A 144,179-nucleotide genomic window follows, 5' to 3' on the forward strand; every position below is an offset into this window, starting at 1 on the left:
AAATACAAAGATAAAGAGAGAATTTTGAAAGCAGCGGGGGACAAAATGTCCTTAACCTACAAGGGGAGACACATAAGATTAGCAGATCTGTCCACTGAAATTTGGAAGGCCAGAAAGCAGTGGCAAGAAATATTCAATGTGCTGAATGGGAAAAATATGCAGCCAAGAATTCTTTATGCAACAAGGCTGTTCATACAGAATAAAAGAAGAGACAAAGAGTTTCCCAGACAAACAGAAACTAAAGGAGTTTGTGACCACTAAACCAGCACTGCAAGAAAGTTTAGTGGGGATTCTCTGAGTGGAGGGGGCGGGGATTCTCTGAGTGGAAGGGAAGACAACCAAAGCAACAATGATTACAAAGGATCAGAGAACATCACCAGAAACACCAAATCTACAGGTAACACAATGGCACTAAATTCATATCTTTTAATAATCACTCTCAATGTAAATGGATTAAATACTCCAATCAAAAGACATAAGGTATCAGAACATATAAAAAACCAAGATCTATCAACATTCTGCCTACAAGAGACTCATTTTAGACCTAAAGCCACCTGCAGATTGAAAGTGAGGGGATGGAGAACCATCTATCATGCTCATGGACATGAAAAGAAAGCTAGGGTAGCCATACTTACATCAGATAAACTAGATTTTAAAACAAAGACTGTAATAAGAGATGAAGCAGGACATTATATAATAATTAAGGGGTCTATCCATCAAGAAGATCTAACAATTGGGGAGCCTGGGTGGCTCAGTCGGTTGAGCATCCGACTTTGGCTCAGGTCATGATCTCTCACTCCGTGAGTTCAAGCCCCACGTCAGGCTCTGTGCAGACAGCTCAGAGCCTGGAGCCTGCTTCCGATTCTGTGTCTCCCTCTCTCTCTGCCCCTCCCCTGCTCATGCTCTATCTCTCTCACTCTCAAAAATTTATAAATGTTTAGAAAAAAAAAAGATCTAACAATTGTAAATATTTATGCCCCCAACCCGAAACACCCAAATATATAAATTAATTAGTAACAAACATAAAGAAACTCATTGATAATAATACCAACATGTCGAGGACATTAATACCCAACTTACAACAATGAACAGATCACTAAAGCAGAAAATCAACAAGGAAACAATGGCTTTGAATGACACCTTGGACCAGATGGACTTAACAGATATGTTCACAACATTTCATTCTAAAGTAGCAGAATACACAACCTTCTTGAGTGCACATGGAACATTCTCCAGAATAGATAACAAACTGGGTCACAAATCAGCCCTCAATGGGTAGAAAAAGATTGACATCATACCATGCATATTTTCAGACCACAATGCTATAAAACTTGAAATCAACCACAAGAAAAAATTTGGAAATCCCTCAAACACATGGATGTTAAAGAACATCCTACTAAGGAATGAATGGGTTAACCAGGATATTAAAGAAAAAAAAGTACATTGAAGCAAATGAAAATGAAAGCATGTCAGTCCAAACCCTTTGGGATACAGCAAAGGCAGTCCTAAGAGGAAAGTACATTATAATTGAGGTCTATCTCAGGAAGTAAAAAAAGGTCCCCAATACACAACTTAACCTTCTACCTAAAGGAGCTATAAAAGGAGCATCAAGTAAAGCCTAAAGCCAGCAGAAGAAGGGAAATAATAAAGATTAGAGCAGAAATAAATAGTATAGAAACAAACAAACAAAAAACAGTAGAACAGATAAACGAAACTAAATGCTAGTTCTCTGAAAGAATAAACAAAATTGATAAACTCCTAGGCAGAGTTATCAAAAGAAAAGAGAGAGGACCCAAATAGATAAAATCACAAATGAAACAGGAGAGATCACAATCAACACCACAGAAATACAAACTATAAGAGAATACTATGAAAAACTATATCCCAATAAACTGGGAAATCTTGAAGAAATGGGAAAATTCATAGAAACTCACTCACTACCAAAACTGAAACAGGAAGAGGGAGAAAATCTGAACAGACGCATAACCAGCAAAGAAATTGATTAGTTATCAAAAATTTCCCAACAAACAAGAGTCCTGGGCCAGATGGCTTCCCAGGGGAATTCTACCAGACATTTAAAGAAGAGTTAATACCTTTTCTCAAACTGTTCCAGAAAAATAGAAATGGAAGGTAAGTTCCCAAACTCACTCTATGAAACCATCATTAACTTGATTCCAAAACCAGACAAAGACACCACTAAAAAGGGGAATTACACCACTGAAAGGAGATCACTAATCTGATGAATATAGATGCAAAACTCTCAACAAGATACTAGAAAATTGAATTCCGTAGAACATTAAAAGAATTATTCACCATGATCAAGTGGGATTTATTCCTGGGCTACAGGACTGGTTCAAGATTCACAAATCAATCAATGTGAAACATGACAGTAATAAAAGAAAGGATAAAAACCATATGATCCTGTCAATAGATGCAAAAAAAGCACTTGACAAAATATAGCATCTTTTCTTGATGAAAACCCTCAAGAAAATAGGGATAGAAGGAACACACCTCAACATCATAAAAGCCATATACGAAAGGCCCACCACTAATATCATGCTCCATGGGGAAAAACAGAGCTTTCCCCCTAAGGTCAGGAACACAACAGGCATGTCCACTCTCACCACTGTTATTCAACATAGTACTGGAAGTCCTAGTCTCAGCAATCAGACAACAAAAAGAAATAAACGACATCCAAACTGGCAGAGAAGAAATAACTTTCACTATTTGCAGATGACATGATACTCTATGTGGAAAACTCGAAAGACTCCACCAAAACTGCTAGAACTGATATGTGAATTTGGCAAAATTGCAGGATATAAAATCAATGTACAGAAATCAGTTGCATTTCTACATACCAATAACAAAGCAGCAGAAAGAGTAATCGAGGAATCCATCCCATTGACAATTGCACCAAAAACCATAAGATACCTAGGAATCAGCCTAATCAAAGAGGTAAAAGAGGTGTACAATGAAAACTATAGAACACTTATGAAGGAAATTGACGAAGACACAAAGAAATGGAAAAATATTCCATGGATTGGAAGAACAAATATTGCCAAAACGTCTATGCTACCCAAAGCAATCTACACATTCAATGTAATCCCTATCAAAATAACACCAGCATTCTTCACATAGCTAGAACAAACAATTCTAAAATTTGTATGGAACCAGAAAAGGCCCTGAATAGCCAAACTAATATTGAAAAAGAAAACCAAAGCTGGAGGCATCACAATTCCAGACTTTAAGCTGTATTACAAAGCTGTAATCATCAAGACAGTATGGCAATGGGACAAAAATGGACACTCAGATCAATGTAACAGAATAGATAACCCTGACACGGACCCACAAGCGTATGGTCAACTAATCTTTAACAAAGCAGGAAAGAGTATCCAATGGAAAAAACAGTCTCTTCAGCAAATGTTGCTGGGAAAACTGGACAGCAACATGCAGAAGAATGAAATTGGACTACTTTCTTATACCATACACAAAAATAGATTCAAAATGGATGAAAGACCTAAATGTTAGATGGGAAACCATCAAAATCCTAGAGGAGAAAACAAGACACTAACCTCTTTGACCTTGGCCACAGCAACTTCTTACTGACACGTCTCTGGAAGGAAAGGATATTAAAAAAAGAAAAAAAGAGCTATTGGGACCTCATCAAGATGAAAATCTTCTGCACAGCAAAGAAAACAATAAACAAAACTAAAAAGCAACTGAATGGGAGCAGATATTTACAAATGACATACTGGATAAAGGGTTAGTATCCAAAATGTATAAAGAACTTATCAAAATCAGCACCCAAAAAACAAATAATCCAGTGAAGAAATGGGCAGAAGACATGAATAGACACTTTTCCAAAGAAGACATCCAGATGGCTAACAAACACATGAAAAGAGGCTCAATATCAGTCATCATCAGAGAAATACAAATCAAAACCACAATGAGATACCACTTCACACCTGTCAGAATGGCTAAAATTAATAACTCAGGAAACAACAGGTATTGGGAGGATGCAGAGAAAAGGGAACACTTTTGCACTGTTGGTGGGAATGCAAAGTTGTTCAGCTATTCTGGAAAACAGTATGGAGCTTCCTCAAGAAATTAAAAATAGGACTACCCTATGACCCAGCAATTGCTTTACTAGGTATTTATCCAAAGGCATTTATACAAAAATGCTGATTCAAAGGGGCACACGCACCCCAATGTTTATAGCAGTGCTATCAACAATAGCCAATTACAGAAAGAGCCCAATGTCCATTGACTGATGAATGGATAAAGAAGATGGTGTGTATTTATATATATATATATATATATATATATATATATATATATACATATATATGTATATATATAGTTATGTATACGTGTATATATATACACACATATATATGTACACACATATATGTATATATGTATATGTATATATGTGTGTACATATATATATATATGTGATCAAAAAATGTAATCTTATCATTTGCAACAATGTGGATGGAACTAGGGTGTATTATGCTAAGTGAAATGTCAGTCAGAGAAAGACAAATATCATATGATTTCACTCATGTGGAATTTAAGAAACAGAACAGATGAACATGGGTTAAGGGAAGGAAAAATAAAATAAAAACAGAGAGGGAGACAAACCATAAGAGACTCCTAAATATAGAGCACAAACTGAGTGTTGCTAGAGGGGAGGTGGGTGGGGGGATGGGCTAAATGGGTGATGGGCATTAATGCCCTCCTTAAGGAGGATACTTGTTGGGATGAGCACTGGGTGTTATATGGAAGTGATGAATCACTGGGTTCCACTCCTGAAAATAATATTACACTGTGTTAACTAACTTGAATTTAAATAAGTAAATTTAAAAAAAAAAGAAGGGGCGCCTGGGTGGCGCAGTCGGTTAAGCGTCCGACTTCAGCCAGGTCACGATCTCGCGGTCCGTGAGTTCGAGCCCCGCGTCAGGCTCTGGGCTGATGGCTCAGAGCCTGGAGCCTGTTTCCCATTCTGTGTCTCCCTCTCTCTCTGCCCCTCCCCCGTTCATGCTCTGTCTCTCTCTGTCCCAAAAATAAATAAACGTTGAAAAAAAAATTTTTTTTAAAAAATAAAAAAAAAAGAAAATTTCCATTGTCAGAAGGGTCCCTCATGTTGTCATTATATTCTCTTCCTGGCCTAACCCCTTCCTAACTTTTGGCAACCAACCAACTGTTCTTCTTTTCAATAATTTTGTCATTTTAAGAATGTTATATAAGTGGAATTATACAGTATGTAACCTTTTGGGGGTTGGTTTTCACTCAGTATAATTCTGTGGTGATTCTTCCAAGTTTGTGTGTATCAGTTATTGGCTCCCTTTTTACTGCTTGGCTGAATCCATGGTATGGATTACCCCAGCTGTTTTTGTTTTTTGATTTTGTTTTTTATTTTTTTATTTACTTTTTATTTTTAGGGAGAGAGATAAAGAGCATGAGCCAGGGAAAGGGGCAGAGGGAGAAGGAGAGAGAATCTCAGGCAGATTCCATGCTCAGCATGGAGCTGGACACGGGGCTCGGTCCCATGACCCCAGAAGCATGACTGGGGCCGAAATCAAGAGTCAGTCATGGGGCACCTGGGTGATTCAGTCAATTAAGTGTCCAACTCTTGATTTCAGTTCAGGTTATGATCTCCTGGTTCATGGTGCTGAGCTCCGAGTCAGTGTCTATGCTGACAGTGTGGAGCCTGTTTGGGATTTTGTCTCTCTGTCTCTCTCTGCCCCTCCCCCCTCCCCTGCTCACATGCATGGAGAATCTCTCTCACTCTCTCTCGCTCAAAATAAATAAATAAACATTAAAAGAAAAGAGTTGGATGTTCAATCGAGCCACCGAGGTGCCCCTGGATTACTCCAGTTTGTTTAAGCACTTACCTATTGAAGGGCTTCTGGGTTATTTCCATATTTTGGCCACTACCAATAGAGCTGCTGTGAACAATCATATACAGGTTTTTGTGTGACTGTAAGTTTTTTATTTCTCTGGGATAAATGCCCAGGAGTGCATTTGCTAAGTCATATGATAGTTGCATGTTGCATTTAGTTGTTTGTTGTTTTTTTTTTTAAATCAAATGCCAAACTATTTTCCAGCGTGGCTGTACCACTTTACCACTTTACATTTCTACTAGCAATGTGTTAGGGATTCAGTCTATCCATATCCTTACCAGCCTTTGTTTTCATCACTTTTCATTTGTTTTTTAAGCCATTCTGAGAGGTATGAAGTGATATGTCATTGTGGTTTTAATATGCATTTCCCTAACCACAACAATGCTGAACAAAGCTTATTTGCCATCTATATATTCTCTGTGGTAAAATATCTGCTCATGTTTTTTGGCCATTTTTTAATTGGATTGTTTGTGGGAGTTTTTATGTTGAGTTCTGAGAGTTCTCTATATATTTAAATACTAGTCCTTTGTCAGATATGTGGTTTGCAAATATTTTCTCTCACTTTGCAGAATGTCTTTTCAACCTCTTAACAGGGTTTTTGTTTGTTGGTTGGTTGGTTGTTTTTGTTTGTTTTTTTCATTTTTTTGTAGAGTAAAAGTTTTTACTTTTGATGAAGCCCACTTACTGATTTTTTTCTTTTGGTGCTTTTGGTGTCATGTCCAAGAATGCTTCATTTGATCCTAAGTCCCGAAGGTTGTTTCCTATGTTTTTTCTAAAAGTTTAAAAATAGGTTTATGTTTTACATTTAAGTCTATGACCCAGTTTGAATTACATTTGTATGAGGTGTGTTGGAGGGTTTTGTTTTGTTTTATGCTGTGGATGTCCAGTTTCTTCAGTACCAGTTTTTGGGAAAGGCTATATTTTCTCTATTCAATTACTTTTGCACCTTTGCCAAAGGTTGGGCCCTGTTACTGTAGGGGAAGGGTGAATGTCCAGACTTCCTGCATGGTCTCCACTGATAGCACAGGTTGAAGCCCTCAGTCCTGCCTGGTGGGGATGAAAGGCATTGTCTCCCATCTTGGCCTTCCTTGACACACCATTGCAGCTCTGATATTGCTTGGTGGTGGTGGAAGTCCATACTCACAGCTTGGACATTTGCCAGGATAGGTAGGTATTGGGGGAGATCTCAGTTTTTTTCTGTGGCATTTGACTAGAGTAGAGCAGTTATTGACTAATGTTTTCTTTCTTGCTAGGCTCTCCTTTTCTTGGTCCATTGGTTAGAGAGAGCAGGCTTTCGTTGGGGCTTTATTTTTTTCTGTACTAGGCGATGTGTTTTTTTTTTTTTTAAGTTTATTTACTATTTGAGAGAGAGAGAGGGAGAGGGACAGGGACAGGGAGAGGGAGGGAGGGAAGGAGAGAGAAAGAGAGAGAGAGAGAACACAGAGGGGAAGGGCAGAGAGAGAGGAAGAGAGAGAATCCCAAGCAGGCTCTGCGCTGTTAGTGCAAAGCCTGATACTGGGCTTGATCTCATGATTTGAGCCAAAATCAAGAGCTGTGCACTTAACCAACTGAGCCACCCAAGCACTCCTCAGTGGTGTTTTGAGTCACCAGCTTCTTCTGCTCCAAGTCTAGGATATATGAGGTAAAAAGAAAACATAGGGAATTCATCACCATGTCATTCCTTGTGTCCCAAGGTCCAAAACAGGTTTTCTTCTCTCCACCTTTCAGTTTTCTTAGCTTTGTTTTCTACATAACATCTAGAGTATTCACTTATATTTAGCAAGAGGAATAGTGAAAAGTGTGTGTGTTCCACCTTCCGACGTATATATTACCAATACCCTGGAAGTCTCCATCACCCTTTCAGTCATTATGCTGCTCCCACAAAGCAAATAACTATTCAGATATGTCAGCATGGATCGGTTGTGCCCATATTTGAACTTCATATAAGTCAAATAAAACAATGTGTACTCTTTTACATCTAGCTTCTTTCATTAAATACTGAGTTTTTGAGATTCACCCATGGTGTTGCATGTAGTTACAGTTGATTAATTTCCCTGCTGTGTAGTATTGCATTGTGTGATTATATCAGTTCATTTATCCATCAGTTGTAGAGGGACATTTTGGTTGTTTCCAGTGTTTGGTTATTACCAACACTGCTGACTTGTCCAGAATCAGTAAATGTTTCTGGGGCAGAAGTAGTTCAAATGTTGAGCACACTTTTCTGGATTCTCATTTTCTCTAAGATCTAGGCCTACCACTTTTTTTTCAAAGTTTTAAGTTTATTTATTTTTGACAGAGAGAGAGAGGTGGAGAGACAGAGAGACAGAGCATGAGCGGGGTAGGGACAGAGAGAGAGAGGGAGACACAGAATCCCAAGCAGGCTCCAGGCGCTGAGCTGTCAGCACAAAGCCCTACGTGGGGCTCGAACCCACGAGCTGTGAGATAATGACCTGAGCTGAAGTCGGATGCTTAACCAACTAAGCCACCCAGGCGCCCCTAGGCCTGCCACTTCTTTACTACTTTGCTCTCTCTCCAGTATCTTCAAGTATATTTTTAAAACTCTGTGCCTAGTTCCTCTTGTTGTCCTGAATGAATTTCCTGTCCTTCTATCAGAAGAGGCACAGGTTTGTCTTCTTTTATTGCTTCTTGTTCCTTCTTAATTTTACCAATATTCTCTCTTATATCTTTGAATATATTTGTTATATTTATTATACAATCTTATACCGTTGATCTGTCCTAGACCTACATTGTGTTTGGTTTGTTGTATAATCTTGTATAATGGTTTTACTCCTTGGGTCTCCATTGATTGTGGCTTGTGAGCTTCTGTTTCCCTTGTGGTTATCAGCTGCCCAGTCTGATAATGGGTAGGGATATGGTAGAGGTCTGCTTTTGTCCCTCCAGTGAATATGAAGAAAGAGTGGAGTTGAGCCCTAGGATGGAGAACTTCAGGGACTCCAGAATTGCTACTCAACATCCCTCTTGCCATCGTGTCACAGAGAACTTTCCCTAGTCAGAGATTCCTCTTAAATTCTTTGAAAAAAAAAAAACAGCACTGAAAGAAGACAAGATCTTTAGAATGGTCAGCCACCATTCACAAGGAGATCATCCCACTGTCATTGAAATGCTCATGTGTCAATCCATGAGGGTTTTGAGAAGACTGGGATGGAAGAGTAAATGCCTGGGCATCTGGTCAGCCTGCATGTGTTTTTATCAGAATCTCAAGTCAGCATGGCTCCAATATTACTCTGCGATTCCTGAGCAGCCAAGCTATTGCCACTGACTTCTTTCCTCCAGTGTCAGAGGCTACCAGTCACCTTCCCTGGGAAATATGGGAGAGAGGAATGAACAGAACTTAAAATCTCCCCTCCTGAGTATTTCTTCCCACCTCTGTACCTCCCACCCCCACTTGAGACTGCTATTAACTTTTCACATTAGTTCACCCCAGCTTTAGTCGCTCCAGGAACCAGTCACAATTTTTATATTAGTTGTGTGACATCATTTCTGTAATTTTTTTTATCACTGATAGTTTTGGAAGCAGCCAGAAGACAAGGCTAGTTCTGTATGTTGTAAGGCACTACTATCCCTCTTTTTCCTCCAACCTTTTCTCCTGGAACTCCTTGTCATTATGATTAATGTCCTCTTCTTTTTTCTTTGTCTTTCTTTTCTTTTTCTACTTACTCTAAGTTTGATTATAGTTTATCTCTACTTTGCAAAATACTCTGCAAGACAGTCTTTAAAGTTTGTTTTTATTTCTTTACTCTTTTGATTTGTTTTGACTTTATTTGTCATGAATAGCCTTGATCCAATCATTCTAGTTGTGAATCGCTTGTTTGAGTGAGCAATTGAGCTTCTGTCATGTCAAGTTCTTATTGAGATCCATTAAAGTGGTGCGTCCCTAATATTTAACCTACCATGGGGGTGGGGAAAGTTAAAGTATGTGTAAATTGGCAAGTCACTTCTAGTGACTGGGTGTGGATGGTCGGAGAGCTAAGCAGTGAGTCAATCGATAGAAGGTTGTGACTGCAATAAAAATATCAGGGCAATGATGAAGGAGGTCTACAGGATTCCAAATGTGGGGAAAGTTTCTGCCTCATAGTCTTAGGTTATAATCTTTGCTGATGACTCTTCAATAAAGAGAGGACTGGTTACTGTACGAAGATTAGTAGGTTCAATTATTGGGGTGTTACAGGGTACCGTAAGACCCACAGTCTGTTGCAAGAATTTTCATATGAGTGAGAAACAGGTAGGGGCTCAGCCTCCTTATTGTGCTCATGGAATACTGTGGTCTTCTCTTGGTGGCTAGGAAATGGAACAAGATCAGAAAAGAATCTTAGAAGGAGACAGCTCCCTATTCTATGGAAGGTGTGGTTTTCAGAGTTGTCGGTGACTGGATAAATTGATAAACTGGTTGAATGAGTAGATGAATTAATAGAAAGAATAAAAGGATCCATAGGAGATAGAATGGACTGATTTGGGGGCACCTGGGTGGCTCAGACAGTTAAGCGTCTGACTTCAGCTCAGGTCATGATCTCACAGCTTGTGAGATTAAGCCCCATATAGGGCTCTGTGCTGACAGCTCAGAGCCTGAGCCTGCTTTGGATTCTTTGTCTCCCTCTCTCTCTGCCCCTCCCCACTTGTGCTCTGTTTCTCTCTCAAAAATAAGGATTAAAAATTTTTAAAGAGAAAAGAATGGACTGATTTGTGAAAGGGTAGCTTTGTTGGTGAGTAGATGGATAGATGAATGTCTGGATGAGTGGTTGTATCTATGTATGTATCCAAGTATAGGTAGATGGATGGATGTTGGAGTATATTAATATAGAAAAATGGATAGATAGGTGAATGGAAGGATGAAGGGTTGATGGACAGGTGCAACAGGTAGAATGTCTGGATAGGTGAATGACTATGTATATATATGTATGTAAGTTTGTATCATATGTGTGTGAATGGAATAATGAAGAAGCAGGTAAATGGATGTCTGAAGGATGGATAGAGGTAACAGATAGATAGAAACAGAGCTACACAGGTGAGGAGTGATGGATAATGAGCAAATGTATAACTGAACGGTGTCAGTGGATAATGGATAGATGACAACAGGGTGTGCTTTGAAATTAGGCCTGTAGGGCCACCTCGGTAGTTCAGACAGTTGACGGTCAGACTCTTGATTTCAGCTCAGGTCATGATCTCACCGTTCGTGAGATCAAGCCCCGTGTTGGGTTCTGCGCTGACAGCATGGAGCCTGCTTGGGATTCTCTTTCTCTCTCTCTGCCCCTCCCAGACTTGCGCTCTGTCTCTCAAAATAAATTTAAAGACATTAAAAAAAGGAGAAGAAAAAGAAATGAGGCCTGCATTTGCATACTGACTTGGCACACTAGCTGTGTGACACTGGGTAAAAGCCTTTAATTCCTCTCAGCCTTGGGAAAAATTTAAATATTCAAGAAAATAGAAGTCACAAGTTACAGTAAAAAAAATTTAAGGGGAAATACTATTGAAAACAACTATCTATGAAAATAAAAACATTCAAGAAATAAATATCATTAGCTGGGAGGGTATAAAGATCTTATTTGAAATTAAATTTCCATCAACTGAAATGAAGATTTCAGGAGTAGAGAAGCTGGTAAGATTTGGAAACGTTTAACTATTTACTAATATTACTACAAAACACTTTACAAATTATAGTTACAAAATAAAATATAAATGCTATTTATGTAAGAATATTAATATCACAGTAGGTAAAGATGTGGGGGAGGGGAAAAGAAGGCTCTGGATCTAATGTCCTCATTTTTCATATCAAGGCATCAAAGGATAATGCCTAAATTGAAGTATGGAATGTAAAAACAATTACTGTAATCTCAATGTGTTTTCCTCCCAAGTATTTTTTGTAATCATAAAAAGATCTTTAAAAAAAATATCTAATATTGGGGCTCCTGGGTGGCTCAGTAGGTCAAGTGTCCGACTTCAGCTCAGGTCACGATCTTGCAGTTCATGAGTTCGAGCCCCATATCAGGCTCTATGCTGACAGCTCAGAGCCTGGTGCCTGCTTCGGATTCTGTGTCTCCCTCTCTCTCTGCACCAGCACCCCCCCCGCCCCGCCACCTACCTCGCTCATGCTCTCTCTCTCAAAAATAAATAAACATTAAAGAAAATTTAAAAAATCTAATATTTAACATAGCTAATAAAAAATATATCTAATATATCTAATATCTGAGAAATATATATTTCTCAACCTAGTCTCAAATATATATCTAATGTATATAATTATATATTTTTATATTAGGCATAACAATTAGAATTAGATGTAATCTTTTAGATTCCTTTTGATTTCTTTTTCAAGTTTTCAATATAAATGAAATTAAATGGAATGACATTACAAATAGCATATATAAAACAATCACATATTTATCAAAATCTTTTGATGTATCTATTTAGCCTTTCTGCAACACACACATGAGAAGACCCTCCTAATGTAAATGCTAATTATTTATGAGCAGTGGCATTTGAAATTTTTTAACCTCCATGCAGTGCTTGAATAATTTATAATATGTATGCCTTCTTTTTACAAAACTCATACTGGTTTTCTTTCATGTAAAAGAAAAAATTTTTTAAATTATCTGCTCATTCTAATCTTGCTATTACTACCGTAAGTAGTTTATTTGCAGGAGTGTGCTGTAATCTTCTACAGTTTAACTCTAGAATTACCATAAATTTTCTTGGGAATGTAACCTCTCACCTTAAGGCCTTAGAAACTGAAATGCTTGTTTTATTTTGTATGTGTAGTAGAGAAAAGTGTAATTTTTTGTATGTCTGGTAGAGAAAAGTAGTTATCAAGATGCTCGTTATAAAAAATTATGAACGTTCACCCAGAGCTGCAAACTATATAGGGGGTAGGAAATTGATTTGCTCACAACCATTTGACAAGTAATCCTTGACTATGTCCCCTCTGACCTTGTTATAATTAATCTGGGTTTATAAACTAAGGAGAGTGTCTGTGGAATACGAAATTGAAGGTAAGCTTTCTTCCTTAAAAATATTTAGGCAAGAATTTATGGCATATTCATTTAAAAAGAAAACATAGGGTGTCTTTAATGACAATTATGGAGTGTGGCCAGAGGGACAGGCTGCCTGGCCTCCCCGGCATGGAGCTTTATCTGGTGGGATGCCAAGGGTACGATACTTCCCTGCCAGCTCAGAGCTATGAGGGGTTGATTTTGCTGTATAACCACTAAATCATATACAGAAGGAGTTGCCTGCCCGCCAGCCAATGGGGTTGAGGACCAAAATTTTAGAAGCTCGGTCACAAGGTGGTTTTCTTTGAGAATGCAGGGTTCCGGCTGACGGGTAGTGTCCCAGCTTTCTGTGGCCACTGTAATCAATGACCACCACTTCGGTCGGAGTTGGTTCTGACCAACAGAGGATGACAGAAATGTATTCCTACAGTTCTAGAGGCCAGAAGTCTGAGAGTAGGATCACTGGGCTGAAATTAAGACGTCGGCAGGGCCACACCGTCTCTGGAGATTCTAGGGGAGAATCATTCCTTACTTCTTCCCATTGCCTTCTCTTCTGTTTGTGATCTTCCTCTGCCTCCCTCTTAGCAGACACTTGTGGTTGTATTTAGGGTCCACCCAGATAATCCGGGATAATCTCCCCATTTTATGATCTTTTTTTTTTTATATTTTTTAATGTTTATTTATTTTTGAGACAGAGAGAGACAGAGCATGAACAGGGGAGGGTCAGAGTGAGGGAGACACAGAATCTGAAACAGGCTCCAGGCTCTGAGCGGTCAGCACAGAGCCCGATGCGAGGCTCGAACTCACAGACTGCGAGATCATGACCTGAGCCGAAGTCGGCCGCTTAACTGACTGAGCCACCCAGGCGCCCCTTATGATCCTTAATTACATCTGCAAAGTCTTTGCCATAAAGCGTAGCATTCACAGCTTCCAGGGAATTTGGGCATGGACATATCTTTGGGGGCCATCATTTAGCCTACCACGGGTGGTAAGATTAAGAAAGCTAGAAAAGTGTCCAGCTCTACAGTGAGGCTCTACAGTGCCTCACACTGTAGAAACTGAGGTTTCCATTTCAAAGCTGTGAATGCGTGAATTACTCTGATCAGAAGCCCCCACCTGGGCGGGGTCTCTCGCTGTCCCAGACCAAGGTAGAGGTTCAGGCTTTCCTCGGGGTTCCCCTGGCACCCACTGGCCTCCTTTGTGGGGCCTCTCTGCAGCTAGAGGATAAAGCCTCAGTCAGAGAAGATAGCTGTGCTGGCTGGCTTGAGTGTTTGTTGTTTTGGGCCCTTGGCAAGGACAGGAAGGAAGAAGGGGCTGTACCGATCCACAAATGGGGTTTCACGCTTCTGGTCCCAACTTGTTTCAACAGGAGTCAGCTCTGATCACATTGTCTCTTTTCTTAACTGTACACAGGGCATCTGTGTGGAGCACCATTCACATTTAAACGATGGGGCCCACGGTTCAGGAGCCAGAACAAAAAGGAGGTGTTTGCTGTGTATGTGTCAGGATGCGTAGCCCCCTCTCTGGATTGCACCGTCTGCTTTGCACCCCCAGAAAATCCGCATACTCGACTAAGTCATGTGGGTTGAGAGGCCCTCCCAGCACGGGGTTGAGTACCTCCGTGCCACTGTTTGAGTGTGCAAGATGTTCCCCAGGAACACAGTGAAGTGGGCAGAGACAGAAGGGTGTGTCTCTGGGGATTCTCACCCAGCGCATATGAATCATGGCCACATGCGGTTATCCATCCAAAGATGTGGAATAATACTCCAGAGGTATCCAGATAGACAGTACAGTGACTTATGGATTCCTGACTCATTGTCATAACAACCAAAGGCTTGATGAACATGTTGTTCTTTCCCCCGTCCCTGCAGTCTGAGGGGGCCCATCTTTGCAATTTTACAGAAAGCCAAGTGAAAGAGTATGATTTCAAAACTCTAAGATGTGTAGGGGCGCCTGCGTGGCTCAGTTGGTTAAGTATCCGACTTTGGCTCAGGTCATGATCTCCTGGTTCGTGGCTTGGAGCCTCACATTGGGCTCTGTGCCGACAGCTCGGAGCCTGGAGCCTGCTTTGGATTCTGTGTCTCCCTCTCCCTCCCTCTGCCCCTCCCCTGTTCACATTCTCTCTCTCTCAGACATAAATAAAAACATTAAAAAAAAAAACCCAACCCCTAAGATGTGTGTAAGCATATTAAATGAATATTAAAATTCATTGTTAAAGGACAGACTTTATAAAAAATCCAAAACTTTATTCTTGAAATAGGTAGCTTGTGGATATCAAAGTAAGCTATGTATTAATAATTAAGCTTCCAGGGGTGACTCAGTTAAGTGTTGGAGTCTTGATCTTGGCTCAGGTCATGATCTCATGATTCGTGGAATTGAGACTTGCATCAGGCTCTGCTCTGACAAGGAGGAGCCTGCTTGGGATTCAATCTCTCCCTCCCTGCCCCTCCCCTGCTCATGCTCGCACTCATTCTCTCTCTCAAAATAGATAAATAAACATTTGAAATAATAATAATAATTAAACTTCCACTGGGGTGCCTGGGTGGCTCAGTCAGTTAAGCATCCAACTCTTTTTTTTTTTTTTAATTTTTTTTTTTCAACGTTTATTTATTTTTTGGGACAGAGAGAGACAGAGCATGAACGGGGGAGGGGCAGAGAGAGAGGGAGACACAGAATCGGAAACAGGCTCCAGGCTCCGAGCCATCAGCCCAGAGCCCGACGCGGGGCTCGAACTCACGGACCGCGAGATCGTGACCTGGCTGAAGTCGGACACTTAACCGACTGCGCCACCCAGGCGCCCCAAGCATCCAACTCTTAATTTGGGTCGGGTCATGATCACATGGCCGGGAGATCAAGCCCCATGTTGGCCTCTATGCTGAGCGTGGAGCCTGCTTAAGATTCTCTCTCTCCCTCTCCCTCTGCTCCTCCCTGGCTTGTGCGCGTGCTCTCTCTCTCTCTCAAAAAAAAATTAAGCTTCCATTGAATAAGTAAATATTGTGCTCGGACAAGAGAGAACAAATATATGTAGATATTTTTGGGTAAAAAGCTATTAATTATAACATTTCAAGTTCCAGATGAATTTCAAACAATAAAGATTAAAATGTTATTACAATTTATGCTGAATGTTAAAAATGATAATCCAATTTTTTTTTCACATAATTTGTTTTCTCCCCTATCAGTGCAGCCTGAGAAAGTGGGGAATGGAAAAGTCACTTCTTTATTTCTTTTATTAAGTTAAAAAAAATCAGACTTTTGGCTTGAAGCCACCTCCATCTACAATAAATTACAGGGCAGGTGGTACCTTGCAACATGGTAACATCGGCCCTCGTTAAAAAAAAAAAAAATCATAAAAGTAAATTGGTAAAAGTTTTAGGATAGGGAATGCTTTCCATCTGAGGGCATTTCAATACAAAGACCATTTACTTAAAAAGATAGTAAAATGTTATTGTGTAATAAAACCATGAGGGCAAACCTAAAATTTACTCAGAACCCCGAATTTAACAAACTGTTGGAAAATCAAATCTGAAGTGTGAGTTTTACTTTGAGGACGATGCTGTGTTTTTTTCCCTGGGGTGAAGTTATGGTAACAATAGTGCCCAACTGAGATACGTGCGTGACATTTTGCCACTTTCTACTGTAAACTGTAATATACGGAAGCGCATAAAGCTCCACGTACAACTCCATGTGTTATCACAAAACAACGCCCCCACCACGAATTCAAGACATAGAACACGGAAGGCTACAACCACGGAAGGCTCCCTCATGCCTCCCCAGTTACTAAGCTTTCCTTCCTTGTTTTCTTCTGTCTCCAAGTTTTTGGTCTCATCAGCTAGAAGGCTGGAGTGCCACTAAGTGAGATGGGAAAGTCAGTTTGGGCAGAGAGTTGGGGAGTTCAGTTTGGACTTCACTCTCCAGCCGCCTGGCGGTCCGCACCGATTCCTCCCACCTTCTACCCGCCAGTCATCCACCTGCTTGTTATTTCTCAAACACGGCCCTTCTGTCCTCCTCCAGGCCTTTCCCAACATTCACCTGGATTCTCAGTGGCTTCGCTGGACTTTTTAAGGGTGTGTGTATGTGTGGAAATGTAAATACTCACAGGGTCCAAGCCAGTGCTGTGGAGACCGCAGCAACCCTAAGGGTACAAGGAGTGCTCTGTGCTCAGCTCCAGTCCCTTGACATCAGGCAGGAGTGCCGGGCCAGGGTTTTTCAAGAGAAACTCCAGAATTCAAACTCTCCCAATGTTTGCAGTTAACTTAAAAACACAAATGTCATGTGGGCCAATTAGAACCCATGTGCTGGGCCCAGAGACAGCCAGTTCCCAATGTCTGCTTTATCACAAGGCACATTCTAGGCGCAGGGATCGGCTCCAGCCCTTCAGGCAGCGCACAGCCCAGCTGCTGGGAGCCTGTGTGTGGCTGGGGTGCTCCTGATGCTCACTGGTCCTTCCCTCAGCTCTGGACCCGCTGGAGCATCCCACTTCCGATCTTTTTCAGCCCCAGTGCCTCCAGCAGCCATAATGACAAGAAGGAGGCCTCCTTCCCTAGAACCCACCTTTGCCAGCCAGGCTCCCTTTCCCAAGTACACTTGCAGCCCCAATGGCCTTTTATTAAGCCCAGAAATCTGGTTGCATCTTGCCTCTTACACTGTCAGTGCCTTTCCATTACCCACAGGCAGCATCCAGGTACTAGAGCAGGTGTGCACGGTGCAACCTATCACTCATTACACTCTGCCAACTGAGACCTATGCACCCCCTGCCCTCCAGGTAAACATACCCCAAGCTTTCTGGCCTCTGAGCCTTCACTGCTGCAGCCCCCTCTGCCCAGAACACCTCCATTCTCAGGTCCTGCTCAACAAACTTGACCCATCCTTCACGATGCAGCCCAAGTTCACTGCTTGTACTCCTGACCCCCAATCTGCTGGGGAACTGGCCTCTCTCACCTTTGTGGTATCACCACATACCTGCTCTTCCCCCTGCATTCCGAGGCGGGTGTCCTTCTGTCTATATGCACTTCTTCATGGCACTGCTGGCCCTGTAATAGGTTATTAGCCAGTTGCCACACTATTCGTGTGCCTTCTTGGTTAGGTCTGTTTTGCTTCCCAAATTGTAAGTTCCAAGGGTGAAGGGGTTCCGTTTGTCATGTTCACTCCACAGGCCTGGTGCCCACCACTTACCTGATACCCGAATCCACAGGATGGGCAATTGGGACGCTCCCTGAGTGGAGATGCCCAGGATACAGACATAGCTTTCTCTCTGAAGCCTGCTCCTATTTCAGGGCCAGGCCCTAGGAGGTGCTCTGGGAACTGAAGGAAAGAGGGGTCAGAGGGACCTGAGGCCCCTGGAGCCGCGGAACAGGGGTTCCGAGAGGGCGACGCTGTGACGACTGCATATGCAGGCTGAGTGAACCGTCTGCCCACAACAGGTCCGATTGCCTCTGGAAGCCCTGTGTGCTTTTGGTGCTTCCTGGCATCTTTTTCTTTGCTTTCCTTGTTCTTTATTGTGTTCATTACACATTCGTACTGAAAACGCAGGTAAACAGACTAAATTGTGCTTTGTCGCGGAGCAGGAGAGAAGGACATTTTTTCAAGGCCATGACCGGAGGCCGCCGTGGGATGGATGTGTGGAGCCCCGCAGGGCCGAGGGCGCCGGCGCGGGGAAGCCGGGCGGCCGGAACCCCGGGCAGAGCACCCCATCCGGGCGCGGAGCCGGCCCGGCCGCGCGTGTCTTGGGTCCGCGGGGCTGACTTCCTCCGGGCTCCTGGCAGGACCGGGGCCCAGGGACGCGCGCGCCCCCTGGTGGCCGACTGCCACGCGGCTGGCGCACGTGGCCCCTGCGCGGCGCCGCTCTCTGCAGACCTCAGCCCCCAGTTCCCGGCGCGCGCCGCCTCGCTGCAAAGGAGGGAAAAGCAGCCAAGACCGCTGTCCTCCTTGCCTCAGGCTCCTCGTCTGTGAAATGGCAAGATAATTGGATCTCATAGGGCTGCGGTGACGAGTCTAGGTGCAAAATTGTCTAAAGCATTTGGGACGGTGTCTGAGCGCTCCACACACCCGATGTATTGAAACTCTGCGCTTCAGGAACCCTTCTGGAATCTCAGTATGTCTGGGGAGGCTGCCTGGATCTAGAGGCCAGACAGAAACAGTGTGAAATCGGCCTGGGTCCTTTGCCAGTGTAGACGGCAAAGGGAGAGCTTCTGTCTCATCCAGACACCCCCGTTCCTCTTCTGTAAACTAGGGGTAATGAAGTGTGATGAGGATCAAGGTTTAAACCAATGTTGGTCCCTATCTGGCATCTCTGAGGTCACTTTTATGGATTTGGCATCTGGAAAAGGGGATACCTCGTGTTTCTCACGCTGATGGATGACAGAGTAGAGGGAAGGGGGTTAGCAACACTGGGGGACTGAACAGGTGCCCCTTTAAATTAGTTACTCTATTCTGCCCTGAGACTGAACCTCTCTGACTCCCAGCTCCAAGCCTGGGGCTTCAGGGCCCAGATGGGCAGAGAGAAGCAGTGGGAAGAAAGGGATGGGGATAGAGTAGCTTTCACCCCACTCTGGGCTGGGACAGGCTCGAAGCTTTGGCCAAGAGGAAGGCTGCAAATGCAGCCTTCAAGCACTGCATTTGTGCATTGTGGCTCCTTCAAGCACAAGCGGTGAGTGGCTCCCTGTGTGAGTGCTGGGAGTATTGAAAGGGCAGCCCCCTTGAGGGTATGGCATGGCCAACCAGGATCCCCCCAGTGTAGACTCCAGGAGGGGCTACCTGAGCTAAGAGCTAAGAGCACCTTCCTGGGATTGGCTGGCTGGGGCCCTAAGGCCCTTCTCCAAGGCCCTGACCCAGGAGCCAGGAGCAGGCCGGCCCCACCACTCACAGCCTGGTGTAAGCCAGCCCTCAAGACCCTCCAGAAGTCTCTAAGCCTGGACCTGACTGCCTCTCCAGGCCTTATCTCTGAACTCCTTCATGGGTCCTGTGCCCAGGGGTCTCTCAGAACTTGTCCAGGTTTTGCTGCCTCCTTCTCTTTGCCTGAAGTGTCTTTGCACCTTGGAGTCTCTTGAGATCCAGTCCATCCTGCAGGATGAGCATCAACCCATTTTTCCGATCTCTCAGCCAAATGAGCTCAAAGCACTTGAACTCTGCCCTCTGTTACAGTCTTATTCTTGTTCCCGATATGCCCTTAAAGGCTAGCGACCCTGTGTTTGTCATCTCCAGTCCTCATCTGCATCAGGTACTAAATGAATAAATGGAGACACAAGTGACAACTAGAAGGGGCCTCATTTTCCCCATTCGTAGGATAGGACTAGCCATACTGGCCTTCCAGGGCTGGTATGCACTGGCTCATCGCCTCCTCCTTCCCAGGGTCACTCGGGCAGCTGTACTTGTCTGACTCCTCAGCCTCCCCAGTCCTTTACCCCTTTCTTTGCTCAGCAAATCTCTCCTGTCTCAAGAGGAGACCCTGTATATCTCTCTCAACTGCCACCCCAGCTCTGCTTTCTCTGCTTCCTCCCCCACCTCCCCATCCCTCTGCAAACTGTCTGCTGGCTCAGCCTTGCCTGGAAATCATCTCGTCACCTTTTGGGAGCCAGCATTGATGTTGCCTCCTTTGGAAAGCATTTCCCCCTCCCCAACAGCCTGGCCTAAGTGTCCCTGGGAGCACCCACGTCCCCCAGGTTCGCCCCCAGTGGTAGAAGATTCTAGTACTGTCCGTATCTGCGTTTTATTTCTTCTGAACTCACCCCACACCTGCAGTTCAGTCAGGGACATACATGTAAGTTCTGGCCAACAGGCTGGGAGCAGAGGTGAAAGCATGTTACTCGGGGCCAGAACATTTACTTACCAGTGCGAGACCTTTGAGGATCTGCCCCTACCTTGTCAACTGTAGTGGCATGTTATGAAATGGAGGGACCTCAGAATACTGGATTACTGAGCCACTGCTCCAGAGAGCCACCTAGACCCACAGTGGACTTTAGGTGAGCAAGACAGGAACTCCCGTTATGTCACATGACAGATTGGTCAGGGGACCACAGCATAGCCAAGCCTGTCCTGACTGAATTCCAATTAGATGAGCTTGTTAGGTGAGTGGATGGAGTGGATGGGTGACTTTGGGAGCCATAAAGATCTGTGTGCATTTTAGTTATTATTATTGTCATCAAGGTGTGGCAGGTGCCCGGGGGAGGGGGAATAGGGACTTCAGCAAGCTGGGGTGACCCCTGTGTAGTGTGGGGACGAATGGCAGGAGAAAAACTTTCTTTCACTTATGATTTGCCAAGGGCTTGCCCACGACCTCTTTACATATTTAATCTCTGAGGAAAGGTTATAATGAATCGGGTGCTATTGGCAGGAGATGGATATTTTTCCCAGGTATGTAGTTCCTGTGCTTGTAGAAGATAGGATTTCTCTTTTAGATTTGCACAGTTTCTCTGTCTGCCTCTCTCTCTGTCTCTGTCTCTGTCTCTGTCTCTCTTTCTCACACACACACACACACACACACACACACACACAAAGACAGAGCCCCTGCCAATCTCTCACTTTGGGATTTGGTAATATAATATTTTAATATCAACCCGAGACTGACTGGATTCAGCCCCCAGTTTAGCTGCTTCTCTCCATCTTTGAGAGCGGTTAGAGAACTCCCATTACGGCTTTGTTTCCTAAGCGGGACTCTGCTAACCCACCACCAGGTGGGGGTGTTCCCTTGTGGGTCTGTGTTCAGCTCTCTCAGGGCCTTTTCTCCTGAAAGTTTTTTCCTCCTTGTCCCGTTGCTCTGCGACTCTCCTTTAACTCAGCAAGGGTAATGTTCTTGCCACTTGAATAGAAGCTGGGTAAATGAAGTGGTACCTTGTGCTCCCTACCTCCATAGCCCTCAGTAGATTCTGCAACCCCCCCATGGGTCAGTGAAGTTCCGTGGGAATAGAGGGGCTTCCCCCCATTTCAGCAGAATAACTCAGTAGGGGCTCTGGGGCTGCAGCTGGGGCTCGAGTAGAAAGATCTGGACAGCCTGGTTTAAGTCCAGACCCAGCCAGGTGTTATATGGGTGAAGTTGGCCACAATGATCTCCTCGATTTCAGATTCCTCGTCTTCAAGTGGGGCCTTAGGACCAGGCTGGTCTCCCTCATGGGGCTGTGGTGAGGATCACCCCAGAGGGCTTTAGGCCAAAGGATAATTTATGGAGATATGGTATTTGATTTTCACTGTGGGCCTAGCCCTGCATCTGGCCTCTGCAAGGTTTCCAGGCTCAGGGGGAAGCAGGGCAACTAGGGAGCCTCAGCCTGGGAAGGGACCAGAGATTCATACTGGCAGGACCCAAGTGCTTTGGGAGCCAGACCTGAGGATGGTTGGTGCTAAATTTCCGGCCAGCCAGCAGGAAGACAGCAAGAAATCAAACATAACTGATTTAAAGAATAATTGTGACTTTTTAAAGCACACTTAAGCTTGGAGAGTGAGAATTCCACTCTCAGTACTGGTATGAACTTAATAGAAATGTGAGCTCTTAGACTGTTGTTCATGCCTGCTGCCTCCTGATTTCAGCCACCCAGGAAATCAGATTAACAGGCACCCCTTCCCTAATCATCTTTTACTTACCAAAGGCCTACAGAGTCTCTAAATTTCTCAGGCACAAGTGGGCGTCCCCAAGGTTCTGCTGCACTGATGGCCCACCACACAGGGTTTAGAGACCACCCACATCGGCCTCACATGAGGGGCCGGTTGAAAGTGCCACTCCTGGGCCCTCTTAGATCCACAGAGCTCAACTCGGGGGCTAGCTGGAGAGGTCGGGAATTTGCATTTTAACCACATCCTCTATGAGTGTCTAGCACTCTAGGAAGTTCCTTCAGCTTTGCTCTAGAAGTGAAATGAAGGTGACACCATTATATTCTCTGCTGGCAATCAGAAGAAAAGATTTGCTGTGGAGCAGTAGCACTGGCTGTGACCAAGTGACCGATGATGATTATGATATTAATTCTGATTTATGTCATGGACTTAGCTGTTGGTGTTCAATTCCACTTACGGCTATAAACTCAGGCAGGGATTATTAGGCCTCCTGAGAGCCCAGGACCGTGGGCTTTGACAGTTATCTGCAGAATGTCACTGAAGGAACAGGGAGCGTCTGCGGCCTGCTCTATACCAGGCTAATGGGTTGAGAGTCGCATTATCTCCGATCTCCATGGCTATGGGCCCCTGAGGTTGTGGCCTGGGCACCTTCTCTGGCCAGAAAGTACAGTTCTGTGGGCTCTCTGACAGATACACATGACAGTACAAATTCATAACCAAGTTACAGCAATAGCAAAATTATAATATATTAATAGCAATATCATAATAGAATAAAGCCTTGGGAGGGCAACCAATCTTCCAGAATCTGCAGGCTGGCATCCGATGTTTGTCAGCTCAGCTGAAGGTAGTGCCTTCAGAATTTGGTTACATCGCAGCAAGAAGGACCAGGATTAGTTGCAGGGAATCATTTTCCAAGCAGACCCATTTTAAATGCTGAAACTGGCCCCTGAGGTTGCATGGAGCCTCCCTTCCTGAGTGAGATCTTTGGAAATAAAAAGGTGGCTTAGGAAATAAAGCCATCTCTAATGGTGGCTTTCGCAAAGACTTCAGTCTCATGGCAGTTTGGCCACTGACATACATTTTTTGGCTTACTACCATATAAGCCGTTCTCAGAGGTGGCTTCTGGTATGCTTCTTCTAAGAGGAGTGGCACTCAAGAGAGTCATGTATGGCAATAACCAGTTCCCAGCTGCTCCAGAGGACATGGTGAGCCAGGTGTCTATCTGGCAAAGGGCCAGGTTCAGGGGCAACCTGGTGGGGCACTGATGGCCGAGATCCTGTTCATAAGCTCTGGGCTCGTGCTGTGCCTCTCCTGCTGCTCTCCACTGAGCACACTCTGGAAGAAGGCCCAGTGTAGACAGAGGGAGGTGAGGGGAGGTCTCAGGAAAGCTCGGTGGAGCACCATGTACTAGCACTGCCTTGCACAAAGCTGCTTTGCAATAAATAAAATACTTGTTGATGAAAGGCCTCCTTTGTGGACTTCTAACTCTGAACCTTTACCACATAGCAGCAGGGTAGTGCAACCCAGGCCCACAGAGGGGCAGTGAGAAGAGGCTGAGAAAATGTTAATACAAGCTTGTTTGGAACAGGGGAGCCGACCATGCTGGCCTCTATTTTGCGAGCTGCAGCTTGCCATCCAGCTTGGTAGCCCTTGACGTCCCCTCAGCTTCATCACTTGCTCTGCTGACATCTGGACTGCCCGTCTTTACTCTTTGACACACAGGGTGAGGTCCAGACAGGGAGGCCCATGTGAGGCCACCTCGTCTGCTCCCAAGAAAACTTGGGGAGGGTCTTCTCATCAGTCTGAGTTGAGTGGTGTCGTCCTCACTTTGTGGGTGTGGGAGGTCGGGCTATGGACCACTTCACAGCCCTCCTCAAGTCTTCACCATGGTGTGGCTTTCTTAGCACAGAAGGGTCTAGAGTTAACGTGAACAGCATCTGGATGACCCACCCTCAGGGTTTCTTGGTTCCTGCTCTGGTGCCTGAGGATGAGGGAACTGAGAGGAGACTGACTGGCCATACTTCCCAACATGGCAGCTTCCAAGATGGCCTTTAAGAGCAGAACACAAAGATCTGAGGGGAAGGAGGCCAGCCCCTCCTGGGTTCCGTGCTGATGCTGAACGGAGACTCAAAGGGGCTACAGCCAGGCTCCCGTCTCCTCTAGCCTGGATCTGGCCATTAATCATAATCCAGCCCTCTCCCTTTTTCCTCTGGGAAGATATGCCTTTCCTCTCTCCACTTAGGAAACCACCCCCACCTCCCAAGGCTGGTGAGGGGCTGGGGCTGCTTTGGTGGTCAGCCAGCACTGAGGAGAGCCTCCTGAGGATCCAGAGAAGACCTGGCCCTCCAGTTCAGTGCCCATCCAGCCCAGGTGCACAGTGGACCTAAGGAATCCTGGGGGAGGAGGAGGCAGGGAAGGCGAATGGTGACTGGGGTTTCTCTCTTATTTAAAAAACAAAAAGGAAGTGATGTGTTAACAGTGAATACAGGCGGGTGTTGGGGGTGCAGGGTCCACTTTCTGGAGCAGGGCAGTGGCCGGGCCGGGCCGGGCATCCAGGGTCAGATGAGGCCCGCAGCCTTCTCCTGCACATTGTATTCCTTGTTCCTCTTCACCCGCCAGCTGATGAACACGAGCAGCAGCGTGCCCAGCGCCTTGTAGCCCACCTGCAGGCCCAGGTACCTGTACAGCAGGAGGAGGCGGGGCCAGTGAGGGGGTGTGGAGGCTCTGTGGACCGGGTCCCAGGGCCATGGAGAAGAGCATCATCATTTCCACAGTGGCCCAGGGACTATGTTGTCAGGTAAGGATCCATTACCACCCAGCTGGGGACCACTTTCCTCATCTCTCTGACCCACGGGCAGGAGCCTCCCAGAGAATAGACATGATGTTCCCAATCCAGTAGTCCTTCCCCACCCCTGCACTGCCCCCCTCCCTGCCCCCCTCTCCCTGCCCCACCATGCTCCCAGGGCCAGAGACAACACTGCAACCCCAGCCAGTTTGGAGCATCTGGTCCTCCCAGCATAGCCAGGAGACGGGTGTCTGCTCACTGCCCTCTTGGTCCAGCCCTCTCCCGGCCTTCTATGCCACTCTGACACCGTTTCCAGACTCTGTTCCACCCCCTCAAGCCCACTCTCCCCTCAGTTTCTGGTCTATATGGTGATGGGCAACAGGTGAGATGGCTGGAAGGGGTGCTGAGGCAGGTTAGGCCCACCTGCCCTTGACCTGTGCCATGAGCCACGGTGGGGCCACCTCTCTCAGAGCATGGGAGATGGCCTGCATCATTCCACAGCCACAGCCTCGCCTCAGACTGCAGCCAGTCCCTTTCCCTTTGACAAACTTCTTTCTGCTGCTTCCCCTCCTGAGGGACTATGGACCAGGGGCTAGCTCCCAGTAGTGTGTGCATGTGCTGGTGGGCTCTCTCTCTCTCTCTCTCCACCACCTTGATGGCTCTCTGTCACCAGTGACCCCCGGTCCCTCTCCATGGCAGTGCCCCTCTAGTCCCCTCCCTCAGAAGCCTGGCTGCCCCCTCCCCGCCCCCCCCCCAGAGCTGCCACAGCAGATGGCTGCCCTCTGCTCTGGGCTGGGGCCTGACCCCCTCTCCAGCCCCCCCAAGGCGGGCTGCCGGGCCCTCACCTGTCTCGGAGAGCATCATTGTTGTAGTAGGCACAGGCCCCACGCCTCCCTGAGCACTGCAAGCTCCACCGGATGCAAGAGTAGTCGATGGTGAGGCCGTAGAGGGCTGGAGATGGCAGCCAGGCTGGTGTCGGTGGGAAGAGAGTTGAGAGAGTCCAGTCACATGGAGGTGCAGGCTGAGGCACCCGACCGGGTGACAGGAGAGCACACCCACCCACCCATCGCCCCTGTGTGGTTTGCCTGAATGAGACCGTCTCTGCCCCAGTCCTGGGAACCACAGTGACTTTGGAAAGCCGAATAGCTTCCCAAGAAGCATGAATTCCTCTTTCACTAGAGGCTTAGAAAAGGGACCTGAGCCATCCTTTTGGGGCAGTGAGTCACAGAGGCCACCGTGATGCCAGCTCAGACATACCACATAGTTCTCACGCTGGATTGGTCCCAAGTGGAGACAGGCTGACCTCCACCTTGTGGCAGGAGCCTCCTGAGGGCATCGACTCCTCAAGTCCTCACAGGTGGGTGGGTACCCTTGTCTTAAGAAGGAGGAAGGTGGGCATGGCTAGCTCACCGTTGCATAGCCGGGAGGGTCAGGGCTGGGCTCTGAACCCTGGTTTCCTCTGGTCCCATCTTTCACCACAACAGGCTGCCTCTGTGGCTGAGACAGCACCCCCACAAGACCCCCAACACTCTGGCTGCTCAGAGCCTCTACCCCAGCCCCCTGAACTTCCCCACAGCTGAGCGGTGAGGCAGAGGCTATGACGTCCTGGTGTTAAATATTCAGAATGACTCCTGTATTGTTAGCTACAGTTCTAGGCAGTCTTGGGACTGGGGAGGGGCTTGTCCGGGATTCACACCCCAAACCCTGCCTTCAGAACAGTCTCCAGACTGTCTTTAGGGCCCTGTGAGAAGCTGCTTCAGGAAGAAAGAAAGAGGAAATCTGCTTGTGGCTCCACCCATAATGGGAACCTTTGAGAACCAGCCTCTCTACTCAGACCCTGCTCACTTCCAAGTCTCCAGCTAAGCGGGGGATGGAAACTGGCCACAAGGATTGTCCACCAAGGATGCTTCCCTAAATAGAAACAAAATCCAGAGAAATTTTCAACCAAATTTCAGTGGGTAATTTAAAACTTGCTGGGTTTTATCCATGTCCTTCTTTCCACCCCAGAGTGGGGCTGTGTTCATGGGTGATGAATGGAAATGCCTTTAGCCTGGATTTTCTAACTGTGGTTCCAGATGGAGTTGTCTGAGCTCCAATGAGAAAACAAAGGCAGCAGGTGCTTTGAGCAGTGGGACCGTGACTGTTTGCAAGGCGGCTAGGAGAAGGTCCTCAGAGCCCGTCCTAGCTGCTGGCTGTGTTGAGCAGAATGCAGGGTTTCCTTCCCAGCAGAGATTTTGGAGCAAGTTATACATGAATCATGTATGGTAGGCTAAATGACAGCAAGGAGGTGTGGTGACGGCAGTGCCTCTGCCACCAGGACAGGGTAGAGCCCACTGCCCTGCATCCTCCATGCTGGTGGTAATACAGGCCTGAGGAGGAGGGTCCGAAGGCACCGTGCTGGAAGGAGGGGAGCAAGTGACCCGAGCCTGAGAAATCCCATTGAAAAGGCTGGTTCATTCCTCAAAGGTTCTCGCTCAGCAGGCCCCACCAGGGACATCACCAACACACCCCAGAACGATAATGGAGGGCCAAGCGAGGCCTGGCTCCTGGATAATAATGCACGGTGGGCCCTGCAGGGATTTCAGCATGTAGGGTCAGAAAGTCCACTCCCATAGCAACTGAAGTCCCTCTGGGGCAATTGCCATATTCCCCACTGCAGTGTGCACACACTGGGTCCTTCATACTCAGTTGAATTTAGTCCCTTTACTTGGTTTACCTGTCACTGCAAGGGTCTGCACATTGATTCCTGAATGTGTCAAGAAGGGAGGATCCAGCACGAGCCTCTGGGAGAGGGCGGTGAGGTCCACACATGCCCCAGCCTCCCCCAGACCATGCCCCCAGGGAGCTTGCCCTCGGGTGGGGGGTGGGGAGCATTACTGATCCTGTGCTCACAGCTCCATCCCTCCGGATGGAGGGTGGGCTCTGGGCTGCTGGAGCGTGGGCAGGGCTTGTCGACAGAGGCTTCCCCCCACCCCACCTCAATGAGAAATATTTGCTGCATAGAGGCAAGGGAGGGAGTTTTGTAAAATGGGAGGGAAGCCAGGGCTGGGCTCAGCTGCTGTTCTGGGACAGGAATGCAGGGTTTTTGTTCCTACAGCCAGTTCTTGGAGAGAGATGAAAAAATACCTGCCTTCAATTCTTTATTAGGTATTCTCAGCTGTGTCCACTTTTCATTTTTCTTACATGGTTTTGTTTGGAATTAATGCCATAGATGGAATCTTTCCTAACCTCAAGGAACAGGGAAACCGTCCATATAGGGTCTTGGCCTTTGCTGATGCTTGATTATGCACAGCTTCTCTTCACAGCAGAGATGAGAGAGGGCTTCCTGCAGCCCCAACCTGCACTTCACAGCCCTCAGATGCCTGGTGCCACTCCCCAGGAAGGAAGGGGGCATCGCAGACACTTACCCAGCAGGCGCATCAGCAAGAACTGTACCCCAATGGCAAATGACTTTTCTTCCTGGTTCACCACACTGTAAAGGAAGATTGGAAGTCAGCAGCCGGAGGACTGAGGGCTGTGCCTTCGCTCAGGGGCAGCCAACCTCAGAGCATGCCAGAACCTGCCCTCCAGTGGCCTGACAGCCACCTGACTGACTGGATTCACCTCAGCCAAGTGCTCCTGTTGTTTATATCTGTGGTTCTCAAAGCATCATCGCTGGACCAGCAGCATGAGCACCTCCCCACACCCCAGGAACTTGTTAGAAAGGCAGATTCCCAGGCCCTACCTCAGACCTAAGAATCAGATCCTCTGGGAGCGGGGCCCGGCCATCTGTGCTTTAGGAAGCCCTCCACGAGATTCTGTTGCACACTCGCATTTGAGAACCACTGGTCCCTGTGACTTTCAGGGTTGCCCAGTGTCCCCTCAAGAGGCAGAGGGCAGAAAAGGCTGGGAACGGACAGAAGGATGGGGAAGGGTGTGTTCAGAGCAGCAGGCCTGAACAACTCCCATGGAGTGTAAATAGCAATAAAGACAGCCCTGATGAAAGTCTAATTAAGGCCCTTGGGCTGTAGGCTTCTGTGTGCAACGAAAAGAATCCTCTCCCTGGGGCCAGCTTCCTGGGCGTGTGGCCTGTGCAGCCTCCCAGGCCCCCACCCTCGGAAAGGCCCCACGTCTGGTTTAACGGTCTGCTGCGGCCATCTTGAAATTCTCAATAATTTTGGAACCAGGAGCCTCCCATTTTCATTCTGCACTGGATCCTACAGATTATGTAGCCAGTCTTACCCCTACCCTTCTTCCCTCAAGAGGGGATGAATGTTTGGCTGAGGAAGGAGATTCAGAGAGAGATGGGGAAGCTATCTGTCAGTGGTATTGCCAGGCCCTGCCATCCCAGCTGGGCGTGGGGCAGAAAAGGAGGACACCCCATCCATAAGGTGGGGAGCCAGGAGGTGGCCTGCAGAGGCATCAGGCTTCTCTGTGCTCTGAAGACCCACACTTCTGGGTGGGTATCTATGGGGGAAGGGCATTCGGGGCCGAGGGCACATCAAGGAAGGGAAGTCAGAACTAATCTCCAGGTCTCTGCACACGTTTTGTTCTGTCCCCACAGTCCTGCCAGCAGAGAGGAATGGGACCCTCTTCCAGTTCCTCTGAAGGAAGGCCCAGTGAAAACAGTACTCGTGGGGTGCAGCAGGGGAAAAAGACAGCCACTTGGGACCCCCCAGTGGAAAGTGCCTCAAATCTCAATCTAATTAATGGATGCTCCCTTTATGCCTATAGGTCCCTCCAGTGGCCCAATTCATAAGTCTTGGTCATTGTCCCTGGGCAGACTCCCCTAGATTCTGAACTGAATGGGGCTTGGGCACCCCAGTTTGCCTTCTGATGGACAACTTGAGCCTCTTATGGTGTCTGCTGACATTGGAGGTGAATTAACTCTGGCATTCTGCCCACTCTCTCCTTCCACATTTCTGGTGAAGCTTCCCTCACAGCCTGTATTTCCATGCCTAGTTGGGGGTCAGGCTACAAACAACAGTTGGGTCACCTACAAAGTCATCTTTAAGCTTCACCTTCTCCACGCTAAATAGCATCTGTTTTCCCATCTTTCCCAGTGGGATTTATCTTTAAACAATTTGGGGGTCCTGGAGCCTCTTCAATTTCACTTCAGCCCCTGCCAGACTTAGAAGGGAGAGGTTTCCTAGGAAAGCCCATCCTGTGGTTGAAATGATGCTCCTTCTCCACAGCTTCCCTATCCCTAAGGCTTGTTGGAGTCTTCTGGGAGGCAGACTGCTCAGGGACTTCCCTGTGAAATTTCCTTATCCTGTTCCCTCTCCTCATCCTGGCCACCCACAGATCTTTCTCAGGGTTAGAGGGTCCTCCACGGTCCATCTGGTCCTGGTGCAAGAGGTAACCCCACCCAGGGGCCTCAGGTGAAAGTACTCATGCTTGGAATGCACAGGGTGGGGAGTGGTAGAAAGAGGGTACTGACGGTATTGGGAGAAGCAAAATGCTCTGGATCTGAGCATCCCCACACGTTCCTGTGGAATATGCTAAGAACACAAGGTTCTGACTGCTCTTTTTCTGCGCCATTTCTCAGGATGGTGGTTGCAATGAGCAACCTGGAGGCATGGGGTAAAATCTTCCCCTAGACTAAGAGCAGTCTTGGTCTATATAGCTGTGACTCTCTCAAGCTCAGTGTTCCTCACTGTGTCATAAGCTCACTGCATGTGAAACATACACCTGGGTGCTCCAGGTCACCCCATGGGATGTGGAACACAAGGATAAATGATGTTCACGCTCCTTACTGTGCTGTGAGTAATAGTCCTTTATCTTTGAACCAGGAGTCTCCTGTCTTCTGCCAGCATTCTTGAAACAGTAACAAAAACAGGAGCTTGGTAGTTTGCAAGCTAACTTATAATTAGGATAAAATCCCAGGTCCTGACAAGCGGCTGCTTCTGTTCTTCATCTCCTAGCCTTTTGGGAAAAATAGGTCATTGGCATCTAGCTACCTGTTAATGATTCTTAGAGTTTGGTTAATAACGATAATTAACTAATATGCAGGATACCTTATATTTACAAGGCAATTTACCAGGTAATCCTAACACCCGTCCTTTCCTGTCAATTATCATTAACCTCTTTTCATAAATGAGGAAACTGAGACTCGGTGAGGTTGGCATTCAGCCAACGCATGGCAGAGCTGGGTCTTTGACCCTAGCGATGGGCATCCAAATCCTGTGTTTTTCCCTTTCTTCTTTCAAGGTGGGTGAGGACAGGAAAGAGGCGGGCAGGGGTGGGTTAGGTGAACTTGGTTGAAATGTTGTTTTCCCTTTTGCAGAGGATGAGGTGAAGGAAGGGTCAGTTCCCTGCTAAAACTTCAGAGACATTTCACCGCCACTGTAATGGAACACCTCTGTCCTCCCCTCCCACCTTGGCCAGCTTCTCCCTTCTGACTGGAGAACTTGGTCCTGGCTCCTCACACACTGGGCTTTTCTTATTTTCATTCTTCCTCATAGCCTTCATTCTGTCTCTGGAAAAACTTTTCACATTTTTCTTCCTTGATTTTGTGCATCTAACTCAATTCTCCTCCTTCTTCTCAGTTCTTCCAGGATTTAAATATGACTGAATCTACAGGCATTTCCACAGCATGGAACCAGGCAGCCCGGCTTCATCAGGACTTAACTGTTCATGGCTCTGCCCTCCCAGGGCTGGGGTCTCTCAGTGCAGAGTGGAGGTGCCAACAGGGCACATGGGTGCCCTGAGACAGACTGAGGCAGCACAGTGAGGGGCTCCACACCGAGTCTGGCTCGGCAGACTCCCCGGCATTGTTGTGTTAGTATCACCGTCCCGCATCATCCAAAGAGCATTGCTGATTGGCGTTCAAAGGACTCTGAGGGAAAGGAAGGAGAGGCAGAAGCAGGCAGCATGGGGAAGGAGAGGCGCACTCACCGCAGAACCATCATGTAGAGCGGGTTGTGGGAGATGCAGGCTATGAGGGCCACGAAGGAGATGAGGAAGATGGCCGGGAGCAGGAAGTGGGCACAGGGGATGGGGCATGATCCCGTCTTGGCTGAAGAGGACGCCCCGGTCACACAGCTGCAGTTCAAATAGGTCTTGGGAAGGAGAGGGAGAGGGGAGGGGGAAATCTGCTGTTATTATTTGGCCTCCACACGTGACAAACGCCTGCACCAGCTCTAGCCTAAGAGCCCCTCAGGTTTTGACAGCTCTGCCCTGGGGAGCTGGGCGATGCTGCATGTGGAGGCTGGAGAGCAGACTCGGTGAGGGGTTCGAGGTGCCCCATGGATACCACCTCTGACCTCTGTTTGGGCAATCAAAACCATCTTCACCAAAACCGGTCGTCTAGCATGGGCTGGGCCCCTCCAGCGGTTCCACTCACATCAGGACATGCAGGATCCCACTGCCAGGCAAGGCCTACCCAGCTTGGGACCAGGGGCTGGGAGGGCTCTCTTCAGGGCCAGGCCGGCCTGTGCCCAGCAGCAGTGGTTTCGTGGGTGGTGTTCTTGCAGTTTGTGTGCTTATTGCACAGAAGGTAAGAAAGGTATAAATAGGAGACAGCAGTGGGAACCTAGCTGAATCCGCTGAGCTCTTCATCTGTTAGGCCTCTGCCTGAGCGGAACTCCTCCCGTCTGTGAAGGCCTCTAGCGAAGGAGGTCCCTGTCTCAAATCTGCAAGTCCAGATAGTTCAGCGCTCTTGTAAGACTGGCCTTGGTGGCCACTGCCCGTGACAGGTGGTCTTCACCTTACCTTTCACAGCATCTGATGGATTAGTCTATGACCATTTAAGTGTCATAGCGGTTACAAGGCTAGGACCAGAACTAAGGAGCTAGTATGCCCCCTTCTGGCAGACAGCAGGAACTACACACCTTCTTTGTTTTGGCTGCCAGGAAGCTCAGAAATAAGTTATGTGCAGTATGGCTATTAGTTCCCTCAGTCTGGATTTTTTTTTTTTAACATAGATCTTTTCCCTTTGTAATTTACCATCTGTTCTTGATATTATGCTAATGGCTCTGTGTAATTATTGGAAACCTGTCAAGATGATTTCTGGAAGCAGATGAGTCAGAGGTAAGTAAATAAAGATAAGGAAACCACAGAAGCCACCACAGACTCATTTGACTAGAAGGCAATGGAGAGAGCATCATGTCTGCACTCCTTGTCCTCCACCTGCCCACAGAGGTGGCTGTGGGAGCAGCCTTGCCCTGTGCTCTCAGAGGATGATGCTAAGTGGGGCTAGCCTTGTCCATGCCTTCCACACAGGCTTAAAGGAACGAGGCGTATGCTTTTCCTTAGGGCATCTTTAGCAGAACTGAACAGACTTTCCATTGCTTTTAGGAAAAGGTAGATCCAAATCCTAGGCCTGGCCTGGCCAGCCTTGGCCTATGTGTGACATGCCTCTCAGCACCAACCCTGGCCTTCTCTGCTTTCTCCTGCACCCAGCTAGGTCATGCCCTAGGGCGTTGCTCTTGCTGTTTCTTTAGCTGGAATGCCTCACTTCCAGGACTTTCTAGGGTCTTCCTCTTCTGGTTGTTCAGTTCTAATGTCACCTCCTCAGGGAGGCCCCCAGACACTCTCTGTCCATTAAGTCTCTTGGGGCCATGGATTACATTCTAAAACTATCTTGTGCGTTTATTTGATAGAATGCAAACTCAGTGAGAGCAGGCACCTTGTCTGATGGGTTCACTGCTGATTCCTCAACTTCTGTGGCCATGCTGGATGTTCACTAAATATTTGTTGAATAACTGAACAAACGTCTTGACTTGGTTTGCTGCTGACTGACCGTAGAATCCAGGAGGCATAGTACTCAGAGGGCTGTTAGAGCCTTGCCAGGTGGGCATAGTGAATGTGGGTTGCACCACTGGAAGGCTGCTGGTGAGGAGATATGTGACCTTGAACAGATGTGTCCCAGACTGAGGCCGGGTCCTGGGTTCTAGTCCCAGATCTGTCCCTAAATAGCTCAGGACTTCAGGTCAGTTGTGTGGCCACATGTAGGGGCTGACAGGTTCCACTGAATACCCTAGGTCACACTTCCAGCTCTAACCTTCTGGGGCCACATCACAGAAGATCCCCTGCCCTCAGTTTATCTAGGCCTGCCTCTGTGGCTTTCCACACAGCCAGTATGCAGGATCCAGGATGCCCATTAGGATCCTTCGGGATGAGGCTCAAAGGCCTCAGCTGAAGCAGTTCTTTGGCTTGTTTCTGCTCTGAGCATTGTTAGGCCTCAGGAATGTGAATCTGTTGAACATCGGCCAATCTTTAATTGACTTTGGGCTGTAGGCATCTGGTCATGACCTTAGGGAAGGGGAGGTGGAGAGAGGGCGGGTGTGGCCCAGAGGCCAGAAGCTGGGAATGAGTGTGGGGTGGGTGGCAGTCTGCCCATCCTGGAGCCTAGGAGTGGTCTGCGAGGGCACATGCTGAGCACAGAGACCCCATGGGGCTTCTCCCACCCTTACCAGCTGCTTGGAGGCTACCGAGCTGACGTTAATCTCACTGCAGCCGGCGTGGCACGGGGAGAGGTACTCCACTCCATTGTCTCCGCAGACCGGGTGGAAGATGGAATCTGGGCACGAGCAGTCCTTGCGGCAGGCAGGAGGCTGCGGATGTATAGGACTTGATGTCCTGCCAGCAAAACAGGAAATGGGGAATCAAACAAAGCAAGACCAAAGAAAAGTCTCCTCACGCCAGCCCAGTGTGAGTTTCCCGCCTGTTTAGTGTGCCTGTGTGTCTCTGTCTTGGGCCAGCGCCACCCTGGGACCTGAATGATGCTTATCGGAGCCGATGGTGAATTGACTGCCTGATCAGGGCTCATGGCATCACCAGGTGCAGCTCAGCAAGGCATGGTCAGCAAAGCCCACACTGAAGAAGGACGTCAAGACACCCAACCAGCCAGGACTCCGATGAAAGAGACGGCAGATGCTATGCAAAGTCACAGGCAATATTTCCCTTCCCTTCTCCTTCATCTGTGCTCAGGCCGAGGGAAGGCTGGGGCTCCTTGAGGCAATCTGGGGTCGAGAGGGCTCCAGTCTCTGGGTCTATGGAGACATTGCCTAGGTCGCTCCACCCCCTGTGCTGCACCCAAGGGGGTTTCACCAGCTGACCTCACCATTCTTACCACCCCCCCCCCCCCCGCCACATCTGATGTTCATGATCGTCTCTGGGGAGGGTAGGCATAGGCTGACAAACCCCAAGCCAGGGGGCTGCTAAAACAATGACACCACGGATAGTTAACAGTAATGGGGTGCCTCTTATGTGCCAGGAACCATGCTCACGGCTTTTCACCCAGCCATCATGACAACTCTTCAATTAATTCCATTGCTTCTGTGATGAGAAAACTGCAGATGAGACAAGTAACTTTCCCCAGCTACAAAGGGCTGTGCCAGACTCTCCCCAGTCTGATGACAGAGCCCTGTGCTAAAAACCCCCACTCAGAGCAGCCCAGGGGCTCCAAGCTCTCGGCCTCTCTCAATCCACAGTCAGCCTGCAGAACAACGCACCCTGGTGGTGGGGGGGGGGGTCCCCGCCCTGAGCAGCCCTCCCTTCCCTCCTTCACCCACCAAAGACAGAAGAGGTAATTTCAGAGAAAAAGAGAAAACACCAAGACAGAAAGGTACAGTATGTCCAAACGTTGCAACCTTGTTAGGCAAAATGTAAAAGAAGTCGTTGGAAGGGGCACTCAGGTAAAAACAAATGCTCTTTGTTCAGCACCCTTCCCTCACAGGCCCCTAAAGCTCTTCCTGAACATGACACCAGATTCAAAACTTAGGACCAGGTTGCTTTATGCAAACCGACAGGTGTACTTTACCTGCCCTCTTCCTCACCTGCCCTAATTTTGTATGAGTCTGCCATCACTTTCATTGTTCTTTCCCAGATCTTTTCAAGTCCCCTTCTCTCATCTTTCTTCAGCAGCTCAAGGAGACTTTGTAATTGTAGCTGGCACAGAGCTGATGCTAAACATAGCTTATTTCCTGGTTCCTGAGGCTCACAGCCCTACAGACTCATCCTGAAACCAAATTAACCAGTTTTTGGTACTTCTTAAAAACAAAACAAAACAAAACAAAACAAAACAAAACAAAACAAAAGACAGAACTCTGACCCTGATTGCTGGTGACCCAATAGGACTCTCTGATTTCTTTTCATAAGTGAGCATATTATTCAAGGCCTCATTTTCTAAGTTGCCACACAGGAGATTAGATCAAAAGCGGAAAGGAGAGAAGAGAGGAGTTGAAGCAGAAAGAAAGATGCACGACAGCCAGATCCAGGCTCTGGCCTCAGTGAAGGGGATCTTCTCACCTCTCATTCCCTATTACCTGGGGGGGTAGACCTCCGCTATAGTGGGGGTAGAGCATCCCATGAAGAAGAGAGGGGCACAGAGGATCATGGAGATGGTGATGATGGTGGCAGCCACGCGGGGAATGGTTTGCAGAGAGAAAACGAAACGTTTCATGAGGATTCCTCCAAACAGCATCCCCAAGGCCGCGGCAGGGAGGTTCACAGCACCTACAGGTAAAGAGAAGCTGGTCTGGGTGTACAGGACTGGGAGTCTTGTGAGGAGCCGCAGACACTGAGCTGAACCATGGACAAGGAGACACGACTACCTGAAGGGACATTTGATACATTCAAATGCTGTGGTAAGAGCTGACATTAATTCAGCGCTTACTGTTTGCCAGAAACATCTACAGAGTTCTCTTGATGTAGCAGATTGTCCTGCTTGTGCAAAGGAGAGAGAAATAAATGGGGCCCTTGCAGTCACAGGGATGTGGGTTGAATGTGCATTTAGTAAGTGCTTTTCATTACCTGGCCCCTCATTGCACCCTCACTGTCACCACATGAGTCACACAGTGGTGCTCCCTGCCTGATGTGCTGGTTGGTGCCTGAAAGCTAGAGGGGTGAGGCCCTGGCCACCTTGCCACATCCCTATGGTCAAGCTCACCTGTGGACTGTGCTCAATAATTCACTTCAGTACTTGGTTGGGACCACATCAGTGATTCTCAATCTCAATTGGCAAAAAATACCAATGCTGGGCCCCACCCAGAGATTCTGCTTTCATTGACTGAGGGTGGGGCCTGGGTATCTGTACTTTTTAAAGCTGTCCAGGGGGTCCTAAAGTGCAGCCAGGGTGGAGAATCACTGGGCCACATACTCCTTACCCAGGCAAATGTATTCAAGTCCTTGGTGAAGAAGGGAAAAAACCAGGAGGCATTTTGCCTAGTCCCAAATTACACCTTTCTCTTTCCTCTGTTGCCCCGGATGATGTCAGGACCTTTGGGAAGGCCTTAGGCTTCCAGCTCCTCTGATGGAAAGGAAGGCAGACCCCAGCCTCTGCCTCTCCCTGCCTGGAATAATAGGGGCCCCAGAGATCTGCCAAAGACCTTCTAGATGGCTAACCAGGAAAAGTGTCCTTAAAATTCTTTCCCCAGGGCCACAGTCCTCTTCTGGCTCTTATCTGTGTCCGGTCTGGCCTCACCCATCCTGTATGGGCGGCAGAGGGCCCAGCCTCTCCTTCAGGCAGGCCCCCTAGCTCCTACAGCGCCCTCACCCTCTGGACTCACCGATGAGGAAGTTGGCATAGGCTGCGGAGGCACCATACTGCTTCTCCAGGAATTTGTTGAGGAATGTGGAGAGGCCGGCAATGACAGAGGAGAAGGTACACTGGGCCAGGACCACCAGCATGAAGAGCGGGTTCATCAGCAACCTCAGGAAGATGCGGGGAAACCCTGTAATCAGACGGCTGTCAGGGGCCAGGCCTTCGTGGTAGTCATCCCAGGGGTACCTTGATACTAGGTCACTGCCCTTCCTCCTCCTCCAGGCAGCTTTCCTCTCTTTCTCATGGCAGATCTGAGACACCAAAGTGTTCAGTGGCCAGTCTGGGGGCACAGAGCTGCTCGACTCCCACTCAACATACTCACAGGCTAAGTAAAATGAGGACATGCCTACAAGATATCAGGCAGAGGCTGGATAGAAATAGGACTAACACCGGGAACATTCTCCTCACATGACAGCCACCTCCATGTGAAAGGAGGGGACAGAACACGGGGCCAGACCATGGAGGCAGGGCTGACTGCTAAATCTGAGTCTCCTGAGACCTGCAAAGAAGCAGTCACCAGGACCCCTGGCAGAACCCCTCCTGGGAGATGGGCCAGTTACAGACCACCTGTTCTTACTGACCTTCACCACACACAATACCACATGGGCTGGGGTACCCCCTAAACCTCCCTCAAGACAGACGCCCCCCCACCTCCAGGGCTTTGCCAGGTCAGTCAGTTACGTTTAATGAAATCCAGCAGGGAGCTTCTTGGCTTGACCTCGTCCATCTTCCTTGCCTCATCCACTATGGCAGGAGACCTCTGAAGGCAGCGAAGGAGGTGAATGTTAATGTCCGAGGCTCCTTGTTGTGACCCTTCCCTGGGCCCTTGACCCTCCTGGTCTTGGTGGCTCAGGGATGGGCAGCAGTGAGCTGCCCACCCCAGGTGTGTGTGTGGGTGTGGGTGTGTGTGTGGGTGTGGGTGTGGGAGGGCACCCAGAGAATGCTCTCTTGAAACGAACACCACCTGCATGTTAGTAAACCCAGAGTTGTGGCTGCCAGCCAGAACACATCTATGCCAATGCCTCCTGAAATACCTCTGAGCATGTTATCACCTCTAACTTTCCCGTGACTGATGCCAAAAGGTATCTGATCAGATCTCACTCCCTGTCTCTGTCGTGGCTGCACTTCTTCCCTGTCCTCAGATTCCAGGGGCTGCAGGCTTCTGGGATACACTGGTCTAGAATGACCTCTGTTTCCAGCTCTTTCTTTCTATCTCCTCTATGGAGTCACTGCTTCCTTCCGGGCCCAGCGTTGAGTCCTGCTCAACCAAGGCTTGGTCCCGGCCCCTGGCCCACGCTTTCTGTTCATACCACTTCAGTGAGCTCGCCTACCACTTATGAACTCATCAGCTGCAGCTCTGCACCCCTACACAGGTGTGCACGGCCCCCCAGGGGAACACACTACCAGGCGTGGGAGCTCCCATGCACTGAGTGCTTAGTCCACATTGGACACTGTGCCCAGCATGCCACATGCACTGTCACTCCTCATGGCCTCCGCTGATACAGGTGCTCTATCTCCAGTATTGTAAAGGAAACTTAGACACGAGGAAGCTTGTCCAAGATCACTTGGCAAGGTTTTAAGTGACACACCTGGACTCAGACTCAGGTTTGCCTCACTCCAAAACCACCACGATGTACTGCCAACCTCCAAAACTCTTCCCCAAGACAAGCGAAGGCTCTCGTACCCCTGTTCCTCCTCCCACACAGGGGCCTACATCTCACTGCCCAATGTGGAGCTTTGGCTCAGAACCTTGATGCTAACTTCGGTCCCTCTTCTCCTCCAGTCTGGCTCACTGCTGAGTCCTTGGCACCCCCTCCAAGAATATCTCTGCCTGCCCTTGCCTCAGCTGTCCAGCAACCACCGCCCCGGTGCTCGGTCTCATCCCCTGTCTCTACACCGGCTTTTTCAGATGGTCAGCCTTCACTCCTCCCTGACTCTCTGACCTTCAACCCAGCTGGCCACCCAGTTACTGCAGTGCCCCAGAACTTTAAGTTTTAGACCCTCAGCCTAACATCAGAGCCCCACCAGACTTCTCTGTTTTCCATTTTCATCCTTTCCTGACTTCGTTCCCAGCAGACAGGGCTGGCAGACACATGGAAGGTCCAAGTGCTCAGAGTAAGCTCACTCTCAGGCCACCCTTATGCTCTTTAGCTCTAGGGACCCTCTTCCCACTCAGTCCTGCAGGTTCAGATGGTGCCAGGTCATATATTCTGCTTTTACTAGCTCTTAACTCTTTATCCCAGTTTAGATGAACTCATTTGTTCAACTACTCATGTAGTTTCCCAAACTACATTCCCTGAAGCTGTCCTGACACCTGAGGTGTTGAAGTGGTAAGGGAACACTGGTGAGAACCCATCTTTAGGGAATTCACCAGCACTCTCACCTAAAGCCTTTGAGAAGTCCTGTATCATGCAACTCATTTAGATTTCATGCAGAATTTGCTTAACTTGCTGCAGCTTCTCAGTTCGGTTTAATTTGATCCCCACCTCCCTTTCTTGAAGTTCTATAGGTAGAGTCAGGGGTTCTCAGAACCTTACCTCCACTTCCCTGATCATTGTTCGAGGAAAGAAAAAAAAGGGGAAAGAGGTGAGAACCAAGGAGGCTGAGGAGATGAGCAGCCCGAGCCACCAGGCTCCAATCCACCGGGGGTCTCCGGGGCTCAGGTTAACTGCAGCTGGAGAGAAAGCAAAGGGAACAAGTGTTTTCTGGATGAATATGGGATCTCACTTTACTGGAATGAGGGCCTCTGATCAAGGGAACTTTCTTCCCAGGATAGAGAAGAGGTAAGCCATGAGCTAGAACCTGGGTCAAGACAACATTCCCTCTCCAGGCCATCTGGTCTCCAGAGCATAGTGGCCACTCTGCATAAAGGAGAGCATCAGAGAATCCCCAGGCTGAAGGAATCAGAACCTTGGCCTCACCTTATTTTATTCCCAACCCCTGGTAGGAATAATAGCAAAGGAGGCTGCATCCATTCTCCTCTAACCAATCAGAACACTGAGGACCAGAGAAGTCAACCTTGCCCTGGTGCAAGGTTAAGGCTAGTGAGTGCCATTTGATTGCTCAATTTTAACCATTCTTAACCACTGAATGCTATTGCTTCCCAACTTTATTGACCCTAAGAAAGGAATCCCCATAGTCCTTAGGAGGAGCCTGAAGGAACAACAATCATCAGAGTGGGCTCCTTGGCCTCCAAAGGAAATGGTTTTCCTGGCAGGTCTCCCATCTGCATCTGAGAGTCTGCCATTGTGTTTCTCTTTGTGAAGAAACTACAGGGGCATAGAGGGAAGGAGAAGGTAGCAGTATGGCCCGCAGCCAAACAATGACAGACATCTCTAGGCACTGTCCCTGGTACTGAGAGCTCAGCTGCTAGTCTTTTTGGACAATAAGAGGCAAGAATCAACTCAGGAAGTGCCAGCAAAAGGGCAAAGATGGCTTGACCCTGAGGCAGAAAGCTTCCCCTGGCTTTTCCCCATCATGTGAAGTCAAGGCAGGAGATACCACAAGGAAGGCATCATGGTCTGATGGTCCCCAGGAACAGGAGTCTGTGGACTCTGGCAGCATGGCAGGTTTAATGCCTGTCTACATTCTTTGTGAGATGGGCAGACCCTGATCTGTGTGTGAAGAACTGTTGAGAGCATTATTCCTGAGGGTCTGGCTCAGACCTGCCTTCCAGCCATATCTTCTGGCTGGCAGGAACCTTATGTATCACCCTCACACCCGACACACATTCCACCTCTTGGCTTTGTCCACGAGTTTTTCTCCACCTGGAGGGCCTTCCCTCCCAGTACTACCTGCAGAAATCCCACCCACCAGTGGGGCTTGATGCAGACATCAGCTGCCTGAGAAGCCCTCCCTGCCCACCTCAGGAAGTAGCACTGTCTCCTGCCTGCTTGGAGCTTCCAAAGCACTTCGCCCGCCCCTCTGTTATAGTGCTGGCCCTCCCTGCCTTGTGGGAGGCTGGGTGCCATGGAACAAGCTTACAAAGGCGAGGAGCCCTTGCAGGATTCATCATGGGGCTGGCTCCATGAATGGTTAACCAGTGCTTGTGCCCTGGTCTATGGATTGTATTTTCTCTCTTTTTTTTTTTTTAATTTTTTTTTTCCACGTTTATTTATTTTTGGGACAGAGAGAGACAGAGTATGAACGGGGGAGGGGCAGAGAGAGGGAGACACAGAATCGGAAACAGGCTCCATGCTCTGAGCCATCAGCCCAGAGCCCGACGCGGGGCTCGAACTCACGGACCGTGAGATCGTGACCTGGCTGAAGTCGGACGCTTAACCGACTGCGCCACCCAGGCGCCCCTCTCTTTTTTTTTTTTAACGTTTATTTATTTTTGAGACAAAGAGAGACAAAGCATGAACGGGGGAGGGTCAGAGAGAGGGAGACACAGAATCCGAAACAGGCTCTAGGCTCTGAGCTGTCAGCACAGAGCCCGACGCAGGGCTCGAACTCACGGACTGCGAGATCATGACCTGAGCCTGAAGTCGGCCGCCTAACCGACTGAGCCACCCAGGCGCCCCTGTATTTTCTCTTTCTAAGATACACAGTGATTTAGTCCATACCATTTTGTGAAGAACAAGAGCTCACACCTGTGAACCTCTTAATATATATCAGGCATGTGCTAATCCTTACAACGACTCTATTTTACTATCACTAGCCCCATCTTACAGATGAGAAAACTGAGGCACAGAAAGATAAAGACACTTGCTAAAGAGCACTCAGCCAGTGAGAGGTGGAATCAGCATTAGACACAGGTTGTCTACTACCAATGCCCACAGAGTTAAACACGATGTTATACCCTTCTGGATGTGACTCATAATCCATGTGTATATTTTGTGTACTGCTTGGTTTTTTTCCCCTCAAAACAGCTCTTATCAGATCTTTTTTTTTTTTAAGCAATCAAAACCATCTTAGAATCAAAGAACCATAAAACTATTTTTTTTTTGAGAGAGAGAGAGACTGAGCACGAGTGGGGGGAAGGGCAGAAAGAAAGAAGGAGACACAGAATCCAAAGCAGGCTCCAGGCTCTGAGCTGTGAGCACACAACCAGACGTGGGGCTCAAACCCACGAACCATGAAATCATGACCTGAGCTGAACTGACTGAGCCACCCAGGTGCCGCCCCCATAAAACTATTTTTAATACCACCACCAAGACGGGCAGCCGTGTTAGCAACACCTGAGGCCCTGCTCCAGGTCTCAAGGTGTCCTGTTACAAACTTCTTGAGGACAGAAAGTGTGTTTTCCAGCCCAGCCTGGGAAGAGGAGGTGTGCTGTCTGCTTCTGGCTGGCTGGCTGAGGCTCTGCAGGAGTGAATGAGTGAGGGAAAGAGGAGTCCTGAGCGTCTGGAGTGGAAGTTTCATTTTTTCCTCGACTGTCTGGGGCTTGGGAGGCTGCTTCGTGGAACCGGTGATGGAATGGGCATCCTCGCCCACACTCACCTGTGTCCACTCTGCCGTAGTCCACGAAGATCTGCAGCATGACGGAGCCCAGCAGGTACCCGAAAGCCGGCCCGAATACAGAGATGGCAAATAAGATGGCTGGAAATGGGAGCAGAGAAAGGAGGCTGAGGAGATTGAAAGGGTACCAGGTTGTTTCCCTAGCTGAGGGATTCCTGAGATGTCAGGAATCTGTCCCCTGGCCCTGACAAGTCCACACTGAAGGCATTTCCCATAGACAAGACCAGAATCCCTCAAGGTCCTGAGATGTGCACAACCAGAACTGTTTCTCCTCCAGCCAGCTGCCAGAGAGATCCACCTGCCGAGAGGAAAAGCCTCCTCAGCATTTAAAGTTTCCTGCTGGGGGTGCTGGTGGGTGAAGCTTCCTGCAAATGCAGGAGCTGTGGGGCCACCAAGTGGGTGGGTGTGCCCTGTCTGGTTTGGGATGTGGGCCCTGAGAATGCTCAGTGTGCCGTGCTCTAAGGGAAGGATGGGGCTGTCAGATGGTCATCTGTTATCTGCTTTGCTTTTGCTTCTTTGAAGCTAAACTGCCCCTAAGTGGACGGTTTGGGAAGACATGTGTACCCCGGCCCGTGCCTGGAGGACAGGACAATAACATTAAGGGGCTGATAAAGGAGCTGCCGTGTGCCCAGCATGCGGCTCAGTGGTTATATACATTACTTATGTAATCCCACAGCTGCCCAGTGCACAGATACTATTAGCCCTGTTCTGTAGGTGAGGAACCTGGGGCCCTGGGGCCCAGCTACCTGCCCAGGATCACACATCTGGTAGATTAACAGAGCTGGCCTTCAAACCAGATCTATTTGCTCCCCAAAGCTCTGCCCTCATTTGCCCTCATTTGCTGTGTTGTGGCACAAAGAGGGTTAGGCCTCAATTCAGCCCCTCAGGGCCTGAAGGAGTGCCACATCAGGACTGGGCCCCTCCCCACAGCCTTCCTCAAGCTTGTGACTCACAGATGTACAGGGGTGAGTTGTTGGGCTCAGAGAAGTCATCCACGTAGGAGATCCCGAATGGCTGAATGGGAACCGTCCCAACGCCTGCCAGCAGCTGGGCGACCACCATGAGACCCCACATGCTGCTGGTCTCCTTCCGGGAGTCCCGGGCGGTGCTGTGGCACTTACTGGGGGGCAGGTCCTGCCAGTGCTTCTGACAGAGCTCAGCTTGGAAGCGGCTGCTGTTCCCTGCAATGAGAGAGCATGCCGGTTACCACCACCCCAGTCTCCGGGTTCCACCAACCGGCCTCCGAAGCTGGCCTTTCTCCCAGGCCTTTTGAGAGTGAGTGGAGGTGACAGAAAGGTGAGTGTGGGCTTCCTGTCCTGCAAGCAGCCCTTCCTAGGTGGAAGAGGACACTATCCACTCATGGGGAACCATTCTTTGTCCTCTATGGGTAACAGGCAGGGAGCTGTGCATGGAGACCAATGCCATAATTTCTGGAGGAATCCCCCAGTTGCAAAAGGGGGATCCAGGATCAAACCCCAGGCTTACCAGTCTGAAGTGCTTTGTGCTCAGCCTCAGGCCTGGGGTCCCCAGGGTGTGGCTCTCTTTAGCAGGACAAAGGTTATTCTGTCTCACAGAAGACAGTGTCACCCCCACCTTGGATATGTCCCTCCTGTGTCATGACTCCTTGAGCCTGATTCCTGGATAAGCCTGGCACTGTGTCATACTGGAGAGCCTTTTGCCAAAGGCATTTAATGTCCTTACCAAACATGGGCAGCAATCAAGAATCATACGACTTGGGAAGCTGGAAAGGACTTTGAGACCTTCTAGTTCAATCTCTCCTCTTACAAATGGGGAGCCAAGGCTGCACACCCAGGAGCCAGGCTACACCTTAGACCCTTCTGTGAGGCCCCCAGAAACTTCCAGTGGGCACCATGCTGCCTATGGCTGTGGGGACCTGGTCAGGCTGGACTGCCATCTCATGCCCACACCAACCAGTAAGCACTGTCAGCTCTCCAAGGCCTTGAGAGCTCTTGAGGACTCCCTTCCCATAAGATCCCTTCTTTACTTACCTTGTCCAGGCCAATGGAAACCACTGAAGTCACCAATCTTGCTCTACTAACACAATTTCCTCGAATTCCCATTTGGGATGCTCCCAGAGAGGGTATAGCCCTGATCTAAGTGGGCCTCAAAGCCCTACAGAGAGGAAATATGAAGGCTGTGGACCAGATCTGCCCCTCATGCTTTGCCCAGGGCTGCTCTGGATGGTGGGGCTAGGAGAGGTTCTGCCCTCCTCATTGCCCTCTCTCTTCCCCCAGGCACAACATGCTCTGTACAGCCTGGCCCCGCCCTCACCTGTCCTCTACGCTGGTGTTTGTATAGGACACACTTGAAAACTGCTGGCCTGCAGGGTTCCCCCGTCAAACAGGGAGTCCTGTCCCAGGAACAGCAAGAGACGGCAAGATGTCTTCTTGTCAGGGCCATCCAGACAGGGAGAAAGCTTGGATGCTAAGTCATGAAAAGACTCCTGGGCCAAATTTCATTCGTCCTCAGTTGTTCAGTTATTTGGCCAATAGTGACTATGGGCAGACACACCACTCAGGTGAAGACAAGAAGGTGACTGAGACAGGCATAGGTTCTGCCCTTACAAATTCTCCAGCCTTTTGTGGTATACAGATCATTGAAGGAGCACCCACAATAGTCCCTGATCCAATCAAAACCCAATGAGATATCTTTGCACACCCATCAGAATGGTCATTGTGTGTGTGTGTGTGTGTGTGTGTGTGTGTGTGTGTGTGTATATATATATATATATATATATATATATATATATACACCAAAACAGAAAACATCAAGTATTGGGTAAAGATGTGGAAAAGTTAAGGCCCTTGTACTTTGCTGGAAGGAATGTAAAATGGTGCAGCCATATGGAAAACAGTATGGCAGTTCCTCAAAAAATTTAAAAATATAACTACCAGGGGCCCCTGGGTGGTTCAGTTGGTTAAGCATCCGATTCTTGATTTTGGCTCAGGTCATGATCTTGCTGTCTGTGGAATCGAGCCCTGTGTCAGGCTCTGCACTGGTAGTGCAGACCCTGCTTGGGATACTCTCTCTTCCTCTCTCTTTGCCCCTCCCCTGATCACACTCTCTTTCAAAATAGATAAATAAACTTTAAAAAAATACAACCACCATATGATTTAGCATTTACATTTTTGGGTATATACTCAAAAGAATTTAGAGCAGGACTTGAACAGTATACCAGCCTTCATAACAGAGTTATTCACAATAGCCAAAATGTAGAAATAATCAATGTGTCCATCAATGGATGAATGGATAAATAAAATGTTATATAGACACACAACAGAATATCACTGAGCCTTAAAAAGGAAAGGAATTCTGACACGTGCTGCATACACAATGGAAGACCCCTGAAGACATTATGTGAACTAAAATAAGCCAGGCACAGAAGTACAAACATCGCATGACTCCACTTATATGAAGCAACTAGAATAGACAGATTCATAGAGGCAGAAAGTAGAATGTTGGTTACCAGGGGCCAGGGGCAAGGGGGAATGGGGAGTTGGTGTTTAATGAGGACAGCTTCAGTTGGGAAAGATGAAAAGTTCTGGAGATGGATGGTGTTGACAGTGGTACAATAGTGTAAATGTACTTAATGCTGTTGAACTGTACATTTAAAAATGGTTAGAATGGTAAATGTTATGAGATATATATATATCCACAATAAATAATATAGCTTGGTCCACATGAGTTGGGAGAGAACAGAAGGCACGTAGGAGGAGCACCATACCCAGTGTTGGTTGGGAGAGGGTTTGGGAAAAGATTCCTGGGGAAGATGGCCCTGAACTAAGAGGAAGCAAAGGGAGTAGACAAAGATTGGTAGTGAGGAGGACTGAGAAGCAGCCTGTGGCGGGGCTCAGAGATATGGGTAACACGCTCCATGGCACAAAATGAAGTTCAGGGTGGTCAGCGTGCAAGTATACTCAGGGTGAGGCATGGCTGCTTCTGGAGGGCTTGTGTGTGCTGGGAAGGGGCATGGATTGTATCCTAAGGAAAGTTCCAGAAGATCATGAGTGGGGGTAATGCAACGAACACACTGGAGGGATTAAGACCAGTTTGCAAGGCCCCTGTGTAGGGAGTGGAATTGACCTGGTAAAGAGATATTTCAGTGGCAAAATAGGTAAGGCTGTGCATTCCAGGAGGGGCAGGGGGTGCTGGCTGCTCCGTGGTTATGTAGATGGTGACGCACAGCCCAGAGGCATATGTGAGACACAGGCCAGGCTGGCTGCAGGAGTGCAGGTGTGTGACAAATGAAGGACTGGAGAAGAAGTATGTTTTTCAAGAGTTGTAGTTCTTGGAGTGCCTGGGTGGCTCAGTCGGTTGAGCATCCAACTTTGGCTCAAGTCATGATCTCACAGTTCGTGAGTCTGAACCCCATGTCGGGCTCTGTGCTGACAGCTCAGAGCCTGGAAACTGCTTCATATTCTGTGTCTCCTTCTCTCCCTGCCCCTCCCCTGCTTGCTCTCTTTCAAAAATAATGAACACTAAAAAAATTTTTTTAAAGTTATACTTCTTTATTTCTCTGATTCTTGTTATTTTACTACATTCACATTTAATAGAACACTGTTGCTGGCTTGGCTGGCAGAATTATTTTTTTGTGGGACATTTCATGGTCATCGGAGATCGTAAAAACGACTGGCTTATTAAGTCTTCACACGGCACCTTGCATGCTACACCAGTGCCACAAAAATACTCACGAAATTTCACCTAATGAAATGTCCAGGAGGCGAAAACAATCTGGGGATCATTTGTTATTATTAACCACTAAAGTGTCAGATTATATGTCAGGAACTGCCTTTATTAAAAATGTGTATTTAAAAAATATAACCAGTTGGCCCCAACTCCAAGTCTACAGAGTTCCTCTTTGGCTCTTCTGCATTCCAAATCGATTGAATATCTACTAACAAACTCTCTTTTCCTTCTGCCAGTCCTGAATGGGGCCAAATCCACCCTGGCGCAGGCTGTGACTCATGCGAAATTCACCTGCAGAGGGCAAGGATTCCTTCACCAGGGAGCAGTGCCCTGAGGGAAGCAGCAGCTGGCTGTCCTGGAGGCAGCGAGACCTGGAGCCAGGAGGAACAGGGCACCGCAGTGGGTAGGATCCACTGCTCCCTGGCTTGATGTAGGCACAGGTGTTTATGTCAGAGACAGACATAGTGTGAGCCTCCCAAGAACTCATGCCTGGGACTTTCTGCAGTGGGTAGTCATGGCCAGCTTGCTCTGGTGAGAGCAGAGTCTTCTAGAATTTAGACCATTAGGCTTTTCTCTTAAAAACCTAGAGGACAGGGGTTGGTGAATCCAAGGGCTGGAAGAAGGGGGAGGAAAAGACCTTGTATCAGAAGACTCTGGCACAACTGGGAGTGGTGGGGGAGCTCGGCTTTCTTCACCTCACTCCATCCCTCTCCTCCCTAGAGTGGATTTCTCAGCTTCCTTCAGGAGCTCAGGCCCATGTGAAGGAGAGAGAGCAACCTCTCCCCATTTCGCAAGCATTCCAGCAAAGGCCCTATACCCAGTTACTCTCCATTGACTTATGGAAACACATCACCCTCCTCTTCCAGTGTTGCTAGCTCCAATCTTCCCACCGTGTCAAATCCGGTGGTAAGGTCAGAAAAATGCCTGCCTCTTCCAGTCACCGCAGACTCCAGAGGCTGCCTGCCCACCCAAGGTCACTTTCCTCCATCTTGGAGGGCCCTGGGAAAGGGAGGGAGGGGAGTCTTCATTAGAGGGATGTCAGTCTGTTTCTCATCTTCCCTGAGGCAGACTTCTGGAAGGCTCAAGTTCATCAGAGCACATTCTTTTCCCACAAGACACCAGAAGTCTGGCTGTGCCAGTTTTCACAGGGCTGTGAAATGCTAACTAGAAACAGGCTGGGACCTCTCCCCTCCTCCAGCTACCCCAGCACAACCCCAGCTGCACGTGAGTCAACCCTCTGACTCATTCCACAATATAAATGCAGAGTTTCAGTTCTAATTTCTAGACCTCTCAGTGGGTTTGGAAAGATAGGGGACTGTGGGAAGAAGGTCCACTTCCCCAGAATGGAACCCATAAAGACAGGGCAAATCTGGGCAGACCTAGGTCTAGCCACTCCATTGTTCAAGGACACACATTCCAGGTGTGGCCAGCCTGAGGTCAGGCTCCCAAGCACATAAAGATCTGAAACTGGGTCCAAGAGAGAAGCCTAGAAGGGTCAAGCAACACAGGAAGGACATGGCAAATGGGGCTTTCCTTTGATCATTTCATCATTCTGGTAGAGGAAAGAGAGAGTTCTTCTGGGAAACAGGAAACAGAACAGCAGCAGTGAGTCCTCCTTCAAGTCATTTCCTTGAAAGCCACACATTACCTCCCTGCTCAGAAGATGGCGTGGCTTTGGGTGAGTAGAGTCAAGTGAGGAGGAGGTTAACAAGACCCAAGTCTCAGATGCAATCCATAAGAGAATAATAGGGAAAGGTAGGAAGGTGCTTCCAGAGAGTTTTCTGGAAACATGGCCAAGTTGCAAGCCCTCAGACTATCAGCAAACTCCTGGAACTTCATTCAGAATGTTCCACTCTGAAGGACCTATTTCCCCATCCTCCTAAATTCAGCTACTCAAGTTCTTCCCGAAACTCTGGCAACACCCACCATCAGGCCTGGAACAGACTGTCCCAAACCTGGTCCATGATTCGAGATCTCAAAGCGGTTTGCAAAGTGGGTTGTTCACACGTCAGAAGTGATTAGATTCTCAGTGGAGTTCTCAAAGCCTTATTAATCTGTAAATACCCCTGTAGTAATATGTGGTCTATTCCCATTAGACTGACTTTCATTTTGGGAAACTAGGAGAACATATTCTTCTGCACCAGCAGAAAACAAAAGAGTTAGGGTTGAAAGCCTGAGTCACATCATGGGGCAATGGAAGGAATTCACATTTTGGAGCCAGATAAACTAAGTTCAAATCTTGGTTCCACTGCTCACTGGTTGGGGGACCTCTCAGAACCTCGACGTCTTCATCTTCAAAATAGACATAATAATAATACCTACCTTGTAATGTTATATTAGGATTAAAAATAATGAGTATATATCATAACCTGGGGCATAGGGATCACATAAAATCAATTTTCAACCAAAGGGGTCAGAAGCTTTAAGAAATTTAAAGGGAAAAGGGAGATGGCAGAACTCTGGGGACAGGCAATAATGCCCAAGTTTCTAAGAACTTGGGGACTGGGTCTAGAAACCAGAGACAAGTAAGATCAGTGCTGATCACTGGCAGTGGATAGACTGTAATAAAGGAGCTGCTTGGAAGGTTTCCTCTCTGTGAAGGAAAAGAGAGCTTGAGGGAGGAAAAGGAGAATATTCTTGTGTTCTGCTCTCAGACTGTTCCCAAAACTAGTTCTGAGGCTGAGGCTGGGCACCCCTTCCCACACAGCCACCCTGGCACTAGAGGGGCCCTGGGGAAAATGCCTACTTGTACTGAGGAGGCCATGTGACCAATGAGCTGCATTGAAAGGGCAGGTCCACTGCACATTATACTGCAGGCAAGGGGCTTACCCCACCCATACCTTTGCCCCTACACCCTGAGGAATTGCCACCAGGCCAAGGAAGGAGGCATCACCCGGCTTGGCTTGTCATCAAAACTGTTTCTTAGTGGATAGGAGGGAAGGAAAATATACCTCAATGAGCAGGATGGTGGCTCGAAGTCATTTAATTTTAATTCTGGAAGAGATGTGCACTTACTATGCACCCTCCAACTGGGAATGAAGCAGAACTTATTATTCACAGATTTATTCAGTAGGCTGATGAGGAGCTCTTTGGAAAAAAAAAAGTGATTAGCTGAGCCAACATGAGTTCATCAAGAGTCAGCCATGCCAAACCAACCTCATTTCCTTTGTTAGTGGGGCTCCCAGACCAGCAGGAAGTTGTAACATGGTGTTACTTGACTGGAGGAAGCCTTTTGACAAAGCCTGTCATAATATCCTGGTAGACAAGATGCGGACACGTGGCTGGAGTGTCCTCTGGGGAGAACTGGCCCGAAGCATGCCCAGGGCAGGCATCAATGGGCCAGTATGACCCAGAAGATGGTGGCCCTAACTGCCCACAACTCAACACGTTGTCATGGCCTGGGGTGAAAGCAGGAACAGCTGACAAATTGTGAATGACACAAAGCTGGGAAGAATGGTTAACAAGATAGTCCAAAGCCTGAAAGCTCAAAATTAGGTCTGAGGGTATAAAGTGGGGCTGCAACCAAAGAGAACAAATCTAATAGAGTCAGTTTGGGCTGTTATACCAAAGTGTCATAGACTGGGTGGCTTGTAAATAACAGACATTTATTACAGTTCTGGAAGCTGGCAGTCTGTGATCAGGGAGCCAGCACAGATATGTTCTAACAAGAGCTTCTTCTGGGTGGCAGACTGCTGACTTCTATGTCCTCACAAGGCAGAAAGAGAGTGAGGGAGTTCTCTGATGTCTTATAAGCACTCTGATCCCATTCATGAGGGCACGACCCTTGTGACCTAATCACCTCCCAAAGGTGCCACCTCCTAACACCATCATGTTGGTCCTGACTTCTCTTTGCTCTTCTCCCCTGTTAGATCTGAGCCTCACATCCTTTCTGATGGTGGCCAATCCGAGCTCTGAACCCTGAAAATTCCTCCTGTCGCTGAGAGAAAGAAACTGCTCTTGCTGGTTTCCTGCCTCCTAGTGGGTAGCACACTGCCCAAATGTGCCTGGTGATTCCCATTTCAAGCCTTTGGGCCACAGGAGGTGTCTGGGTACCGCCAGAAGTTCTGCTCTACCAGGTGTGGCAAGAAGAGCAGAAAGTTCCTCCCTGTGTCCCCCAGGGATCCTCGGGGAGCCCCAGGCCTCCTGCAGGAGAGATCAATGGTATCTTCAAACCATATACTCCAGCGGGACAGGGGCCTGCACTCTTTCTGTGGGGCTACCTCTCACTCCCTAACAGTTTTCCTGGGGTGCCCAAAGCCAGTAGAATTGTAACCAGCCTTTCTTTTCTACTCCATGTGCTGACTCTCCCAAGGAGACCCTCCAAGCCCCCCACCACACCTAAGGGATCCTGCAGAAGTGACTCTCCCCTGGAGCAGGATGCAGGATACAACTTGCAGGATACAGCTCACCCGGCCCCAAGCACGGCTGCCACCCCAGCCTCATTCCTGAATGGGGGAAATGACTAAACAAGCCCTGAGGGCCTGACAGGGAGGGTGAGCCAAGCTCAGGTCCCTACTCAGACCTCAGCCGGAGACCCAGGAGAACAGGGGGTCTCATTTCCAGGCTGGCCAAGGTTGGGGGCGGGAATTGTGGCTTGCCCACAAAACAGATGGGAAGAAAGCCTGACAGAGTCGACTACTCTAATATCAACTGCTTGGGCCTTTAGAGAGACCATGGTGCTATTGCCATGGAGATGACCCATTGGCTCCTTCCCCTAATGTCCAACACTGCAGCTTAGCATTCTCTATCACTTCTCCACAGTGGTTTCTACTCTTTCCTGCACTCCGCAGTAAAGAATGTTCCACATCAAATCTCATTAGTTTTTGTCGGGCTCATCCGTTTGGGGCTGTTTTTTCCTCAGTTGATTTAATAACCCCCATGTGTTTTGTGATTTCTCCCCTCTTGTTGTTTTCTCTTTCTTTTCAGGTTAAATAGATCCAACTGCGCCAACTGCCCACCCACTCATGCCCCCCAACACACACACACACACACTTACACCTCCCCCCATATGCCCCCCACCTCCACACCCCCTCCAACCCCTGCCACACACACTTTCCCTGTCACGTATATCCCCATCTCCACCCCCCGCATATCCACACTGTTCTCCTACACCCTCTAAACACCTCCCCCACCTTTCTTCCCTTGCATATGGCTCCACCCCCACCTTTCCCATCTTCAAATACATCCACCTCCCCTCCACACCAGTACACCTCAACTCCCTACACATAAAACACCTCCCTCCCCTCCACACCTATACACAATTACCCCACAAACACACTCATACTTCCCGTCTACCCCACACAGCTTCTGAGCATACCCATCTCACACTACAGCTGGGTGTTCCCCCACTGAACACCCCTAAGCTGGTCTGCCATGAGCAGCTCTCCCAGCGGAAGGGCACTGCATGGCTCCCACCATTCAGTGGAGTGCATTCTGCTCTGGGGGTTGGGGAGCTCATTCGAAGCCTTGCTTATCATCCACTGAGCAAGGGGCACAGTCACTCAGGGCCCAGAGGCTTCCCCTCCTTACACCTCCTTCCCACCCTCCTTCTCAGGGATGAATGAGCCTGGGTGAGGGGCTGGCACATTTATGAATAAAGGACTAGAAAATGACTCTTCCCTTTCTTTTCTTGACTGCTCCAAAAATACAATCCAACCCCCACCTCTTATCTTACAGGAAACTCCTTGCCTGTGTGCATCCATTGTCTGTGTAGGGGCCCACTTCCCTCTGGACTTGGCCCAGGAGCCTTCAGAGGTTACACCTCGTCCTGCCAGACTCTGGTTTCCGAAGACTCCTCTCTTATCTCCTGAGAGAATTGGTGTCACATTGGCCTGTTTCCCATCTACCGAAACCTTGCTGCGCCTTCCAGAAGTGGTCTTGGAGGTTTGGCTGGGTAGCTAGTCTTTTCTCTAAAGGCGCCAGGGCACATTTCCGGACCCCTCTGACATTTAGAAAATCTAAACATTCATAAATGTCTGCCTGGCCTTTTTAAAATTAGCAATTAGTTGTTAAAGGTCTCCATGATTTCCACAATGTTCAGCCCCTCTTTTTTTTTTTTTTTTTTTTTCCTAAAATACATAGTTACTCTTCATTTCCCATGTTCATTTCTGGAGTAGCTTTGCTCCAAGGAGACGAAATCAGCAATCAGGACATAATAGGTCTGGGGGTCATTACTCATGAGTAACAAATTTCAAATGTCACAACAAGGGCAGGCCAAGAAAAATGTGCTGGACAGCTAACACAGGCCAGGCACTTCACCTATACTATCTTGTGTTGATTTTGCCCCCAGGACACCCTGAAAGTGAAGGTATTATGGGTTCTATTTTACAGACAAGGAAACCGAGGTTCAGAAAGTTAAAGTAGGAGCTTGGCAAGTAGATGGCTTAGCCATTTAAATGTTGAAGTCTGTGCTCTCTCCATAATACCAGGCTGCTCTAACTGAGGGTCTGGGAAGAGAGCAGAAAAGCAGCCTAAGCTTCAACTAAGAGGAATCCTACTGACTCACATATGGAGGATGCAGCAGGGACTAGGTTGAGGGACAAGCCCTGCTCTGAGCCACAGCAGAAGACCTACAGTGAGGACCGGGGGGAAGCTGCCTTCGAAGCCCCCAGGACAACAGGCCCATCAGTCATGAGCTGTGAGACTCTGCTCACCACAGGAAGCAGGCCTCCCCCTCATTTGTGACCCTAGTTTAACCAGCATAATACATATCTTGTCCCCACCAAATTCTGAGCATGCATCTTCCCAGCCCTTGAAGCCCTGTGAGCGAGGGTCCATTTCATGTAGGGAGGAACTGAGCCTCAGAGCTGTGGAGGAGGTTGCCTGGGCCGCACTGTGAGGGAGTGTCAAATCCCGAGGACTGCCTGACTCCAGAACACCACTCAGGGTGGTGCATTTAATAAAATTCATTTGTTCCTGATCGCCTTGCATAATTCAAAACTAAAGTTCCCGTAGGAATGCATTTGAAATAGGAGTCGCATTTCAAACTTTTCCCATGAAGTAAGACTTTCTGAATATTTTCATTTGCACATTTTAGCACAGCGCCTGCCCATGCTGCACTGGAGCCCAGCACACAGCCCCTGATAGATCCGATGGATGTGGCTCCTGAGCCAAAGTCCTCCTCATCCCACCTCCTGGCACTGGGAAGATGCCCTGAAGGTGGCTCTGCCCTAGCACTTCCAGCTGCTGCTCTGAACCCAGCCAGAGTAAGGGAGACTGCTGGCTTCACCATCGCAGATAGAATTTACACACACAAAATGAGCAACGACAAAGAAAAAGTTTCCTCTACTGGCCTACGATTCCTCCCCACAGGCTGAGAGGCAAGCTGTGGTCCCTGTCCCCATGCCCTTCAGTCCCCTTTCACTGGAGTTTGGCTAAGAGCACTGAGGTCAAGGAGGGAATGGCAGAGTGAACTCTGAGCAGGGAAGATCTTGGTGGGCTGAACCCCAGCCAACGGACCATCCTTAACAAGGAGCAGAGCGACTGCTTGCAGAGGCCCGCCTGTCTCTAACCACCCTCTGTGGTGACTTCTCTGTGCGAAGGAAATGCCACTGGTATGTGGCCCAGGCTGCAGGCAGCCAACCCACCAACCCATGGTGTGTGGTGCCTGGCAGGAAGCCCTCCCATCAGTCTGGCCCCCGCGCCCCAGGCTCCCTTGCTGATTTCATCAACCCAGTCCTCATGCTGGTGGGGAAGGGCAGGGACACTGGGTCTGGAGTGGGCTTGGCACACAGCTCCTTGGGAGGGTGGCCAGGAACGCCTGACTCTCTTTCAGAGCTGGCCTCAAACCCCTTGTCTAGACTGAGGAGGAGAAAGAGCATGGTAGAACCCCTAGATTTGGTTCTGTCTTCCTCCTGGACCTACTTGAAGGATTCACTCCCTACACAGTCCAAATAGACACAAGGCCACAATGTGTTCATGATAAAAGATTAGTTCACTGGTGATTTATGTAGAAATCTAAAATATTCCCATGATCAGAACCCAACAGACATCTCATCACTAGATGCTATTATTCCTGTTCCATTCTTTTTCCAATCCAGCCACCTGTCTCTCTCTACCATAGGTCTCACAACCTATAAAGGAATCCCTTCTGTCATTCTAAGTGATTCACCTCTCGAATCTGACCTCCACATATAACAACAACAAAAAAAGCCTGGTATTTAAGCAAACAAAAATCAGTTGTCCCTTGGCCTATTTTCTGATGGCTCATTTATCCTCAGACATCTTCAATTCCAATACAGCGGGCCAAGGATGAGCATTTGTGGATTGGCCTCTCACTGCTGTTCATCACAAAACCACTGTCCCTTCTTACATCCCTGAAAAGAAGTGCAAGTTTATCCCAAGCCAATAAATTATCATAAAATTAGCACCAAAGCAGGGTTGTTCCTGGTGTGCCAAGTGAATACAAATGCAAAACCACTTTGTAAGGCTATTTCCCAACCAAGAACACACAAATTTCTGCAGAAGAAAAAAATCCCACTGCAAATGACCCCACAGCCAAACATGACAGAACACACAGGAAATAAGCCACTGTGAACAAGAACAAGCAAACACAAAAATGGGAGGATTAGCATTCCCAAAACTTCAGCTAATGGACTGAAAAAGACTATAAAATTAAAATGTTTAAAATAACTCAAGAGACCTAAATAAAAACATAAATCATAAGTAAATATCAAAAACCATGAAGATCGAGCAGATAGATTTGAAAAACTATCGTAATAACTTTTGGAAGTTAGCAAAATATATAGAGCCATTAAGATATACAATGTATACTAGGAGTTGGACATCAGATGAAGAGAGTTGGAGGGAGACTAAGTGAACAGGAAGACATATCTGAGGAAATCACAAAGGAAGCAGCTTAGATGAATAAGGCACTTGAAACTATGAAAGATGAGAGACAAGGAGAACGGGAATAAAAATATATATATTTATGGATCTTTAGAGGAAAGAACGGAGAAATAGGGCCGTGCAATATGCAATATCAGGAACATTCTTGACTGAAAAATTTTCAGAATCAAAGAAAAACTTTAATCTTCAAAAGAAACAGCACATTGAACTTCAAAATAGACATGAAAAATTAACTTATGTTTAGACACTGTATGGTACACATGCAATACCACAAAAAAAGAGAGAAAAATCTTAAAGACAACTAGAGAGAAAAAATGGAATTCCTACAAAGGGATGACAATTTGACTGATGGAGAAGCCCCAATGAGAGAAGCCCGAAGACAGAGGCTTTGAAGTACCTTCAAAGCACTGAGAAGAAATAACTGTGAATTTAAAATCCTGCTTGCAGCTAAACTAAACTAACTAAACTACAATGTAAGAACAAGGGTAAAATTGTCATTTTCTGACATAGACTTAGATATTTTCTCATCCATAGGTCCACCTGAAAGTAATGCTAAAGAATATATTTCAGGAAAAAGGAAATTAAATCAACAGGGGGTAGGTGAAATGCAAGAAGCAATTGTGAGCAAAGAAACTGGTAAACGTGTGGGTAAATTTGCATAAGTGCTGACTTTTTAAGTAACAACAATTATAATAATAATGAGCACTGGGGGGAGGTTAAAGACAGGCAGAACTAAAGTACTGGTCAACAAAAACATGGAAGATGGAAGAGGAGACCAAGTAGTAAAACATCCTAGCAACCTTACTTTGTTCTGTTGGAAAATAGAGACATTTGTCATCTTTAGAGTTTGTTACATCATAGGTCAGTGTGAAAATGTGAGGGTAAGGGTGAGGCATACTGTGTTCATGGACTTGCCAACTGAGTAAACATGTCCATTATCCCCAAATTGATCTATGAATTTAATGCAATTTGAATAAAAATTCCAGAAGGATTTTTTTTATATATACACAAACTGATTATAAAATTTATATGGGAAGAAATAAGAATTGATAAAATAATTTCAAGAAAAATAAAATTGGAGGAATCACAGTACCCAATTTTAAGTCTCAAAACTATAAAACTGCCTCTTAATTATGATATAATGCTCTTCTTCATCTCTTGTTACAGTCTTTGTTTTGAAGTCTAGTTTGTCTAAGTATGGCTACTTCAGCTTTCTTTTGACGTCCATGAGCATGATAGATGGTTCTTCATCCCCTCACTTTCAATCTGCAGGTGGCTTTAGGTCTAAAATGAGTCTCTTGTAGGCAGCATATTGATATATCTTGGTTTTTTATGTGTTCTGATAACCTTATGTCTTTTGATTGGAGTATTTAATCCATTTACATTGAGAGTGATTATTAAAAGATATGAATTTAGTGCCATTGTGTTACCTGTAGATTTGGTGTTTCTGGTGATGTTCTCTGATCCTTTGTAATCATTGTTGCTTTGGTTGTCTTCCCTGCCCCCCCCCCCCGCCCCCTCCACTCAGAGAATCCCCACTAAACTTTCTTGCAGTGCTGGTTTAGTGGTCACAAACTCCTTTAGTTTCTGTTTGTCTGGGAAACTCTTTGTCTCTTCTTTTATTCTGTATGAACAGCCTTGTTGCATAAAGAATTCTTGGCTGCATATTTTTCCCATTCAGCACATTGAATATTTCTTGCCACTGCTTTCTGGCCTTCCAAATTTCAGTGGACAGATCTGCTAATCTTATGTGTCTCCCCTTGTAGGTTAGGGACATTTTGGCCCCCGCTGTTTTCAAAATTCTCTCTTTATCTTTGTATTTTGCAAGTTTCACTATGATATGTCATGGTGTTAACCTGTTTTTGTTGATTTTGAGGGGAGTTCTCTGTGCCTCTTGGACTTGAATGCCTGTTTCCGTTCCCAGATTAGGGAATTTCTCAGCTATAACTTGGTCAAATAAACCTTCTGCCCCCTTTCCCCACTCTTCTTCTTCTGGGACTCCTATGATACGGATAGTGTTTTGTTTCATAGAATCACTAAGTTCTCTAAGTCTCTCCTCATGATCTAATAATTTTCTTGTCCTCTTTTTTTCAGCTTCATGATTTTGCATAATTTTATCTTCTATATCATCTATTCTCTCCTCTGCTTCTTCAATCCTCATTGTCATTGTATTCAGTCTGTATTGCATCTCAGTTATAGCATTCTATAATTCAGCCTGACTAGTTTTTAGGTCTTTGATCTCTGCAGCAAGGGTTTCTCTGGTGTCTTCTATGTTTTGGGAAGAATTCCCCATCTTGTTATTTTGGCTAAGTTTCTGTTGTTTGTGTGTTTTAAAAGCTTGCTATGTTTCCAGCATGTAAGAGTAATGCTATATCAAAATCCAAAGGAGAACTCAGGCAGCAATCTCTTTGACCTCGGCCACAGCAACTTCTTACTAGACATGTCACCAGAGGCAAGGAAAACAAAAGAAAACATGAACTACTGGGACTTCATCAAGATAAAAATCCTCTGCACAGTGAAGGAAACAATCAACAAAACTCAAAGGCAACTGACAGAATGGAAGAAGATATTTGCAAATGACATATCTGATAAAAGGTTAGTAACCAAAATCTATAAAGAACTTATCAAACTCAACATCCAAAAAAAAGCAAAAAAAAAAAAAAAAAGAAAACAAACAAAACAAAAAACAAAAAACAACCCAGTAAAGAAATGGGCAGAAGACCTGAATAGACACTTTTCCAAAGAAGACATCCAGATGGCTAAGAAACACATGAAAAGATGCTCAATATCACTCATCAGCAGGGAAATACAAATCAAAACCGTGATACTACTTCACACCTCTCAGAATGGCTAAAATTAATAGCACAAGAAGCAACAGGTAGGGGTGAGGATGTAGAGAAAGGGGATTCCTCTTACACTACTGGTGGGAATGCAAACTGGTGTAGCCACTCTAGAGAACAGTATGGAGGTTTCTCAATAAACTAAAAATAGGGGCACCTAACTGGCTCAAGTGGTTAAGGGTCTGACTCTTGATTTCAGCTCAGGTCATGATCTCACAGTTCATGAGTTCTAGCCCTATATCAGGCTCTATGCTGGCAGCGCAGAGCATGCTTGGGATTCTTTCTCTCCCTCTCCCCCTCTGCTGCTCACATGTATGCTCTCTCTCTCTCAAAATAAATAAACATTTTTAAAAATTAAAAAAAAAAAAAGAAACCAACTAAAAATAGAACTACCCTATGATCCAGCAATTGCACTACTAGGTATTTACTCAAAGATACAAAAATAAAGATTCAAAGGGGTACATGCACCCAATGTTTATAGCAGCATTATCAACAATAGCCAAAGTATGGAGAAAGCTGAAATGTCCATCAAGTGATGAATGAATAGAGAAGATGTGGTGTGTGTGTGTGTGTGTGTGTGTGTGTGTGTATTCCATTTGCAATGAATTGGATGGAACTAGAATGTATTATGCTAAGCAAAATAAGTCAATCAGAGAAAGATCAATACCATATGATTTCACTCATATGTGGAATTTAAGAGAAAAGGAGATGAACATATGGGAAGGAGAGGAAAAAGAAAGAAAGGGAAACAGACCAAAAGAGACTCTTAATGATAGAGAACAAACTGAGGGTTGATGGAAGGAGGTGGGTGGGAGATGGGCTAGATGGGTGATGGGCATTAAGGAGGGCACTTGTGATGAGCACTGGGGGTTGTATGTAGGTGATGAATCACTTAATTCTACTTCTGAAACCAATATTGCACTGTATATTAACTAATTAAAATTTAAATAATAAATGAATAAAATGTTAACCAATACAAAAAAACTATAAAACTACAATAATCATGACAGTGTGACAGTGGGAGAGAACAGACACAAAAACTAATGGAAAAGAATAGAAAGTCTAGAAAAAGACCCACACAAATATGACCAATTGATTTTTTTTTAATGTAGCCTTCATGCCCAGCCCAGAGCCCAACACGGGGCTTGAACTCACAACCCAAGATCAAGATTTGAGCTGAGATCAAGAGTAGGGTGCTTAACCAACTGAGCCACCCAGGCCCTCCCATTGATTTTGGATAATGGTGCAAAAAATATTTAGTGGAGAAAAGACAGTCTTTTTTGACAAATGATACTAAAACAATTTAATATCCATATGCAAAAAGAAGGAAAGGAATCTTATAAAAAACTAACTCAAGTGGATCATAGATCTAAATATAAAGCTATACAATTTAAGGAAACACGGAAACACACACACACACACACACACACACACACACACACACACACACGAGAAAATCTTCCTGATCTGGGATTAGGCAAAGAGTTCTTAAATGTGCACCAAAAGCAAGATCCATTAAAGAGAAATAATGATAAATTGTATTTCATCAAAATGAAAAACTTTTGCTTTGGAAATGACACTGTTAAAAGAATATAAAGGAAAAGCTGAGGACTGGGAGAAAATATTTGCAAATCTGATGTCCAGTAAAGAATCTGTATTCAGAATGTATAAAGAACTCTCAAATTCAACCATAAGAAAACAAATAATTCAATTACAAAATGGGCAGAAGGCCTGAACAGACACCTCCCCCAAAAGAATACATGCCTGACAAATAAGCACATGAAAAGATGTTCAACATCATAAACTTATATTTACCAAAAAAAACTATATGTAAATATTTACAGCAGCTCTATTTGTATTGGTGCAAACTGGAAACAATTCAAATGTCTTTCAACAGGTAAATGGATAAACTGTGGTAGAGCCATACAATGGAATACTATTAAGCCATAAAAAAGGAATGAACTGCTGATACGTGCAACAATGTAAGTGAATTTCAAATATCTATGGTGCAGAAATAAATCTAGTTTCAAGATGTTATATGCTATATATTTCCATTTCTGTGATATTCTCAAAAGCCACAAATTATAGTGATGGAACTGGGCTAATGGTTGCAGTGGTTGAGGAGAGCATGACCATAAAGGAATAGCATGATGGGGGTGTTGGAGTAATGGGACTGCTCTGTATATCACTGTGGTGGTTACACAATCTATAAATGTATTCACATTTATAGAACTGCGTGTCACCCCTAACACAAAGGCAATTTTACTCACTAATAATTTTTTTAATGTTTCAACATAAGGATAACTAATAATGTATACCTTCCAAACGAGTAGAAGAAAAAAAAATAAGACTAAAGAAATAGGACATAACAGTAGAAGGAAGAAAAGCATACAAATAAACAACGGGCTTAAGCACACCAACTACAGGAGAGTGGCCACCTCTGGGGAAGAAGTGAGAAGTCAAGAAGGTGTTAATGTCTTCTTTCTTTTTTGAAAAGGGGTATCTGACAACCCAAGTGTCCATCAACAGGTGAGTGGATACATAAAATGTGTTGCATCCATACAAGGGCATACTATTCAGCCACAAACAAATGAAGTTCTTGATACAAGTTCAACGTGGATAAATTTTGAAAACATGTTACAAATTGAAATAAGCCACGTACAAAAGGACACATATTGTATGATTCCACTGATATGAAATATCTAGATTGGGCCAATTCATAGAGACAGAAAGCAGATTAGAGGTAACCAGGGGCTGCAGGGAGAGAAGAATTCGGAGTTACTGCTTCATCAGTACGGAGTGTCTGCTTAGGGTTGACGAAAAAGTTTTGGAAATAGTGGTGATAGTTGCACAATACCGTGAATGTAATGAATGCCACTGAATTGTACACTTCTATCAGTTAAGATGGCGTATTTTATGTTTTATATATACTTTATCACAATTTTAAAATAACATGCCAGAACTGCTGGATTGTACACTTTAATTTTTTTTATGTTTATTTTTGAGAGAGAGAGATAGAGTGTGAGCAGGCGAGGGACAGAGAGAGAGGGAGACACAGAATCTGAAGCAGGCTCCAGGTTCTGAGCTGTCAGCACAGAGCCCGACGCGGGGCTCAAACCCACGAACTGTGAGATCATGACCTGAGCCGAGGTCGGATGCTTAACTGACTGAGCCACCCAGGCTCCCCAAAAATAAAATAACTTTTTAAGAAAAGGGAACTCTTACTGGGCAATCGGGTGTTATTTAATGTCTCGTTCATTACTTGTGTAAAATTCTCCTACATCTCTCCTTATACTACAGGGCACATCGCTAAGAACCAGGGACTCCCTGTCTCAGAAAGGCCACTTGTCCAAGAATCGGGAGACCCGGGTCTGTCTCTCCCTGACTGGTACCCTTGGGAAAGTTACTGGACAGCTTTGAGTGCCAACTTTTCATCTTAGACCTCTTCTCTCCCCTTCACAGGTGTCAAGGGGACTCCAATGAGATCACAGTGTAAGCGTGTTGTGACCTCAAGAGTGATGGATGAATGTAAAATGTTGGGAAGTATTAAACACATGATCAAACATGCAGAAAATCCACAGATCTCATCATGGTCAATGCTTTGACCCTCCACAAGCCCATCACAGGCACTGCTCACAAGCGTCCCCACTTGTGTGCGCTGGGTCATTCCTGGCACAAAGCACAGGGAATTACAGAGAATCACAGGGGGAGGTGAGCCACCAGCTTCACGCTCTGACCTCAGCAAGCCAGGGCTGCTCCAAAGTTCTTCATGATTCCATATGTTCTCACTTTCAGATGTGCTTTGGGGAGAAACAAAACAATGAAATCCAAGGATGCTTTCTGGTGGGAGGGGACAGCATGGCCCAGAATGGTATCCACTGCCCCAGTGGCATCCCAACCAACTTTGGTGAGATGCCCACTCCTTCCTTATCCTCTTGGAGGCCACTTACCAACACTGGTCAAGGTGTACTGGTAGGGCTCTGAGAGGAAGTGTGGGAGAGTGAGGACAAAGGCACCCGAAGCTAGGAGGAGACCCCCAATGCCAATCAGCCGTGGACGGTGCACCCGGCTGCCAAAGTAGCTGACGAAGATGATGAGGATGGCGTTGCTGATCTGCAGAGAGAGCAGAGGGGCTGAGTGAGACCTGAGACTCTGTCCCTACCCACCCACAGGGAAGACCTGACTGTACCTGGTCCAGGAAAAGCAGAGAGGTGAGAGGCCGCCCAGGGTCAGCCTTGCCCAGAGACCCTCACAGAGGGTCCAGCATGCGCTCTTTCAGCTCTCCCCTATTGGCAGAAACCCTTACCAGCCTCAGCCTTCTGGACCAGACCAAGGGAAGTATCTAGAGACCATGTAAAGCTCACAGCCTAAATTTCAACCATCTTAGAACCAAATCTTTTGGGGGCAAAGTCCAAGGGAGCCTCCAGTTCTGGCTGGCTCCTATCAAAGCACATGTTCTCTAAATGCCCTAAAGACTCTGGCTCAGTAGTCAGAAAATCACCAAGCAACGTGTGCTATCTCACTTCATCCTGGAACAACTCTCTCTTTATGACAAAAGTGGGGCTCAGAATATCAGATAACTTGCCCATGTTATGGGGTTAGGAGGTGGCTTGAGCAGGGACTACTGAATTTAAAGCACCCAGTCCTAGGTAGACTGGTCTCCTGTCTCTTGGAGCAGTGGGTTCCTGTCCCAGCACGTCTGCTACTGACCTGCCCCTGGCCCTCCTTGGGCCTACTTCCACCCCTGCTAGTGAGGGAGGAGGACCAAACCACCCCCTGAGTTCCTTCCAGGCTGCAAACATCAGTAACTCCACATTCTTGGTGCTCCCTGGAAGGTGTGGTCTCTGAGCCCCACCCTGAGCCAGGGGAGGGAACTGAAGGCTCAGCCTGGGGAGCAGGGTCTCAAATGATAAAAGGGCTGCTAGCAGATCTTCTGACTACAACTCTATCCAAAGAGATGCCCTCTGCCCCAGAATGTAAGCTCACCTGGACTGGAGGAGCCTTAAATGCCAGCACTCACAGCCCTGCCCTATCCACACCACAGTCTTCTGGCTGGAAAAGCATGCACCCCTGTCTCAGGAAATAGGGGTCAGAGTCTCGCTACATGGCTCTTGCCAAACCACCAACTGGCCAATTCTCAGTTTTCTTCTTACGTGACCTCTCAGCACCATGTGATTCCAGTGACCATTTCTTTCTCCCTGAAACACTTCTTTCACTGAGTTTCCAGGACACCCACCTTCTAGTTTTCTTCTCCTGGGGGCTCCCTCTCCATTTCCTTAGCTGGTTCCTCCTTGCTCCCCTGAACTCTCGACTCTGCTCTTGTCTTGGTGACCTTACCCGGTCCCACGGCTTTACATGCTCTGTGTGTGCTTCTAATTCTCATAGGCTTAGCACATCCAAACCTCATGTCTCATCTTCCCCCATTCCCCCTCCACAGTCCTCCTCATCTCAGTCAATGGCACCTGCATCCCGCCAATGCCCCAAGCAAGACACCTGAGCATCATCCCTGACTGCTCTTTCACACCCACGTGCAACCATCAGCACATCCCCCTGGCTGGACCCTCAATAGCCACCTGAAAGCTGAGTGCTTCTCTCCACCTCCCTCACTACCTCCTGGTCTAAGGCACTGCCACATCCTGCCTGAACTATTGCAGCAGCCTCCTCACTGGGCCCCAGGGGGGCCACTCTTGCCTTCCTGCAGCCTATTTTCCACCTGGCAGACAGAGTGATCCCGTTGACGTGTCAGACCATGCTTCCTCTGCTCAAACTCATAACAGTAAAAGGCAAAGTCTGTCCCAGAGCCTCCAGAGCCCTATGGGGCCTGCCTCCCTCTGTGTTAAGGCTCTGATGTGCTCTCCTCCATCCCCCTTCCTCCCTCGCCCCAGCTGCTCTGCCTCTAGCTGTTCTAACACATGCCCTCGTCGGGCCTTTGTACTTGTTGCCCCTTCTCTTACGTGTCCACAGGGCTCCCTTGTCATCTAACCTACTTTAGACCTCTGCTCAGGTGGAAATGTCTCATTAAGGTCTTCTCTGAAAAATAAGGGAGTGGCGCTGGGTGAAAGGGGTGAAGGTGCTCAAAAGGTACAAACTTCTAGTTATAAAATAAGTAAGTACTGGGATGTAATGCCCACCATGGCGACTCTAGTTAATAACACTGTATCGTTTATTTGAAAGTGGCTAAGACCATGGATCTTAACTGTTCTCATCAGAAGAAAAACAAGCTGTAACTGTGTGAGGTGCTGGATGTTAACTAGACTTATTGCGGAGATCATTTTGCAATATACGCAAAGGCGAATTGTTAGGCTGTATACCTGAAACTAATATTATGTTAAATGTCAATTATATCTCAATAAAAAATGAATTAAATATAACTTATATTTATGATAATTAAGTATAACTTATAATTTAAGTTATTTTAAATATATTTTATAATTTAAATTGTATTTAAATATTTTTATAAGTTATATTTAAATACATATATTTTAAATTTATCTTAGAGAGAGCGTGTGTACGTGCATGCACACAAGTAGGGAAGGGACAGATGGAGAGACAGAGAATCCTAAGCAGGCTTCATGCTCAGTGCAGAGCCTGATGTGGGGCTTAGTCCCACAACCCTGAGATCATGACATGAGCCAAAGTCAAGAGTCAGACGCTCAACCGACTAAGCTACCCAAGTGCCTCTAAATACATTTTATAATTTAAGTTCTATTTAAATATTTTCATAATTTAAATAGAATTTATATAAAAAGTTATTTAAAATAAAACCACCACTTCCCTCCATGACTTTATCTTTCTTCATAGCACTTACTGTAATCTGATTTACCAAATTTTATTTATTTCTGTAAACAAATGTCATATTTATCATTAGAATGATATATGAGCAGAGGTTTTTATCTGTCTGTCCATTTCTGCCTCTCCATACCTAGAGCAGTGTTTGACACATAGTTAGTGCTCATTAAATATTTGTTGAATAAATGAATGAATGAATGAGTGAATGAATGAATGATAGGCTTTTTCAAGAAGACACAATTGCTCAGAAGATTCCTGCTTTGTGGCCAAGAGTAAGATGGTTTATAATATATACAGAAAGGGGGTGTGAAGGTGCGCGGGGAGGCAGCCTAGCCTGATCTAGGGGGTTGCTCCGGCCCCTGGCTAGACATGGTTCTAGAAGATTCTGAAACCCATACCCAGAAGCAAAGCTTTCATTTATGCTTCTTAGATTTTTATCTCCCCATCCTTTTATTTCTCTATCATTTTTTCAAGAAATGATTGTAACTGTCAGACTAGAAAGGCTAAGCTACCTGAGGCTGACTTTAAAAGGTCTGGGTGAGGAGGGGTAGCAAAGCACCCCACAATGGGGAGGAAGGCCTGTGGTGCCCGAGCCCTGTCCATCTGGATTTGGCCCCTCCAGCACCGCCAGGGCCTGGGCTCATTTCTTGGAGAGAAGTAGGGCCTCCACAGCACTTATGGCTGATGCTGGCTTAAGACCTTAGTCCCCAAACTTCTCTTCAGCAGTGGAATCCCTTTGAAAAAGCCATTTTTCCATAGTAAAATATAACATCATTTCATACACATGGATGAGGCGGTTCTAGCTGAGGTGAGGAGGGCCCTGCCATCCACACCTCAGCCCCTCGGCAGCCCCTGAACAGCTCGTTGACATCCCGTTAGACCCCTGAAAGTTGTTACTGAGCTCTTTTGTGACACCTCCCTGCCCATCAGTGTCCCCAAACATGGGTGTCTCCAGGGCAAACTGGTGGCAGGCATTAAGGGTGGGGCCCCGAGGGCTCCCTCTGACTTTGCCCAGGCCTGGCCTGCAGCAGTGAGCAGAAGAAGCAGCTGCCTCACAGGGCAAGATGCCCATGTCTTCTCCCATCAGCCAAGCTCCTCGTCCTGTCGCTGGCCTTTTGCACCCAGCCCTCCCCTCCCCTTCACTCACCCGCCAGCCTGGAAGGCTCTGGGACCGGGCAGCAGCCCGAAGCCTCATGCACCTGGAGGCTGGCCACACACTCCACAGTCAAGATGGCCTCACCTTCCCCTCCGCCAGGCCCATTCTCCTCTAGCACCTCTCAGGCTTCTGGCGGCAGCCTCCCTGTAGTCTATAGGACTTCAACCCTGCACTCCAGCAGCTGCCAAATCCTGCCTTTTCTTCATTTGCACCTTCGCTGGGGTCCTCTTCTCCCCCAGCCTCTCCAGCCTGGCTTGGTGGCACCAGCTCCCAGCCAGCTGACTTCTGGATGCACTGTCCCCCACCTCTAGTGTCTCCCAGTCACCTCTTCCAGGGGGTTCCCATTCATGAGACTGTTCATCCTGCCTGGCTCTGTTCAAGTAGCCATGCCAGTTCCTTACCACCTACCACAAAAGCTGGAAGCCTCGAGCTTGACCATAAAGGCCTCCCCTGATTTGGCTGCCCTCTGCTCTCCTGCTCTGCTGCTAAGAGGCCTACTTTACTACTCAGTCTGTTTCCAAATGCCTGCATCAGAAACAACAAGAGTGTAGAAAGCTCTTTGGCTGAGTTTCCTCTCCTACCTTCCTACACTCACCCATCTATCTCCCATACACACAACGACATACACAAATACACAGACAGATACACACTGGCACAGATCTTCATAGACACAGATACACAAATAACACACACACATAGTCTCACATAGAGGCACAGATCACAGATACATATATGTAGTGACACACGCAGACAAACATAAATACTGAGATACAGATGTACACACAGGAATACACAGTCACACACACACACAGGATTGTTAGGTCTAAGAAATAAACCTGCTCGGGGCGCCTGGGTGGCTCAGTCGGTTAAGTGTCTGACTTCAGTTCAGGTCATGATCTCACAGCCTGTGAGTTCGAGCCCCGCGTCGGGCTCTGTGCTGACAGCTCAGAGCCTGGAGCCTGCTTTGGATTCTGTGTCTCCCTCTCTCTCTCTGTCCCTCCCCAGCTCGTGCTCCGTCTCTCTCTCACTCTCTCAAGAATAAATCAACATTAAAAAAAATTTAATAAAAAAAAAAAAGAAATAAACCTGCTCGCAGGGCTGCTGTAACTAGGCCCCAAGTTTAGGTGCTTCCAGAGGCTCTTAGCTCCGTGCCTGGTTCAGTGAAGCCTCGGAAAAGGTAGCTGCCTCCATGCCTGTGGCATCTAGCAGTCTCTATGTCCCATGTGTGCATCCCCAGCTCCCCTGCCCCTCTCAGAGCCCTCCAGCAGACCCTGTGATCAGGGTGGCACATGAGTGGGGTCCGAGGGACTGGAACCTCCTGCTTACCTCATTCAAGCTGGAAATGAGCCCTGAGGAGGAACTGGAGAGCCCAAAGCGCTTCTCGATGGTGGTGAGGCTGCTCTTGAAGTAGGCGCTGTACAGGAGCTGACAGAGCTGCAGGAGGCCATGGCAGAGCACGAACACCTAGGGGAAGAGACAGTGAGCCCAGGCTAGGACCTTGGCCTTCCACCACGGGACCTCTGCGGCATGGAGCCCCAGCAGTCCGGCCTGCCTCCTCACCTGTTACTTGGGAACACTTAACTTTATGGCTAGGTCCGGAGGGTGAAATGATATGGTTGCATCAGTGCTTTACCCCACGGACTCACTCAGGGCTGCTTGCCATTGCCGTCATTCCCGCCATTCCTAGCCCTGCCAGCATGAAGTTCCCCGCAAAACCACAGGGCTGGAGAAGCACCCTCACCCCCGAGGGGAGGGAAAGGCATGACTCATCAGCCCCACATCTAGAGCACTCAGCACCTTGAATTGTCCCCTAACTACACCACAGTGCCCGCCCCCCACCCCCTCCCCTGGCACTGCTCTGCCCTTCCTCCTGAGTCCTGTGAAGACTAGAAGCCAATCTCCAGCTGTCCAGGTCACTCTCAGGGACACAGAAAGCCTGAGGGCACTTTGCTTCACTCCTCTTGACCTGTTCTCCATTCCCCACACCACCATCAATACCCATTCTCCAAGGCTGGTCTCTAATGCACCATGGTGGGTTCCCAAAACCCCTGGTGTGAATGAATGTCCCCCAGCTTGCTATCACCTCTTATCAGGGGTATCTGTGATTGTGCTTGCTCCTCCGTGGATGAATGATAAGGGTCCCGGGAAGGCCCTGGGCCACAGTCTCTTCATCCTTCCCTGCCCTATATGTCTGCCCTAAGAGTATAAGTAAATATGAATGTGAGTTTTGGGGTTGATGGGACAGATACACAGCTGGGAGGGTGACAACGGCTTGTAGCACCTGGAGTTGGCTCCAGGCTGAGCTTTTGGGTTCTCAGCCAGTGGGCTGGGCCAGAGCAGGCTCAGAGCCAGGAGTCCCACATCCCTGAGCTCCCCTGCAAGGTGCCCCTTGCTGGAGATTGCACTTTTCCTCCAGGGAAGGGTGCGGTGCCCTTGTGTTTCATAGTCTGCCAAAACTCTTCCCTTAATTAAGGGCTGGCATCTTAGAAGAGCAACTGGGTCTCCTCCTTCATTTCCGTTTCCTTGCACAGCCGAGGCCACCCCCTGTGCGGGGGCCCCTCTCCAGGCTGTGGGATCAGAGCTGACATTCCCTCTTCTACCTGCCAGGGCAGAGCCTTGTGAGGGCAGCCTGGGGCCTCCGACAGGGCCCGGCACTGGCTGTCTGCCCACACATGCATCCATGCTCACAGTCTCCAAATCTGAGGAGGCCAAGACACCCACAAAACCACACACCTCTCCAAAGTGCCGTCTGCTAGAGCCCGCGGCCACCTAGCTCCTCACCAGGGACAGAAGGAAGCCTGTGCACCTGGAGGTGGAGGGAGCACTCCATACCTGCCTCCCTAGGGAGGCCTTGCTTAGCTTCATTTCATATATTGCGATTCTTAAGATTTTGTGATAAAGATGTTTTTGAAAACGATCTAGTCCCACTATCTTTTATAAATGGGGAAACTGAAGTCCCGACATGGGGGTCCCAAGTGCCTTGCAGAGCATTCCGCATGCAGTCAGCACTCTGGGCTCGGGTGCCAGCCAGTGAGATACCAGGAGTGCACCAGTTCTGGCCCTGCCTCTTGGGGTCTTGATTTCCCTGTGAGATAACTGGGCTAAATTGGTGGTTCTTAACTCAGTTCTCATCCATGATCGCTTAGTGGGGGCTGGTGGTGTCTCTGAAATATAAGGTCAGGCCCAAACTGAGGCCTGCTGAGTCAAAACTGGTGGAGGTGAAGCCCGAAGTATGTTATTTAGACAAATTCACTCAGCAGAATCCACTGGGCAATGCGTGTTATGACGCCGTGGCTCTGACCATTTGTGTGCAGAGGGTAATGTATGAAGATGAGGAAAAGAAAACAAATTGAACACAGACAGTCCCGAATGTACAGGGGTTTCTGCTGAGGATCGGCCAGATGGAAAAGCACCTTAAGATAGTGAGGGTGGCAGTAAAGGAGAGTGAGGGACTTTTCCAGGATGGACACGGCAGTGGAGCAGGCTCGAACCCCGCTTCCTGGCCCAGGACAGATCCAGGAAAGAGCCAAGTGATCTCAGATGCCTCACCAGACCTCTTCTGACGCTCTGTCTGTGGTCCCCATCTCTGGGACACAGCACCCTTTCTGCACACATTCATTGGAAAATCCATTTGTGGCACCCACATCTCAGTCCCTCATTTAGAACTTTCCCCAGGGCTTGACACTCAAGTCCCTCCTATTGTCTGCTGACTGTGTCCACCTGGACATTCTCAGACCCACGTCCCAAACATGACTCATTGTCCCCACAAACCTCTCGTTTTTCCTTCTTTCCCCAGCACCTTCACTCAGCTCCCCAAGCTAGAAACTGGGAATCCTCCTAGATGCCCGTGCTTCTCACACTCTGACATCTGGTGCCCTTGCTGAGCCCTGTGATTTCTCCTTGGCACCTCTTGTATTTGACCTGTGCTTTGTCTGCACGGCATGCCTTGCCTCAGGCCCTCCCCTTAAAATCCCCCATCCCACCACCCCAGAGACAGCTTTCTCAAACTCAGATGTGAGCAGGCTATACCCAAATGAACACCACTCACTGGCTCCCCACTTCCTACAAGATAAAAACCAATGCCTTGGTTTTTAAGATGCAATGGCATGGTATTTAAGATGCTACAGATCCCAGACTTTGCCTGCCTCTGCCTACTCTGCTGTGGCTGATTGTATTTTATGAAGGTGTCTATAACAATATCTGCCATCCCATGTGACAATGACATTCCTTCACCAAGAGGTGGGGTCTTGTGTTCCCCCCCCTTCAATCTGGGCCAATCTTAGTTACTTGCTTCTAATGAAGAGAGTGAAGCAGAAGGTGATGCTATGTGATCTCTGAGGCTAAGTCCTGACACTGACAGAGAATCCTTCTGACTCTCTCCTGGGACCCTAAGAAGCCAGACATCCCATTGTAAGGAAGCCCAGTCTTCCCTGCTCATGGAGAGGTCACGCATCGTTGTCTCAGCCAACCCCAGCTCAAGTTCCAGCATCAACTGCCAGACATGTCACTGAAAGAGCCCCTGGAGGGTTCCAGCCCCAGCCTTGATGCCAAGTGGAGCAGAAATGAGCGATCCCACCAAGCCTTATACAGATGGCAGATTTGTGAGCAAATGAATGTTGTCATTCTTTGAAGCACTAAGTTTTGCATTGTTTTGTAATGCAGCACTAGATTGCTACAACCCCCATGGCCATACACTTTGCCCTTCAAACTCCATCAAGGTCATACTACTCCAGTTCTCCACAGCACACATTCATTGTCTGTGTCTCTGCTCACAATCTGCGCTGAATTATCTTCCCCTTCTTGATCTGGATAACTAACTCTTCTTGGCTCTTCTTGCCCAGCATGTGGCTCAGTTATGTGTCTAGTTCAAGGTTGCTTCTAAAAATCCCAGCATACTATTGCTGCAGAGGCCTCTTGGAGGCTTGGCACATGGTTGGCATTAAGGGCAGCAGCATCTAGCAGAGGAGTGAGGGCCGTCATAACAGCCTGGGAGAGAGTATGAGATCAGGACGAAAGGTCGGGCAGCAGAGATCCAGGGAGGCACCCACAAAGGTTGAATGCACAAGGCTGCCAGTGATTTGAGTTGGAAGAGAAGGGGCAGAGCTTCCAGCCTCAGGGCCAGGAAGGGGGCAAGGCTGTGTGTGCAAGGCAAGATGGGGCCCCAGGCAGGGGAGTGTATATGGAGTGAGAGGACAGTGAGTTCAGTTTTGGAATATCCAAGTTTCTGAGCATAAAGCTCAGAAAAGACCAGTCTCCCTCTAACCAAATTAGTAATGAATTAATAGGAATGACTAACCTCTACCAAATTCCCCAGCAGTCTCATGAGAGGAAGGTGAGGACAGTAGGAGAAAAAAAAAATCTGTCTCCAATCTTTCCTGAAAGATCTGCCTTTGCTCTCTCCAGGAAACACAGAAATTCCCCATTTTCCCCCCCAGATACTAGGTGGGAGCCTCTGCCTAGAGCCAGCTGGCACCTTTCCACATCCTACACCCCCTCACAGAGCCAACCTCATCACCAGCTTTCAGCCAACTTTCACCATACTTCTCCAACCGAACCCTCTCTCTCCCTGTCATCTTCAATCCCCTCACTATATTGTTTTTTCTTTCTCATGGCGCTTCTTGCTTCCTAAATTATATCATTGCCACTTATTGGCATCTTGCCCCACCAGACAGAGACTGCACAGAGGAAAGATGATGAATGGTTTTTAAGGTGCCACTTCCCCATTGCCTGGAACAATGCCCGGTCCATATCAGAGCTCAATTGTTGCTGAGTGAATAGATGTGTCTTTATCTTTATTTTTTTAATGTTTGTTTATTTATTTTGAGAAAGAGAGAGAAATGCGTGAGCAAGGGAGGGGCAGAGAGAGAGAGAGAGAGAGGGAGATAGAGAATCCCAAGCAAGTTCCTCACTGTCAACTCCGCCTGATGCGGGGAATCACACTTGATTCCATGAACAGTGAGATCATGACCTGAGCTGAAATCAAGTCAGACGCTTAACCAACTGAGCCACCCAAGAGCCCCTGAATGTTTCTTTAAATACTCTAACTCATGGGGTGCCTGGGTGGCTCAGTTGGTTAAGCGTCTGACTCTTGATTTTGGCTCAGGTCATGATCTCATTGTTTGTGAGTTTGAGCCTCACATCAGGCTCCTCACTGATAGTGAGGAGCCAGCCTCCTTGGGGTTCTCTCTCTCTTCTCTCTCTCTCTCTCTCTCTCCCTCCCTCCCTCCCCCCCTCAAAAATAAGTAAACAGAAAAAATAAATACTCTAACTCATGAGTCCTTGCTCAAGAAATTCGTCCATCAGAGCCACTGAGGAAGCTGCAGGTTCATTCCAGTGATCTGTCCTCAGTCATTTATGAATGCCCCCTCAGTGCTGCCTTTGATCAGTCTATAAGCCACATAGGTCTCAAGGCACAAAATCACATTTATCCACTCTGCTGCCCCACTCATTTTCTTGGCTCAATGCTAAGTCACTGTGTTGGATTTTTCTAAACGCAAACTAAAAAGTTCAACATTCGCATTTATGTCTGAAGGGGCTTTCTGGGGTAGTAGAAATATTTTATATTTTGATTGTGGCAGTATTTACACAGGTGTATACATTTGGCAAAACTCATCAATCATTTAAAATCTGTGCACTTTTGTATATAAACTAGAGTTCAATAAAGTTGATTTAAGGAAAAACTGATTTTAAAAGGACTTGCAACCATGAAGGTATTCAAGATAATGTACTGAGGCTTTGAAGGGAGTTCCACAGTTTGGTTTTGTTTTTTAATATGAGCATTGGTAGTGTCATTGGAATACATTTATTTACTCAAAGAGCCCACTTTGAAAGGGTCAGAACCCACATAAATGGCTATGTTTGTGTGATGTGCCAATATAAGCAGCTAGGTTTCTGTGTGTGTGTAAAACTGTACATGTCTTTTGGCACATCTTGTAGAAGGAAGCTCGAGGAGAAGGCTAACACAGGGGAATATTTCTGCAAGGCATGGTAGAAGGGAAGCTCTTAGACCCAAATGCTCATGCCCACAACCCCATTCCTTCTCTCAACCCTAACAAACATGATGAGGAGGCTTGGAGAGGAAGTAGGCAGGGAAACTGGGGTGGTCATGAAGATCTTTCTTCTAAAGAAGAGAAATCTTTTTGCTACATGTGCCAAAGAGCTCCAAAAGGCTGACAAGATGGCTGAGATGCCAAGTGAGGGTTCAGAGTGAGGCCCTGGGCCCCAGCGAAGCTTCAAGATGTAAGTAATACCACCATAGAGGGTAAGCCATAAGGACAAGGAGGGAAACCTTCGCAGCTCAAGATAAATGAGAAAAGGTCAAAGTGCAGCTAATACATGGTGTCCTTTACATGTCCATCACCCTCTTTTCCAAACTAAGCATTATGACTATGATCTGAGGCATCCACTCACGATTATAGGGACACTGGGCAGAGGTTCTGAAATGTGATGCCCATGAGGTTGCTACCTGTTTAATCATGGACTCTGCTGTCCACCAATTCTGATTTTGTACACACACATCCTAGGGAAGGCAAAACGCTAAAAAATTCACTTGATACATGATGTCCACTAGGATGTAACATCTCTGAGATAATTTAATCTACCGAGAGAGGCTAGGAGTAGGAAGAAAACCATTCAGGAGCAGGAGGTGGGGCTGGACTGAGACCTAGGCTGTGACCTCCCAGTTTGAACAACTACTTCCCTCCATACATGGCAGCTGCCACGAATCTAAATGGAACTATTCTTTGGAAGGAGGGAAGGGAGGAAAGGAGGGAAGGAAGGAGTGAGGGAGGAGGGGGGCGGGAGGGAAGGAGAGAGAAGAAAGAGAAAAAGAAGAGCACAGTGAGACCTTATTCTCACCCTCCCAGCAATTCAGGGAGAGTTCAGGGGTGTGCTGAGGGCACTCAGCAGTTCTCTGAGTGAGGGCGGAGACCCCAAGGCACTGCTTGCTTTCATTCCTCCAACTCTGGAGTCAAAATCTGGCTCCAGAGACCATTATGTCGTTCCTGTCCCCCGGCTGGAGCTGACCACACTCCAGACAGGCTCACACGTCTCTCAGGAAGCATCAGAGCTGCAGAGCCACGCTGAAGACCCTCCTGGGTTTGAGCAACAGCTGGCATTCGGAACCCCCTTTCCACAGTCAACTGGAATCTCTCGTATGTAATCAGAAATCCATTTACACTTCTTTTCTCTTTTTCATTCTCTCCCTTCGTTTTGCATCAATGTAAGATGTGCATATGTTTTTAAAAATCAGGTAACACAGAAGGGCTTAGACTGCCAAGGCCCCGCCCTACCCTCAGCTCAAGCCCAGCACCAGTGCAGCAGGAGGTCAGGGACAACTACCTTTGGTCTGAGCTGTTCGGTGGATTACATCCACACATATCAAAATAACACGCTTGTTCTGCAGTCTCCTGATTTATCACTTTGGACTGCATGCCATTAGAGGAGAGGATTTAGCTCATGTATTCCTACATCTCCCACCCCTCTCCCAGTTCCTTCCAACATGCAATAGTTCTACTATATTGGATCTACCAAGTGACCCAACACTGGATCACTTTGCTCTGCGGCAAGCAGGCGGGGAGCCAGAAGGCGCGAAGCTTCCCTTCTCAGTGTGCACGTGTGCCAGCTGATGGTTCCTCAGCTGAAGGTTGCCTGTGTTTCCCAAGGGTAAACAGATGCTCTATATGAACCCCTTGGGGTTCGGCCCCACTTCCCATCTCTGTCTCTGCCAGCCCTCCACATTCTAAATTGGTCGCTCTCTAGGGCTGTGCCCAGTGCAAGGGTTCCACACGCTGCAGGCCCCATGCGTGCACCTGACAGCGGGCCTTCCTCAGCCCATCGACATTCTCAGCTGCCTCCGTCTTACTGAGATTATTGCAACTGTTCACCTACTCATAATCTCTCCTTTCTCTTTTCTGTTACTGGCTTTCACCATTCTTTTATTCATCACTCTCATTATACTGAGGGTGATGGAGATGAGGGGAGACAAATATGTGCCTGGTCTGCCATCTTTTTTTTTTTTTTTTTAATTTTTTTTTTCAACGTTTATTTATTTTTGGGACAGAGAGAGACAGAGCATGAACGGGGGAGGGGCAGAGAGAGAGGGAGACACAGAATCGGAAACAGGCTCCAGGCTCTGAGCCATCAGTCCAGAGCCTGACGCGGGGCTCGAACTCACGGACCGCGAGATCGTGACCTGGCTGAAGTCGGACGCTTAACCGACTGCGCCACCCAGGCGCCCCTGGTCTGCCATCTTGAATCATAAACACAACGTCTTTCCTGATGCTAGGTCTAGCAAACAAATTGATAATTCTGTGCCCACTTTTACAACGGAGAAAAAAAAGCAGTATACACCTGTCTGTGGACTAAGTAGACAAACCAAAACGTGTATCCAGGTCTTTCTCTACAACTCTCCCCCACGACCTCCCTACTACATTCATGCATTCTGATACCTCATTTCTTTGATCAGAATCTTCCACAAAGTGCTATTTCCAGTGGTATCTCCAAAAGAAGGCACATGGCGGGAAGGTGGTGCTGGCTCTAGGTGTCTGCCCATCTCCACATGTATTTGCGTCTTTCAGTGTCTCTACCCTCATAGCCCAATCTCAGTCCTGGCTGGCAGTTCACCACATGGGTAAGACCTTGGAGGTGAGGCCCTGGGCTCAAGATGCCCTAGTGCAATGGGGACGAAGAAGAGAACTCAGAAAGGGTGATGGTCGCCGTTTCCCAGTGACCTGACAGACCAAGGCATCTGAAAGGGGAGGAGGCTCTGTGTTAGCTCCTCTGAGGCCCACTTGAAAGGCCCCTCAGACAGAGTTGGATGGGAAACAGGGATCCCTTTCCCCTGTCCTGACACAAGAAAAAGAAGGAAGCAAAGCAAGGACTCAGAGGTGAAAGGCCTCCTTCATCAGTCGGCTGGCTTACCCCTCCTGTACCTTCTGCAGGGTGTGGCTTTGGATCCCAACCATGGCCCAGTGGCCCCAAAGGGGAACGTCTCTTTCAAGAAGTGATTCAGGAAATCAAATATTTTCCCATGCAGGAAGAATGCCTGAACAAGATAAAGTTCAGAGATTCAAAATAGCCAGCCTAGGGTCAAAGTTGGTGGTATTCATAGGGGCAATAATAAAAGGTATCTTTAGTATTATTATAAACTAGAAAAAGCCTTTGATATGACAGGGCCCTGGGAGACCTTTGGAAGCATAAAAATCAGGATAATCTAAGAAGAAAAACATGATTTCCACCACAGCCTCCTTGTTCCTTAAGAAGGAAGTAGCCAGACTGGAGAGTTGTAACTGGGACCCCGCCTGGGAGGGGAAGTGGTCAAGCCAGGCCCCTGTCTGTTCTCTCCAGCGCCCCCTTGCCAGCCTCTACTGTCCACAGAATGGCCTTACTGTATGGCAGGGTTCCTAATATGACAGACAAAGGCCACTCTCTGAGGTCTGTGAGAGCTGCTTCAGGGAGGAGGGAGGCTCAGTGGAGGCCAGGAGGCCACTGGAAACCATAGCAGGCACAGAGGGACATCATGCACAGGTGGACGCTCTCCCGCTTTCACACTGCCTGGGGGGTCCTGTTTGGAGCCAGGTCTGAATTAGAAAAAAGATCTTTTGGCCATTGTTTAGTCTAGTCTACTCAGCTTAGATAAAAATCTCACCTGAAAACTCTCGCCTGTAAGATGAAACTAGAATGGACCTTGAAGGTCCCAATCTGCATAATTCTGTAGTTTTTGTTGTCATTTTGTGTGTTTTGTGTTTAATGTTATTATGAGCCAGAACAGGCCCTTGATAAGCCCAGGCCCTGGGGGCCTTGCAAGTACAAAGATCAGAACCATCTGTAAAGAGATATGGGGATTGCCATTCAGTCCTTGTCGGAGGGGACACCGGGCACAGGAAAGGGAGCTACGTGAGCTTTCTAGCTGCTAACACTAGTGATTCTCAAACACTTTTGGTTGTGGTTGTCTTAGGTTTTATCCTGCTGGTGCCTGTCCGGCACTTGGCCCCAGGGAGGGAGAAGGCAGATGGCTAGATTGATCTGGTAGCATTTGAGAGGGAAAATAAAATGGAGGACAGAGGGTGAGAGACTGCCTGATATAATAGGGACCTGCAGTTCTGGGCTTTAGAAATCAAATTTCTGGAAGAGATGAGACATGAGCACATGAGACTAAATGAATTTATCAGATTAGCTAGAAGTATGGTGCTCAAGTGTCCCCGGAAAAACAAAAACTTTGAAACAAACATATCATTGACATTTATGTAAATATGTGTCCAAATTCTTCCTCAGAAATTCCCAAAGTTATTATTATTTTTTTAATTCAGAAAAGCTTCCCTTCATGGAGTACAAGTGCCATTTGTCTTTTTTGGAAGTTGGCACAAAAGTAATTTGTTAGATTAAAATAAGGCGTTATTAGGGAAACTTCTTTGAATCCACTTATGGCAGGAAAAGAACATACAGACTGTATTAATATGGAGACTTTACCTATTTTATATTCTTGCTATTCTTTGCAGTAACAAGATAGGATGTTAATATTTTCCCTTGCTTCTCTGAAGGGTTTGAAGATTAAGCCCGCAAGGAAGGGAAAGCTAGTTTTTCACAGAGAAAGTGGGGATGGGGGATGTGGAGTGAGAAGAGCCTGGAACCCTGAGAGCTGATCCCCAGGAAGCTGGCCAGAAGGGAGGCTGGCTCATGGCCATGGGGGAGCACTGAGGGGCTGTCTGCTTTCTTCACATCATCTTGTTTGCTTACTTTTTTCTCTTTCCCTTTCATCAGTCTTGGTCACCCTGTATCTTCTGCATCTGGCTGACCATCTGGCACATAATAAATGTCCAATAAATATTTGCTCCGTTAAGTTAGTCCTCGTACTGCCCTGAGAGGTAGGTAGGATTCCTTTTGTTTATGGATGAGGAAATGGAGGTTCAGGGAAGCTTACACAATTGTCTCATGTCACACAGCTGGTAAATGGTAGGCAGCCAGCTGACGCCAAATCAGGCCATCACCCTGCCCCACCGAGCTGCCCGATCTTATGAGACTTTGGTGGAAGGAAGCATCCCTGAAGTTGTTTTCAGCAAGATTTCTGGTTATCTAATTGCCAATCCAGTGGCCTCCAACGGTGGCTCTAAGTTTTGTTAGCATTCGACACACTTGGTTTCCCTCACCTTTGTGATATTACTTGTCATCCCTCTTGCTCTGTCTGTCCCTTCTTAGAAATCCTTGGGGGAGCCCTTTTCTGGCTCCCCACCTGAAAAGGGTGGTATCTGTGCTCTGTCCTCAGCCTTTTTGCCCATCTCTCTACACACGTTGGCCCTGGGAACCTCGCCCACCAGCCCCCACAGGGCCACCCTGGCGGGATGCTGAAGTCCTGCCATCGCTGGAGGGCAGACCCCTCCTCCTCTAGCCCAGGTCCTGCAATGAACTGCATTCCACACATTTCAGCTTTGACTCTCCTCCAGTATCTGAAATCCATGCCCCAAACCATGATCTTACCTTGGATCTCCTCTTCTCAATGTCAGTTCTCACCCCGGGACTTCAACCTCCAAACCAAGACTCAAATCCAGCTCATGGTCTCCAGCTCCACTGCCGCCCTCCACTCCAGCCACTGTCAGATCTCGCCTGGCTGCAATCAGGTTCCTACCCTTTTCTTAAGCTCACACCTTCCTCCCTCCAATCTGTTCTTTAGCCAGGAGTCATATTTTTTTTTTAAGTTTATTTGTTTATTTTTGAGAGAGAGAGAGCACGAGCAGGGAAGGACAGAGAGAGAGGGAGGGAGAGAATCCTAAGCAGGGTTTAATCTCATGAACTGTGAGAGCATGACCTGAGCCAAGATCAAGAGTCAGACGCTTAACCACCGGAGCCATGAGGCACCCCTCCTTCCCCCAAGGAGTCATCTTTTAAGAGCTTTGAGTATAACATTCACACACTAAAGGCCTAAGTCATAGAGTACAACTTGGTAAAATCTCACAAACTGAGGACACTTAAAGGACCAGTGTACAGATTGAAAAACAGAACATGTCCTGCTTCCCAAAAGCCCGAGTACCCCTCTCACCACTCCCTACCTCCAGCAGAATGACTCTCCTGACTTCTAGCCACATGGGTTAGTGGCTTCTAGCCAATGGGCTAGTCTGCGTGTTTTGTTTGTACTTTACCGAAATACAATCACATACTATGTCAGCATGATGTTCTGAAAATGAATATCAGAGCCTGTTGTGACCCTCCAATAGATTCCCTCCATCTCAAAGTGAAAACAAGCAAAGTGTCCCAGCCTAGAGGCACCTCCCTCCCCCATCTAGCCCCTGTCTACCTTCTGCTCTCGCTGCACTACCCACCACCTGGGCCTTTTCTCCTATGTTCAGCCTGTTGTAGAAAGTGAAAACTGAGTGGAAAATTCACGGCCCCTGTGAGATGAGGTGTTGCCTCAGAGCCATTCACTTTACCTGGGGGCTCTTTACTCCTGTCCCCTCCCCTGGTTAGCTTCTACTCACCTGTCTTTCTGGTGGCAAAGAGTGGCCCTCCTGTTACACACTCTCTGTTCCTATGGGGCACTGAGCCCAGACTGCAATTACAACCACCATGAGTGTTTTGGGCCCTGCAGCAATCCTGGAACCTAGCATGTACCTGTCACCTGCCAGCAGGGCAGAGGAGGAGAATGACCACAGAGCGTGGCTGCTACTTTATGAGGAAGAGGCGATGGCTCCGCAAATGCTTGATAATGAATAAATCAAAGGGAAGGAATACATTTTAGTGAATTGCACCACTGGTAACCTCGGCACCCAAAAACCATAAGTAAGTGGATGTGCAATTATCAAAAGGGATTGCAAATTCCTTGTACAAATAGGTAGGCTTTTTTCCTTCTATTGTACTCATTTATGTTCCAAAAAAGTTCTGGAGGCTGGTAAGTTACTTAGCAAGCCCTTATAAATTCTTTCACTTTCCTCTGAATTAGTGCTGGACTAGCTCCAAATCAGAGCTCCCAAACATCTCCTCTTGGAGAAATGAAAGCCTAGACCCATCTTTGACTCTTGGCCTTTCCGGGTCTTTTAGCAGACAAGAGACTGGAGACTTGCCCTGAGCGGTGAGGAGGGAGTGGTGAGTGAATGTCTGGGTGTGGCCAGGGGCCACCAGGTGAAGAGCCTGAGAAGGTTTCGTGGGTCTTCTGGCAGAATAAGGAAAGAGCCCTTGCCCAGGAAACCCCCACAGTGGGCAGCCTGTGCCCACCCACCGATGCTGGGCCTCAGCAGCATCAGCTCTGGGAAGACCAGTCCATAGCCTCCCTCAGAGTTCTGGACAAATCACAGCACGCTCAGCCCATCAAAGCCACAGGAGAGGCCTGAGAACAAAGTGTCAAGAACCTGCAAGAGAGTCAAACACAGCAGGTGTTTGAGAGGAGGGTGAGCCGTTGCCCACTCTGAGAGGCCCAGGCACTGACATGCGTGTGGCCGCCCATTGGCCCAGGCCCAGCCACTGTGCTGGGCACCGCTCCCTGTCAGCACTCTCCCTCCCGCTGCTCTGGTGTCAGAGTGCCTCCCGAGGCTACGGCACAGGCACATACGCACACATGCACACATGCACACACATGCATCAGACAGGTGTGCTCAGCTCGCCACTCCCACCACGTGCACCCACACAGGTGGGGACTCCCCTGCAACAGGCCTGTCACTGGCAGAGACATGCTTTCCTGCTTGGGAACATTGTCACACCCCATCCTGATCACCCTGGCATTCCCCTGCACGCCGAGGGACCCAGGATTCACGGGCTGATCTCACAGATGCCCACGCTTTTCCAAAATCTCATTACTCCACGAAAGCTATGCAGCCCCCTAATAACTTGGCCCCAGGTGGAGCAGGCCCTTGGCATCCAGGATAAGACATTCAGGAGGCACAAAAAAGAAAACCCAACCTGCAACAGAGGGATTTGACTGCTCCTACATAGGAAAATCACCACACTTCTTTGGTTATTCCTTCCCTCTGTTCTTCTGGTGGCAGTTGGAAGGATGTCAGAAGGAAAGGGTTCTTTGTCTCACACTCAAATGTCTCTATCCCATCAGAACCTCAAGGGAATAAAATGTCTTCCCTAAGTGCTAAGCAATGATCATGATTCCAGATTCTTCCACTTGACCTCCTATAGATCACAGCAATGGCGTGTAACCTGGTTATCTCAGTTTCCCCACTGGCCCATGACAAAATATCAAAGATATGGACCCAAAGGACTATACCACCTACAGTGGTGGTCCCCCAACACTCTTTGTTATGATCTTCATGACTGATCTCATGTCTCTCTACACCAAACTCTCTTAGCCCCTGGAACTCACAGAAAAATGCTAAGGACATTCTCTACCGCCTATGCTGCCCCCAGCTTCCTTGCTGGGTATGATGGGGTTAACTGTGTCCTTGGATTGTGTTAGGCTCAAAGCCCTAACTCCTGGTACCCAGGAATGTGACATTATTTGGACATAGGCTCTCTGCAGATGCAATCAAGTTAAGGTGAGGTCATACTAGAATAATATGGGCCCCAACCCAATGACTGGCATCCTTATGAGAAGAAGAAATTGAGATCCAGAGATACACAGGGCAATGGAGGGAGAGAATGGATTGATGTGTCTATAAGCCAAGGAATACCAAGGACTTTTGCCAATCATTAGAAGTACAGGGGACATGCCTTGGTCTTCATCCTCTTGGTTCAGTGACAGAATCCTGTCCCTCTGGCTCAGGTGTCCTCAGCTGACCCTCACAGAAACCTGTGTCACTTTCTCTGGGCCACCACATTACCTCCTCCAGCTCTCAGGAGAGTGCTCTCACCTGCTTTCCAGCTGCTTGAGGAAGTAGGTTGCTTTATTTTTTGAGAGAGAGAGAAAGAGAACACAAAAGAGAAAGCAGGGGAGGGGCAGAGACAGAGGGAGAGAGAGAATCCCAAGAAGACTCCATGCTGTCAGCACAGAGCCTGACTGGGGGCTTGATCCCATGAACCGTAAGATCATGACCTGAGCCAAAATCAAGAGTCAGATGCTTAACTGAACCACGCAGGTGCCTCGCTTTATTTTTCTACTTGTTAAGTCCCTCCAAACTCACCCCAGCTATTTCCTTAATTCCTCTATTACTCACTTATTGTCCACTATGGACAAACACTGACAGCCAGGACCTTCTGTGCTGGGCACCCATTTCCTGCCTCACCCCTGTTACCATCCTTGATCTGCTTGCCCAATTTAGGCTCTGCTCCCGCAACCCTGGGTGTCTTCTTACTCGTTCTCAGGTTCCTCTGCCTTCTATTCACAACTGGACGGTGCTGACTGCTCATGTTTCATGAGAATTTTCCCCAAACACACAGACCTCTTTTCCGTGTGAGCCAATAGTTACAGGAAACCCATGTAAAATGTGATGGGGCAGGGGACACCTTCTCTCCTCCAACTGAAATGGTTTACCTCGTACCTTTCAAAGCCGCCGTGTAGAAAGACTTGTCTCCTTGGTCGATGGTAAATTCTCACAAGCATCAGAGAATCGTCTGCAGACATTTTGCCAAAGAATATCTACTCACCATTTTTTCTAGACCTTATAAAGGACATAGCTACAGGTTGACTTGCTTTTCCAGACTTTTCCTTTTCCAGACTCCCTCTAAACCATGCCTGCCAGCAGGCACACCTGTAAGAGGCCTCCTTCCTCTCTGTGGCTGGCTCTGGGAGGTGGTGCAAGCCCCATCACACTGCACTTGTGTCTATTCCTTAAACACATCTCTCTTCATCTGGGTAATGCCCCCTGCACATGCTGCTCTCGGCCTAGAACACTCTCCTGTGTCCTCCCTGCCCAGACCTCCTTGTCGGCCTGTGATTTCCTTACCAAGCTCTGTTTGAACATCACTTTAATGCCATCACAGCTGTGATTCCAGGGTAATCATGATTATTCAGGGTTGGGGGGGGGGGTCAGGTCCACTCTTAAAATCCTCACTTAGTTCAAAACACACACAAGTCAAGACTTACCCTTCACTGGATGTGGTATCTCCCTAAGACGACTGAAACCGCACCTCCTCTGCCAAAGGTGCAGATATAGTTTACAGTTCTTTGGCCTGCCAGTGCTGATAGGTTTTACTAGGGGCTGTGTGTGTGTATGTTGGGGGGGGGGGTACATTATTGCTAATTTTGCCCAGAAGGAACATTAAAAATAAGGTAGTAAGCAGATATTTATTGAACAGCACCATGAGCCAAGCATATTCCAGAAGAGACCAAGGGTCAAGTAGGGCCAGACCCTTCTGGGGCAGTGTATTAGTAAGATGAAACATATGTACACAATAGTGGTAGTAACTACTCTCAAGGCAATATGGCAGACGCTAGAGGAATGATACAAGTAATGGTGCCAGAGGCACTCAGAATATGAGAAGGTGAGGGAGAGGTCCCTGGAGAAAATGAGGTCAGAGCTGGGTTTTTGAGGATGAGGAGAATGTCAGAAAGTGGAGGGGAACAAAGGGGTCATCCTAGCCCAGGAGGCAAGATGAGGAATGGAAAAACACAAGCATGACAGGATTGGGGTCAGGGAATGATCTGGTTAGTCTGAGAAAGTTCTGGCTAGGTGAGAGGGGAAAACCCAGTCAGGAAAGAGGATTGGTGCCCAAGGAAAGCCACAGAATTTTATCTCTCTTTGGCCATCACTGAAGACTTCTGGGAAGACATAATGCACGTCAAACATTTTTAGAAAGGTTAAACTGTAACAGGATGAGGGATAGAGGAGAGAATAGGACAACTGGAGGCAGGTAGGCCAATGCAAGGTTTTGGAACAGGTAGAGGAAGCCTCCAGTCAGAAGAGGCAATGGACCAGGGGACATCAACAGGAGAAAAGCTCCAGGGAAGGCAATGACTTGATGACTAAGGGAAAATGGGAGGTAGTGAGTGAGGATCTGAAGACCAAGGAAATGGAAAGAGGGAACTCAAAAGACAGTGGGAACATGGTGAGTGGTGAGAGGCACATGTAGACTATGGGGCTGGGGCAGACCCAAGCGGACATCCAGGGAGCCATCCCTGGGTTTCAGGCTGGCTGGCCAGCAGGTGCCTCTACAGATAGTGAGCCTTACTTCTGACAGCTATTCAACCTCATACCCAGGAAGAGAGGATAAGTTCTTTTGGACCACATGGAATATAAGGATCAATCTCCAGAATAAAATGGTGACTCAATAGCTATACGTGGGGTTTTGAAATAAATCCCCTTTGGGCTTTATGCAATGTTGACATTCTTTGGGTGTCAACATTGCAAGAATGCTGCTATGGGAAGATGTCTTATCCCATTATCTCCGTTACCTTTTGTTCCTTCTCCCTGAGGCCAAAGAACCCTATGTTTTGTTAGACTCTACACAGCTGCAAGTTACCATCTGTGAGATGCCTGAAATGGAGCCCTGGGGCATACCTCCTAACAGAACTTCACTTGCTAAATTTGCAGAAGAATCAGGTCATTATCTGATGGATCTGAGTTCGAGCCTTGCTTCGGGTGAGCACAGGCTCCACTTCAGGCTCTGCGCTGACTGTGCAAAGCCTGCATGGGATTCTCTCTCCCTCTCTCTGCCCCTCATGGGAGTCTCTCTCTCTCCCTCTCTCTCTGCCCCTTGCTCACTCCCACCATCTCTCTCAAAAAAAAAAAAAAAAAAAAAGAATCAGGATGATACACAGGCCTTTAACAAGGCTCTCTGGGACAGAAGAACTCTGGCTTTTAAAGGTGAAGGATCTGGAGGCTGACAGAAATAGGTTGGTTGCTAGCAACATACATGATTTGGTCCAAGTTGAGTCTTTCGTCTAGCCTCCAGATGGGTAGAAGTCTGCATCAGGATGTAGGTGGTCTTCTGTCGGCATCCCCGGCCAGCTATTCCAGCTCTATTCTCTCCATTGCTTCAGCTTCTTTCTGGACTCTTGCAGACAGAGGGCCACTCCTTCTGTGACCTTGCCTCTTTGACTTTCCTATGTGTCTCTCAAGTTGTCCCTCTCCCCACCTCCCCTCTGTTTGCCTTCCTCCCAGTTCCAGTCCTCAGCTCAGCCAGGAGGGCAAGGAGGGAGAAACACCAGTGGGCCTGCATAGGGAAAGGTAGAAAAGCTGGGTGGGAACCAGTCTTCAGGCAGAGAGGAGAGAGAGAGAGAGAGGCAGGCAACACTGCAGAAAATGTCCAAAGCCTCTCTTGGAAAATTTCCTCAGGTCCTAGGCTGGTATTCGAGAAGAAAGGAAACTGTTACACTACAGGTCAAGGCAGGAAGTCAAGCAAGGCATGCTAGCCTCTTTCCCACCGGAAAGCCATGTTTAGATAAGAGCCACCAGAACATCCTTCCCTGCTACCCACACCCTCTGGCACCCCCTCCCACACCACTGCCCAGGACCCCAGGGAGTGACAAGGGGACAGGGCCACAGTGATCTCCATCACTGTGGGGAGGCCTCACTCAGGGTGCCAAGGTCTTCTGTGCACTGTGACATGTCCAGTCCAAACACAGGAAATGAGGGAAGGAGTAGGAACAAGGGGGAAAGCGAGCACATTTCTCAAATTCTCTGTTTACCTACAGGATTTAATTTTAAGCTATAAATATCATTAATTCAAACACCCCTGACTTCAGCCCCTGAGAATATTTGCCATTTCCAAACTACCTGGGGGTAAAAAAAGAGATTGAAACGTCACTCAGCCTGGTACAGCAAGTCTGTGGGCCCAAGGCACCTCCGGAGATTCTCTGAATTCCAACGTGTGGCTCGTCATGCTCCTCCAGGCTGAGCACACTGCCCTCTGCACCCTCCCCATCCTCCCTTCTCCGTGGCCCAGAGGCAGGTGTCAGGGCCTGAGCTGCACAGTCCTTGGCTTTGCCTCAGGCTACATGTAGCAAGAAGGTCCCCCAAGTTCCTCCCATCAGTTGTGGCTCCACTTGAGAGACCCACGTTTCCTGGGAATCATTTCAGTTTACTGGGATCACTTCCCATACGTCACTTTAGTGACTATCTTGGAGACAAGGATATCACAGACAGTCCAGTGACCTCTGATGTGAATCAGTGCTCCGATCTGTGCCTTGCCTCAGAATAGAGGTTCTGGAATTTCAGGGTGCATGAGAATTAGATAGAGGGCTTGTTGAAACAGCTGGCTGGGCCTCACCTCCAGTTTTAGATTCAGAAGCTCTGGGATAGGACCCAGGAGTCTGCATTTATCACAAGCTCCCAGGTAATGTTGATGCTGCTAGTACAGGGGCCACACTTAGGGAACCACCGCCTGAGACTCACGTAGGTCCTCTTGAGCTTTAACCTAAATCTTTCCTTCCAGATATCTCTTTCCTGGAGACAAGGTCCAACCTCTGTATGCAAATCCATTACCAAAAAAAAGGGGGGGGGGTAAAATCGAGAAATCTCATGATTTCTCAGCATTCCCCTTGTGCATCTGCCCATCTGACATGAGGTGTCCTCACATGGTGTGGCTCTGGCTGTACTGTTGGTAGAGGCCGGCACACCAGCCCTGACTATGTACTTTTGTCCACCTCCCCATTCCTTTGACTCCCCCATGCCACCTCACTAGAGTTGTCGGAGGCAAGTGCAAGGGAATGTGTTTTCATCATCCACACCTGGTGTGTTTTGGCTGGGATTGCTACCTGTAGGTTTCAAGACTCATGAATGAAATCATCAATAAGCATCTTTAGATGGGAAAAGATTAGCTAAGCAAATACTTGACGCCTACCAGCTGCAGCCCTAGGAGCAGCAGACATGAGCTCACCCACCTTTCCAACACGGCTATCTACTCATGTCTGCAGCCCAGGGGCCTGTGACCTCAACAGAACAAATACTGATAAGCAACATAAGGAAGGAGTATCAAGGCACTGGTGACATGCTGGGATCTGATCAGCGTAGAGAAGGGAAGCAGACTCCAGTTATGGGAAGTGGATGGAAATGGATGGAATGCCTCATTCTAGGCCTCCTTGCAGCAACTCACCCCAAAGTACGCCTTCCTCCCTTCAGTGATCTCGGCAAAGCCCCTCTGGCCCCTGCGGCACTCCTTTTGGGGTTGTCTATTGCCCTGGAGTTCTCACATTTCTTGGAGCCCTCTGCCTGCTGTTGCCACATTCTGTCATGTACATGTCCTGAATGTCACTGCCCTTTGCCCCTGTGACATGGTTTTTGATGTGTCAGTCTGGCTAGGCTTCAGTCCCCTGTTATTCAATCAACCATTAAGGTAGGTGTTGCTGTGGAGGAAATTTGCAGATGTCATTACAATATATAGTGAGATGACTTTAAGTAAGCAAGATTATCCTAGATAATCTGGGTGGACCTGATTCAATTAATCAGAGGGTCTTAAAAGCAGGTGTGAGAGAACAAAGCTAGAGAGAGGGAGGGAGGGAAGGAAAGCAAGAGGAAGAGACAGAATGAAAAAGATAGATGCCCCCTGAACAGGAGCTTTGGCCCAATGCCTGTGATCATCTTTTCCTGAATGCCTGCCCTATGAATTTTGGAGTTGCTTATCCAGCCCCCACAGTTGTATAAGCAAATTCCTTGAAATACAAATACATATACATACATATATGTGTATCTTCTATTGGCTCTGGTTTGATTGAACCCTGAAATAGACAAAACAATGACCTCCCCAGTGTCTGAGCACCCTAATACTCAGAACCTGTGAACACATGTTGCCTTACATGGCAAAAAGGACTTAAGTAGATGTGATTAATTGTTTTAGAATAGGAGATTATTCTGGATTATCTGGGTGGGCCCAGTGTAATCACAGGGTCCTTAGGAGAGAGAGGCAGGAGGGTCAGAGTCAGAAACAAAGGTGAGAGGGAAAGAGATTTCAAGATGTTAACCTGCTGACTCTGAGGAGGAAGGAGCCATAAGCCAAAGGATTAGGCAGTCTCTAGAAGCCAGGAAAGGCAAGGAAACAGATTCTCCACAAAAGCCTCCAGAAGGACCACAGGCCTACCAACATCTTGATTTTAGGTCTTCTGTTCTCCACAACTCTAAGACAGTAAATTGGTGTTGTTTTAAAGCCACTACATTTTATGGTGATTTGTTCCAACAGGAGTAAAAATCTAATACAAACCCTGTTCCATCCAGGACCCTTCCCTTTTTCCCCAGTACCAGTGCCTTCATTCAGGCTACCTCTTTTCCCTCAGCAGGACCACATCTCCTTTTCAGTGTCTGCTAGAGCGTGTTCTCTTCCTTTCCATAGGAAGTCTCAATCGTCTTGTCTGCTGAGCCCTCCTCCTGAGACCAGCACTGCCTCCCTCTTTCTTTTAGAGAAGGACCCTTATTCAACCACAGGGTTCTAGGAGAAGCCACCAGTCAGAGGACCTTGCCCTGCCTCAAGGAGGGTACCTGAGGCAGGTAAGCCAGCCAGAGTCCTTCCCCAGGATTATTTCAAGTTGGAACTAAAATGAAAGGCCACAGGAATGCTGGTTGTTGACCATCACTTAGCCATGAAGACAGACATTTACATTGGACGATAATGGCAGTGACGTTCAGAGAAAAGTACAGAGGGCAGAGGGAGCCCAGCTGGCGCTCTAGTCCACCTGCCCAAATCCTTTGCATATTTTTCTATTGTAGTTCTTGCCTCTTTCTTGTCAGGAGATCCTATACAATTTAGATATTGGTCTCTAGTCAGTTTTAGACATTGTAAGTATCTCACAATCTGTCATTCTTTTTGCCTTAACAAACTCTTCTTTGTTATTAAAGTAGATAAATCTTCTCTTTAGTTGATATATCTCCTGATTTATCTGCTTTTGTCCTTTGATTTTCAACATTTTCTTTTAAAGAGCATGTAACTGGATTCTCTCTCTCTCTCTCTCCTTCCCACCCTCCCTCCCTCTGTCTGTCTCTGCTCCTGTCTCAATCTAGTCTGAGATTCTCTAGCTCTGAAATGGTGAGAGTGGCCCATTTTCATGTGTTGTAATTTCTGACAAATCTAGATTTATATCTACCTCATTTTATCCTTTTCTGTTAATGATTATTGCATACATTTTAACATACATAACTGACAACAAATTTAATTAATTAAAAATTAAGTTAATTAATTTTTCCACTCTCCTCCCAAACAAGCCAAGGACTTATGATTTTAACTCCAATTTTCCCTTCTAATGTTTCTTCCCTCCATAAATCATTATTATTTTTTGCCTACCACCAATTAATAATTACTACCACTTTTTGCATCCTATCCTTTTCTTTTGTGGTTCATTTCTTGCTTTATGTATTTCACCCTTATTTATTTTAGTGAGGACTTGTGATTAGTAAATTACCTGCTTTTGTTTGAAAAATCTCTAACTTGTCTCCCTGAATTATTTAGTTATAAAATTTGAATTTGGTGGCAATTTTCTCCCAGCATTTTGAAAATTGTTCCATTATTTTCTAGTATCTATTATTTATTTTGGGAAGACTGGTGTTGGTCTAATTGCTGATTCTCATAAGTAGTCTGTAACTTCACTATAGAACTCTTAAAATTATTATATTTACTGTTCTGCAGTTTCAGTATAATAAGCAGAGGTGTGCTCTTTTCTTTATTAAAATTTTTTTTTAAATTTATTTATTTTGAGAGAGAGAGAGAGAGAAAGAAAGAAATACCAAGCAGGCTCTGTGCTGTCAGCACAGAGCTGGATGAGGTGCTCGAACCTACAAACAGTGAGATAACAACCTGAGCTGAAATCAAGAGGGGGTCACCCAAGGACAGAGCCACCCAGGCTCCCGGAGGCATGCTGTAATTGTAAATTCCTGTCAGAACTTATGGTGCTTTCTTTATATCATGGTGCCATACGTGTTCTCAATTCTGGAAATTCTCTGTCATTTCTTCAATAGTGTCTGTCACCTATTCATTCTACTCTCTTCTTCGTTGTTCATTTCAGACCTTCATTGCACTTTGTCCTTACTGTTTTCATATCTCTTACCCTGTCCTTCATAGTCTCCGTTTCTTTATTCCTCTGTGCCGTATTTAGGGTGACTTCTTCAATCTTATCTTCCACTTGCTAATATCATTAAGCGCAGGTGTGATTAAGTTAAGGGTTTCAAATTGGGAAATTATCTAACCTGCTATTTAACCATTCACTGAATTTTTGCTTTCTATATTTTTTTATTTCTAGAATTCCCATGTTTCTCAAAACTGCCCATTCATTTTTCAGAGTATTTGTTCTTTCTTGGTATTTTCTATTTCTTCCTACACCTCTTTAAGCATTTTAATATAGTTTTTATAGTCTCTGTCAAAATGTTCCATTATCTCAAAATCTTGAGGTGCTAATCTCCCCCATTGATATATTTGCTGCCTGTTGTTATGGTGGGTCATTTCCTTGTGTAACTTTTTGTTGTAAGCTCCTCTTCCAAAGGCAGTCTTCCCTTGGGGATTCTGGTTGGTCTACATTATAGAAGCATCCTTCTGGAGTGGTTTCACTTTTGCGTCTACCAGATGGCAAAGAGTTATCACCAGCCCCCTAACAATTCTTATGCTAATTTATTTGCTTAGAGATTCCCATATCATGTGGATAGTATAAATTCTGTTTTCCATTCCATGTGGTACAGACTTGGGGTTCTGATTTCTTAGAGGCATTATTTTACCCAGAGGTCCTGTTAGAGATCAGCCTCTTTGCTGTCCCTAGGGTGGTGGGCAGAGTTTAATAAGTTCCCTTCTCACCAAGGGGCCAGCTTTAGGCATAAGTCTGAGGACCAGCTCCCCATGTCATCGTTGCTATCTGTGTGATTACTAATACCCAGTCTCCATTAGGGCTTTCTTCAGGGTTTCTTTACTGATCCAGTCATACCACACACACTTTCCCCCTCGATCCCTGCTGCAGGGTCAGCTGGTACACTCATTGTTTTGGTATTCAACTCATTCTTCATTTCTTGCACCTGAAAATTTCACTTTCTTGCAAGCTTGGCTATGCATTTAAATATTTGGTGGTGTTCTATTTTATGCAGCGTCTCTCAGTATTCATAGTATGAAGTCCCCTGTTATGTGAACCCATCATGCTGATGGAAGCCATAATTCACTATAGTTCTTTATGATCCATCTTATCCTAACTAGCCAGAGCCTTTAAAAGAGAGTTACCTTGTATGATTTGCAGCTGTGTTCCCCATGGAGAGATTATATATCAGAAGTATGAAGGTGACTTTTTAGAATCTAGAGTTCCTGGCCCCCTATGTATTAAGCAGAATCCAGTTCTGTCTCTACCACCTTCTCCCTCATAAAACCCAGTTCGGTACCCTCCTATTTGACACATTTTGTAACTACATCTATCTGTGCATCTGCCCACTGTTTATATCTCTCATGAGAGCATAGCCCACTCTTTTTCATTCATTGTTGTATCTCCAATGGTTGGTGGTAAGTGATCGGTAATGACATGTTGTGTGAATGAATGAACAAATGAATGCATCTCAGGCAGCCATCCTGACACTGTTCTTGCCCTCAAAGTTCCGAAACTCCTGCTGAATACACCAGCAGAGTGCTATCTTACAAACAGTGGATAGTGAATCAAGGCTTACCAAATGACTGGGTGAAAATCCACCCAGGGATGTCCCCACACCTTCCCAGGTATAAAAGTCCAGGCTCAGGACCAGGCAGCACTTAGCAGTTCCTGTCCCAGCCTCTATCCTCACTGCCTCCTCCTCAGGCCCTCTCTTCCTTCATGGCATGGAGCCCATCAGATATACTCACTTCCCTAAGATGTTTGGCCATCTTTAGGGTTAGATTCCCAAGCTCTGAGCCAGCCTCTCAGAGTGGGCACTAGAAGAACAGAGAGGGAAGCAGACAAACACCTCTCAATCTTCCCAAAAAAGAAAATGTTCCATAGGTTAACCTCTCTCTTAGAATTAAAGTATTGTTATCTGACTTTATCTCCAACTCTGAGGAGCCATAGCACTCAAATGCGGTAAGAGATTAATAATGCAGGGGGGACAGTGATGGAAACTGCAGGAATGGTCTTTCTAGAGAAGCCCCTGCCGCTGCCTGCTATCCTGGCTTCATCTTCGGTCCCTCCTCAGGTACGTGGAGACCAGAGGTATAAGATATAATGGATATAAGTCCATTATATGGATATGCAGTCCATCTTATATTGCATTTCATATATCACAGCAGAATGTCTCACTGCAAAGGGGATTGTGGGGGTCACCACAGACCAGAGTTTTTTAGTTGGCAGTTTTTTCTAATTACAAGTCCAGGACCTGTTTACTGCAGAAAAATGGAAAATACAGAAAGTCACAAGGAAGGAAAATAAAACCATTTGTAGGCTTCCCACACAGAGAACTATCTGTTTGGCTATAGACCCTCTTCAAGTCTTCTTGTGACTTTTAAAAATGTGGATCATCTCTACATCTGGTTGCCTATCCTGCAGCCTCTGCTTAACATTATAGAATGAACCCTTCTCCCAAGTTTAAACTATTCTCAATAGAACTTTAAAAATAATTTGTATATATGCTACAGATGGATGTCCCCTGATGTATTTGACTCTCCAGTTGCTAGATATACAAGTCACTTCATCATTATAAGCTTCTGAGCATTTGAGTCACATGATAAAATGTTGTTCAACTGACTGGGTTTCCATTTATTCTTCCAGGAAGTGTTTCTAAGCCACTTGATGGCCACCCCCGCCCCAGGCTGAGTCCCTGGTCTAAGTGCTTGTGTGCTGTACAGCTGGAGTATCTGTCTAGCCTTATCAACATGGGTGAGGGGACGTGCAACAAGGAAAGCTGAGGGGGATGCCTGGGTGGCTCAGTCAGCTAAGCATCCAACTCTTGATTTCAGCTCGGGTCATGATCCCAGGGTGGTGGGATCAATCCTTGTGTCAGGCTCTATGCTGAGCATGAAGCCTGCTTAGATTTTCTCCCTCTGCCTTTCTCCCCCAGTCTCATTTTCTCTCTTAAAAAAAAAATAGAAAAATAAATTAAAATAATTTATTTAAAATAAAGGTTCAGATTTTATTTATTTTTATTTATTTATTTTGACAGAGATAGAGAGAGCAAGTAGGGGAAGGGCAGAGAGAGAGAGGGAGACAGAATCCTAAGCAGCCTCCATGTGCTGTCAGCACAGAGCCTGATGTGGGGCTCAAACTCACAAACCGTGAGATCATGACCTGATCCAAAACCAAGAGTTGGGCGCTTAACTGACTGAGCCATTCAGGTGCCCCTATAAAAAAGGTTTAAGAGAGGAAAGCTGAGGCACAAAGAATTACAGGGCTACCAGTGCCAAATTTGGCTTGGGAAAATAAAATACTACAGACATTAGCAGCCCTGCTTGTGTCTGTTGGTATGGAGGACTGAAGTAGCACAGTCTGGCTCAGCTGCTTGGGGTTTGTGGTGTGAAGCAGGCAGCAGTCATAGAGAAGAGAATCATAAGACAGAGTTCCCAGATATCAGCTTTGTCACTGTGTAACGTGCCAATTCCCAGGAGCTTCCTGCCAGTTTCCTCCCCTATAAAATGTGGGTAATATGCACCTTGGAGCATGGGAGGGAGGCTTTAGTCAAGATAGCATTTCTGAAAGGACCTAACCTTGTCCACTTATTATTTCACTAATTTTGGCACATAATGGGTTCCCACAAATACATGCATTTGCATTCACAACTAAATATCCCTATGCCCCCATATATTGCCCATATGTATGTGCCCTAATAAAATGTATTCATCTATGTTATGATAGCTCAGAAAATCGTATCATAATTTTTGCTAATAAAAATGTGTTGCTGAGGGTGGGAATTCTGAATTTGTGATTTTAGGGCATCCAGAATAGGTTTGTCCCCACTCCTTGCTAAGTTTACATATTTATATGTTAAATTTATAGGTTGACTCAGTGGGACTGTGCTTTCCTGGGATGCTGACTATGAAGAAGAAGGAGTCTCAGGCGAGTCTAGAAGGACAGCCTCCTGATGGCAGGGGCAATGTGAAATGAAATGGACAATCCAAGGCTATGTAGGCTCACTTTCCAAGTCAGTGACAAGGTCCAGGGGTGGAGATGGTCCAAAAGACAAGGCTGGTTCTACAATAATTTGGCTCTGCCACTTGGGATGGGAGGGATGTATGGGGTGCATCCTTGGAATACACTCCACAGGTATGTTCCTGTTAGCATTAGGCCAGATCCCTCTCTGAGGGTCTATGCTGGGCCCTCTGGTGATAAAGTCAGAAGGTAAGTCCCCAGTGAGCCCCTCGTCTACTTCCTCCTAAGAGATGTCCTCCAGTTGGGTGGAGGTCCCCATCATGGGAAGATCTCTGCTGGTTCCAGAAAACTCAAGGCCCACCAGCCTCCACACAGCCCGAGGGTTCCTCATGAGTGTTGACTAAGCTGACCAAGCAGTGACTAGAACCAGCAAGAAGACCTTTGTGATCTGGGACAACAAGAATCAGGGGTCATACATGTCCCCTTAACAACGTCCAACTTCAGAGCCTGGTTCACCTTTCAGAGGAAGGTAGCCCAGACCATCTGGCTTTCCATTTTAACCCTGCCTAGCAGCTTCCCAGTTAGAGGGACTTATGGGAGAGGGGAGACTGCTTTCCACTGGAAACATCGAGAGAGTAGCCAGGAAGAGGGGATTCTGCTAGCTTCCCTCTGGGGATGTACATGGAAGGATAGGGGCAGATTTTGGCTCAACACAGGAGAGACTTAAAGACTGTGGAGCTTCCAGTCCTGGGCCTGCCTTGAGAGGGGGTGAGTTCCCCATTACTAGAGCTATGCAAACAGAGGTAAGGACATCTTCAAAAGGATTCCTGCTTCTTTGAGCAGATGACCTTTCTTGTCACTTTCAATTCTGAAATCCAAATATGCTATAATCTAGGAAGTACTATCTTTCTACATGTCAGTTTTATCATGACTTATATGGATTCTACAACATGAGAAGTAAAAAATGCTGTAGAAATCACGATAAGCAAGGAAGATAGCAGGACCTCGGTGTACAGACAAGGAGTCGTGGGGCTTGCTGCTCCATGAGTCCGCCTCCAGTGTCCTGGCTCCCGCTCCTCCTTTCTTTGGAAGACTACAATCCCTTCCTACCATAGATCCTTGAGGTTTATTTCCATCACCGGACACCATCCCTGACCCTCCCTCGGCATCTCCACTGCCCCACAGAGGGTGGAAGTCCATTTGTGTACGATGTCACAGCAAGGGAGGCTGTAGGGGACCAACTTGTCCCAATTTGCCCAGAACTTTTCCAGTTTTAAAACTGAAAGCTCTGTGTTCCAGAAACTGCCTTCGTCCTGGGCAAAAAGAGGCAGTTGGTCACATTGAGAGGCAGGGAATTTACAGACTATCATTTATGGGAAGCTTGGGAGCCTCTTAGGGAGCCAAATGCCAAAACAGTAATACCTGGTACAGAGCCGCACATGGTGAATGCTCAGTAAAGGCTTCTGAGTGGGTGAGTCCCAGGCTCCTGCACCAACACTCAGCTCCCGCCAACTCCCTCAAAAGCACTGAGGATCAAAGGTAAAGCAGGAAGTTATCAAAAAGGGCCTGAGGCAAAAGGCAGGAATGAGAAAGTGGTCAATTTAATCCCATCCTGCAAACTCCTTGGCAGTCCAATAAGCAGGGCAAGAGTGGCTCTGGAAGCCTGTTGTCCTCCCAGCCCCTTCCTTCTGCCACCATCCCTTTCCCCCAAGGTCCACAGGGACCTCAGTGCATTCTCTAGCTGGCTCCTCTCCTGGGGTGTCCCACAGGGCTCAGCCCAGGAGCTGTCTGATATCCACACCCCATGTCTGTCCCACTTAAACTTTCTAGGTACCTTTCCCTCTGTGCCTCACAAGCTGGCTGAGTGAACTAACCGGATAAACTAGTTCTGACTTGAGGTCTACCTGTGTTGTGTTTCCCAAACTTGGTATGCCCTACCTGCTAGTCACATCTGGGAGACATGAGCCACATACAGCATAGCTTCTGAGAGTATCAATGTTACTCCAAGATTTGGGGGGAAATAGAATATATTCTTTGGAAACACACACCTATACTGTGGAGGAAAATATAAAATTCACTTGATTTTAAGATTAAAACATAAAATATCACAGAAATGTAATGCTCACATCACAGTTCATCCCCTTCATCCTCTTGTCTACTCGTATGTGGAAACCTGATCACTCTGTCCTAGAATTCAGGGCATCTTGGTGAGGCAGTTTGAAAAACACTAGCTTACTACAGCCCTCTCTGATAACATCTGAGTCTTAACTGAGGTCCTCTGTGCTCTAGGCCAGCATCTCGCAAGGATGTTAGATGGGGCATTCTTCAGAACATAAGTAGATATTACCAGTGTTTGAGTAAACAAAAGAAAACTTGTTACCAGGACTCCCAGATTCTTACAGAACCCAGGAACTAAATTTGAGGAACAAGCACACTAAATTTCTAACAAAGAGTTAGTCTGCCCATTTTTGGGGAGGCAGGGGGGCAGCCTGTGGGGAGCCAGCACCAATCCTGACCAGACTGAATGTCCCAAAACTCATCTGGGATTTACCGTCCCAGGCTGGTGCTGCTCTCCGCACCCGCCCCACCCCACCAGCCACGCCAAGAGCCTCCAGCATCTCCTCTGAGCCTCCTGAGTATCCCGCTCAACAAGGCAAAGAGGCTGGGAGGACAGGCTCTGGAAGAAGGTTGCTCACTGGAGTATCCACCTGTCCTTCAACAGCCAGAGGACACTCCCTGCCTTGGTTTCATTCCCCACCCTGGTCAAATGTAATCCATCCCAAACAGGAGGACACACCCAGAGAATCAGGGTCCTCCAAACTGAGAGAGCTGGGGATTGACCAAAGATAACCACCTAGCCTGCACCTTCCACTTCTGCCAGGCTTCATAGCAGGTCTCCCAGCAAAGCTCAGACCCAACTGGCCCTGCTCCCAGTCTCATCTCCATCAGCAACTTAACAGATGAGAATCTGAGAACTTACAAGGACCTCAGAGATCATTGAGCTCAGGCCCAAATGTTTACGAATGACAGAATCCAGACCGAGAGGCATTCTGTGGCCACGGGAAGAAGAGAACTAGGGAGTGCGATGACCCTGGGAGGGAATTCCTGCTTGCCATTTACTGGATAGGTGTTCTTAAATGAGCCTCCATTTTCTCAAGTATGAAAGAGAGATGCTGAGCACCCCCCACCCCTTGCAAGGCCATGGTTGAGAGTAGAAAAAGTTTAGGAAACTTCTTTTCTTGATTAACAAATCAAGTTCAAGGGAAAAGACAACTATTTAGCTAAGCCCAGAAGAAAAGCTGGAGCACAGAAATACACAAGGTCCCATCCAGTTACTAAAAGCAAGCCTCAAATTTGTCTTTAAATCTTCCCCAAAGGCAAAGTAGAAGGGAAACTGAATGGGTTATAAAGTATGGTAACCATAAGATAAACACATACCACTGCAGACTGAAAATCAATCTTCTACCTGATCCTGATATCAAGACTTGCTGTATAGATACAGTGATCAAGACAGTGTGGTATTGGCAGAGAGATATACACATACATCTATGAAACAGAACAGAAAACCCAGAACAGATCCACACAAGCATGGCCAATTGGTTTTTGACAAAGGAGCAAAGGCAATTCAATAGAGTAAGGACAGTCTTCTCAACAAATGGCTCAGGAGCAATTGGATGCCTATAGGCAAAACAAAAACAAAAACAAAAAACAAACAAATAAAATAACCTTGACCTAAACTTCATACATATACAAAAATTAACTTACAATGAATCATAGATTTAAATGCAAGGTTATAAAACTTTTAGAAGAAGACATAAGAGAAAACTTTCAGGAACTAGGTTTGGTGAAGAGTTCTTAGACTTACACCAAAAGTAGGATCCAGAAAATTAAAACTTGATAAATTAGATTTCATCAGAATCTAAACAATGTTTTCTGCAACAGACCCTATTAAGAAGATAAAAGATAAGCTACATACTGGGAGAAAATATTTGCAAACCACATGCCCAACAAAGGACTTGTATTTCATATATATAAAGAACTCTCAAAACAATAGTAAAAATTCCAATTAGAAAAAGGACAAACTATAGGAACAGACATTCCAATAAAAAGCACGTACACATGGCAAATAAGCACATGAAAAGATGTTCACCATCACTAGCCATTAGGGAAATGTAAATGAAGACCATGCTGAGATGTAACTACACACCTATTTGAATAGCTAAAATAAAAAATAATGACAACACTTGGGGCGCCTGGGTGGCTCAGTCGGTTAAGCACCTGACTTCGGCTCAGGTCATGATCTCGTGGTTCATGAGTTCAAGCCCCGTGTCGGGCTCTGTGCTGACAGCTCAGAGCCTGAAGCCTGCTTTAGATTCTGTGTGTGTGTGTGTGTGTGTGTCTCTGCCCCTACCCCACTCGCGCTCTGTTTCTCTCTCTCTCTCTCTCAAAAATAAAAACATTAAGAAATTTTTTTAAAAAGTAATGACAACACCAAATGCTGGCAAACATGTAGAGAAACTGGATTTCTCCTACATTGTTGGTGTACATATAAAACTGTATGGCCACTTTGGAGAAGAGTTTGGCAGTTTCTTTAAAAAAAATCAATATGCAGGTGCCTCGTTAGCGCAGTAGGTAGCGCATCAGTCTCATAAAAAAAATCAATATGCAACTACCATACTACCCAGCAAATGCACTCCTGGGTATTTACTCCAGAGAAATGAAAGTTTATGTCTGACCCAAAAACCTACACCTGATTGTTCATATCAGCTTTACTTATAATAGCCCCAAACTGGAAACAACCCAAATGTCCCTCAATAGGTGAATGGTTAGACAAATCACCGTACATCCATACCATGGAATAAAACTCAGCAATAAAAGGGAACAAACTATTAATACAAGCAACATCCTGGATGGATCTCAAGGGTATTAAGCTGAATGAAAAAAGTCAATCTCAAAAGGTTACATATTGCATGATTCCATATATACAACATTCTCAAAATGACAAATTACAGTGATAGAGAACAGATTAGTGGTTGTGACGGTGGTCAGTTGGAAGCGGGTGGGCATGACCACAAAGGAGCAGCACAACAGAGATTTTTGTGGTGACAGAAATAGTTCTTGTGTCTTGAGGCAGTGGGGTGGCGGTTCCATGAATCTATACGTGTGACAAAATTGCATGGAACTATACACACACATTATAGCAATGTCAGTTCCCTGCTTTTGGTATTATAGTGCAGTATGTAAGACAGAACCATTGGAAGAAACTGGGTGAAGGGTATGCAGGACATCTTGGCACTGGTTTCCTACGAATATGGGATTGTTTCAAAATAAAAAGTTTTTTAAGAGCTCAAAATAAATCAAGCATTGTCTGGTACTAAGAACTCAGCTTTCTCCCATGGTCCCTCAAAAGGAGCCCCCAAGGACCACAGTGACAACCCATCTGTGCTAGTCCTGTGGGGTACAGACAAGTGTAAGTTCACACAGCTATTTCTTCACATCCTTTATCAACAGAAACTGAGGGTGCAATGCCCAAGTACACAGCAATGATCTTATGATGTAAAATGGGGGCCAGACTTGCCCAGCCCCAGGCAAGGTCCTCTGACGGGTCCATTGCCCGGAACCATCCCGAGCTTCTCAGCTCCACCACGCCTAGCTCTCTGGCTTTGGCACACAACTGGAGCTCTCCACAGGCCAGTGCCTCCACAGGCAGAAAGTGGGGTGAAGCAAGGGCTGGGGGTGGCTGAACCCATGATACAGCATAAGACCAAGCAGGGATGTGAAGAGGAAGAACAAGGAGGGATGAGGTCTACCCTGGGGACCATGCACATTCCTCTGCATTCCATAAACAGGGCAAAAAAAGGTGAGGGAAAGCCATGGTCCCAACCCAACAGCCCACATCACATCCGGGTCTTCTAGAATGGAAAAAAAAGTCACTGTCACAGACAAAAGAGAGTGATGAGAAAGAGATGAGCTATCCATAGTGTGAGACATAAATCACTCTTCCCTTTGTTCTGTGGCAGTGTAGGTCACAGTTCATCACCAGGAGAAGGGCTCTGAGCATCATCACAGGAGGAAAAGGCTCTCAGTGACCTGTGACCCCACCCAACCAGTTCCCATTGGTCTCCCCTCCCCCGACCCCCACACAAAAGCAGGGTGGGCAAGCCAGGCCCTCTCAGGGGATAGATGAATGCTGTCCTCATTCACGTCAGAGAAACACCCACCAGCCTGGGGGAGGAGTGGGCACCTCTTAATCCATGAGGTCTGTTAAGTAATTCTTTAGCTCCAGGGATTCTCTTGAAAGTGTTTTCCCCACTTGTGAGCATCAGTTTGGTGGATATAGCACTTTCCTCTGGAAACCAAGAGGTTAAGCTCAAGATGCCTCCCCACAGTTGGGGGTCAAAGGCCTTAGGAAGTTACAGACACAAACCAAAATAAAGCACTTCTTCCTCATTTTTGGGCTTCCCTCCCAGATCAGAGGTCCCCAGGCCACTCAGGCCAAGCTATGACATCTGCCTACCCTTTTCTTCACCACTGTACTTCCCCTGCCCTCCATTCCCACTGGACTCTCCCTCACTGATGAGATATGCACTATTTCCCTAAACTGGGACCTGGGGTGTGGGAGTTCATGAAATTTGGGCAGCAATTACCAATCATCTACTCCTTTTATAAGATAACCTCGGTTTGCCCCCCAAAATTTCATTTTAAGAAGAAACAGATCTCTTTGAGGCTGCCAGGATGAGTTAGCCACAAAGGCTGTCTCCTACCTCCCTACCCACACCCCCATAATCGCTGAATGAACCTGTTTTTAATTTAGAGTTCTGGATGTTGAACTGGTCTCTCTGACAATGACTAGTGAGCAGGTCTTCTGTTTCTTAAGAATCTTGTAAGCCAGAGGCAATTGAGAATGTCTCCAGATTAAACACAATTATATTTACTACTACAGGAGGGCATACAAAAACCTCACCCCATAAGTGAGAGTTGCCAAGCTCTTTCGGGGAGAGTTATGAAGAATGAAAAGGTATAATGAGCCTGTTAGTGACTGGGGATATCCATCCTGCAGCCACCACAGTGACCCCCGCTGTGAGCGTCACCGGGAACTGAAAACAGTACTGACTCTGGGGGCGCCTGGGTGGCGCAGTCGGTTAAGCGTCCGACTTCAGCCAGGTCACGATCTCGCGGTCCGTGGGTTCGAGCCCCTCGTCGGGCTCTGGGCTGATGGCTCAGAGCCTGGAGCCTGTTTCCGATTCTGTGTCTCCCTCTCTCTCTGCCCCTTCCCCGTTCATGCTCTGTCTCTCTCTGTCCCAAAAATAAATAAACGTTGAAAAAAAAAATTTTTAAAAAGAAAACAGTACTGACTCTGGGAACAACTATACATACAGTATCCCCAAGTGCTAAGCCAGAATTGAGCAGCACTGTGTGATGGTGAGGGGAGGGTGCATGGTCTCTGACCCTGCAATCTCACATATCTGGTTCCTCTACACTCCACCCCTTTTTGGCTATGTGTCTACACCTCATTAAGCCCAGTTTTCCTCATCATTCATGGGGACAGTAATAATACTCACTAGATAGAATTGTACTGAGGATTACATATGGGTGAAATATATCCAAAGTTCTTGGTACATCCAGATGGCTTCATTAGTGTTAGCTACTATTACCTTTATTTTGGACATGACTGCTAACTATAGTTTCTCCTAAGTATGCCTCATGTGAGGCATAATTGGTGAAACAACAGATCCTAAATGATATTTAAACAAGCAGTCCTGTTTGTTGAGGCAAGAACTGACAGTTTATTGATGTCAGTCCTGGAGAGTCTTGCATGGTTTACAAAACCCTTTTCCTACACCTCATCGGACATAATCCTTAAGGAGCCCCATGAGGTAGGGATCATTCATAGTACCTGTTTTTTGTTTTTGTTTTTGTCTTTGTTTTTTTTTGTTTTGTTTTGTTTTGTTTTGTTTTACGTAAAGGTTCTGCAGTCCAGGAAAGGTAAGAAATGCTCCCCTTTGTCACCTATTTAGTAAGAGGTTAGATTTAGAGGTGAATCTAAGTCCCCTGGCCTCATTCCCTTCCCCTAAACCATACGGTATGTGGGGTTTTGCAGGAATGTCATAAAGCCAATTGGTTACTCTGTCCCAGCAATGAGGAACCCAGAAAAATGATGGGTCCTTGGGCTGGGCATCCCCTGTTATCCCCCATGTCACACATGTCACAAGACATGTGCCATCCATACCCTAGTGAGAGAGTGCAGGGCGGCCACTCAACCAACCTCTCATTGGGAGGAAGGAATCTCCAAACAAATAGCAACCCCCCAGACAACCATTACCACCCCCCTGGAAGAAATGGCTTAAGTGAGTTTAATGGAATTACAGGCCCCAGATTTGCCTTGAGATATCCAAATTGTACCTGGTTTCAGGTTGATTAAGTGAAGCTAAGTGTAAGTCTCTCCAAACTCTGGTCTCAGCGTTACTATGGCTCAATGGAGGTAATAATTAAGAGAATTTGATTTTTAGAGTTAAGAAAAACTCTTAATTGGTATGAGCCTTCAGGAGGCCAACTGGCCTGGGTCTAGGCCTCAGTCACTTGTGGCTAAATCATCAACATGTGATAAATTATCTCATTTTTATGGATCTTCAAAGAAACTGCTGCCATAAACTCATTTTAGGGATTCAGGGTGGGTCTAAATGAATCAACCTCACTGGGGGGTTACCCTTGCTGTCAGGAAACTGTTCTGGGACAATCTATCCCTCTTGCCCTTGTTGGTGAAAATAGGGAGAGTTTGCCCCTACCCTGGCTCTTTCTTGGGCCTCTTTCTTTTCAGACCACCCAACTGTTGCTCCCACCCTTTCCTCCCAGTTCCTAATTTATAAACACCAAATTTGCTACAATTCTCTACTGAAACTTCTCCAAGACTCTTCTGAATGGTGGGACCAAAGCCACACACAGTGTTTTGGCCATCCAGGTCTAGCCAAAGGTGAGGCAATTTGAGGATTATCTGAAACCATCTCAAAATGTCTATGTCTTATTTACATCCAACCATGGAATCAACTCAGCCTTTATTTATTGTGGTGTGGGGATAGAGCAGAAGCAGAAGTGGGGATCCCAGCTCCTCTGCTAACAATATGAGTAAATACATTCGTGGGATTCACTGTGACCTCCAGATCCCTTTCTGTTCAACACTCACATCATCAGTTCACAGAGACACTCCTCCCAGACCATCCCTTTAATCGCACCACTGGAAGCTTTACCTAGCCCCATCTGACTGTATGATTGTTGGAAACAACTTCTCTGCACCATACCTAACCACACCCCTTCCCCCACTGTCTCCAAGGAGTCCTCATGTGGACTCTACAGTCCTCACCATAGCAGCTCTGTCCTCTCAGGACGTGTACTTCTAGATCACTTCTGCTCAGGTAGAACCAGTTAAAAAAAAAAAAAAAAAAAAAAAAAAAAAAAAAAAAAAAGCCTGTTTCAGGCTTCAACTGTTCCAGGCCTCCCTGGCCTGGTGAGGAAGCGGTAAACATTCCCGACCTCCTGGGGAAGAAAGTGTCCTCACCATAGAGCCACTCCCTATAACTTGCTAGGGGAGAGGCACCTGCTTAGATGTTACTGAACATACCGCGAGGGCCTACTGCTTTCCTGGGGCCGTTTCCAGACCAGGAAGCACGCAGGGTTGGTTGCCAGCCCGGGGGAATTCTGAACCCTGCGCGCGGCAGAGCGGTAGGGTAGCGGAGCCCCTGTACCGCTGCTCGTCGGGCAGAAAAACATCTCTTCTGCCACCCACCCCAGGATGAGTTAGGCTCTGCCCTCCATCTCAGAGGAACCACAGCCTGTCACCCGGCACCTCCAAGCTCACCCCTTCACGAAGAAACTGCCCTCAGGAGACCGAAAAAGTGTCCCGCGAGATGTTCTTTTTTCAAAGAGGAAGACACTATCCGACCAGAGTTGAACCTATTGGTTCTGTCATTGTCCGGTTTCTTAACCCCGACGAGGGCGTGAGTGTGTGTGCGCGCGCGCACACACACACACACACACACACACACACACACACACGTGCACACACGCGCGCACAGACACACGCGCGCACACACTCCCAGAAAGAGATCGCCAGTCCAGGCGCCCCCAGCCCGCCGCCAGGCCCGCAGGGATGCGTCGCAGAGCGCGGCACTGAGGGCTGACGGAGGGCCCCGGCGCCCCCCTCCCCCGCCCCGGGCTCCCGCAGCACCCCTGCCCGGGCCCGCCAAAGGTGCGCCCGGAGGTCGAGGGTTCTCCGCTCACCTTAATGTTGCTGAAGACAGAGCGGGGACAGCGTCCGGCTGGGCGCGAAGAAGCGTCGCTGTCCTGGCGCGCGCCAGGCTCGGGCCAGAGCCCCATGGTGGCGGCCCCCGCGGGGCGGGACGGCGGCAGGCCCCGGGCGGGCGGCGGGGCGAGCAGGGGCCGGGCGCCTCGGGCCGGGGCGGCTGCGCGGGTGGCTGGTGAGAGCGGCGGCGACGGCCGCAGGAGGCTCGCAGCGCGGAGACTGCGCGAGCGAGTGCGCGCCCAGAAGTTTTATAAGTGGCCGCCGCCGTCGCCGATGATGAAACGCGCTCTCCCTCCTCCCTCTTTTCCTCGGCTGTTGAAGGCTCTGCGAGCCCCCGCCCCCGCCGCGGCCACCCCTCAGACAGGTGTGACGCGGCGGCTGGCCGCGCGTGACCTCGCTCCCGGCCCGGGGTCGCCTCTGCTCCCGCAGCTTGGCTAGGACCCGCGAGGCTTGACCGCCCCGGAGAAGGTCCCGCCTGCTGGGGAGCCTGGAGCGGCGGCCCCGGGGAGGGGAGGTAGTGGCTGGAGGGGCAGGGGACGATAGGAGGGTGGGGGCGCCTGCGGGACTGGCGGGATGGGGGGTGCAGCGGGGACCGACAGGCGGGCGACTGGAAGGGACCGGAGAAGAGGTTGGCAGGACTCCGGGGGCAGGAGGAGAACCGAGGGGGTGCTGGAGGGGCCAACGGGAGCCAGGGAACTGGAAGGGGAGCGGGGTTTCAAGAGGAGAGGGGTGCAGCGGCGCCCCTCCCGACGCACTCGGGGAGATTTACGGAGCGGGTCTCTGCTTGTTTGCACTTGCCGAAAACCTGGGCTCTCAGTTCCGGTGATGGCTCTGAGACTCGCTGAGGCTGTTTGTGTCGAGGACTGATTTATATTTAAACTGCTCTTTGCGCTGGAGAGGGGGCCGCCCGGGCAGGGCCCGAACTCTCTGGACTTGAGCCAAGGTAAACTGCGGGCGCTGTCAAGTGTCAGCATGGCTGGGTCTGGCCTGAAGTACTTCGGGCCAAGAGAGAGGACCCCCCGTGGACATACAGGACGCACCCCACTGGCCTCCTTCTCAGGGCTGGAATAGAACAGCAGCTTTATTTTTCCCCCAAGACTTTTTCCACTAGAATTCCTACTGCAGAGAAGAGAAAGAAGGTGAGACTTTTCAAGAGAAGGATAAGAAAGTTATGCCAAAAGCAGCTGCAGTAAGGAATCCAATTCTGGACGTATTTTTCCAGCTCCCTAATCCCTGTAGTCTCCTGATGAGCCAACCTCTGGAAGCCCACCCTGTCTCCTGGAAAAGCATAAACCCACCTTCAATGCCCAGGAAACTTTGGCTAAGACAAAGACCCACAGGATGATGCCTTTCTGGGCCTGGTCTGGGCTTGTCCTCTGTCTGTGGGCTTCCCCTATGCACCTGTGGTCCAAGAACCCTGGACACAACAGCAGGCAGTGCTGGAAGAAAAGCCATTGGACAGTGGACCACCTCTGCCCACTTCATTCACCCACAGAGTAAAGGGTATCTAGAGAGGCTTTCCAGAGCCCTGCAGCAGCCTCAGACCCCAGAACAGGCAGGAAACTCCAAGTCACTAGTCTGCCCTCTTAAGAGAACTTGGAGCACAATGATGGCTGCCACCAAGAGCACCCAATGTATGCTGCAGTACTCACAGTGTATTGTGCCAGGCATTATGTTGGGTAGCCACACGCGTGATTCCATAGAACCCCGGGGTTAGCCCAACAATTATAGGTACGTATTACTATCTGGATTTTATAGATGATGATGCTAGAGAGGCCAACTAAAAAAAAAAAATGAGTGAAAGACAAACAGCTAGTAAGTGATAGAGCTGGAACCCGAGTCCAGCTTTGCCTGATTCCAAAGCCCAGACTTGAAGCACTATACCCATTGAAAAGTTACCTATTCCAGCACACTCATTCCACAAGTAAACCAAGCAGAGAGCAGAGAAGGCCCAGGCCACAGGCACATTGCACCTGCGATAACTAGAGTTTCTTCCTCAAACCCTGAGTGAGGCCTGGTCATGGTCCTCTGATAGAAACCCAGGGAGAGTCAGCTTCTCCAACCCTCATTTTATCCTCCTCCATGAACCTTACCCTTTTCTGGGTAAGGTTGTCAGGACCAGCATCATCTCCAAAGGAAAGGCATATTCAGAAATGCTCCCAGATGGTTATCTCTGCCTTTATCTGCTCTTACGAGGGGGGGTTAGCTAAGTGTAATGGAGACCTAACCAAAGTGGCTTCCATGAGATTAATTTGCCTCTCATAATAAAAGCCTGCTAGTAGGCAGTCCAGGGGTCATGACCTAGGCCCGTAAGGATTCTTTAATGTGTGGCTAGCTCATTGTCACAAGATAGCTGCTCCACCTCCAGCCTCTTCTCTTAATTCCAAGAAGGAAGTGGAAGACAGGAAACAGGAAGGGGTTGTGCTCACATCAGGGAAGCAAATCTCTTCCATGCACGCTTAGCTACCAAGACTAGGTCACATGGCTACCCTCTGCAAAGGGGACTAAGAAATGTAGTTTACGCTATTGCTACCTCCTGAACAAAATTGGGGTTCTATTAGGGAAGAGGGGAGAAAGGATATTGTGTATTAAACTTACAGTGTCTGCACAAAGAGTAACTCATTTCCTAAAAGCACCCCCAGGGTCTGTTTCCAAGACCCTTCCCAAATCCTTTGATTTCAGCAAATATTTCTTAACACTGTAGAAAAAATAAAGCACAAGGACAGTTCCTGACTTCAAAGACTCCATGGTCCCAGGGTGGGGAGCAAGAAAAGAAAGCATTATGCGTTGTAGAAAGAGAACATGGCTCTCTGTTGTGCACAGACGCTATGGGGGCACAGAAGGGGGCCCTAATTCATTTTGGAGCAGGAGGAAGGTTTCCTGGAGGAGGAAGGGATCCTCAAGCTGAGACCCAGGGACTAGAAAGATTGGGACAATTAGGGTAAGATTTATCCAAATCTGCTCCATGATTTCAGTCTGGCTGGAGACCCAGGGACAATGGGAATGTAATGAAGAGTCTGGAACATTGAGTGGCATGCTAGGAAGTGTGGGCCTTATCCCCAAATAAGGAGCCAATCTGACAGCTGGGTAGGAGACAATAGGGAGCCAGTCTGACAGCTGGGTAGGAGAGATTGGGGCTATCCGTGGAAGGAACCCCAGGAGCTATGATGAGGATGTATTCTGCAGCAGTGGGGAGGGTGGTAGGGGAGAGAGAAAGATGTGAGAGACATTGGTAGGAGATGGCACCCAGGTGTTAGTGAGGGAGATGTTAGGGACAACTCCCAGGATCTGATTGTATTAGTGATGCCAACTCCTAGCAAATAGAACCCAGAGAGAGCAGCAGCTACTGGGGAGGGGGGGGGTATGCAGGGAACACCCCCCCCCCCCGGGCTCATTTTGAGTTCAAACTGCCTGGAAGTACATGCAAGTCTAGATGCCCAGCAGGGAGGTATAGTGGTTCAGTGCTCAGGGTGGGCACTGGACTAGAGATTGGGTCTTGGACATCCCACATGGAGGTAAGCCTCGGGAACAGATGGGTCTCCCAATGAGAATGTGTTGACAACAAGTCGGTCCAGGACCAGCCATAGCAGTATTCAGAGGTGGCACAGATTATGGAGCCAGCAAAGCAGACAGAGGGGAGAGCCCAGCAGACAGGAAAGTAAACCAATAGAGAAGCGTTGCTTCAAAGAGAAGGTCAGGAAATACATCCAGGTTGTGGAAGAGGGAAGATAAGACCTAAGAATGGCCATTGGGCTGGCCACAGGCTGGCATTGAGGACCTTGGCAAGAGTGTTTCCAGTGGGCAGAGATCAGAGTTTGGGAGTTGAGGAGGAACTGCAAAGGAGCTATCAGCAACTTTCCCAGAGTTGCAGAGAGAAGAAAGGGAGGGAAGAGCTTTGGGCTCTCCTCTCTGGCTGAATCTCCTGCTTTCTCAGGTTTCGTGCTGGACCAGCTGAAGGTTCACACCTCCCAGCTTTTGCTCATGCTGTTCCCCCTGCCTGCACTGCTTGCCTCATAGTACGTATTTGGCTTCTACCCTTCAAGAGCAGCTCCTGTTACTACCTGTTCTGGGCTTCTGTAACAAGAGTAGAAACATGCCTTGCATGGTGCAGACCTGTCACATACATTATCCCTGCTTTCTCAGGAAACTAGATGTCATTATCCTCATTTTACAGATGAATAAACTGTAAAGGCTCAGGGTTCTTCCCTAGTGCATACAACGTGTCTCTGCCTTTTTTATCACAGGTGACAGTGGAGACAATACATATGGTGGTTAAGGGCGCAGACCTTATAGTCAGACATAGATGTCGACCACCCTTCTCTTCAGCTGTGTTTGTTATCTTAGAGGGCCTGTTTAACCTTCCAGATCCCCAGTGCCTTCTCTTTAAGATGGAGATATTAATGTGCACCTTCCGGGGCTGTTATAGTGTATAATGAGGTATCTGCTCTTGCTGTGATGGTTGGCAGTGTTGATGGTAATAAGTGTGCTCTATATCTCTTTTTCTTTTTTTTTTAATTTTCCTTTTAAAGTTTATTTATTTATTTTTTTTTAAAGGACGAGGCCTTTTTTTAATTTTTTTTATTTTTTTTTTTCAACGTTTATTTATTTTTGGGACAGAGAGAGACAGAGCATGAAATGGGGAGGGGCAGAAAGAGAGGGAGACACAGAATCGGAAACAGGCTCCAGGCTCTGAGCCATCAGCCCAGAGCCTGACGCGGGGCTCGAACTCACGGACCGCGAGATCATGACCTGGCTGAAGTCGGACGTTCAACCAACTGCGCCACCCAGGCGCCCCTAAAGTTTATTTATTTTTGAGAGAGAGAGAGACAGAGTACAAGCAGGGGAGGAGGGGCAGAGAGAGAGAGAGGGAGACACAGAATCTGAAGCAGGTTCCAGGCTCTGAGCTGTCAGCACAGAGCTTGATGTGGGACTCAAACTCACAGACTGTGAGATCATGACCTGAGCCAAAGTTGGACGCTCAACCAAGTGAGCCACCCAGGCACCCCTATATCTCTTTTTTCTAACTCAGCTGTGAGCTCCTTGGGAGCTTCTCTGTTAATTCTCTTTGTGTCCCTTATTTGGCCCAGCATATCTTGTTGCTTAAAAATGTTTATTAAATGGAATTGAGCTTAACTGAACTCCAAAAAGACCCAGTGACTGGGAAAGGTTTCATTGTCCTGAGGCCTCCAAGCCACTGTCTCTGTCAACCCCCCATTGCCTGAAGCCATCCCTTCTGCCCACACCTCACCCCCAGGCTTCTTGTTGTCAACCTTGTCCTCACTGATGGCTGGCATGGGTCCCTAGGTAAGTTAATCAGTACACAGGCCACACCCCCTACTCCTGCAGCAGCTGGTGAGGGCCTCCTGGCAATTTAGATACTCAAGTGTGATCATGAATTAACTCTGGCCGCCTGGCTCCTTGCACATATACAGGCATGGAGGAGGACGTCCCCAGTGACTGTCCCCCCTGCCCCTCTGACAGGTAGAGGGCACATCTGCAGCCAACTGCTCTACCACTTTGTCACTGTCACCGGTGGGGCAGCCTGCTTCCCTTGTGGGCCACCTGGCCACTAGTTTATATATATATATATTTTTAACGTTTATTTATTTTTGAGACAGAGAGAGACAGAGCATGAATGGGGGAGGGGCAGAGAGAGAGAGGGAGACACAGAATCGGAAGCAGGCTCCAGGCTCCGGGCCATCAGCTCAGAGCCCGACGCGGGGCTCGAACTCACGGACTGTGAGATCGTGACCTGAGCCGAAGTCAGATGCTCAACCAACTGAGCCACCCAGGCGCCCCCAGTTTATATTTTTAATTAACAAACACACAGTGTTGACTGTCCATGCCTGAGACCAATACAGTGTTGATTCATCTAATCCTTAAAACAACCCGATGAGAGGGATTACTTTTATTAGTGCCACTTTATATGTGGAGTGAAGTAAAATAACTTGCTTGGGGACACATAGCTAGTAAGTGGCAGAGCCAGGATCCAGACACTGGCAGCCCAGTGCAAAGCCCCAGCTCCTGGGGGTTCTTATTCACAGAGACTGAGTCATAGCAGGCGGGCAGGCCAAGTCCAACCCCCCACCCATATGATGGTCTTTTAGGGGTCTGAAGCCCATTTTGGTGTCTTGCCCATCCTTGCCCCCTCAAAACCTCTGCTGCCAGCATCACTGGCCTGGAATGCTTTCCTCAAGTGAGGTCTGAGCACAGGCTGGGGCCGCTGGGGCCCTCCTAGATCCTGCTCCAAGATGCCACTCCATTCTGCTCTTCCCCACTATGCACATCCCATTTCTGCAGCATGTACTGCGTGCCATTCTCTCTTCCATAGGGCCCACCCTGTACTCCTTCAGCCCCACATCTCCCTTTCAGGACCTGAGGCCAACCATGCCCTCCCCTTCCTTGAGAAAATGCAGTGAGATGAGAGAAGGGCACTGCAGTGCCAGGATGTTCTGCCTCCTAGGACCCCAGCTTCTCAGCATATTACCTGGGGTATAGCAATCCTTGGCACAGGCAGGGGACCCGCAGTGGGTGGATTTCCATTTGCTTCCAGGAAAGACTTCTCAAGGCCTGGCTGTGCTCTTTCCTCTGAGTCTCACTCCATGGAGGTCACTCTCTGCTTTGGCAGGAGGCACGGTAGGGGCAGGAAAAGGAGAAACCTAAATAGACCCCACCCTGCATCCCTCCCATGTCTGTTCCCTGTGTGTGAGAAGCCCCAGCCTGGCCCAAGCCTCTGCACCCCACCCACCCCCATTCGGGTCATACCAGAGGGATACTTATCACAGTCTGTCATCCTGTGCTGGCTCATCACCATGCCTGTGTGATAATCAGCCATTCCTGGAGAGCTCAGACTTCACCTCTGCCTCTTGATCCTGCTGGGGTCCCACATAACACAGTCGGTGAACACCTACATCATCCTTGGCCCTGTTGCAGCCCAGGACTCAGTGGATCCTGTCATCTGAATGTTACCAAGTAAACAGAAAACCAGGGCCTGGTCTCTGCCATGATGCTTGTTTTTTTTTTTTTAAACTTTGTTCATCTTTATACTTTTTCAAAAATAATTTAACTGCATCTTAACTCTACTAGGAGAGAGAAAAGATGTTTCATTCACCCATCATTCCATACTGCTATTTAAACTTTGCTGAATTTTCTATTTTTTCTAATTCTTCACAATGAGTATGTTTTTACTTAGAAAACTCACAGAATACCATTTGTGTCCTACTTTTTAACAATAAGTATTGTTCTGTGTTGAGAAGGGCTCATCATTCTTTAAATGGTAAGGAGGAGTTATTTATTTTATTTTTTTAAATTAAATTTTAATTAACATACAGTGCAATATTGGTTTCAGGAGTAGAATTCAGTGATTCATAACTTGCATACAACACCCAGTGCTCATCCCAACAAGTGCCCTCCTTAATGCCCATCACCCTTTTAGCCCATCCCCCCACCCACCTCTCTCCATCAACCCACAGTTTGTTCTCTATCATTAAGAGTAATGAGGACTTATTTAAACCCTGCACTGGTGTTGAATGTTGGGGATGTCTCTAATTTTCATCTTTTACAAATAACAACTTGCATAACTTTTTGCAAAAAAAAAAAAGTTTGCCTTGGGACTGATTGCAAGCAGTATAATTTGAACACATTTAGATATTTTCCTCTAAAATGTTCAAAATCAGTCCTCATGCTGCATTTCTACCACTTAGGTCCCTTCTTCCTCCCCAGTGATACCCCTCTCAGCCCCTGTAGAGGAAGACCAGCACCACTCTCTTCCAGCTGGAGAGTCCACCTAGGCACTGGGGACCCCAGGGTCTTCCTTATCCCCAGCAGCCCAGACAAAGGCCTGGAGCTCAAAGAGCCAACTCAGAAGCTGATCCAAGGGTGCTATGAGGTGTGGCCGCCTTGATCCAAAATCCTGTTCCCTACCCCTAGTTCTGTAAAAGGAACTCAGCACCCAGGACTATAGGTCAGAGGCCTTGTATGAGAACCTTCCTGGGGACTGCTGGATCCCTCATCTGTATAATCAGGGTATTGGACTTCATGGTCAAAAGGGGGGTTATCCTCTTATGCTTTCCTTGCTCTGTCAACTTGCTAGCTATGTGACCTATGGCAAGTCACTTAACCTCTCTCGGAGGCACTTGCCACTTAGAGGTGTGTGAAGAATGAACTGGACTCACAAGCCCTCAGTAATGATCACTGTTATAATGTTGTTTTACCCTAACTCAGCAGTGCTTCCCTCATGGGTCCCTGTTCCTGCTCAGCTGTCCCCTGCTTTTCTCCTTAGGAGAGCCTACTTTCTGCATAACAACATCTTCCCAAAGGCTTCTGCTCAGTAGAGCCTGGGAGACAATCCAGCCCCCTAAGTGAGCTTGTCTGGAGCCCTATTCTCCCCTAACATTGGGTCCAGGAAGAGACGCCAGGATTAGGTCTCCTCCCAGGCCCTGCTGTCTTCTCTCCTCCCCAAGACTTCTCTGCATTCACACGGGAGAGTCTGGGAGTCCCAGTCCCAGCCCTGGCTTCCACGCCTCTTCCCTGGGAGCCCAAGTCCTGGGCTCTGTTGTGGCTGCAGCGTGGACACACACACACACACACACACACACACACACACCCTCACACCCTCACACCCTCATGGACAGGCCTCCTTAAAGCCTTCTTGGCATTTCCTGGTTGGAGGCGCCCCTCCCTTCCTCACCTCTCCCTCACCTTGTCCACAGCAGGGGCAGTCCATGAGGTAAGTTCGTGAGGGAAGCATCTTTTCCATTCTCTAAATTTCCCGCACAGCCAGTAGGTAGTACTTTGGTAATCACTCTGGGCCACCTGTATCCGGCCCTGTGCCCTCTCCCTGGTTCTGAATCTAGGTCTGGGCACATGCTCCCACCTGACCCACCCTCGCTTCTGACGCTTCTGGAAGGAATCTTCTCCTTTTCCCTTTGTCTTGCTTCTTGTCCCTCCCCTTCTCCCTTTCCTTTATTTATACAGGTCTGCAGCCTCTTCACTTACAGGAAAGGTCTCTGCTCTATTTCCTTCCCTTATGCACCTCTGCATGCCCTCCCTGCCTTCCCAGGTCCTGTTTCTCTCACTCGGGGAAAGGGAACAGGTGACCTGCCTTGCCAGGCCACACCCTCCCTGCACTGTTTGGACTGACCCTATATCAGTGGATTGTGAGCCTTCGGGGCAGGGACCAAGTTCAAACACAAGTACAGATAGCAGGATGCCACCCGCTGGAGACAGAGCAGGGACGACAGTCAGAAGAGCCTGCCTCTCCCCTCTCAGGCAGAAGGGACTGGTGGGGACATGCTTGTCACATACTTTATTTCCCAGTTGAACAATGCTTGGGATGAGGGTGGGTGCTGGCAGCCAATGACTGCTCTGATAATGACCTATTCTGCTGCTCTGTCCTTGCCCTTTGTCCCACTCCTAGCCTGGCTCTCCTAGGCAGCATCAACTGCTTTCTTAGCTGTAAACTTCGGGGCCTGTAAAGTTCTGTGGGGCCCTGCACCTGGGCCTGGGGTCCCTAACACACCCTGGGCCTTGTTCGCTGTGCACTGAGTCACCTGATGAGGTCACTGGAAGTCAGGCCTCCTCCCTGGTCATGGGTCACAGGGAGGGAACACATTGCTGGGGACTCGGGACGAGAATATTCATGGCTGCCTGTGCAGCCAGCAGGAGAGGAGGCTGAGGAGGGTGACTAGGGTGGGTTCTGATGTGAAGATGGGGAGACCACAGCTCTTTCACACTAGTGTTCAGGAACTAACCTTTGCAGGGGCTCCTGGCCTCACCTGCTCCAAGAACTTCCCTCTGGCCACAGTAGTAGGATGATGGCCAAGGAATGGACATCTGGTGTTGGCCCCTTCCAGAAAGTGTCCTGCTCCTGGTGGAAGCACCTGACATTCCTTTGGTAATGAGGCCTGGTGGGCTCTCAGCAGGGTGGGAGGGCATGGGGGCCAGGCCCAGACATTCTGGTCCTGTGTTGGACAGTCCCTCAGTCAGGACAGCATGCCCTCTCTCAAGGCTGCCAGAAATAGGGGCATCTCCCTCAGTGTTGGGGTCTGGGGCATTCTAGGGAAGAGGAGTGAATGTGGGATGGAGGTCACTGAGGCCTGTAACCAAGTCCGTCATACTCTGGGTCCCACCAGGCCTCTGTATCTAGACTTTGCAGTTCTGTGAGCCAATAGATTCTCCTTATGGTTTAAGTTGTGCTGAGTTGGATTTCCTATTGCTGGCATCTGAAGTTTCTGATAAATCCAATAAGCCAAGGTTTGGACAATACCAGGCAATTCACAGAGTGACCTCAGGGCCAGGACCTTGCAGCTGCCATGTGAGATGGATCCAGTGGTTATTATCCTCATTTCAGAGAAGAGGAAGTAAGGCTTGGAGGTCAAGGGCTTGCTGATCCCTGTGAGAGGTCAGTGTGGCCTGGGTTCCAGGTCTTCTGCTGGGATCTTGTCCTTGTCCTTCTGCTGGGTCTCATGTAGGGGGAGCCACTTATGCTCTGCTGGGGTCAGGCCCTGGAGGCTGAGGATGCAAGGGCAGAGGAGACACCCTGGGGAGACAGCTGAGCTGCAAAGGGTTCTAAAAACATGTGGAGAAAAAGTGAACATGGCCACTGAGAACATGTTTATGAAGAACAGTGAGGAAAAAGCTTATGTCCTGATGGCAAAGAAAAAATAGGGAAAATCTATAGATTATACACACATACATTATATAAAATACTTTCAATTATGTTTTTCAAAAAGCTGGTGCATGGAATTTTTTTAAGACTAAAAGAAAATAACGCAAAATGTTAATAAAGATGATCTTTCCACAGTGGGAATGTGAGGGTTTTAAAAAAATTTTGTTTTTTTCTACGACTTTCTGATTTTAATGATGAATATTACTTTATAAGAAAGTAAATAAGCTTTTTAAAAAAAAAACAAAGGAAGAGAAGAATCACTTGGCCACAAAAGTTTTCCACAAGCACCACTTTCAGAATTGAAACTAAATCTCCATCAACCCCTTGTCTAGATGCGTGTCAGGGAAGATACCTCGGTCCAGCCCTGCTTTGGCCTTGTGGTCTTAGGGGAGGGAGATTCACTGCTCCTCACTGTGTCTGCACAATAGGAGGGTATGTGGGTGGCTTCGAGGTGCTCCCAGTGTTAATGTTCCACTCACTGACCTCTGTCAAAATTCACAGTCACATGCCCTCATAGGAGAGCTCAACTGCTTTGAGCACTCACATCAGAAGAAAGTGCCCCCTCATCATGACCCCAGACCCTGTGCTGCATGTTCCACCCTCACAACAGCCTGCAGGGGAGCTCTGGTCACTTGTGCCCCTTTCACTGGGGAAAACACTGAGATTCAGGGAGCCCAAGAACCTGCCCTTGGTGACAGGGCTAGTGAGGGACACAGCTGGATCTTGAACTGCAGCTCATCTGATTTCAAGCCACTGGCTGTGCTGTGATGCCGCCTCTATTCCCAAACATTCCTGGGTGACTTGTTTATTTGTCCATTTCACAAATATTTACCAAGCACCTGCTATGCACATGACACTATTCTTGTTCACAAAGGAGACGTGGAGGAAATATAAGACACCAGCATATCGCTCCAGCTCATAACACAGGTCTGTGATCTCAAAGGGGAGTGTATTGGGGGCAGAGGACCATCCCAAGTGCAGTGGACAGAATATATCACAACTATTTATAGCTATTCCTGTCTCATAATTTTTAATTTCTATTTTTATGATGGATAATATGCATGATATCTTGATATAGTAACATCCACACAAACGTATGTGATAAATCTTTAGTTAGGGTGCAATCAGCGAAGATCCACCAATTGTATTTCTAAGTCTATAGCTGTGCAACTATAAAATAACCATTCAAGGTTATTTGAGGATTAAAACGAGTAAATAAAATGAGTTATTTGATTAAAATGAATGTGGTATGAGCTCAGAGGCCAAGGATGATTGGGAAAGGCTTGTAGAGAAAGTAGGAGCTGCATTAGTGTTGGTAGGTTCTATCCAGGCAGAGAGAGAGGAAGGAGGGCATCAAAGCCAATAAGAGAACATCACCAACCGCGGCTGGATTCGGGAATGTGCCCAGCATAACTCAGGGAATGTGATCACTGCCCCTCTGCCCCTGCCTCATCCCTCAGCCTCAGAGCCTGAAGAACATCAGTCAGCTATGCCAAGCCTCTGGGCCTACCCAGGCCAGCAGGAAAGCCCCTGCCCTCGCATGGGGCATGGTCAAACCCTCAAGACCTTCAGATCTTGATCCTTTGCCTCCTCCATCCCCAGTCGCCCCTATGCTTCCTCCCAGACCTAACTGCTCCCACTGCCCTGCCCTTCTAGCTCCTCCCACCCCACCTTGAGCCCTGGATCCATGGTCTCCATCCCCCACCTCCTCAGCCTCTGCCCCATTCTGCTCCCTTTTCCTGCCTTTGGCTGGAACTGGCTTCCCACAAGAGCCTACTTGTGCTCTCCTGAGTGGAGCTGCCCATTCTCCAACACCCAGAGCCACATGAGTGGCCAGAGGCTTTCTCCTGGGTCCTTGAGGCCACCTTTGTTTCTTGGGCCCTGCCTACCATGAGGTTCACATATCCAACCCAGCCCCCATCAGCCCCCTTCTTGTTTCTGTCATCCATTCCCCTGCAGGTCCCTCTCTTCAATCCTCAAGAGCTTTTCCTCTGGTTTCCACTCATACCACATGACCACCCTCCTGTCCCCACATCCTCCATGCCTGACCTTCTCCAGAAGAGGGTGGCCTCTCCCTCTCAGCCACATCAGTCACCCTTGTCTGTCCACACCTGGGGGTTGCCTCCACCAGGAGTTGATCCACCTCTGGAACATCCACTTCTACTCTGGCCACATCTCAACCATAGCTGGCCTTGACTTCACAGAGACGCACAGTGCTTTAATGGCTTCAATCTCCCATCTGTCTGTCCCCACCTATTTCTACTTCCTTCCAGCCCACAGCCTGGACAATTCCATGGAAGGGCTGTCCCTCTTCTTGACTGAGAGTGACCAACCCCTTGGGCTGTGCTCTGGGTCCATTCCCTTCAGCTTTCTCAGGCAGATAAATTGTTCCTTCAATTTTCCTCCCTCTTCCTGCATCTTCCCCTGTACTCTCGCTCTCTTCTCTCTCTTCAGGAAATTTATTTATGCTCTCCTGTTTCTCCACATTAATAACAGAACAACTCCTTGGCTTCCCCTTGCCACTGTCCTGTTTTTTGTTCTCCTTTATGGTCAGGCTTCCTGACATTGTCTCTATTTTTCTCACTTACCATTCACGGCTCAAACCCATACTAGCTGGCTTGGAGATTTCACCATCACAGTGGAGTCACCCTTGACAAGTTCAACCAGGGGCTAGGCTCTGCTCTTGGTGGGCTCTCGGCAGCCTCGACCACTCTTTCCCTGTGTAGCCTACACACTCTGCCCCTGCTGCCTCTCCCACCCTGACCCTATTTCTCAGGCTCCTCCACAGCACCCTCATGGTGCGCACACCTCTCAGATGCCAGCACTCCAGTGCTCTGATCCTCTCCCCACTGTGATCCCCGTGACCTCAGCTGCCACCTGCTGCTGTTAGTCACTCACACCAGTGTTCTGTAAACTGGATCCTCTCCAACTTCCAAATCACCGGTGGTCCCTGCCCGCTCGTGTGGATAGCCCACAGATGTGTGGAACTCAGGTGAGTGCATCCATCTTTCCCCCAAACCTCCTTATCATCCTGCTCACCTGTTTCCCACCAACTCCAAGGCAGAAATCTGAGTCTTGCTAGACTTCTCTCTCACTCCTGATGGCCAAACAGTTATAATAGCAGCAAATAGGAAGGCTAAGGGTCATGGTATTGTGCATCCCAGACTGAGATAAATCACTTTCTGGAACCAGGCTAAAGTGCCAAGGGTATGGAGTCTCGGCACCCAGACAGTGAAGATGTCCCCACCATGCACATTATGTGACCACATGGGCTCCCTGCTCTGTACCTCATGCCACCCTCAATCACTCCCCTCCCTCATTCTGTCTTTTAATGGAATTTTTTTTTCAACGTTTATTTATTTTTGGGACAGAGAGAGACAGAGCATGAACGGGGGAGGGGCAGAGAGAGAGGGAGACACAGAATCGGAAACAGGCTCCAGGCTCCGAGCCATCAGCCCAGAGCCCGACGCGGGGCTCGAACTCACTGACCGCGAGATCGTGACCTGGCTGAAGTCGGACACTTAACCGACTGCGCCACCCAGGCGCCCCCATTCTGTCTTTTAAAACTATTTCTATCTCCCTAAAGTTTCCATTTTCCTTCAGAAGTTAGCAACTTCCATGTTTTTATGCCCTTGTAAACTTCCACAGACACTGCTGTGAGACGTGAGTCTTGGCCATTTTGTACAAAAAGCTTCCCTATGGTGGAGGGGGGGAGTCATTTAGACTCACAGTGATGGTAGAGGGTGGAAAACTATAAGAATGTCCTCCACTCCAGCTGCAACTTGCTTCTCCCCACTTTGGTATGTCTGGAGACCTAAAACATTCAATGTAGCTCATGTGCCAAAGTTCATCCTTTGCTACTAATGTGAGATTCATTCCCTTAGCTAGCCTAACTGCTCTTGCTATGCAAGCAGGCCATCTGTCCCTTATGTAACCTCAGGTTACCTTGCAAAACACTTCTTCCACCTGTCCCTGAGAGAGTGTCACAGGCCATATGAAAGCATGGCCCATATGGTCTCTATGATAGCACATTTTGGGTTCCACTCACCTCTGATGCTCTGTCTTCCCCACCACTGAGGGCCTGTTGTGGAAGTCAAAGAGAGAAACCAGTGACAGCAGCAGGACACTGGGGAGTCCAGACCCTTGGGCCACTCAATGAGCAGTGGGATCTGGCGTTCTCACCTGTAGGTTAGGTACGACAATACTTACCTGGCCTGTGCAGATGTAAAGAAGATGAACGGAGGTGTTCCATGTAAAGCAGTGAGATTCTCATATTTGAGGGTGAGTCAGAGACACAGATCACTGGGCCCTACCCCTGGAGCTTCCGATGCAGTGGATCTGGGGTGGGGCCTAAGAACTGGCATTTCTAACAAGTTCCCAGGTAATTCTGCTGTAAGTGCGGCAACCTCATCCTGAATCTCTCATCAATACAGCAGGCTCATACAAATGCGGGCCACTCCCACCCAAACTGGAGGGATGGTCTGGCCCTGCACTTTGGCTCAGCTGACAGTCGTGTGTCCCTTGACATCAGCTTGGTTCTGTGCCTGGACTCACTCTTGGCTCATTTCCTAACTTCCTCTGTGTCATTTTACTCTGTCTGGAGAGCAGAAAGAGGAATCAATGGCTGTTAATGGTGTGCCAGCCATAGGTAGGTGGTAGTGATGGCCATCAGAGGGTGCTCTGCCTGTTTTCAGGTTAGATTCAGATATTCCTTTCTAACTGTTGTGTTTTCTCTGTGCCCCAACCATGGGAGTTTTAAAAGGACACAAAGCCATGCCTCTGCAAAGGTAGACAAATGTTATCAATTACATTTAGAATACTCTCTGTTTCCTCTGGCACTCTGAACTCCCTGACCAGTACTCACAGAAGGACTTTACACACAGGGCAGATGCCAGCCCTGGAAAGGAAATGGAATGAACACATTTGCTGAGGTCAGAGCATGAGCATAGCCTCAACCCAGGCCAGCACTGATCCCCAGGGGCAAAGCCTCAGAGTCTCCCCGGCTCCTTCCTCTCTGTCCTCTGTCTGCAGGAGGGACTACATAAACAGCTTTTACCTTGAGCCCCCAGCCAAATGTCTCCTCTCTTTCCCTCAGCCAGCAAGGGCTGATCATATCTGCACAGGAAGAAGGGGGCTCATTCTCAGAGGGCTGAGGTGTATGTGCTCAAGAACATACGAAGCTGCTGAGGCAGGGGTTGAGTTTCTCTGGATGAAGCCTCAAAGTATTTGATATTTTTTTTTGGCAAATGCTATAATAAAACAGTACTCACTTCCTTACCGAGACCCAGATCTGATTTAAAACAGCCATATTTTAATAAAGCCGGTGGAGCAGTGCCTGGATCACTGCCTGGCGCTCAAAAGATGCTCAATAAATATTTGTTGAATGAATGAACGCATTTATTCCAGGATAATCTGTCCATTCTTGAAGATTTGACACGGTCCTGGCTACTCTCCTCTATAACTGAGTTTTTCCTGTTTCTTTTAATCCTTTCCTTCTTCAAGTTCTCAGATGGGGCATAAAACAAATCCTCTTCCATCCTGCAGCTGGCTGCTCGGGAACAATGGATTGGTCACTCAGCAGCTCACAAATGAAAGTCCCCTGGCCACAGGCTCCCTGTCCACCTGGCCAGCTTGGCTCTCCCCTCCATGGGTCCCACCCCAGAAGAAACCCTCAACTACCTTCTGATGGCCCCCTACTGGAAGCAGCATCCATGGCTGCCTCCCATTCTCTGGAGATGAAAGATCCAGGAATCCACAAGGGCAGGGTGTCCTCTGATTGCTGTGAGGGCATCCCTCCCCTTGTAGATTCCTCATCAACTGATGCTCCCAATTCCCAGGCCTCAGATTTGGGACCTTGAAAGAGGACTAAAGAACAAAGAAGGGCCAGGGATGGGGCCAAGGGTCAATAAAAGGCAGATGAAAGATTTTTTTAAAGAGTTGATTTGGTCACCAAATGTAAACAAACCTGTCTTGCCCAGAGCCGAGAGTTGGGAAGATCTGCTCACAGCTGGGCTTCTTTTTGTGCCTGGCTCACTTTGTTGATGGAACTCTCAGCCCAAACAAATTCAGGCATAGGTCCTCCCTTAGAGAAGTCAGTCTTGCTGGACAGACAAAGCCACCTTACTGAACAAACTGAGGGTTGATGGGGGGTGGGAGGGAGGGGAGGGTGGGTGATGGGTATTGAGGAGGGCACCTTTTGGGATGAGCACTGGGTGTTGTATGGAAACCAATTTGACAATAAATTTCATATATTGAAAAAAAAAACAAAGCCACCTTACTTAAAATGGCTAAATAACGTGATGATGTGGCATAAGTTAAAGAAGTCAGCCTAGGGCACACCAGGGTATAATAAAACGATTATTGACTTTGATGTTTAGATTGAAATAATTCATAGCCATTTACAAAAATGCTAAAGTTTATGTACCGAAAATCATTTCAAGTACCCCCATGAAATATGCTCCTTTCTTGGGCAGTGTTGCCCAGGCTCCTGGTCGGGGGAGAATTCCTTGCTCCAGTGGCTGACTGTTGTCTCCCAGTCCAGCCAGGCAGGGCACAGCTCATGCTGGATTGGGGGTGGGCAGCATGGCCCATCTGGGTCACGTGATCCAAAGTCACAGCCCCAGGTTTCCTTCTCTGGGTTCAGAGGCCAAAATGACTTTTAGGAGCTCCTAAAAGCAGAGTGAGCAGGAAGCCTGCTCCTCAAGTCTACCAAGGCTGGGGTCTGCCTGCTGCCCCCCAGCTTGGCCCTTAGCCTGCACACACCAAAAGCCGTGCAACTCCCCTCTTGTCTTGCTAATTCTTTCAACACTAGGTCCAGCTCGTGACCTGGCATCTGTAGGGAAACCACGATGAGAAGAAATATGAGGTTCTAGCAGGTTTTTGCCTCAACCTGCCAGTTATTTTAGCCAAGGCTGATGTAGAGGGTAATGCGGCTGCTGACCCGCCTAAATCTGGGGGCTGGGCAGGAGCCCAATCCATGACTCCCTCCCAAGGCCAACAGAGGTGTCAACACATCCCCAAAACACTGTGCAGGGAGGCGAAGCAGAGCATGCTCCAGACATTGTGTTTACGAGCAGTGTTCGTCCCAAAGCATTTCACAAGCATATGAGTAAACAAATTAGTCTAAAATGTGACACTATACAGGATAAATGAACAAGACTGATCTGTTTTCAAATATCAAATATTTTGCAATAAATATTGATTTTGCTGGCATATCTCCAATCCACAAGTATTATTAATAGGGCTTGCAAGTGTTGTAGATGTCTAAGAATAAAGAAATCTTATTATTTATTTTACAAATGCATACAATGGTGTCATTAACCTGGACAGTGTCATAGCAAATACCAGCTCTGCTCTTACGTGGGAATCACTCACAAAGATGTTCACTGCGTCATCCTCACCCAAGTGCAATGTCGAGGTGGGTGTCTTTGATCGGGCTTGCCTTTCTTCCTTTCTGAAAGCGTGTTTATGAGTGGACCTACGGGGCATTACGTTAAGTGAAATGAGTCAGACAGAGAAAGACAAATATCATATAATTTCACTCATATGTGGAATCTAAAAACCAAAACAAATGAACAAACAAAACAACAAAAACAGACTCATAAGTAACAGAGAACAAACGGGTGGCAGCCAGAGGGGAAGGATGTGTGTGAGTATGTGGGGGGTGAAATAGGTGAAGGGGATTAGGAGATACAAACTTCCAGTCATAAAATAAATAAGCCAGGGGTGCCTGGATGGCTCAGTCAGTTAAGCGTCCAACTTTGGCTCAGGTCATGATCTTGCAGTTCATGGGTTCGAGCCCTGCGTCGGGTTCTGTGCTGACAGCTCAGAACCTGAAGCCTGCTTTGGATTCTGTGTCTCCCTCTCTCTCTGTCTCTCCCCCACTCATGCTGTGTGTGTGTGTCTCTCTCAAAAATGAATAAACATTAAAAAAATTAAAAAAATAAGCTACTCCCAAGTAAAGTACAGCATAGGGAATATAGTCCATAATATTGTGGTAACTTTGGTGAAAGATGGCTAACTAGACTTACATAATGCATATAAATGTCAAAACACTATGTTTTCTGTACACCTGGAGCTAACATTATAGTGTATGCCAACTACACCTCAATTTAAAGTGTATTTATTTATTTTGAGAAAGACAGAGAGACACAGGGCATGAGCAGGGGAGGGACGAGAGAGAGAGGGAGAAAGAAAGAGAATCCCAAGCAGGTTCTACACTGTCAGTGCAGAACCCAACGTGGGGCTTGAACCCACAAATGGTGAGATCATGATCTGAGCTGAAGTCAAGAGCTGGACACTTAACTGACTGAGCCACCCAGGTGCTCCCAACTATACTTCAATTTTTTTTTTTTAAGTATTCATGTGTATCTTAGTCCTTTGGGGCTGTTATGACAGAATAGCCTGGTTTAGAAACAACAGAAATTTATTTCTCACAGTTCTGAAGGCTGGAAGCCCAAGGTTAAGGCACTGGCAAATTCCGTATCTGGTGAGAACCTGCTTCCTGGTTCACAGATAGCTGTCTATTCACTGTGTCCTCACAAAGTGGAAGGGGTGAGGGAGCTCTCTAGGGTCCCTTTTATAAGGACACTGATCCTGTTCTTGAAGGCTCCCCCTTCAGAACTTAATCTCTTTCCAAAGGTCTTACCTCCAAACACCATCATGGTGAGGATTAGGTCACAACATATGAGTTTTTGGGGTGGACACAAACATTGTCTTTAGAATGGGAAAAGAAGAGAAAGAAAATCCAAAGAGACCATTGAAGTATAAGCTCAGAGCACTGTGCAGATGGTAAGTAACTGCTATAGAAGCTAATGCACTGATGTAACTTCTGTGGGGCTGGGGACTGGGCATCAGTAAGACTGGCGAAAGGCTGCATGCACTTTGTGGGACCTGAGAAAGGGGCATGATGCCAGGGGAGGATAGAATCTGCCCTCACGTGTGGATCTTTGACAAACCTCAGTTCTTTACTACTAGTTACAAGTTCCTTGCAGAGTCTGATGTGGACAGCACACACCAGTGGATATAAGCACCAGGTCAGGGTTGTCAGATAAAATGCTGGATGCCCAGTCCAATGTGAATTTCTGATTAAAAAAAATATTGCATGGAACATACTTACACTAAAAAATTTGTTATTTATTGAAAATTCACATTGAAGTAGGCGCTATATATTTTTACTTGATAAATCTAGCAACGCTACACTAGGTGGCTGAGGGCCATTAGGGACTAAGTCCAGGGTGCTGGTGACAAGCATCCAGCCTGGCCAGGCCTCTCCAGACTATACAAGCTAATGCAGGTTGGAGGTGCCCACTGGTCAGGTGGCAGCAAAGCCACGTTCGAGTGACCTCCCAGAGAACAGGTTCATTTAATCCATTCTATAAGCATGTGCCCTTCTGCTAGCATTTCATCTCAGACACACGAAGCATTTCAGTGAGATAAAAATAAGCAACAGCCACATTTAATGCAAAGATTGAGGGTGACAAACTGAATCTAGATACTTCATATGAAATGTGTTATTGTTTCTTTGAGGTCACAGATGTCAAAAGCTTAATGGGAGAAGGACTTAAAAGAGATCATTCTCACTGTTGACTTGCTCTGTGAGTTGGGAAAAGACTGTCATTATTTTATCTGAAATGCAGAACTATGTATTCCTGAGGAATGTCAAGCATCCACCAAGACACGTACAACACAGGTGGAGCCCCTGGGGGGGGGGCGGGCAACAGGTGAAGGGACCAGGAGAGTAAGCCTCAGGCATAACTGGACCAGTTTACAGGGGCCATGAAAGGGGAGCGGGGCCAGGTGTGGGCAGACAAGCAGTGTGCTGACCGGGAAAGATGTTCCTAAGGATGCACGGTGTCTGGTCATGTGTGTGCATGTGCGTTGTTGCTGTTGGGGGCACTCTGGAGAATAGGGGGCCCACAGTGGCTGTCCAGCAGAGCCCCAGGACCTGAGAGGGCAATGGTCAAGGGCAAAGCAGGCATGACCCATGTGGGAGGGGACATGGGAAGCTGGGGGTTGGTAATCCAGAGAGAAAGCTGGGCCTGGTCATGGCCAGTCCCATGGGAGAGACCTGCTTGAAGAATAGGAGACTCAGGCTGAGGAGAAGTCTTGGGGGGGACCCCAGGGTCTCTGGGGTGAGGCCTGAGTCAGAGTAGTCAGGGCCTGCCTGGCCTGGCACCAGATTGGGTAGGAGGAGACAGTGAGGGCCAGTCACCCCTTGTGACTTGGTGGCTTGGGTGGACAGAGGTATTGGAAGCCATGCCATCTGGCACAGACTGTTAGGACGTGGGTCAGGAGTTTTGCTCCCACCTTTCCTTGCTGTTGGCCTGTCAGCCAGCAGTGCTCCACCAATCCTAGACCTAATAGCAGGTTCTCTGGTCCCAGCTCTGGCACCAGTGCCTGCGTCTCTGTGGGCAACCACGCCTCCTCTCAGGAGCTGTTTTCTTAGCAGTACAAATGAGGAGGCCCAGACAGCTACAGTGGGTGTGCTCTGGGGGGTCACAGCACCTCTCTTCAGGTGGGCTGGGCTGGCGGATCGTGGCTGCTGAGCCCCAGTCTCTGTGCAGGATGGCCGTCTTGGCCAGGGCCTCTCATGAAGGCGCCTGAGCCGCCACACGTCATGTCATTGCTTCCCCACCTTTCCTGGTGTTTAATCAAGGGGATCTGAAAGTGAAAACAACTGGAAGAAAGTGAAACCTGACCTTTCCCCTTCTCTGGGGGAGACACCAGCCCAAGTAGTGGAGACAAAGGTCACTCTGTGCCTCTTGAAATGAAATGAAAACCCAGAGAAGCCTGTGGGACTTCCTCATTCCTCGTCCTCTGTCAGCAGGTCCCGGGACTCAGCAGGCCCCATAAAAGCTGTCATTACAGTCCTGTCAGTCAGGTGGCGAGGCAGCCTGCCCCGCCCCATCCTGCACTAGGGCCAACAGGGCTGCTGAAGACAGAGGGTGATTTCCTCACACACCCACCATGCAGAGAATCTCACACACACTTGGGCATGCACGGCCATTGCCCATACACAAAGCGCACTGTGACCCCGCACTCACCCGTACATGGGGCCACACTCACACCTGAGCATGTCACCCATCCTCAGGTACACACACTCAGGACACCCCACCATAGTGCTCCCCAGATACGAGACTGCACACACATACCCCTCCCTGCAGCCCGCCTTCACACACATCCACCCCGGCAAACAGATGCATCAGTGGACATGGGACACGCTGCACTCTTGTCTATCCACCCATCCCTGTCCACACACACACCCACTTCACACACACATACCCTGGTGCATGGCCTCGTTGCTGAGGGACATCAAGCCCCTGGACGGGCCTGGAACATCCTCTTCCTCCCTCCACACCAGTCTTGAAATGACCTTCACCATCTCTCCTCCATGAGCTAGGCTGTGCCCCATAACTGCATGTCATTGTGCACTGACCAAAGGGAACTCAACACTTAGCCCTTTAAAGGCCAAGCCACCCCCCACAATCTGCGTTCCCCACATGTATAACCTAGAGTTACTGGATGAACTGGGCGTCCTGGCCATCTGAGCTCTGGCGTATCGATACAGTTCTTCTTATTTTCACATTAGAGAAGTTCTTCTAAGCTGCAAAAAACACAGACGTGCTCAAGTTAGTGGGAGTGGTGGCTGTTTGCTGGAAAGGAAGAAATAGGACAGACAGAGATACTTGGGCTGGGCTCCAGCACCATCTTATAGTCAGGACTCATGGTTTAGTATTAAGACAGCCTTAATAATGATGATAGCATTTACTGAGCACTTGGCCCACCTGGGTCCCAGACACAACACTAGATGCACCCATTATCATGTGATTCTCACAATAGCCTTGTAGAGTCACATTACTGCCATTTGAGAAGGATGTTAAGGCTTAGAGAGATTTCTGACTTGTCCAGAGTCCTACAGCTGGCATGTGCACGGCTGGGATGCAAACCCAAGCTGTCAGGATCCCAGCAATGTAGCACAGGAGAACCACTCTGCCAAGGTGACCCCCTGTCTTGATGCTCTCCTGCCCTGGTGGGTCTGCTGTTCTCTCAAGATGACTTCCCCACACCTCTGCCTCTCTCCTTTCTCTCTTTCTCAATCTCTCTTTCCTCCTCAAAATCTTCCCCTGCTTCTTCTCTGCATGTCCTGACTCAAAGCTTCCGGAGAGAGGATCTTCAGGGTCAGCTGGGGTCCAGTCAGTGTGGAACCACTCTGAAAGCAAAGCACTTGCCGGGCTGGACCCACGCGCCAGACTCCTTTCCTTCTCACCAGGGAGCAGCTGCCTTCGGGTGGGGGACAGTCAGCTGTGGTCAGTGCAGCTGCTTATGGTCAGTCCACATCGGAACCCTGTGGGTGGAGTAGACACTCTACCAACCACAGATTGTCCACTGTGGCTTATTGGAAATCTTTACTGAACATATTTCTCATTTCCTGACTTTGTAAGATTCATCTAGTAGGCATAATTGAACTTTTAAAACAATTAGGGTTTTATGATTCCTGAGACATTATTCTGAATTCCAACTGAATCAGGCTGCAAAAGTAGGAGGTAGACAGCGCTCATGTATGGTGACAGCCAGGAAACTCCCTAAACATCTTTTAAAAACGCATTCCTGTTTGGTTATTTGCTTTCACCTCAATGTGGAGGCAACAATGGGAAGGAAATTCCCTGGCAGTGGGTTCCTGTGAAATCAGGCATCATGGTCTTAGCTGCAAATGCAGGCAGGCCCCGGGGGATGCAGCTTCCTCCTGTGGATCTTCCAGCTCAGGCTGTTGAGGGGCCTCAGGGACTCCTCAGACATGTGGGGACCTGAGCCATCTCCTCAGTCATCTCCCTTCCCAGGAGCCTCCTCTGCTGACAGGACAGAGGTGGGGCTCTTGGGTCACTCTGGCCTCATAACACCCACAAGCACAGGCTGCTAATCCAGTCCTGGAACTGTCAAGAAAAGCCCATTTTAGTTTGATCCTTTGCACAAAGAGATTAGAGGCCACAGACCTTGACATCTGTGTGTTGTTGGCTTCTGTAAGAAAACATCCATATTTCTGGGGAAGCATGAAGGATGGAGCAAAAGTCCAAAACTCATCATTGAAAATACTTGAGGGGCGGCTGCGTGGCTCAGTCCGTTGAGCGTCTGACTTCCACTCAGGACATGATCTCGTGGTTTGTGAGTTCGAGCCTCCATTGGGCTCTGTGCTGACAGCTTTGAGCCTGGAGCCTACTTCAGGTTTTGTGTTTCCCTCTCTCTGCCCCTCCCCCACTGGAGCTAGCGCGCGCGCTCTCTCTCTTTCTCTCTCTCTCTCTCTCGAATAAAAACATTAAAACTAAAAAATAAATACTTGATACGGACTGAATATTCACACCCAAAGCTGCAGTCTGAATTCTGAACTCATCCAACGTCAGACAGGATTTCCCTGTGGATCTGAAACCCCGTATGCCAGCAGCTACTGTGGAGCCAATGCTTCTGCAGGACAGTCTGTTCCTTTGGGGCTTGACCCCCTGGCTGACCAAGGGGAGCTGAACTTGACTTTTCAACTCAGAGGCTACTGGGAGCAAGGCCTCGGGGCTGGAATTCAGAGCTTTCTCCCTGGAGGCCCCGGGGTGCGTCAGCCAGGGAGGGGCTGGGAGCTCCCATTTTCCTAAGCCAGGAGCCAGTCAAATGAGGAAATTGCCTCAGAGCACTTGCTGCAGTGCGACAGTTACATGACAACAGAGCAGCACTCACAGCTACACCAGGCGGGCCTAGATTTAAGGGGAGTGTGTGTGGGTGGCCCTATGTTGCCGAGAAAACCCATGTTTTGTTTACTTTTTCCTGTTACTCTGCAGAAGAAATGAGGCTTTCTACCAAGGTTTTAACAGGATTTCTACCCTAGCACCTGACTTGGAAACCCTTCCAAGAGGGTCAGTATTCATGGCACTGATATGTGCGTCTCATTCCTTTGACCTTTAGCCTGACTGTTGACCAAAGCAGTTGAAAGGGGATGCCTGGTCTGAAAGGGGGACAGGGTTAGGTGATTCTGGGGAAGGCCAGTGGATTATATCTCATGACTCAATAAGCCTAGTGCAGGACAGGAGGGGACAGGAGAGGAAAGGAGGGGAGAGGAGAGGAGAGGGTCATCTGACAGCAGCTTCCTGGAGCCCTGCTTTCTCATTGGGAGGATCGGAGACACCACAGCTCAGAGGCAACCATTTGACAAAAACAGATCTCCCAAACCTGGCAGCCCAGAATGCCCAGACAGGACCTCCGGAGCATGTGGAGGGATGAGGGGCTTTGGGCACAGGGCCCTGGATGTTCGCCCAGCCCTTTCCAGAGAACAGACTTTTCTCTCCTCTGCCAACAGGAAAAAGGAGAGAAGCTGCATTTTCCATTTCAGTCGATGGGACCAACACCCTTCCAGAAACCCCTCCTCGTGGAACCTCAACAGGGTATGTTCCTAAGGGTCTCTACCCAGAGATGGCCCCCATGGTACTGTCAGGACTCCTCTTGAGCTACTCTTCTGGGACCCAGGGAGGCAGGGGGTGGACCAAGGGGCCCTTGGGGGATTAATGTTTGGGGCCAGTGTGTGTGTGTGTGTGTGTGTGTGTGTGTGTGTGTGTGTGTGTGTAGGAGAGGAACAGAGCAGCACCATTCTCTGGGCTTACTAACATTCAATGAATCCCACCCAGGCCCACTCTATTGGTTTCCCGGGGCTGTGTAACAAAGTAACACAGCCTGGGTGGCTGAAGCAGCACACATCTATTGTCTCACAGCTCTGGAAGCTAGAAGTCCAAGATCAAGGTATCAGCAGGCTTGGTTTCTTCAGAGGCTTCTCTCCTTGGTTTTTAGATGATCATCTTCTCTCTGTGTCTTCACATCATCTTCCCTCTGTGTGTGTCCATATCCAAAATGCCTCTGCTTATAAGGCACCGGCCTCATAGGATTAGAGCCCACCCTAATGACCTCACTTTAATTTAATTATTTCTTTAAAGACCCCCACCTCCAAGTATCACATTCTGTGATATCCTGGGGGTGAGGACTTCAGCATATTAATTTGGGGGGGCACCATCCAGCCCATAACACCTTCTGGAAGCAGCAAGCACCTTATCCTATATGGGCAGTTATGCACCACACTCATAAAGGCAATCCTGCATTGCCCACAAAGCATGTTCACACATGATTTCTCCTTCAATCCCTTTACTTCCCCCCAAAGTCAGCAGAGAAGGCATTTTTGTCTTATTTAAAACTTTTTTTAAATGTTTCTTTATTTTTGAGAGAGACAGAGTACTGTCAGAATCTGAAGGGGCCAGAATCTGAAGCAGGCTCCAGGCTCTGAGCTGTCAGCACAGAGCCCGATGCGGGCCTCAAACTCACTAGCTATGAGATCATGACCTGAGTCAAAGTCGGACAGAGGCTTAACTAACTGAGCCACCCAGGTGCCTCATCTTGTCTTATTTTTATAAACGAGACACCTGAGTGCTTCTGCCAGCAAGTGAGTGAGCAGGGCTGAGTTCTCCTAGCTCACTGTCTGGGACCAGAACACTTCCCGCCAAGGAGGGAAGAAAATATTTCCTCTGAGAAGAGTCTCACGCCCCAATCAAGTTGATGGGTGCTCACTCTACTTGTCCTATTCAATTTGCCAGAGCTTCATCTCATAACATTTATTTGCTAAATAAAGTCACTTCTCCCTGCAGTTGGCTTTCTCACTCTGTTGGGCAACTCATGTGTATTACATCTCAAAATAAATCATAAGAAGATAAAAGTAAGCAGCTAGTCAGTGCTGGAGGAGTGCTCTGAACTCAGATAAAGGTAATTCAGAAGCCCATGCTGTTTACAGGATTGTGACCTTCTAAAAAATTTGTGTATTTATTAAGGGCCCACTTTATCCCAGGCACTGGTCAACGTGCTGTTCGGGATTCTTGGGATTCATCACAACACACACTCATCTCTGGCCGTATGGAGCTTTACAGTCTCCCAGAGGGAGACAAACAATAAATACAATAAGTAAATTATGTTATCCATTAGAAAGTGATAAGCTGTGGAAAAAAGAAAAGATGCAGGGTCAGGTGATCAGGAATGCTGGGGGTGGGGAGAGGGCAAGTTGCAGTATTAAATAGGTTGGTTTGGGAAAGCCTCATGGAGAGGGCGATGTTTAAACAAAGACTCTGAAGGAATGAGTGAATTAAACGATGTGGATGTCTGGAGAAGAGTATTCCAAGCAGAGAGAACAAGTGCAAAGGTCCTGGGGCAGGAGTGTGTCTGACGTACTGCAGGAACAGAAAGGAGGCTGGGTGGCTGTGGAGAGGAAGAGAGTGCAAGAGATGAAATCAGTTGAGAATAGTGACCAGCTGTTGTAGGGCTCACAGACCACTGCCATGACTTGGGCTTTACTCTCAGAAATGGGACCACTGGAGGGTTCTGAGCAGAGGTGGGGCAGGGTGTGGTCCAACTTACCTTTCAGTAAGATCACTGCAGCTGCTGTGCTGAGAACTGACTGCAAGGGAACAAAAAGGAAGTAGAGACATCAGTTAAGACACTTTTGAAATAGTCCAGACAGTGGCTTGGACAAGGTGGGCCTGGTGCGGAAAGTGACAGACTCTGCTGCCATTTGCTGCTGTTTCTCCTCCTCCTTCTTTCTGGAAAGTCTGTGGAATGGGGCCAACTGCATTCTAGCCCCGCTGGTGTGGGAATTTATTGGTGGTCCCAATAAGCAGTTCTGAGGCCAAAAAAGCTGTTTCAGTTCTCTGCATATCAGTTTTCTTGTTTAGAAAACAGGGCAAAGCAGGATTAACAATGCCAGCCTCACAAGGCTACTTGAGAATTACCTCTGACGATGGGTGTGAAGTGCTGAGTAACAGGTGCTCAGTTACAGATGGCTCTCTGCAGGCCCTCCAGACTCCAGGTCCTGAATCCTGTCTCAGATTAGGGCTCCAAGCCCTTGCCTTCCTGCTCCCCAAATGGAAGGAGGGACAGATCATTCTCTGAATCCTCCAGAATGGAAGGACTTCAGGGCACATGCCACTATGCAATCTTTCCCTCCTTTGGGGGGTAGTGCTCACAAATGGATGCAACCCCCTGTGAGGCCCCAGAGGCAGAGCCCGAGGTCACAGGGGGAAGCAGCTTAGGGAGGCCCAGGGAACCACGGATGAACTTCATGTCTTCTGACCCTCAGGGGAGAGTCTGCAATGAGCACTAGATTAGGAGTCCAGCAACCTGCATCTCTCTTTTTGAGATATAGTAGATATATACCATTATATTAGTTTCAGGTGTGAACACAATAATTTTATATTTGTATATACTGTGAAATAATCACCACAAGAAGTCTAGTTAACAGCACCCTGTATTTCTATATCAACTCTGCCAGTTTCTAGTTCCATATACTTGAAAAATGACTTTTCTCTGGGCCTCAGTTTCCCCATGAGACAAATGCAGATGTTGGCAAAATTTCTGTGCTTCTCTCCAGCTTTCCGGAGGTTTTCTGGGCCTGAAGAGGAGCCCAGGCAGTTGTGGAGTCATGGATTTACTCACTTCCTTGTTTTCCTACATGACTTGGCCCTATTCCCTGGCATCCACTTCTCCCCAGCTAATCTCTTAACTTGGTCTGAGCCAATTCTACATGGAGGACGGGTGATCTGACATGGGGTCAGAGAATCCTGGGACAAACCTGGACCACACAGCCTTACTCTCTCCCCTCAAGGTGTGAGATGCTTCTAAGAGATGAGGGGGATGGTCACAGTGGCAGGAGGTTACATGGTCCAGCTGGAAGGTCCCTCAGAGACCCTCCTTTTACAGGTGGGAAAGCTGAGGCTATGACAGGGAAGGGACTTGTCCAGGACTCACAGAGGTCACTGGAAACATCTGGTATTTTTTAAAATAAACAACACGTTTATTAAGGTATAATAGGCATGCATTGAACTGCACATGAAGTGTACAATGTGGTGTGTTTTGATACTAAACTATCACCTCCAGAAACTTCCTTATCTCCCTCCCTCTGTCATCTCCCTCACCTCGCACTCCAGGCAACCACATTCTGCTTTCTATCACTGTCAATTAGTTTTTGCTCTACTTGAAGGCAGAGCTCCCAGGACTGGTTGGCAGATTGGGGGTGGGCTGTGGGAGAAAGAGAGGGTGACCAAGATTTTGGCCTCAGGACTAGAAGGCTGTAGTTGCCATCATTTGAGGTAAGGGTGGAGCAAAGCTGGAAAGAGCTTCCAGAGCTCAACTTTGGACATGTGTTTGAGCTGTCGAGTGGTCCCCGGGTGGGAAAGGGTTGGTGGTGGTTGGCCATCCGAGTCTGGGGTTCCAGAGCATCTGGGCTGAGATACACAGAGAAGGACTGACAGCCAGGGACTGGACAGTTCCCCCAAGGAGTGTAGGTAACAACAAGGCCTTGGCTCTCGTACACTAACAGGTCATTAGGGCTCTCTAGAAAATGTGCCCTGGCTCCCAAGTCTGCCCCTCATTCAGGGGTCAGGCCTCCCTTAGCCCTAGAGAGGGAGACTTTTGAGGGCAGAGCTATGTCATTCCATCTGAGTTTTCGCCTGGTGCCTGCACAGTGCCTGGTCCTTTATAAGAGCCTGGTACATGTTTGTTGAACAATGGGGCTGGGAAGGGCAAGAAAAACTCTCCCTACCTCTCCAAATTTGCAGGAATCCACTTCTGCTTTTTTCTCAGAGCCATGAATCACTGGAGCAGGACCGCTTCCAATAGACCTTCCCCTAACCCTCACCTCTGGCCCGTGATTCTGCAGACAAAGAAAAAGCAAAATGACATTCAATTCACCTTTCCTTCAACTGACCTCCCAAGAACCCCATCGGCTAGGTCTTCTCATCCCACTCTACAGATGAGGAGAGTGGGGCTCCAGAGAGAGGGTGGGGAGATGTGAATGCATGGTCTCTGAATCTACTGCTGACCCCCCTCCCCCCGCCCCACAAGGAGGAAGTTCTCTTGTAAGGTGGGGGGACCCTTGGTGACATTGCATGAAGGCTTGACAGAATCTGCCTTTGGCTGTCCCCCACTGGGCACTGCCCCTTCCATAGGTCTTTCCTTCCTCTGTAAACCAGTGATAAGACAAGCCACTCCCCCTCAATCTTCTTGCCCAGCACCACCCTTTGGCACCCTATCCTCACCTGTGCTCTCCGTATGAGACCCGTAATGCCCCTTACTCTGTCCTAAAGAACCTTCTCTGGGCCATGCATTCCTCCTCCCACTTCAGGTGTGTGCAGGCCCACATGGCAGTACATTCTGATGCCCCCAATCCTGCTCGAACATTCACTTTGCCCAATAAACACAGCTGGGGTGCTTCCATTGTATCTGGTCTGGCACACAAGTGACAGGCACTATCCTGGCCCTCCTGTGGCTGGGGAGGGGAGGTCAAGGGCTCAATTTCAGGTCATTAACTGTGACCATAAGGAGCACTCTGGAGGAAAAGTTCAGGTTATGGGATAGAGAGACCAGCCATCCTGGGGTCCATGAAGGTATCTGAAGATGTGAGGGGAAAAATGGAGCTGGTGGATGAGCATAAGTCAGCAAGGGGAAGACATGAGGAGAGAACATTCCTGGAGGGGGAGAAAGTGGGACAGAGCTGTGAGGGGCAGAGAAGGCCTGTGTGCCTCAAGAGGAGACCATGTAGGGGACTTAGAAAGTCTGGAGAAGGGCCCCTGGGTGGCTCAGTAGGTTAAGCGTCCAACTTTGGCTCGGGTCATGATCTCACAGTTTGTGAGTTCAAGCCCTGCGTCAGGCTCTGTGCTGACAGCTCAGAGCCTGGAGCCTGCTTCAGATTCTGTGTCTCCCTCTCTGTCTGCCTCTCCCCCGCTTATGCTCGCTCTCTCTCTCTCTCTCTCTCTCTCAAAAATAAATAAAATTCAAAAAGAAAAAGAAAGTCTGGAGAGAAAGTTAGGACTAGAATTGGTATGTCTTGTCTACCAGCAAAGAAATAGGCCCTTTCCTTAGCTGGGTGAATGGCTGGGACCCAGCCATTGTGACCAGGCAGTGGTCCGGGATCCTGAACTACCCTTGGAAGGAAGGTTCCCAGGTCAGTCCTCACTCAGCAGAGACTAGCAGCTCCAAGATCTCTGCTGGCAGCGAAGAGGTTTCTAGTCCCCACACCTCGTGCACTGCAGGTTTCCAGTGCAGCCTGGGAGGAGGCCCAGGCCTTCTGTGTGCCGGAGCTTTCTGAGGAGGAAAGGTGGAGCCCTGGAATGTGCTGACCTCTGCCTCCTGCAAGCCCCAGGGTTGAGACCCTTTCTTTCCAGCACCAGAGCTCTGCTGTAGCCAAGGGTGGGTGCGGTCCAGTGCTAGCCAGGGCCACACAGGAGCATCCACTTCCCTTAGGATAGTTCCCAGAAGGGCTTTGGCTTCTCCCAAACCTCTGTCCTCCTCCCCAGCATCCTTCCCTAATGAGGAGAGGAAGGTCCCTGAGGCCAGGGTTAGCACAAGTACACAGCCAGGGAAGTGCTGGCTCAATGCTTCCTGGGCAGGGCTTCCCAGCACCCTTGAAGCCAGTGGCCCTATAGCACTTTTCAGGAAACTTCACAGTTGGTTTTGGAAGCAGAGCACACATGGCCTTTGTCCAGAGGGAAGTCACCAGTGGCTGGAAGGGGTGGGGGCTCTGAGGAACCTACAGGGCAGGGCCCGGGTATGGGAAGGGCACCAACTTTGAAGGCCCTTAGAAGGCCACTCACCCTCTCCAAGCCTCAATGACCTCACCTATAAATGGAAACCATGGTTGCTCTGCTAATGCCCCCAAAGAGGTTTGAGGTCGCAGTAAGGTGCTTCCCAAATGTGAGGTGAGACTCATCAGTGTCCAGTCACCCTGTGGAGAGATACTGAGGTAAACAAGTGACATCCCTCATGTGGAACACAGAAGTTGCCAAGCTTCCAAGAGCACAGCAGGACCCACAGAATGGGGAGTTAGGCGAAGTCTGAAGACTTTCTTTGCATCCTTGATTTTGAAGTACAGTGCCCTGGGGTGCTTTACCCCAGATAAACTGAGTTCTGCACTCCCCTGTCATACTGAGACTTGGGCTTGCATGGGGGCCAGTGGTTCTTCACTGGAGGCCTCTGAGAATCTGCCACAGGGGTGGGGGGATGCACACGTGAATATTCTAGAGGCTCAGAGAATTCCCAGGGCAGGGGATACATAAGAATCCTGGCTGCAGGACCCCTGGAGGTGGGTGTGTAGGAGTCAGGATTAGGCAGGGAACTGAGAACGAGGCAGGAGCCCACACAGCCCTCTGAACTGCATTTTGTGTCTGCCCCCTTACCCCCGGAAGTCTTCCCTGTGGTCAGTGAGTTCTCAAGGATGTGGACTTCATCCTCCTAGAAGCCACAATGCGTGCCACTGAGCAGGGCCTCTGTAAGTTTGCTGGGAAAGGAGCAGAACAAACTTGGTAAACTCTCAACTCAAGCCTCCTGCATACAGCTGGTGCTCAATAAATGTCTGGCAGCTATTTATTTTCCAAATAAACCTGCCCCATGCTCAATATGCACCATTCGGCCTTTCCTGAACATGCCTCTTGTTTGCAGCCCTATTCTTTCTGTGGGCTCTCTTTACCAGCTGACGTCGTGAGCATCCTTCATGGACCTCGTTTCTTGGGACACCTTCTCTGACCTGCCTGAGCTCAATTCAGCTCCGCCCCAGCCAAAAACCTCTAAGGACTCTCCTCAGTCCCACACAGACTGCCTGACTCCCAATGCCCACCCACACACCCCAGCCCCCAGCCCTTACCCTGATCCCAACCCTTAACGCAGTGTCCAGACAGACAGCAGTCAGCAACTTACAAACATGCGTAGACATGTACATTCACTCCCTGAGTGGTGCTAGGAATACTCACTGGTAAGTGTGCACACGTACATGTGCTCATTCCCACTCCCACTGTCTCTCAGGAGACACCAGCTTGGCTGAAAAAGCTGAGAGGATCTGGACAAGTCACTTTCCCCCATCAAAAAGCACTGAGCTGATGGTCAGGATGTCTGGGTGGGTGACCTTGGAAAAGTCACCCTGCTGAGCCTCAGATTCCCTGTCTGGGAAGTGAGGAGCTGGACCACATCATCTCTCAGGTCTGTCAGCACCAAAATTCAAACATGTTGAAAGTGGTCAATCATATCACAAGAACAAAATTCCCCAAAGTGAAGGGTGCCCTGACTGGTGCCTCTGCACTCCAGGCTCCAGTGGGCTTGTCCTGGCAGCTGGGTCAGCCCCCTCTAAGAACACCACCAGAAACTGAGGACACAGCCGACGGGGTGGCTGTCGGTCCCCAGGTCAGGCCTTTGCCACATTTTGCCCTTCCTATTATCAATTCCCACAAGGGTGCCCTGTGGTCAGCTGTCCCACTTCATTTGAGGCAAATTTCTAAGGAGCGAGCCCTGAAATTGGCTTCTAATTTGGGAGGAGGGAGAAAAAACAGATTCCAGTGAAGGACTATTTTTGCCAGAACATTAAAGCCAGCTGTTGTTCCTGCAGCCTGTAGGCCCCTACTGCGTCATCCCCAGGGTGGCTGGTGCCCTCATCCCTGGGAGCTGGGAGAGGTGCTGTCCCCCAGCCTTTCATCTTACCACAGCCGCCTGCTCAGTTCTATCCAGCAGCACTTCTGCTTGGGTTTTCCACCTTGGACTTGCTCCTGAGAACTTGTGGAAGCATCGAGTTGTGGAAACAGATTGTTTTCATCATGATTATTCTGGGTTTAACCTCCTGGCCCTGTGTCACCAAATATATGGGGCTCTTTCTTAGAACTGTGGGAGGCCTCACCCCCTGAATCAGTCTTCATTTTTCTTCTCTTCAACTCTGGATTCTCTTTGGAGAGGCCCCCAGGCCCCTGCAAACCCTTTCTGCCTCCTCCAGGCGTTGTCTGATGAGGTCTTGGGATCTCTGGGGCAGCAGAGGGGCATCATGACCCTGCCCTCCTGCTCAGTCATCAGATTCTGGCCTCTCCACAGCTGCTTCCTAATGTGAAACCAGCATCTCTGAACCTGCTCCCAAAGGGCTCAAGGGATGTGCCAACATTTGGTCTGAATGCTTTCATATGAAGATTTTCCTATTCTTCAAAACTGTAATAAAAACAACACACCCACACAAATGTGTTACATACAAATTTTAGTATATTGAAAACTACCAACACATTAACTTGGGCTGCTGCATTAACTTTTTGTTGTTGTTGTTGTAGAGACCTTAGAATAAAACTTCTATTTAATTAAATGTAGAGAGCTGATTAAAAACAAAAACAAAAACACTCTTACCAAATATAAGTACTTCTCCATGTGAAATAGGATTTTTTTGATATTACACAAACAGATGGCAGTGGTTTTCAAATGGGGTGATTTTGCCCCCCTGAGGGACACCTGACAATATCTGGAGACACTTTTGGTTGTCACTACTGAGGGGAATGTTACTACTTGCATCTACTAGGTAGAGGCTAGGCCTGGTGTTAAACATCCTACAATGCACAGGACAGGCCCCCACAATGAAATATCTAGTCAGAAATGTCAATAGTGCTGAGGTTGAGAAACCCTGATATGTCAGAAGGTGCTGGATGCCTAGGTTGGCATGATTCTGATTGATTTCTAGAACCCTGGATTTCAAGTGGTTATGTTGATCAAACTGCCTGATTGTTCTCACCAATAGACTTGATAAGTACACACAACAAATAGGAAAGCAATAAATAAAGTTATGCTTAGTAAAACACTGTTTACGTGGGGTTCCAGGTAAGATTCTTTAAAAAGAAATCTGTACCCAGGAAAGTCTGCAACCAGTTGGCCTGATTGCTGGTCATGCTTCTGACAGCCTGACTTTCTATATCTAGTCCATGCCACTTGGCCACCCTCTTGGCTTCAGGAGAGGCACAGACCCCTCCGAGAGAGCCTTCTCAATGTATGGGAAAGAGGGTTTATCATCCCAGTGGAGTGTGGGCTCCATAGGAGAAGGGGTTTTGGTCTGCTTTGTGCCTGGCACAAGGTAGGGGCTCATTAAATAATCACTGAATGAAAGCGAGACTTATTCCCAATGTCTTCAAGGGACTGAAGGTTCTTTCTGACACCTCTGAAGGGAAGGCAGGTATGCTGTCCTGGGAGCCCCTGCCCTGTGCTTCCATGCTGCTCTTGGCCTGGCTGGTTATTTCCTACCCGAGGAAGTCCTGGACATCCATTCACAGGAGACTGACTCCGTCAAAAGAGCCTCTGGACATCCCAGGCACACCTTCCTGGTCCAAATCCTCTGGTCAGGGAGTGACAGTCTTGACCTGGCATGAAACGGTCCTCTACTCTTCCCATCCACCTTTGAAGCCTTCGCCCAGCCTCCCACACACTCCACAAAGAGCCTCACTCAGGCCGACTTGGGGCTGGTGCTCAGTGGCACACTCATCAATAGCTTCTAAGGCTAAAGAATATTTTCAAAGCACCATCCCTTCCTAGGGCACAGGATTGGACCCCGAGAAGTCATCAACCGAATCCACCTGCACCTTCTGGAGTCTCACCTGGGCAACCCAGGTGCCAAGGCTGCTGTGCTGATGGTGCAGCAGCCTCAGTCTTCAGTGATTCACTCTTTGTTGACTGGAGCCTTGCCAGGCATCTACAATGTGCCAAGCCCCATGCTAGACCCATGAGCACAACAGACATTGGGCTCATGGTTCACCCCCACTGAAGTTCACCATTAACTATTGTAAGGAAGAGTGTTCTAATGTCTAAGCCCCCAAATGCCAGTATCTCAGCTCAGTAACACCAGAAGAACAGGATTCGTTACTCTTGCCCATGAAGGGAACATTTTAAAACAATGACTGGGCCAGAGGCACTGGTCAGGGTGCTGGGCTTAGCTCAAGGTCTTTGCTCTACAAAGCTATGAGTTCCCTGAGGGCAGGAACTTTGTCTCATTCATTCTTGAACTCTCAAAGCAGGCTTGCATGTGTTTGCAAGGCCCTTACCTGTGGTGATTGGTGATGTCCCAGCTACCATGGGCTGGCACTCTCTGGCTCTGACCAAGAGCAGCCACCACCATGAAGGCTCTTGAATTGGGACATGTGGGCTTCCACTCTGGCCCCACCCCTCCCAGACTATATGATCCAGGCACCTTGCCTAATTTTGCCAAGCCTAGATTTCCCCAACTGTAAGATGGTAACAATAATATCACCCATCTCATTTGGCAATTGTGAGGATCAGATGGTATAATCCATATCAAGTGCTTAGAACAGCATCAGGGATAGAGTAAGCCCTCAATAAATGTTAGCCACCACCATCATTGTATTTCTGCAGTGTCCAGAAGCCTGCAGACTAGAATTGGCTGGAGGACACCTATTTGCCTCCTGGTTCATAGGCCAGAGCCCTGACATGGCTTCTTAAAGGAGGAGCATGGAAGTGCCCCCACCATGCAGTGGACAGCCTTTTGGGAGGCACTGATAAGTGGCCAGAACAAAGCCTCAAGCAACAATGTCCAGAAACTCAGACACTTGAGGATCTGCCCACTCCCCAAACTTACAGACCCAGAAAGCCCCTCCCACATCTCACTGAAAGCCAGAGTCCTGCCTGGGAAGAACACAGGAACTCTAGGCTCAACCTTGACCTCAGATTTCGGAAGGGGAGTCTCCTTGTAGAAATTATTCAACTTGCAGAGACCCTGGTGGAGGGGAGAAGGGATGTCCCAATAGGAACATCCAATGGGAAAGGTGCTGTTTACATTTCGGCAGCCTCTATTGTTTCAAAAGACGCAGAGAGGGCATTTCCCACAACAATGGTGGGATAGGGTCAGAATTCCTCATGTCTTATGTTTGAGGACTGCCTGGCTGGGCTATTTGTTTACAACAAAAGTCATCACTTAACCAAAGTAGCCATCTAGCAGAGTCTAAAAACTATCTTCTAGTATTGAATTAGAGGATTTGGTCCTGAATATGGCAAGTGAGTTTACCTGCTACCTATGGTCTTCCTACAAAGACTAGGACAGGCTTCATCAGGCCGTTGGGAGTGAAAGGAGCAGCCCCTGGATGCCCTACCTGCCAGAAGCCTTACGTAAGAGCTGCACTGCACAGTGGGCTCCAGAAGAGGAACAAGACTGGGTTTTCCTCAAGCCTATGTCCCTAACCACCAAGTATTAAGAAGAAATTGAAACCTGTTGTGGCAAAGGTTTGTGTTGCTGGGTCAGATGGTGACATTGAGAGGGTTTCTTAGGGTCTGTCCCTGTCAAGGGCATCTCAGCACCTGCCCTTCCCGTAGCTTTACCCACCCCACCTTCCAAGTGCTCAAGACAAAACCCCTGGGGTTCTATCAGTGCCTCTCTCACTCTCACGCTGCCCCCCACCCCCATCTCATCCATCACTGCTGGCTCTTCCTTCAGTTATCTGTCCAGACCAGAGCACCTCCCACTACCTCCACGGCTATCACCAGGCCCAAGCACCATCTTCTGCTTGGGTTACTGCCATGGCCTCCTTGCTAGTCTCCCTGCTTCTGCCTTCACCCCTCTATAATCTGTTCTCTCCACAGCTGCAGCGTGATCTTTTAAAATGTAAGGCTGATGTTGTCACTTTTCTAGAACATTCCAGAGCCCAGGGAACACTTCTGACCTCGCTGGAGCAAAATTTAAAGTCCCTTCTGTGGCCTGTACAATCTGTTCCCTTATTTGTCTCAAGCTCCATCTTTCTCAGGAGTTTAAAGAAAAGAATAGGCAGGAGATTGAAAGAAAAAGAAGTTACCCATTGAGGGTTCCCAGCTGCAGAGACAATGGCTCACCTTTGAAGGAGGGCAGGTCCACAGATGAGACCCGAGGTTGTTGGGAACCCTCTGGTTCCAGATGCCAATGGGAGCCTTCACGCCCTAGTGAAGTACTGTTCCACATGTATATTATGTTGCTGGTGTGAATGTTAGCATTGGGACTGCAGTAAAGGGTGAGGTTATTGTGTATGAGTGTTAGGGTTTGGGGAAATCCTTTGTGAGACTGAGGAATGCCTTCAGTGGCCTTTGGCTGGCCCAGCTGGTCAGGGAAAGTATTCCAGAGAAGGGTAACCAGGATGAGTGCTCACAACCTCAACAGGTGATGATAATGAACTCAGGAGGCTATTCCAGGTAGAAGAAATGAAATAGACCAAGAAACACAAAAGTTTCCCTGAGCAAGGGCTGGGAAGCTGGAAAACAATGGCCCATCTTAGCTAAAGTATAGGAGTTAGGCTGAGGGACCAGGAGGAGACAAGCAGATGTCTCTCAGGTACCCCTGGTGTACCAGGCCCTGTGCTTAGTGCTAGAAGACAAAAAAGGGCTGATTTTCCCCCACCCCATCGCACCCTGCACAAGGCAGTGGGCATTAAAAAGACACACGTAGCCAGCATCACACACACACATTCACACATACTCTCACACACACAAGGAGAAGATACACTGGGATGAGATAGCTCAATGGCCTTTGTCAAAAGTTTCTCCCAACAGAAAACAGGCAGTGGTGCTAAAAGATCCACAGGGCAACCTCGGCTGCACCCAGCCCCTGTCTAGTGGTCCCTGGAGCCAACCTCCAACTTTAAAACAAATCCGTTGGGTAGGTCTGCTTCCTTCCAACAAAGCACGCAGTTACTTCCTCCCATCAGAAATATTGAGACTCAGGGTGCCTAGCCAACTCTTGATTTTGGCTCAGGGCATGATCTTACACTCTGTGCTGACAGTACAGAGCCTGCTTGAAGTTCACTCTCTCCCTCTCTCTCTGACCCTCCCTGCTTGCACGCACTCTCTCTCTCAAAACTTAAGAAAGAAAGAAAGAAAAAGAGAAAGAAAGAAAGAAACGAAAATGCTGAAACTCTAAGATATGCTGTTAGTGGAGAAAAGCAGGGTATGGGACAGTATATAAATAGGTGGACTCTATCTGTGATGTTAAAAGTCACCATAATAAAGGACGCTATGTTAGCTCTGGAAAG

General features: G+C 47.9%; 1 protein-coding gene across 1 annotated transcript; it reads right to left on the reverse strand.

Annotated features, from left to right (window-relative positions):
- Positions 1–25,005: 25,005 nt before the first annotated feature.
- Positions 25,006–105,736, reverse strand: SLCO2A1 (solute carrier organic anion transporter family member 2A1). Its single transcript, XM_047098654.1, has 14 exons — positions 105,641–105,736; positions 68,884–69,021; positions 63,563–63,725; positions 44,172–44,399; positions 43,201–43,299; positions 40,296–40,432; positions 38,440–38,518; positions 37,724–37,888; positions 36,482–36,671; positions 34,628–34,793; positions 32,109–32,272; positions 28,640–28,704; positions 26,078–26,201; positions 25,006–25,126 (listed from the first exon to the last, which is right to left on the reverse strand). The coding sequence occupies exons 1-14, from the start codon at positions 105,734–105,736 to the stop codon at positions 25,006–25,008; spliced, it is 1,935 nt and encodes a 644-aa protein (XP_046954610.1).
- Positions 105,737–144,179: the final 38,443 nt, after the last annotated feature.

Source organism: Lynx rufus, unplaced genomic scaffold (assembly GCF_022079265.1).
Source record: "Lynx rufus isolate CCGP_SWC_20201006 ecotype Redwood Valley unplaced genomic scaffold, mLynRuf1.p SCAF_5, whole genome shotgun sequence".
Classification (NCBI taxonomy): Eukaryota; Metazoa; Chordata; class Mammalia; order Carnivora; family Felidae; genus Lynx; species Lynx rufus.

Coding starts and splice junctions, on each gene's coding strand:
- SLCO2A1 (XM_047098654.1), bottom strand. CDS start 105,736: ATGGGGCTCTGGCCCGAGCCTGGCGCGCGCCAGGACAGCGACGCTTCT. Junction 69,022..105,640: donor CTGTCTTCAGCAACATTAAG/GTGAGCGGAGAA, acceptor CTCTTCCCCTAG/GTGTTCGTGCTCTGCCATGG. Junction 38,519..40,295: donor CAATGATCAGGGAAGTGGAG/GTAAGGTTCTGA, acceptor CGCTGCCTTCAG/AGGTCTCCTGCCATAGTGGA.